This window comes from Aquarana catesbeiana, linkage group LG01, assembly GCF_042186555.1.
Source record: "Aquarana catesbeiana isolate 2022-GZ linkage group LG01, ASM4218655v1, whole genome shotgun sequence".
In the NCBI taxonomy this organism is placed as follows: domain Eukaryota; kingdom Metazoa; phylum Chordata; class Amphibia; order Anura; family Ranidae; genus Aquarana; species Aquarana catesbeiana.
The window spans coordinates 350,069,793-350,213,971 of NC_133324.1; the positions used below are offsets into that span (position 1 = coordinate 350,069,793).

The 144,179-nt window shown below is 42.4% G+C and overlaps 2 protein-coding genes across 2 annotated transcripts in view; both read right to left on the bottom strand.

The window, feature by feature from the left end:
- Nucleotides 1-42,854: 42,854 nt before the first annotated feature.
- MMP14 (matrix metallopeptidase 14) lies at nucleotides 42,855-87,997 on the bottom strand. Its single transcript, XM_073632526.1, has 10 exons — nucleotides 87,639-87,997; nucleotides 52,481-52,629; nucleotides 51,741-51,863; nucleotides 51,347-51,654; nucleotides 51,064-51,231; nucleotides 50,423-50,598; nucleotides 50,206-50,344; nucleotides 49,900-50,050; nucleotides 48,100-48,215; nucleotides 42,855-45,116 (listed from the first exon to the last, which is right to left on the bottom strand). Exons 1-10 carry the CDS (start codon nucleotides 87,717-87,719, stop codon nucleotides 44,785-44,787), a joined length of 1,743 nt encoding a protein of 580 aa, XP_073488627.1. The 5' UTR covers nucleotides 87,720-87,997; the 3' UTR covers nucleotides 42,855-44,784.
- A 54,632-nt stretch (nucleotides 87,998-142,629) lies between these two features.
- Nucleotides 142,630-144,179, bottom strand: part of MRPL52 (mitochondrial ribosomal protein L52) — a gene marked incomplete in the record, with an annotated part of 14,280 nt that continues 12,730 nt past the window's right edge. The window contains 1 exon segment of the mRNA XM_073632532.1: nucleotides 142,630-142,794. Coding sequence (XP_073488633.1) covers nucleotides 142,645-142,794 — 150 coding nt within the window.

Sequence of the window (144,179 nt, forward strand, 5' to 3'; positions counted from 1 at the left end):
ATAAATAATTAAATAATATAACCCACATACAAAATTCATTAAACAAATCCGGATACTGTGCAAAAAAATGCAGCTAAAATGCGTGACCACATGTGTAAAAAACTAATAAATACCTAGTGTCACAGTGTGTACAAATAAAATAAATTAAATATAAATAATGTATAAATAATGTTAAATCAGATAATTGGCCACACTACTGATATACTCAGTAAATAGGTGAAGAAACAACTAAGACAGCCAAGTACAGAAGGGGAATGCAGGAGAGCAGTCAATATAGTACCAGTATTTAAAAGTTCTGCAATTGCTTTAAAATTGCTTAATTGGAGTGCTCGCTTGTCAATCTTGAACGACAGTGTTATTCAGCTCCAACCTCATCAGATGTAGTATTCACCATCAGCAATCATATGTAAAGCAGATAAAAAGAAGAAATTTCATTGCGCAATGCTCTATATAAATGGTACACCAGCAAACATGCTATGAGAACCACTCACGTGCGCCCAAAAAAAAAATTCTTTTTTTTTTTTTATCAACTAGCGGCTTGAACAAGAAAAAAAAGAGACCCAATTCCCCCATCCGCACATTTGAGGTTGTCAGAATACACCGATCAGTGCTGTGGCTAAAGCCGGCAGCAATGATCGAACAGCAAAAATTCGACAACTTCTGTACAATCACCCTGAACCAGCCAAATTTCGATCCATGTATGGCTGGCTTTAAGCTGATCAAAGTTCACCTAGACACTTTAAGTCATTTTATTTAATTGACTTCTGTAGAAGGGATATGTTGGAAAATCTTCAGACGATCAGCAACTGCAGCCACTGATCAGTGTATTCTGAAAGAGGCTCGTACCACTGTCACACTACAATGGTGGATAGAGGCATCTGGTAACTTTCTTTATTTGTTTAGCCCGCTGGCTTTTTTTTTGCTTTTGTAGTAGTAGAGAAGAGTTACATTTTCTGCAAGACCTTTGTTTCAGTTTGTGACCTTATGGAGATATTTTCCCTCATTTCCTGTCCCTGTAACACCAAAAAAAAAAAAAAAGAAATGGAAGGAGAAGAGATGGGTGCTATTGTAATTAGGACAGGAAGACACTTACAGAAAAAAAGCCATTGTCAGAATGTCTTTTTGTTTGTATCCCTATTGGATCAACATCTCTGCAACAGGGACGTAGACAGCAATAACAACCTCAAAGGCTGTAACTTTATTTGGCAACAAAACAAAGTACAACGTAAAACGTTTTAGATGAAGTTTGACTTTAAGATCTATGACATCTTTTTTCTTTTGTATTTGTGAAAACGGGCAGGTTTTATTACCTGAGAATTTCCCTGGGGATCCTAAGGTTACCTTTACTATGAATCTCTTTTGTTTAGCTTTATGGCAAGGCTTGTCTCTGCAGGATTCATTACCGGAATGTATGGAGAAAACATGACTGGCGTTTATTGGAAGCTCTTCTAAATACTGTTTTGTTGCTCGCAGTCTTCCTTAGCAATAACATCATTGCTATCTGTGTTTTCCCCGATGTTGGCCATATGTGTCAGGATACTGTATTTTATATACTACACAATGTTAAAATAAAAGCTTTAGTTTATGTTCCTTATTGCAGTGCTCTGACATCTTCGGCCTCATGTACACTGCTGCTGGTAAACGGACGTTTAGGATCAGTTGGGTGTTTTTTTTTCAGCTGCCCCTGAACTCTCCTCTATGTTATCTTACCAGTACATGTACACGGGGTCGTTTCTAGTCGTTTCTAGGCAGTTGAGTTTAGAGGCATTTTTTGGAATGCAAAAAAAAGCGTTCAGAACGGATGTTCAGAGGCATTTGAAAAGCCAAATGCCTGTGACAGCTTGTAAACGCGGTAACTCGGGTTTAGACGCGTTTCGTTTACAGGCGTTTTTTAATTTTTGGCTATTTGAAGAAGAAAAAAAAAAAAAAACGCTTCTAAACGCTAATATGGGAAGGTTCCCCCAGAAAGGGTTTTTTTAGCAGCAAAATACAGAGGTATCAAAAGATTTGAAGAATTCCAAAAGAAGTATTTTAATTAGTAAAACTTTATTGGCGTATTATATACCATGAAGGTTAAAATATGAGCTCAGCACGGGGGTATACCCATGAGGTGCAAATATTACAACATAAAAATAAACATGGCATTACATAGCAAACATGTCAAAAAGACCAAAACTGACGCGTTTCGACCCATTTGATTCGGGTCTTCTTCAGAGGATAAGTTTGCTGCAAAGAGACTACATTTAGCATGCAAAATGGGAAACACGCACAAGAGATCATAAAAGCGCAATAAATAGCCACTTCATATATTTACCTATATGCATGCGGAGGGGACCTCCCAACCGAGATTCCCAAAAGAACTGGCAGAACAAATCTACGTGCCGACAGGCCGGAAGACACACTGGGGTAGGAACGAACCCTGCTCTGTGCGACTTACAAGGAGTCACACACTGTTGCTCATGCTTCTAAACGCTAAACGCGGCATGTAAATGCGACAAAACGGACATTTTAAATGTCGGTTACTATCTGTCAAGTTGAATTGTTCAGGAGAGGTTATAAAAACGTCCCGTGTACATGGAGCCGTGCAACTAGTTTTCTGCACAGCTCACTTATATTTCTAATCTTGGTTGTCTGCCAATCCCACAGGTTCACCATATTAAATTCTAGAATACACTTGGAATAACACGCGATTCCCTGCGGTGAGCATGTATGTGCGTTGGACGATGGGGTGACGGATGAGAGACTGGGGGTGGCTCTGCTGGGGGTATCTTTGTCTGGTTTCATTTCCTGGATGTGGTTTTGTATGCCTCACACAGAGATGGCGATGAAACATCCTAGAAAAACCTAGAAGAAAGGAAATGAGGAAGGAAGAGCATGTGTCATGAGAATTATACGTTTATTTTTAGAATCGGCAAAATGTCTTCCACAGAAAATCTTGTTTTGCTTAGCGTCATATTGGGGAAGAAAGCAGAAATGTGCAGAAAGCAGAAATGTGCCTAAACAGCACATGACATTCCTCTCACAAAGAAAAGAGGAATATGCTGTCCAGAATTATGATGCAATGTAAATATAAATTTCACATTGCAAATGACCTAATCTTATTCTACCACCTTATTTAGATCTGCAAACAGCAATCTCAGCAATGGCCATAAACAAGGAGAAATACTTCATCGGGACTGGCTCAACACCCTCTTATCCAACATCCTACAATCTGTATACTGAAGCGGCCAGGCAGAAAATTGTTGGCCGAATAGTGGCTGCATCCACTCAGATTCAGTACTTGTTTGGGGATGCAGGGTTCTCAGAACACAATAGCCATCAGGAGAGGGTCTTCCATCCACACTGTTTAACGTGAATGATGGAATCAATAGATTTCTTTTGTTTTGACTGGTGCTGAATGAGAGAAATCTTAAAGTAGTTCTAGGTAAAGTGGTTATGGCAAAAAAAAAAGGAGCTCCGTTATACTTACCAGATCACAATCTTGATCCAGCATTGTGCATGAGAGCAGCAGCTCTCTCCTTCTTCACTGGGAAGATTGATAGTAGCAGGATCCTTTGGCTCCTGCTGCTGTCAATCAAATTCTGTGACAAGGGAGTGGGGCTGAGCCACTCTGTCTGTGTCTATTGACACAGGCAGTGTGGCTCGGAATCAAGTCCGAATGAGCGCCCCCATAGAAAGTGGCTTTCTATCAGAGCACTCGCCAAAAAAAGAGGAGCCAGGAGCGCCAGTGGGGGCCCCAGAAAAAGAGGAACAGGGCTGCTCTGTGAAAAGCTATTGCACAGAGCAGATAAATATAACATGTTTATTATTTCATTTTAGGCTGGGTTCACACCTAGGCTGCGGAGCACACTGCACAGAAACGATGTGCGTCTTTTCCTCCGTTTCAGGGCCAAATTCAGGCAAAGATTCTGCCCTGATTCATCCCTGAAACGGAGAACAGGGACGGACAGCGTTGCTGTGCGATCCGTGGCTGGTTTAGGTGTGAATCGAGCCTCAAAAAAATGAAAGCTTTACAATCATTTTAAGGTGACCATAGATGGATCGAAGTTCGCTTGGTTTAGCAAGGGCTGGCCAAATTTTAATCCGTGTGTGGCCACTGCAATTGAACAGAAGACGATCTACTGTTTGACTTCTGTTCAACTGTCCTGTCAGATAAATGCTGCTTGATCAGTGCTGCGGCCAATGGCTGCAGCACTGATCTGTTTATTCTGACAGCAGGGAAGTCTCCCCACTGTCAAAATACAATAGCCCAGCAGGGAAGATTCCCTCATCCAGGGCCGTCTATTGCGAGGCAAAAAGGGCAGCTGCCCAGGGCCCTGTCATTGTTGGGGGGGCCTGCGTTGCCCGCCTCTTGAGCCCCCCCCGCTGCACGCCGGAGTTTGACCACCTCCGGTGCTGGTCGCATGCTGGCTGCTCACTAATGTCACTTGGAAATACAGGAGTGCAGAGGAGGATGGGGGCGGGAAATCTGCACAGAGGAAGCTGCCTCTGAAACTGGCAAGCTGCACGAACATCGGAGGATAACATGCTGTGAGTAGCATTAGGGACAGAGGAAAACTCTGTACCGGAATGGGAATGGGGGGCTTTGTGGGAGGAGAGTCTTGCCTTGTACTTGGGGGGGAGTGGAGTGTGGAGCTCTGTACTGGAATCTTGGGGAGAGGAGAGCCGTGCACCCCTGCACTCTGCACCCACCTCACCCCCTGCATTCTGCACCCACCTCACCCCCTGCACTCTGCACCCACCTCACTCCCTGCACTCTACACCCACCTCACCCCCCTACACTCTGCACCCACCTCACCCCCTGCATTCTGCACCCACCTCACCCCCTGCACTCTGCACCCACCTCACCCCCTGCACTCTGCACCCACCTCACCCCCTGCACTCTACACCCACCTCACCCCCTACACTCTGCACCCACCTCACCCCCTGCACTCTGCACTCACCTCAACCCCTGTACTCTGCACTCACCTCACCCCCCTGCACTCTGCACCCACCTCACCCCCTGCACTCTACACCCACCTCACCCCCTGCACTCTGCACCCACCTCACCCCCTGCACTCTACACCTACCTCACCCCCTACACTCTGCACCCACCTCACCCCCCTGGATTCTGCACCCACCTCACCCCCTGCACTCTGCACCCACCTCACCCCCTGCACTCTGCACCCACCTCACCCCCTGCACTCTACACCCACCTCACCCCCTACACTCTGCACCCACCTCACCCCCTGCACTCTGCACTCACCTCAACCCCTGTACTCTGCACTCACCTCACCCCCTGCACTCTGCACCCACCTCACTCCCTGTACTCTGCACTCACCTCACCCCCTGCACTCTGCACTCACCTCACCCCCTGCACTCACCTCACTCCCTGCACTCTGCACTCACCTCACCCCCTGCACTCACCTCACTCCCTGCACTCTGCACTCACCTCACCCCCTGCACTCTGCACCCACCTCACCTCCTGCACTCTGCACTCACCTCGCCCCCTGCACTCTGCACCCACCTCACCCCCTGCATTCTGCACCCACCTCGCCCCCTTCACTCTGCACCCACCTCACTCCCTGCACTCTGCACCCACCTCACCCCCTGCACTCTGCACCCACCTCACCCCCTGTACTCTGCACTCATCTCACCCCCTGCACTCTGCACTCACCTTACCCCCTGCACTCTGCACCCACCTCACTCCCTGCACTCTGCACTCACCTCACCCCCTGCACTCTGCACTCATCTCACCCCCTGGACTCTGCACTCACCTTACCCCCTGCACTCTGCACCCACCTCACCCCCTGCACTCTGCACTCACCTCACCCCCTGTACTCTGCACTCACCTCACCCCCTGCACTCTGTACTCACCTCACCCCCTGCACTCTGCACTCACCTCACCCCCTGCACTCTGCACTCACCTTACCCCCTGTACTCTGCACTCACCTCACCCCCTGCACTCTGCACCCACCTCACCCCCTACACTCTGCACTCACCTCACCCCCTGCACTCTGCACCCACCTCACCCCCTGCACTCTGCACTCACCTCACCCCCTGCACTCTGCACTCACCTCACCCCCTGCACTCTGCACCCACCTCACCCCCTGCACTCTGCACTCACCTCACCCCCTGCACTCTGCACTCACCCCCTGCATTCTGCACCCACCTCACCCCCCTGCACTCTGCACTCACCTCACCCCCTGCGCTCAGCACTCACCTTACCCCCTGCATTCTGCACTCACCTCACTCCCTGCACTCTGCACCCACCTCACCCTGTGCACTCTGCACTCACCTCACCCCCTGCACTCTGCATCCACCTCACCCCCTGCACTCTGCATCCACCTTACCCCCAGCACTCTGCATCCACCTCTCCCCCTGCACTCTGCACTCACCTCACCCCCTGCACTCTGCATCCACCTCACCCCCTGCACTCTGCACCAACCTCACCCCCTGCACTCTGCACTCACCTCGCCCCCTGCACTCTGCACCCACCTCACCCCCTGCACTCTGCACCCACCTCGCCCCCTGCACTCTGCACTCACCTCACCCCCTGCACTCTGCACCAACCTCACCCCCTGCACTCTGCACTCACCTCGCCCCCTGCACTCTGCACCCACCTCACCCCCTGCACTCTGCACCCACCTCGCCCCCTGCACTCTGCACTCACCTCACCCCCTGCACTCTGCACTCACCTCACCCCCTGTACTCTGCACCCACCTCACTCCCTGCATTCTGCACTCACCTCACTCCCTGCACTCTGCACCCACCTCACCCTGTGCACTCTGCACTCACCTCACCCCCTGCACTCTGCACTCACCTCACCCCCAGCACTCTGCACTCACCTCACCCCCAGCACTCTGCACCCACCTCACCCCCTGCACTCTGCATCCACCTCACCCCCTGCACTCTGCACTCACCTCACCCCCTGCACTCTGCATCCACCTCACCCGCTGCACTCTGCATCCACCTCACCCCCTTCACTCTGCACTCACCTCACCCCCTGCACTCTGCATCCACCTCACCCCCTGCATTCTGCACCCACCTTACCTCCTGCAATCTGCACCCACCTCACTCCTGCACTCTGCACCCACCTCACCCCCTGCACCCTGCACCCACCTCACCCCCTGCACTCTGCACCCACCTCACTTCCTGCTCTCTGCACCCACCTCACTCCTGCACTCGGCACCCACCTCTCCCCCTGCATACTGCACCCACCTCACCCCCTGCACTCTGCACCCACCTCACTCCCTGAACTCTGCACCCACCTTATCCCTGCACCTAGTGCACCCTGCACCCCTTAACCCTGCACTCTGTACATAGCTCACCCCTGAACCCTGCACTCTGTATGTAGAGCACTCATGAACCCTGCACTCTGCACATAGTGTTCCCCTCAACCCTGCACTCTGCACAAAGCATACCCTTCAACCCCGCACTCTGCACATAGCGCACCCCTCAATACAGCATTCTGCACATAGCGCACCCCTCAACATTGCACTCTGCACCTAGCACCCCCAACCCTGCATTCTGTAAATAGCGCATCCCTGCACTCTGTACCTAGCGTACCGCTGAATGTTACATTCAAACCTGTATGTAGCACACCTTTCAACTATGCACTCGTTATGTAGTGCACCCCTCAACCCTGCACTCTGTACATAGTGCACCCTTAATGCTAGTGCAGTTTGGCCACACCCGCAATTTGATGCAGAGGTTATGATGTGCAGTAACCCCTAGCAACCAATCAGTGAGCAATAATGATTTGCAGTAACCTCTAGAAACCAATTAGTGAGCAGTAATGATGTTTTGTAACCTCTAGCAACCAATCCGCAAGCGGAAATGATGTGCTGTAACCTCTAGCAGCCAATCACTACCTGATCTGCTGCAGTAAACTCATTTTGAGTCTAGCTGGGGGGCCCAAAAAAATGTTTGCCTAGGGTCCAATCAATATTAAAGACGGCCCTGCCCTCATCTACCTCGAATGTGTGGATGGGGGTCTCAGTTCAGTTTTTATGAAGGAAAAGTTAACAGATAAAAAGATTCTTAAAAGATAATTGTTGTAATCATTACTGTCTATCAGAATAGTCCTTCCTTTTCTACCGAAGTCACAACTGGTTAACAGCCTGTGTATATTTTTGTTTTTTGATTTTTTTTTTTTTAACTTGCATGAAAGTGTGCGTTCAATGGTCCAATGTAAGTGAGTGATTTTCAATTCACTTTTAACAGATTTCAGTTAGGAAGCTGTTTTCGACCTGCTTTGAATTTCTTTGGTCGCACTGAGATCCTTTTGGGTTGCAGGTCAATTGCAGCAACTGCACCCAAGCATGTGTTTGAGTAGTCCTGCTTTCTAACACAAAACACTGTTTGCAAACAAAGCCCTAAAGAAAACCTGTACTGTGAAAATACAAAACAACATTGATGTCAGTGGCGGCTGGTGCCCAATTTTCTTGGGGGGGGGGGGCGCCCCGCGGCCCCCCAGCCAGCCAACCACCCCCACCCCCCGACACTTGTTTGACCGCTGATTCCCCCCGTCGATCGATCACTGCATCACTTGCCCATCACCCGACAGGCCCCCTGCCAGCCCCCCACTTACCCCTTTCAGGTTGTGGCTTTGGCGACTTCCCCCGTGTCTCCTCCCGAGTCCCGGTGGTCACTTCTCCTCCCGGCCAATCAGGACTTAGGACTCCCAGCCAATCGGGTTTCAGGACCCGCTTCCTGATTGCCAGGGAGGAGAAAGAGGAAAACATTAGCGAATATTAATTCACTAATGTCACACAACTGGTTGGGCCTTGGGCGCAGTGCTCTGCGCCCCCCGAGCCCACCCTTTTTGAAGCCAATAGCCAATTAGACCCTCAGGCTCTAATCATGTGCTTCTAAAAAAAAAAAAAAAAAAAACCCACTGGAATATATGCGTCCGGCGCCCTGCATGTAGATTAGGGGCCAGGCGCCCCTGTGCCCTGCATGAGCAGCGGCCACTGATTGATGAACTCTCCATGTTAAAATACTAGTTGCTAGACTGGCTGTTGTGTTGACTCAAAGGGTTCAACATTGAGCTTTCATTTAGATCTGCCTCAAAAAATGACAGGCCATTTCAATTTTTGTCTGGAGCTGCTCTTTAGTACAGTTGAAGAGGTTTCTTGACAACTCCAAAAAACAAATCTTAAGGCCCGAACAGACGATAAGAAGATTGGAAGAAACATTTTGTATGACAAACGATCGGCCAATTATCTGATCATTAGTATAGTGCTTTGAACAGCCGATTCCTACATTTTGGAAAACAAAACCTGAAGTTTCAAATGAGTGATAGAGCCGGCAACTCCAAAGTCCATATACAGTGCCTTGAAAAATTTATATATTCTTACCCCTTGAAATTTTCCACATTTTGTCATGTTACAACCAAAAACGTAAATGTATTTTATTGGGATTTTATACCAACACAAAGTGGAAAATACTTGTGAAGTGAAAGGAAAATGATAAATGGTTTTCAAATTTTTTTTACAAATAAATATGTGAAAAGTGTGCTGTGCATTTGTATTAAGCCCCCCTGAGTCAACACTTTGTAGAACCAGCTTTTGCTGTAAGTCTTTTTGGATATGTCTCTACCAGCTTTGCACTTTAGTGAAGTTCAGCTTTAAGAAGCAGAACGATAGGTGGAGGGAGAACAGATGCACAGGATAGATGAAGCAGAGGCTTCCATTACAGGTGCTCAGGTACAGCTTTTTCTCCAGTAAGGATATCAGGGAACACCACGGTAGTAACATCACCAAATTTCACTGAAAATATCATGAGACTGGGAGTCATGGGCAGATATCTAGCTATCAGACTTTTTGGCATAGGAAGTGCTAGAGTAGTTTGAAGAAGGAATTTAAGACAGAAATGTAAAGTTCTCAGGGTATTGCTTAGGCATTATTAATAGGAGAGGAAAGCTATACTTTTTGAGTTCAGATCCACTTTAATGAAACAATAAAACACACAGTGGCTCTGGGCATAGTTCAATAACTCATAGCAACTAATCAAAAACTGCAATATAACGGTTCCCCTGCTGCATATTGCACACAAGTCAATGTATTACATTACACAAGCCCAAAAATTTAGGAATCCAGAGTACTTGCTCTTCTGTTTAATCCCATAGACAATAAATTATATTGCAGTCTGATTTATTTTCCTTCACTATTTTCCTATGCTAACTAATGTATCTCTGCAGCACAACCCCTGTAATCGGTATGTTACGTATGTTTTCGCCATCTCTAATTATAATGTCTCTCCCTTAAATACTTTTCTTATGTTTCTCTGCTTCAAAGCTTCAGAGACTTCTTAACCTCACTACCCTGGACTCTCCCATAATTTTCACTGCCAAATGCTTCCCTCCCATATGAAAGCCTGTACTGCATCATATCTATACAGTTTTAGCACTCCTATTAGCTAAAAGCAGTGTGTTCCTAGGTATGTCTGTAGTCTTTCATGGATCTCTCAGACTTTGATTAATACACAAGGTCATTTCAGGTTAGGGTACCATGATTTTTTATTTTTCTGTTTCAGCTGAATTTTGCTGACCAGAGAATGAATAAAAGATAGCCACAATCAAACCTTGAACCCTGTGGGGAAAGTGTCTGCCACTGACCTTTCAGGTTTAAAGTGACAGCTGATTGCCCTACACAGACATCTAGTGAAAGTCTGTTCAGAAACCTTGGGTACACTGACTGTCAATGTCTGCCAGTAGGGCTCAATGAATCCTGTGTGCAAGCCTCACCGACCTTGTGTGAAAAAAATCAGCTCAGCCAGGACATGCAAACAAAGGATCCATTACATGTGTCCCTAGGTTGTCCAACTCCATAACATTTTGGTTTTTAAATTATTCCTAAATCCTCAAATATGCTCAATGCCTAAAATCTGCTAATTTGATCCGTTCAAAAGACAGTGAAGCGATTAATGTAATTGCATTGTGTTGTCATACCATAGCCTTTTAAAGGAGTAGTACCCCCCTCCTGGAGTTGGAGTGTGCCTGGCAGAGACAGATGCAGTGTCCAGTCCCCCTGCAGCATAGCTCCCAACTGTCGCTGTTTTCACCTCATTTGTCCCTCATTTTGGTCTGATCTATATAGTTGTATATAAAATGCACTTTTTATTTTTCAAAAAGTGTTTCCCAGTGCTAAACCTTTCATCCAATTTCTAAATTGCTGCATTTGTAAATTTCAAAAGTCAATATAAAGAAATAGTAGTGGTAAAAAAAAAAGTACTTGTGGATTTACGATCATTTTTTTGTATAATTCTCCATTAAGGGAGCGTGGCAGGGTTTGTGTCCTGCATCTACAAAACTTTTTTTAATAAGTGTCCCTCGTTCCCATCTCAAAAAGTTGGTAGGTATGCTGCAGGCAGCCTGTCAAATTTATGGCAGACTGCATCTGGACAGGGTTGAACATTGTACTGAATGGTACTGGGGTTTGGGGCCCTGTATAATTAGGGATGAAGGTCTGGAATGCAGGTCTGCTGAGTGCTCTGAGCACTCACTCCCCACGTTCCACAGTGCCCTATTCATGGTTATATTAAAAGAAGAATTATCAACACAGCTTAAAAAAATCGTTGTTGAATACCCAAGCGGACTAAGGGTATGTAGCACTTGCTCTAGTTCTCATCTGTGGCCACATTGTCCAATAAAGCACATTTATTCTCTGTTTCTGTTGGCTGTCAGCTCCTCCCAAGGATGGAGTCCAATTCATGGGCTTTCCTAGTGGGGAGCTACAGCACAGCATTAGCCACTTCCTCCTCTCCTCGTCTCATCACCCACAGATCATCTCTGTTGTGCTATACCCTGTACCCCTGCATCTGAACCTTCAGAGTAGCGCTTCCCACAATCCTGTGTATGTGTGTAGCCATGCCCCCATAGGGGTTGCTGTGTGTAGTGGTTCACCTGTCACCCTGCCCAGCCATACATTCATACCAGTCACTCAGAGACTTTATTTTATGGGATTAAACTTGGATGGGGATTTGAGAATTATGGGAAGGAAGATTTAGTGCAAAGTTGCTCAGGACTCCTATATACACTCCTGTATATATGCTTCACTCTTCTCTCTCCAGCACAAACACTTGCTGCTCACCGTTTCCTCCTCCAGCACTTCACTTGGTGCAGACTGTTCCTCCACCAGCACTTCCCTTGCTGCAGACTATCACTCCTCCAGACTAGCTAGCACCGCAAGGGTAAGCCTGACGCTACTTCAGCCAGGCCTCAATGAACTGCCTTTTTCGGACAGGGAACTCAGGCCCCTGTGGTACAGAATAGTCCAGGTGTTAGCTGTCCTCTGCTTGGCTACCACGCCCAGATAGCTCCACCCATGGTAGAAGGAAAGAAAATTGATGAATCTATGGCTTGCCTTAATTCTTTATCAATAAAGATAAGTGAATCAGCAGTGGGGCAGACCCCATTCTTTGACTAATGATCCTAAAAATCTACTCGCCCATCCTCCTATCAGAAAACACAAAGCTGGCCACGCATGGATCGAAATTCGTCTGGGACCAGCCAAATTCTGACTGATGTATGGGCAAGCTGATTGTACCAAAGTTGATCCATTGATGGACTTGGGAAGAACCACCCATTGGATTTTTCTTCATGCAATTACTGCTGTTGACGTGAGGATTTGAGCGATTTTTCTTTCCTTCCATTGTGGTGGAAGAAAAGAAGATCGAGTAACCTATGAGCTGCATAAGCTTCTTCACAGTCCACTACATGAACAATAAAGATCCTGCTTTTCATGACACTGGTGGCTAATTCCAACCCCCTGTCACACCACTGACCTAATAAGGGAGGTATTATACTTTTTTTTGTTTATATAATTAAGGTGCGTCGCTTATAAAATAAAGTCCATAAAACTCAATCCAGGAACAGGTGTCCAAATACAGTTCAATCAGTGGTAGGTAGGAGGTAAGTATATGACAGAGGAAACCATCACCGACACCCAACCACACAGCCGCTTACCCTCTTTAGTGGGCCCTCATCACAAAGGCCACATCAGCATATAAATGATATAGTATATAGGAAGATCATCAATCTTCATATACTTCTGTGACAGCAGACCGGATAATGGATGCAGCAAACCCAGGTGCAGCTCTACTTGTTCAATATACACTCCAGCAATAGTCATCACATAAATGTCATCCAAATTTATTGTCTGCTCTTTACAACTCTGCTCTGTTGCAAGCCTGATTCAGACGTGAATACTTTTTTGTTGCCATCCTAACACAGAAGTAAGTGCTGCCTTGTCACACAAGAAATATTGGGGAGAGGAGGACCTGATACCACTCAATTAAAATCTCATATATTGTGTACATATCAGTTAATTAAATATGCTTCTCATATCCTAGTTAGCTTTTCTACATATACACCATCCTCCCACTCCACTCTATTGGTGTGACCTATTTTAAGGCTAAAACCATCAGGCTGAGTGACCTAGTAGCAGCTTGGTTACAACAAAGGCAAGACCTCCGAATCTGAGTTCCTATCTGCATCTACTTGTTGTGACCATTGCAAAGGCCCCAACATAGGATGCCAGATTTATTTTACTTATGAAGCATGCGGCAGGAGGAGTAATGCCTATGGGCAGAGCGAGGTATTCTTTGCAGCTTTGTCACACTGGTCTGGTAGCTATGGGATGTACTGGACAGTGGGAGGAAACTTTGCAGATGAGAGCATGGACATCTATACATCACTGGCCAATTAGAAGGGGTTGTGCCCCAAGGCATGCTGGGTAACTGTATTTATGTCTAGAGAGCACATGGGCTCTGGGTCTTCCTCTAGAGAGAGAGAGGTCCAGGTGGGAAGGGGGCTGTTGTCTCTCCCCAGCGCAGGCTGCCATGCAGTCTCAGGTGGGTGACCCGAGGGCCTGAAACATTGAAGCTGCAACCCATAGTTCTTGTGAAAGCAGACTGAGGTCGGATATCTGCGGATCCTGTCAGGTACTACTGAGGAAGGCTGCCATTGGTGCTTCAGGAGCCTTGTGAGTACAGACCCACACAGGAGATCCCTGGGACTTGTGCTGTTAGATCCCCCTCTGGGTACTAGAAGTCAGCCGCTGAGTGCAAGCTAAAGGGGGACACTGTCTTGAAGAGGCCACCAAGTTCACTGGGTTCCTTCAGCAACTAAGGGACTTGTTCATACCATACTGCTGCTGTATGGTCCTACTGATACTCTGCTACACAGTCCTATTGAGAGAGTTGTCCTCGCCTGTGAATAGTTATTTTGGAGTATCCTACTAAATCCCTTCTCCTATCCAAGTTCTCCAAATAAAATACAAAAACCAATCCCCTAGACTGGTCATTGGAAATAACGAGCGGAAGAGTGTGTGCACCTGTCTGTGTGAAAGTACCCTGTAACTGGCTGTGAATAATTCAGTGGGAGGCCCGGGCAAACCAATATCCAAGCAGCTCCTGCAGGGGCACGGCTACATAAGGTAAGAGGTATTACTATTGTTAGGGTTGGCGCCCTCTCATCCTTTTTAACACCAATATAGCTGGATACTCCATTCTCTTGGGAGCCAGGGATAGCCACAGTCAGCCATTTTTTATTTTGTCTAGAATAACTGAGGCTTTTGCCTTTATTTAGGCATAATCTAAACAGAACCATGCATAATAAAAGACAAAAATATGTTTTCATCTTTTTAAATCAATGTGTCGTCATCGCTTCTCATTACTGCATGTACTAAATGTGCTAAATGACCGTTTCTGCTTTTCATCAGTCTTCATGTCTGGTGGTTTGTATTCCCTCCCTACATCAGCAATTCTCTCCCGTCTTTCTTTTTCAGCATCTATGGTTCCCCCCTTTCTATATATCCTGACTCCTTACCCCCCTTCCCTATTTTCCATATTTTCCCCATCATCCTCTTTGTTTTGTGATGCTGGAGTCACGAGTTTGGATAGTTCTGTTTCCATTTTCTGTGGAATGTTGGCAGCTTTTCTGATCACAGGACACAGACCCCTGGCCAGGAAGAGAAGAAGAAGGGAGGGGGGGATCGCAAGCTGAGGAGGAAGACTGATGGGAGAAAGAAAGACAGGAAGACATCAATGAGCAAATGCAGCTAGAAATGTATTTGTAGAGCAGAGAAAACAATAACACAGCTGAACAAATGTTTTATGTCTGACAGCACGTGATAGGCTTTGTGGATACATTATACTGGTGTCATTATAGCTCTAATTGGATTCAGTTTTTCTGTTGTGTGCTTTAACTGTTTCAGTGCTATAGGATGCATGCCATATTTTTTTAATAAATCCTTTAGTTTCTTATTACATGAGCATTAAGTAGACAACACAGTCAGCAAAAATAGAATGCGTACAGAAAGACAATAGTCTCATGCAACGTCTTGACAATCAAGTGACCCTAAGACATGCGTTAAAAAACCAGCAGAGATAAAGACCGGGTAGGCTAACGAATATGAAATACATGGCAGGGTTACAGAAACATTATAAATGTGCCGTAAAACCACCCCATATCTTCAGTACAAAGAAAAGTACCCTTTGAAAAAACGATGCAAGATATGAGAAAGACATTGCCAAATAAATATTAAAGTGTTACTAAACCCAGGACCATGCATTTTATATATATATATATATATATATATATATATATATATATATATATATACAGGATTTATATAGCTCCAATAGTTTGCGCAGCACTTAACAAAATGAAGGCAGACATTACAGTTACATTACAATTCAATACAGGAGGAATCAGAGGGCCCTGCTCATTAGAGCTTACAATCTAGGAGGGAGGGTCAATTGATACAAAAGATAATAGCTGTGGGGCATGAGCTGATGGAGAAAGTAAAACAGTGTATTAGTTAGAAGCAGGATAGGCTTCTTTAACCACTTGCCGACCGCCTCACGCATATATACGTGAGCAGAATGGCACGGGCAGGCAAAATCACGTACCCATACGTGATTGCCTTCCCGCGGGCGGGGGGTCCGATCGGACCCCCCCCGGTGCCAGCGGCGGTCGGCATTTGGCTAGGAGCGATGAGAGACGAGGGGGGGACCATCCGATCGTGGCCCCCCCCTCGCGATCGCTCCCAACCAATGAGGAACATCCCCTGCCTCTGTATAGTACACACAGGCAGAGGATGTGATGTCATCTCTCCTCGGCTCGGCAGTTTCCGTTCTAGCGCCGAGGAGAGAAGACATGTAAGTGCACCAACACACACACACACAGTAGAACATGCCAGGCATACTTTACACCCCCGATCCCCCCCCCGATCGCCCCCCGATCCCCCCCCAATCACCCCTCCCTGTAACACTGACACCAAGCAGTATTTTTTTTTTTTCTGATTACTGCAGGGTGTCAGTTAGTGACAGTTACTGTGGTAGGACAGTGAGTGTTACCCCCCTTTAGGTCTAGGGTACCCCCCTAACCCCCCCTAATAAAGTTTTAACCCCTTGATCACCCCCCGTCACCAGTGTCGCTAAGCGATCATTTTTCTGATCGCTGTATTAGTGTCACTGGTGACGCTAGTTAGGAACGTAAATATTTAGGTTCGCCGTCAGCATTTTATAGCGACAGGGACCCCCATATACTACCTAATAAATCTTTTAACCCCTTGATTGCCCCCTAGTTAACCCTTTCACCACTGATCACCGTATAACCGTTACGGGTGACGCTGGTTAGTTTGTTTATTTTTTATAGTGTCAGGGCACCCGCCGTTTATTACCGAATAAAGGTTTAGCCCCCTGATCGCCCGGCGGTGATATGCGTCGCCCCAGGCAGCGTCAGATTAGCGCCAGTACCGCTAACACCCACGCACGCAGCATACGCCTCCCTTAGTGGTATAGTATCTGAACGGATCAATATCTGATCCGATCAGATCTATACTAGCGTCCCCAGCAGTTTAGGGTTCCCAAAAACGCAGTGTTAGCGGGATCAGCCCAGATACCTGCTAGCACCTGCGTTTTGCCCCTCCGCCCAGCCCACCCAAGTGCAGTATCGATCGATCACTGTCACTTACAAAACACTAAACACATAACTGCAGCGTTCGCAGAGTCAGGCCTGATCCCTGCGATCGCTAACAGTTTTTTTGGTAGCGTTTTGGTGAACTGGCAAGCCCCAGGCAGCGTCAGGTTAGCGCCAGTCGCGCTAACACCCACGCACGCACCGTACACCTCCCTTAGTGGTATAGTATCTGATCAGATCAATACCTGATCCGATCAGATCTATACTAGCGTCCCCAGCAGTTTAGGGTTCCCAAAAACGCAGTGTTAGCGGGATCAGCCCAGATACCTGCTAGCACCTGCGTTTTGCCCCTCCGCCCAGCCCGGCCCAGCCCACCCAAGTGCAGTATCGATCGATCACTGTCACTTACAAAACACTAAACGCATAACTGCAGTGTTCGCAGAGTCAGGCCTGTTCCCTGCGATCGCTAACAGTTTTTTTGGTAGCGTTTTGGTGAACTGGCAAGCACCAGCGGCCTAGTACACCCCGGTCATAGTCAAACCAGCACTGCAGTAACACTTGGTGACGTGGCGAGTCCCATAAGTGCAGTTCAAGCTGGTGAGGTGGCAAGCACAAGTAGTGTCCCGCTGCCACCAAAAAGACAAACACAGGCCGTCGTGCCCATAATGCCCTTCCTGCTGCATTCGCCAATCCTAATTGGGAACCGACCACTTCTGCAGCGCCCGTACTTCCCCCATTCACATCCCCAACCAAATGCAGTCGGCTGCATGAGAAGCATTTTCTTTATGTCCTCCTGAGTACCCCTACCCAACGAACCCCCCCAAAAAAGATGTTGTGTCTGCAGCAAGCGCGGATATAGACGTGACACCCGCTATTATTGTCCCTCCTGTCCTGACAATCCTGGTCTTTGCATTGGTGAATGTTTTGAACGCTACCATACACTAGTTGAGTATTAGCGTAGGGTACAGCACTGCAGAGACTAGACACACTTTCACAGGGTCTCCCAAGATGCCATCACATTTTGAGAGACCCGAACCTGGAACTGGTTACAGTTATAAAAGTTAGTTACAAAAAAAAGTGTAAAAAAAAAAAAAAAAACACATACAAAAATATAAAATAAAAAAAAATAGTTGTCGTTTTATTGTTCTCTCTTTCTCTATTCTCTCTCTATTGTTCTGCTCTTTTTTACTGTATTCTATTCTGCAATGTTTTATTGTTATTATGTTTTATCATGTTTGTTTTTCAGGTCTGCAATTTTTTATATTTTACCGTTTACTGTGCTTTATTGTTAACCATTTTTTTGTCTTCAGGTACGCCATTCACGACTTTGAATGGTTATACCAGAATGATGCCTGCAGGTTTAGGTATCATCTTGGTATCATTCTTTTCAGCCACTGGTCGGCTTTCATGTAAAAGCAATCCTAGCGGCTAATTAGCCTCTAGACTGCTTTTACAAGCAGTGGGAGGGAATGCCCCCCCCCCCGTCTTCCGTGTTTTTCTCTGGCTCTCCTGTCTCAACAGGGAACCTGAGAATGCAGCCGGTGATTCAGCCAGCTGACCATAGAGCTGATCAGAGACCAGAGTGGCTCCAAACATCTCTATGGCCTAAGAAACAGGAAGCTACGAGCATTTTATGACTTAGATTTTGCCGGATGTAAACAGCGCCATTGGGAAATTGGGAAAGCATTTTATCACACCGATCTTGGTGTGGTCAGATGCTTTTTTTTCAAAAAAGAGTACCTGTCACCACCTATTGCTATGATAGGGGATATTTACATTCCCTGAGATAACAATAAAAATGATTTAAAAAAAAAAATTTGAAAGGAACAGTTTAAAAATAAGATAAAAAAGCAAAAAAATAATAAAGAAAAAAAAAAAAAAAAAAAAAAGCACCCCTGTCCCCCCTGGTCTCGCGCTAAGGCGAACGCAAGCGTCGGTCTGGCGTCAAATGTAAACAGCAATTGCACCATGCATGTGAGGTATCACCGCGAAGGTCAGATCGAGGGCAGTAATTTTAGCAGTAGACCTCCTCTGTAAATCTAAAGTGGTAACCTGTAAAGGCTTTTAAAGGCTTTTAAAAATGTATTTAGTTTGTCGCCACTGCACGTTTGTGCGCAATTTTAAAGCATGTCATGTTTGGTATCCATGTACTCGGCCTAAGATCATCTTTTTTATTTCATCAAACATTTGGGCAATATAGTGTGTTTTAGTGCATTAAAATTTAAAAAAGTGTGTTTTTTCCCCAAAAAATGCGTTTGAAAAATCGCTGCGCAAATACTGTGTGAAAAAAAAAAATGAAACACCCACCATTTTAATCTGTAGGGCATTTGCTTTAAAAAAATATATAATGTGTGGGGGGGGGTTCAAAGTAATTTTCTTGCAAAAAAAATAATTTTTTCATGTAATCAAAAAGTGTCAGAAAGGGCTTTGTATTCAAGTGGTTAGAAGAGTGGGTTATGTGTGACATAAGCTTCTAAATGTTGTGCATAAAATGCCAGGACAGTTCAAACCCCCCCCAAATGACCCCATTTTGGAAAGTAGACACCCCAAGCTATTTGCTGAGAGGCATGTTGAGTCCATGGAATATTTTATATTGTGACACAAGTTGCGGGAAAGAGACAATTTTTTTTTTTTTTTTTTGCACAAAGTTGTCACTAAATGATATATTGCTCAAATATGCCATGGGAATATGTGAAATTACACCCCAAAATACATTCTGCTGCTTCTCCTGAGTACGGGGATACCACATGTGTGGGACTTTTTGGGAGCCTAGCCGCGTACGGGACCCCGAAGACCAAGTGCCGCCTTCAGGCTTTCTAAGGGCGTAAATTTTTGATTTCACTCTTCACTGCCTATCACAGTTTCGGAGGCCATGGAATGCCCAGGTGGCACAAACCCCCCCAAATGACCCCATTTTGGAAAGTAGACATCCCAAGCTATTTGCTGAGAGGTATAGTGAGTATTTTGCAGACCTCACTTTTTGTCACAAAGTTTTGAAAATTGAAAAAAGAAAAAAAAAAATTTTTTTCTTGTCTTTCTTTATTTTCAAAAACAAATGAGAGCTGCAAAATACTCACCATGCCTCTCAGCAAATAGCTTGGGGTGTCTACTTTCCAAAATGGGGTCATTTGGGGGGGTTGTGCCACCTGGGCATTCCATGGCCTCCGAAACTGTGATAGGCAGTGAAGAGTGAAATCAAAAATTCTCGCCCTTAGAAATTCTGAAGGTGGTGATTGGTTTTCGGGGCCCCGTACGCGGCTAGGCTCCTAAAAAGTCCTACACATGTGGTATCCCCATACTCAGGAGAAGCAGCTAAATGTATTTTGGGGTGAATTTTATTTGTTGGGTGGGTGGAAGCCAGTGCAGGGATTGGCAGAGAGGGGTGGAGGACACTGAAAGGTTGGTAGGGTGGATGAGTCTTGCAGCCATTATGGACTGAAGGGGGGATAGTGAATGTAAAGGTAATCCAATGGGGAGGGAGTTGCAGTAGTCAAGGCGAGAGATAACCAGGGAGTGAATTAGAAGCTTGGTGGTGTCATTGGTGGTGTCATTGGTGTCATTGCATTCACGATATCTGATCTTCCACAGTACACAGAACATGGAACTGCAATTATTTAAGTAAATATAAACTGCTAAATAAACACCATTTAATGCCCAATCCCTCAATATTTCTTCTTGTCATATATCTAAACTGCTAAATACCTTTTCTAATCAGCAGTTGGAGCAGTCTTGTGACTTCTATCAGTGTCCAGCTGAGCACTGGTTAAAGCTTGTAGGAGGAGTTTTCATTCTGCTTTGACTGTCCTATGAGATTGCATGACCCCTGGCCCTCTGTCTGGACTCCCCAAAAAAAAACTCTAGAAATACACACCAAATTGAGCATGCACAGAGTGCCTCCTAGGGCTCTGTCCTATAAGCTGATAGATTGGGGACAGTGGAAGAAGGGGAGTATCAGAGAAGACAGGATCAAACAGCCCTTTAACACAATGCAGAGGATTAACCCCTTAGGTGCCAGAGTGAGTATAACAAGCATGCTTTACTGCATATACAGACTGAGTTTACTGTTGTGGGTTTAGTAACACTTTAGGACCCCTTTCTCACTGGGGCCGCCCGTGCGTTAGCCGTAAAGTGTCGCTCCTTTTAGCGGTGCTTTAGCGCTGTTTAACCGGCGCTAGCGGCCAAAGAAGGGGTTAAAAGCGCCCGTCTTGCAGCACTTGGGAAACGCTCTTCAGGCGCTTCGGAAGCGCTGCCTATTCATCGCAATGGGCAGGGGCATTTTGGGAGCGCTGTACTGCCCCAAAGATGCTGCTTACAGGACTTTTTTCTAACGTCCCACAAGCGCACCGCCCGGGTGTGAAAACACTCGGGCTTTCACATTCGGGCGACTGGGAGGCAGCTTTCAGGTGCTTTACAGGCGCTATTTCTAGTGCTAAAATGCCTGAAAACTGCCTCAGAGTGAAAGGGGTCTAAGATGTTAACACTGGTAATGCCCTGCACAGTCACTTATGAATGAAGTTACATGGGAGAGGCAACTTGGACTTGGAAAAAAAGGCTGAAAATACAGGAAGAAAGTATTGGTAGATGCAGTCCCGAGGAAAGAAGGGGAAGTGGAAAGGTGGGGTTCAGGAAAAAAAAAAAAGAGAAGAATAAGCCATGGAGTGGTGACACCAACCCTGAACAAAGTTTGGGAGCAGAAGATTACTTATTTTATATATGCTACTAAAGTGAACCTAGATGTCCACGGGTAACAAATGAGCATGGTATTCTGGGGAGTAAGTAAAATCATGCCAATAAAATTGGGTTTTGTGACATTGTTCTGCTTTCCCATTGGCAGACACCACAGTTTCTTCCATAAGCCTAATTTCAATAATTTTACAGAACCAGAGGCTAATCGGTGGAACTATAGCTTGTTTCCAGAACAACAGGATACATGCTGCATGTTTTACATATTTTCCTGTTTGAATATTTTTATTAAGTTTCAAGAGGGTATGACAAGCCATGGTTTGCCCATGCAGGAGCAACATTGAACAGGCACGTACAAAAAAACAGCATATGTACGTATGGTAAATAACATAACTATAAACTGTTACAGGGACCAAAGAGGACCAGGGTAGAGATTAGGTAAGTATTGCAAGCAATACTGCACTGTCCCTTAAGAGATATCAATCTCTGTCTAATAGCCTTCATATCAGGAATGAAGAGGAAAGGAAAGAGACAGAGGAGGAAGAAAAAAAGCGAGAGAGAGGGAGAGAGAGAGAGAGAGAGAGAGAAAGAAAGAAAGAAAGAAAGAAAGAAAGAAAGAAAGAAAGAAAGAAAGAAAGAAAGAAAGAAAGAAAGAAAGAAAGAAAGAAAGAAAGAAAGAAAGAAAGAAAAAGAAAGAGAAAGGCCGCAGTAGAGGGTGAGTACCACGGACGCGGGACCTGTACAAGCAAGGTTTTCAGTCGTCCATAACTAGTCGGGGGCATGAGTAACTTTGTTTTACATATTTTTATTCAGCGTTGCAAAATTTCATTTTTATATATCTAATATACAGAATATGGTCAGTGCTTTAGAAGAGACATTCCAACCTTTGTTTTGATAGTATATTTAAAGGGACAATGTGGAAAAATTGCACATTTTCGCGTTCTTCCCTTTGCAACTTATAGAAAAAGCTTCCTTTGTTTATTCTGAAACCCCTACAGTTTACAGGCATGCCAAAAATGTTAGCCATTTTATGGTCATTATAAATTAAGCCTACACAAGAATACATATTCATGTTATTTTGCATTTATTTTAGGAGGACTTCATAAACAGAGCTAAGGGACACATGAATGAGCCTAGTCATTAAAGACACAATGTATGGGGCGTGTCTGGAATGGCGCTGGGAGCAGATGTGTATGAGCTCCCAAGGACAGGTGCCAAATTCTTCCATTATTGGGTGCAGATTCGTCATAAAAAGGTACTCTAGTGCTCCCCCAGCCTCAGCAGCCTCTCCCCGGGGCATGCACAGGAGAAAATCCCACCTGAAATCCTGCAAAAAGGCTGCGATGCCGGACCTCTCCTAAAACTCCTGCCCGGATGGAGAACCAGGCCGAAGACCTAGAGCGGCTGCTGAACTGGACATCTGTGTTTAAATATCTGGGGGTGAGGATTGGAACCTGAACTGAACTGGACATCTGAGTTTAAATATCTGGGGGTGAGGATTGGAACTCTGCTGTCCTCATATTTTGAGCTGAACCTCCAACCACTACTCAAGAATTTCTCACAGAAATGCTTGGCCTGGAAGTCTCTTCCTCTCTCACCCGTGGGTAGATTGAACCTGGATTGAACCTGGTATGGTATGGTAATGGTATACCTGCCTAAATTCCTATACTTCTTCAGTAATTCCCCACTTGTTCCCCCTGCCTCATTCTTTGCAAAACTAAAAGGTATAATATCCTCCTTTGTTTGGAACGTAAAGCCCCCACGGTTGGCCATCTCCACCTTACAGCTTCCCATCACTCAGGGGGGCTTGTCCCTACCCGATTTCCAGGTTTATTTCTGGGCAGCGATCCTGGTAACAGTTAGATGGTGGTTCTCTCAGCCATATGAAAACCCGGCGGTGACCCTGGAGGCGGCCATTATGGGATCATACTCCTCCCTTAGCAACGTGGTGTACAGAGGGCCGAGATCTCACCCCGGCATCACGGAATTAATACTCACAACAATCTCAGTATGGCACAGGGCTAGAACCCGCTTTATCTCCCCGGGATGTTTTCCCCTCATATTCCCCTTTGGGGCAACCCTAATCTCCCACATATGAACAAAATTCCAGATCCACAGCTTTAGGCAGGGAAGGGGATAGTGAAACTAAAGCACATTGTCACCGGCGGTAAACTGCGATTGTTTCCTGATCTCAGGGATGCCTACTCATTGCCGGGGTGGATGCTGTTCCGCTACTACCAACTCCGCCATGCATATAGGAAACAGTTCCCACCTTCACTTACTCTAGAATCAGACTCTGTGGAGGGACTACTTATTGCAAAAACTATAGACAAACCCTTATCCTCCCTATATTTCCGTCTGTCCATAGGTCCCACAAAGAAACTGGAAAAAACCTTGGACAAATGGAGGGTGGACATTCCTGATCTGACAGAGGAAGAATGGGAAACATGTGTATCCTCCTTTGTCACTAATATGATCTCAGCTAGAGACCACTTTATGCAGGTCAAGTTCCTCCACAGAGCCTACTACACTTCGAAAAGACTGACAATTATGAATCCTGACACCTAGGTGTCCTGTCCCTGGTGTGACCTGCGGGCTGCCTCCTTCTTTCACATTGTCTGGTCCTGCCCCCGCCTCGAGGACTATTGGTCGGGGATAGTGGATAGCCTTGACCAGATTACCTCCCTAACTTTAGTATCTGATCCCAGGTTGATGCTGCTTAATGTCTTTGACACTAGTGTTCTGGGCAGACACACCAGACTGTTTCTAAGCTATGCCACATTTTATGCACGTAGGGAGATATTTCTCCATTGGAAGGACGCTACACCTCCCACGGTATCCTCATGGTGCTCGATATTGAATTCTGTGTTACCACTGTATAAGATTACCTATGTAGCAATAACTCTCGGTGGAGCTGCTGGTTTAAGCGGGCTTGTTACCTTCACTCTCCTTCCCTCTGTTTCACCGGCACCGGGTCTAGGGTTCCGTTGAGTTTACCTCTGGACAAGACAAGCACCAACACTTGAGTACGTTTTCAATGCTTTAGTAAACCATCAACAAAGGAAGTAGCAGGAAAGAGGCAGAAGAGAAACCGCAGAGGAAAACACAAATACCTTTTAAGTAAGATTCTTGACAAATGTCCTTTGTGGTTGGATATTTCAGTAGAATGCACTCCCTTGGTGGGAAACACTCCTTGCACGCCTGGATAAGCCTCTCTCACTAGCCTAGCAGCCAGTACGCAGCACGAACAAAAGTCTCTGCCACAGACTTGTTTGGGATGAACCCGTACGATCCTCTGCCACAGGATGTATTGGTTTTTGTGATGAAAGTCAGTCACAATGCTTGAACCTTTAAGCCAACCCGGCAACACTATGTTGTATAATCTCTTTAGGATACGTCCTCCAACCGAGTCACCAGGCCCCTCTCCAGACCAGCACGTTGCATGATCCTTCCATGACGGGTCCTCCCCTGGGATCTCCTTGGTTGTCCAGCTTCTTCACTCTGGATAGACAGCTCAGGACCATTCCTCGGCCACTGTGGTAGGCCCCAGACAAGCTTCTGGGCCCACCCCTGCACCGCAGCAACGTGGGCCTCCAGAACGGAGGACCCCGAGATAGCTCTCTAACGCATACCTGTCGGCCAGGAGGGCCAGCAGGTGGCTGGAAAAACGAACCTCAGAATATGGCGTCTGTCCCATAAATACCCTCGCCCAGAATGCAAACTCGGAGGACCACCTCCACCGAGTTGTCTCCGGGACAGAAGAGCATCCATACGCTTAGACACGTTGCCTTTCCAACACTAGCCAGCGGTAACAGCGACACCCACGGCTCAGTATGGAAACACACGCAACATCAGTCAAGCTGAAACAGAGGCAAATCTAACGTTCCTAACGAACAAGTTACTAAATTTACCTATCAGATGGTAGATCGCAAATCTATCAGCACTACACCTATATCAATCGAAACTGCCCTAGCAAATTCGACAAAATATGGTCAGGATGGATAGATGCTTGGGGAGCGGAGCTCTTAGATGACGATCAGGGCATTGATGTTGAAGCTGTTCCACGATAATAGACCACTGGTTTGCTCTCCTGAATGCTGTTAACCATCTATAATATGTAATCTAACTATTTAGATGAGGTCCCTTCGCCCCTCCCCCTGCCCCTCTTCTCCTCCCCTCCCCCTCCCCTCCCCTGGATCTCCTTAATTAATTATGTTGGAATCTATTGCTACTAAACCAGTATCTTATTGTTATGTTATGTAATGCCCTGTACACACGACCGGTTTTGCTGTCGGAATAAACTCAGAAGGTTTCTCCGACGGAACTCCGAAGGAATTCCGCTCAAGCGGTCTTGCCTACACACGGTCACACCAAAGTCCGACCGTCCAGAACGCGGTGACGTACAACACCTACAATGGGACTAGAAAAAGGAAGTGCAATAGCCAGTAGCCAATAACTTCCGTCTCGTACTTGCTTCAGAGCATGCGTTGTTTTTTGTACGTCGGAACAGCATACAGATGAGCGGTTTTCCCGATAGGAATTAGTTCCGTCGGAAATATTTAGAACATGTTCCATTTCTAGGTCCATCAGAATTTTCGGGAAAAAAAATTAGGCATACACACGATCAGAATAGACGATGAAAAGCTTCCGTCAAACTTTTCCTGTCGGACATTCCGCTCGTGTGTATGCAGCATAAGGGTTTGTCTCACCTCTTTCCTGTGGATTTTGACAAAACAGTTTTTCTATGGTAATCCATACAATAATGCAACTATGACTAATTGTGCATATGCATCGCTTGTACTGTAAAGATTTGAATAAACATTTTTCTTGTGAAAAAAAAGACACAGTGTACAACCCAGTGGGCACCATTTTGTACACCAAAGGAGATTTGTTTTCATGGTGTGGTGATTGCAAATATAAGACCTGTGGTCTAGCCTACCCTGGGATTTGATATTGGAAGGTTGGCAAGCATTGTCTACAATCTACAATCACTGTAGGAGGGGTAGTCACAAACAACAACAAATAAGCTCTGCTCCTCTTGTCAATTTCCCAAAATGTAACATTCTGCTTTAGCTACAATTTTTGTTAAAAACTTGAGATATACCTGTATAACAGGGATGACTAGCTCTAATGACTCTTTTCTTGGCCTGCCATAATGTGCACATTTCTTCTTCATATGTATGGACAAAGCACATAGACAGTGAAGTCATAGGGGGTCCACCTCACAGGACATATACATTCACTATTCAGTGCACACTGGAAGATCCCACATTACTGCCTGTAGGATAGTATCACATGACAAAACCTTACCTCTATTAATCCTTCAGAAATAAAACAAAAAGCAGACAGAAATGTATTGCATCTCTCGGGAAGCTGATGCTTGTATCCTAACGCAAGTGTCCTGATCCATATATGACTCAATTTACATAGTGTTTTATATATCAATATGAGCTCATTGATATTTTGTGGACCAGGAAGAAAGTTTCTTCCAATATCTCCATCTCATGACAGGACAACATTAAGTCCTGGACCTCTCTACCTCTCAATCCTGTATAGGAGTAACCTATTAGCTATTCCCTTGTGGAGATGTGTATATCTTTAGATCGATGTAACCATATGATGCCTTAAACCAACTGAGACCACTATATTGAGATCAATGGAACACAGATAGATATGGATGTCTTGTAACCCTTTCCTACCTGTAAAATGTGACACTCAGTATAGTGTATATATACATATAAGTGGCCTTTGTTGTTTTTCACAAAAAGAATATTGTATTGAGCATCATGTGCTTATTTTAATTTGTGTGTGTTGTGATTAATATTTTGGAAATCATTTTTATACGTATATGTTGAATCTGTATCCTTGTGCTTTATCTAGTTATAGTCATATAAAGTACTGTGCAAAGTTTTAGGCAGGTGTGTAAATTTTAGGCATTCTGTAAAGTAAGAATTCTTGCAATTATATATATTTTATCATTTATTAATAATTTACAAATTTTACAGGGAGCGAACAGAAGGAAAATCTAAATCAAATCAATATTTGCTGTGACTACCCTTTGTCTTCAAACCAGCATAAATTCTTATGCCGCCTACACACGACCGGACATTACGGCAGACTTTGCCCTGCGGACTTTTCGATGGACTTTACGATGGACTTTCTGAATGAACGGACTTGCCTACACACAATCCACCAAAGTCCGTCGAATTCGTACATGATGACGTACGACCGGACTAAAACAAGGAAGTTCATAGCCAGTAGCCAATAGCTGCCCTAGCGTGGCTTTTTGTCCGTCGAACTAGCATACAGACGAGCGGACTTTTTGACCGGACTCGATTTCGACGGATTGATTTAAAACATGTTTCAAATCTAAGTCCGTCCAACTTTTGAGAAAACAAAGTCCGCTGGAGCCCACACACGATCGAATTGTCTGACGAAATCCAGTCCGCCGGGCAAAGTCTGCCGTAATGTCCGCTTGTGTGTACGCGGCATTACACTTGCACACTTTGTACACTTGCACGGGATTTTGTAGGATTAGAGTCAGGTATATGATTAACCAATTATACCAAGCAGGTGCTAATGATCATCTGTTTGTTTCAATGTACTGTACATTGAAACACAACCATTAACCAAAACAGAAACAGTTGTGTAGGAGGCTTAAAACTGGGTGAGGAACAGCCAATCTCCGCTACTAAGGTGAGATAAGGACAGTTTCATGTCACAGGTCATACACCATGGCAAGACACAAGGTAGTTGTACTGCATCAGCAAGGTCTCTCCCAGGCAAAGATTTCAAAGCAGATTGGGCTTTCAAGACGCGCTGTTCAAGCTCTTTTGAAGAAGCACAAAGAAAAAGGCAATGTTGAACACCGTACATGCATTGGTCAACCAAAGAAACTTAGAGCAGCAGATGAAAAACACATCATGCTTACTTCCCTTCGACATCAGAAGATGTCCAGCAGTGCTATCAGCAGCAACCAGTGGGAACCAGGTACACCCATCTACCGTCCAGAGAAGTCTGGCCAGCAGTCTGGGAGTGTCTCAACATCATCAAGTCTGTCTGGGATTACATGAAGAGACAGAAGGATTTGAGGCAGCCTACATTCACAGATAATCCATGGTTGGTTCTCCAAGATGTTTGGAACAACCTACCTGCCGAGTTCCTTCAAAAACTGTGTGCAAGTGTACCTAGAAGAATTGATACTGTTTTGAAGGCAAAGGGTGGTCACACCAAATATTAATTTGATTTGGATTTCTCTTTTGTTAATTTACTTTTCATTTTGGTAATTGATAAAAATAAACTATTAACATTTCTGTTTCTGAGGGCATTCATAATTTACAAAAAATATTCACACCTGCCTAAAACTTTTTGCACAGTAGTGTATATCAAATTGTGATCACTTACAATAAAGTAACCATCCATCCCAATTTGCTGGGGCTATCCTTCAGGAAACTATGGGGTTGATTTACTAAAACCGGAGAGGCAAAATCTGGTTTAGCTGTGCATGGTAGCCAATCAGCTTCTAACTTCAGCTTGTTCAATTAAACTGTGACAAAAAATCTGGAAGCTGTTTGGTTTCTTTGTAGAGCTGCACTAGATTTTGCACTCTCCAGTTTTAGTAAATCAACCCTTTGTAGTCCTCAGTTGCTTTTTATTCCAAGCAAAGATCCCAAAAGGGGAACTCATTATGCTACTGGACATGTGCACAATCTTCCTAATTCGAAATACCTTCCTAATTCCTAAAGTTCCTATACCAAGCAAAGATCCTTAAAGGTGAACTCACTAAGTTACTGGACATGTTCACAAACTTCCAGAGGCTTTCATTAAGTCCTGGCACGGACAGGGAGCTGCATCCCTGCAGTCACTCTCTCACAGCCTAGAAGCTTGGTGCCACCTGCCCAGCACATGACTCTGTGATAGCCTGGCATGTGCATGCAACATTGACTGGGATTTCTGTTTGCCAACCCTATTATGTTATGTAAGTTAGAAAGCATATTAAAAAGTTTGGTAATCTTATCTTCCCATGTATGGCCTTTATTAGATACTGCAAAATATCATTATTTTATCCATGATGGCCATTCTGACACTTCATACAGGAGCCAGATTACACATTTTGTTGATTTTCTTCATGATAAGAAGTTTAAACTTCTGCAGCTAAAACTTTTTTCCTATTTTTTCTAGTGTAGGAAAGGGTTACAACCTGTGGGGGGTTAATGTGGTCTTGTACGTCCACGCATTAACAAGATATCCTCTTACTTCTTGTTTCCTTTGCTACCGGGGCAGGTTTTAAGGTGAAATCTTTCCAGCAGAGACATATATAGCAATAATAACTGATTTTGTAGCACTATAGAGAAGTGTGGAAACTTCCATGAGGTCTTTCCTGCCATCTTTGTCCCCAGTGAGGACACTTTCTTTCCATGGCTATTGCGTTTGTCAAATATTTAATGTGTGGGCCCACATGAGTGTATACAATTTAGCTACATTAACACCCAAGTACTAAATGTATCACGATGACCAACAGAATGGACAATCTTTAACTCAAGTAGGTTTCCAATGGGCTTTGGAGCATTAAAGCCCAATTCCAGCTTTTGCACAAAATGGAAATAATTGACTTCCAAGCTTCTTGCAAAAAATGAAAAAGCAGCTCTGGCTGTTTTACTCAGCGCTGTCCCAGGCAGGTTCACCTGCACACCAATCCACCACCACTCCTCTTCTGGGTTCAATGAAGCCTAGCATCATTTGACCCACTTTCTGTGAAGCCAGGGCATCAAACTCTGCCTCCACTCTGGACTCACAGAAGAATGCTCCAGAAAGCTACACCATAGCATTACATGTCTACTCTTCTTTGGTTTGCGATTGTAAATAAGATGTATTCAAAATGTTTTATTTGCCATCTTCTGCTTTAGTATGCACACATGCTAATATACTTATGTCACTTGTTTATTTATACAGTACATATGACATGTCTTCTCATAATTGGTTTTAAGGCTTGCTAAAAAAGGTCTATGTCATGCAAGTGTTTGTCATTGCAGAAATATATTTTTTTGTCTCGCTGGCTGTACCACTGAATGCTTCTCTGTCCTGTAGAAATGGTGCCTCAAAGTCATTGTAGATGTTAGTGATGTGAGGGAGGAACCAGTGGAAGCTGTGGAAGACCCAGGAGATCTGCATTCCTAAAGTTATGGCTTATTATGGATCCTTTATTCTCTCTTTTCTTAAGGCGTAAGTGGTTGATTTTGTGGAATGTTTTTTAAATAATTGTGTTGGACTATCTGCACTCTTCGGTGCCACTGATTATGCCACTAAGCATAATCTGGTAGCTGTCTTTACCTAAATTGGATTAACACCTAACAGGTCAATCAACTTGGACCTAGTAGAACAACAGGAATGGTACCCAAAATGCTGCCACCTGTTATGTGTTGTTATTCCCAGACTGTTAAATAAGGTTAAAAAATAGCAAAAACATTGTTTTAGTTAAGTCAAGAGGGAGTTTTTAGTGGGACTTTTAAGGTGCTGAATATACTGAAAAGCCATATACAATAAAAAAAAAAAATCACTTTTTATTTAAGACATATAAAACACAGATATTCCGTGTCAGATAAGGTATACATTGGTACAACTGGTATGGAGAAATGCCAGGTATGTAAAAAGATATCTTGTCGTGCGGGTGGTGGTACCATTTACCATATCCATTTATTTAGGGATAAATGTACCACCACCCACACAACAAGATATCTTTTATTTATTTATTTTTTATTGTATATGGCTTTTCAGTATATTCAGCAGCTAAAAAGTCCCGCTAAAAATTCCCTCTTGTCTACAAGTCTGCTCATTCAGGGATGTTGGTGCATCTTTTGAACCTGTCACGACTCCAAATCACCACCCGTGTATTGTTTTAGTTAAGTTAGTTACGTAGTTTCCAGAAGATAAACTTTTTCCTTCTACCTGGGAAACATAAAATTTGACCAGGGGTCCTCACACTTTTGCATTACACTGCATTTATTGTTGTTATTAATTACCTGAAGAATTATTTTTCTTTTGTTTTTTCAAAATGTAGTGAATATTTCACAGTTGGAATGATATTTTCTGAAAGGTGACTGTTAAAAAGCAACAAATGTCTATGTATTAAGAAATGTATCTAATTTATTGCTACTTAATGGAGCCCAGTGTTTTAGTTCTGACTGTGTATTCCCTTTAAACCTCAAGAGCATCAACAATGATTCCCATGGTTTGTGGAACATTTCATTGGTTGAGGCACAAATCGCTTCCACAAAGTCTTGTAAAAACATTCTGAACTTGTGTATTTTTAGGGAGAGGCCACTGTTATCCCTCTGAGTTGACAATCTCAAAAGAAAGAAAAACACTTTTTAAATCTGATTCACATGTGTAGCTTCGTGTTCTCAAGCATATAAACATGTACAAATGATACTGTTTAATAATCACACTGTGCAATAGATGTATGCATGTGAATATGAAAATATGAAGCCAAGATACTCTGACCAAAAATCTTCATTCTTCATATTTGCAATCTTTAAACCCAAGATTTACTTTACATCTCTTGAGCAATTTCTAGCAGATGCCAAAACTCATTGCGTAGCTATTTTGTTGGTAGAAATAATTGAATCACAACCAATGACATTTTTTTCTTTCATCAACTTTTAGTTCAGTCATTCTAATTGTCATTCCAATCTTTTTTTTAAAATAAACATTTAATACATGTCAATAGAATCTATGAGCACCATTGGTTAACTAAAGAGACAGCACAGCAATAATGGTCTGCCTTAAAGCTTGCCTTGTCTAACCGAATCCTTAAATGCAGATGAGTCACTCATTTGATTCAGTGCAAAAGAATAATATAATTCCCCAGCATACTTTTACTCCTCTGATTCACTTGTGTATGTAAATTCCAACTTGAGCAACTGAGCTCGGTAAACTGGCTTTTTTATTTATTATTTATTTCAGGTACTTATATAGCGCCATCGATTTACGCAGCGCTTTACATATACATTGTACATTCACATCAGTCCCTACCCTCAAGGAGCTTACAATCTAAGGTACCTAACTCACATTCATACATACTAGGGACAATTTAGACGGGATCCAATTAACCTATCAGCATGTCTTTGGAGTGTGGGAAGAAACCGGAGTACCCGGAGGAAAACCACGCAGGCACAGGGAGAACATGCAAACTCCAAGCAGGTAGTGTCATGGTTGAGATTCGAACCAGCGACCCTTCTTTTAGGGAGCAAAAAAAAAAAGTCAGGGGACACTGTGGAACAGAACTGAGATTAGCACCTCCTGTCGGCAATGAAGTAAAAAATTCATATTTTAAGAAAGAAAAAAGTATTTAAAGCCTAAATTAACTTTCAGTTTAAAGGGCAGTTCCAGTTTTGTAGAAGAAAAATATAGCAAATAAAAAAAATAGTATATACAATTGCTACGCAAGCTATTCTATAATTTAATTCTATTAAAAATGATCCTTCCTTTTTAAACTGCAGCACAGTAATTTTCTGTAAAATTAATTTCAATAGGGCAATATACACCTTTGATGTACAGAACAATTCCAAAAATGTAATTTCCTGCTTTACTTAGCATTAAGATAAAAGTCTGAGTTGGGCATCTTTTCCAACAGAAATGTCACTTTTGGTGAGATACTCCCTAAGGCCGGTCATACACAGTTCAAATCTTGGCCAGGATTCAAACTGTTAATGGACAAGCTGAAGGTACCAAGTTGATCAATTGAACAATTTGGGTACAACCAGCCTGTCAGATCCTCCTGCAATCACTGTTTGATCCCAATGGAGATGGCTCCCCCACCCTCGCTGGCAGAAGACAATAGCCCAGCAGGAGGGATTCCTGCATCAATACTGTCAGTTTTGATGGGGAAATCAAGCTAATTTCTTCCCTGCATAATCACTGTGCTCTCTAGGCGGGGCTTTCCCTGGGAGGGTGCATTTATTAGCACAAGGCCAATCAGCACTGTCCAAACAGAAGGTCAAGAGTCCTGCAGCCTCATAGGACAGTCAGAGTAGAATGAAAACTCCTCCTACAAGTTTTAACCAGACACTGATAGAAGTCACAAGACTGCTATATACTGCTGATGAAAAAAGGTATTTAGCAGTTTATATTTAATAAATAATTGCATTTCCATGTTCTGTGTACTGTGGGAGACCAGATATAGTGAATGCAGGGTCCTGGGTTTAGTAACACTTTAACTGAACAAGCTGAAGTTAGAGGCTGATTGGTTACTACGCACAGCTGCGCCATATTCTGTGTGCACTGATTTTAGTAAATCTCCCCCATTGCACCTCTCATTACCAAGATGTATGTATTTCCTATAATCCTGAGCTCCATGAACCTCCCTGGAGGTATTCCTGAGTGTGGCTCGGGGTGAATTTTTGTTACCAAAAGCGGTAACCCTGAGCCACAATCGGGATTGCATCGCAGGAGCCCAGCGGCAAATTCAAAAAGTGTTATCTGTAAGATTACATTACTGTATCAAATCATTTCACCTCCCTTTTGTCCCTAGACCATCCTATTAGCTAGGAACCACAATCCGTCACTTCCTCCAGTCAGTCCCCTCCCCCTTCAGTTAGAATCACCTCCAAGGGAACACAGTTAACCCCTTGAGCGCCCCCTAGTGTTAACCCCTTTACTGCCAGTGACATTTTTACAGTAATCAATGCAATTTTATAGCATTGATTGCTGTATTAATGTGGCACTTTCGGGTCGGTTTGCAGGCGCTATTATTAGCGCAATAGCGCATGCAAACCGCCCCAGTGTGAAAGGGCTCTTACTACAGCCTAAAAAAAAAAACAACCTTTGTTCAAAAGAGAGAATAGTCTAAAGAACATGTATTTTTGTACAGAACGAATGGACATCGGGATTTGCTGGATAAATGGCTATGAATTTAATAGACCCCATAATGTTTTAATGTACTTGGGATGTAATGTAATGTAAAAAATGTAAAATAGGGAAATACACTGTGTTTAAAATCTGTTCACCTTGATTTTAGAGCAGACCTAAAATCAAGGGCTTGCACAAAACCAAAGGTGGTTCCACAATATAACCAATATATATATTTCTGCTGCTTACTTGTAATTACCGAAAAACTTTCTTCTTTTTCATTGTACAAACATAAGAGTGGATAATTGACAAGAGGGAGCCAAAAGATTAATGAAAGCTGTTGTATGGCTGTGCATGGTTTATTTTGATCTTTAGGTCCGTGTTAATGCAGCCGATGATGACCATGGCAAATTGTTGATTTGCATATGCACAGGTAAGCTTTGCATCCAGCTACAGAAGCCATCTACACATCACAAATAAGAGATTTGTAGCTTTTTCCAATCTTTGCTACAAAGTTAAAGTTAAAGCTAAACTCCAAAGCAATTATAAAGCACAGCTCAGCCCAAAACTTTCTACTCTCAGCCACATTCTAAAACGAATCTACCGTATTTATCGGCATGTAACACGCACCTTAAGGCTCGGTCCACACAGGGGCAACCCGACTTACGAGCGAGTTTGGAAGGCATATTGGAGGTGACTTCAGTGCGACTTTGCGCAACTTACAATGCGACTTAAAGTTGCCTCCAGGACAGGCGACTTTGGCTGTGGCCAATCACAGAATAATCAGCTCTGTGGGTGGGAGGGGGTTGCCTGGGTAAACGTGGGAAGTACCTGTGTAAATTATTTTCTTTTTCCTGTAAAGTTGCTTTCATATAGATGGAGATCCAACTTGGAGGCAACTTCCATTGAAATCTATGGGTACAAGCTGCCTAGAAGTCGCCTTGAAGTAGTACAGGAACCTTTTCTGAAGTCGGAGCAACTTCAGTAGTGTACATTAAGACGGCTCTCATTCACTTCAATGGAATTTCTTATGTCCAGTGACTTGGGGCAACTTGAGGTCTGACAAGTCGGATCCCAAGTCGTTGTAGTGTGAAATGGCACTAACTTTCAGAGGAAAGGTTCAGAAAAAAACCTTAAATTTTAAAATAAGGGTCAGTGCTCTGCAGCCTCATCAGTGCCCATCAATGCAGCCTGATCTATGCCCATCTGCAGCCTCTAATATGCCCATTATTGCAGCCTGTTTAGTGCCCATCTGCAGCCTCTAACATGCCCATGATTGCAGCCTCTAACATGCCCATGATTGCAGCCTCTATGGTATACATCTGAAGACTTACCTTTGCAGATGATTGCAGCTGCGCCAGTGCAGAGATCCGCGATCTCCTGTGTATCCGGCGCTCAGTCACTCACAGTCACTCACAGTCCCTCCCGGCTCAAATGATGGACAGCAGTGGTCCAATGCCAGGTCAGGGGGGTGGAACTGTGTGTGACAGCACCAGATACACAGGAGATCGCAGCTCTGTGTCATCCAGCGGCGCTCGTTCCCTCCGAGTAGCAGGGATCGGCTTATAACACGCACACACGATTTCCCCCTGACACACGCTGATAAATACGGTATCTAACCCTGTAAAGAAAAAAAATCACTATACATACCTTTTCTGAAGTCGATCTGGTCCGGTCTCCAGTGGTGGATACTGTGTGCAGGAGAAAACCAACAATGGCTGTGGAATGCCTGGGAAGTGATGTCACTAATATACTTACTATGGGGCTTCCGTTGTTGGCTGCCCCTCCTGCACATTCCCACATACTGAAACCACCGCTGACAGCCAGAGCTGGTGCAAGGATTTTAGACACTCTAGGCGAAACCTCATTTTGCTGATCTCCCCCCCACACACACACACACTTGGCTCCACCACACTTGGCTCCACCCCTGACTCCACCCCCTTTGCCCTGCCCATGTATACCCCAACTTTTTAATGACTGTTACCATTTTGGGGGTGGAGTCAGTCACCGGATTTTGGCAGGAGCTACCACCCACCAAACACAACCCATTCAAGTGACTGGGGCTGGTCTGCAACAGCCCCACAACTGTGTGCAATGCAATGCACACAGTTGCTGTGCACTAGTGCAGGATTCAATTAGGTAAAGCAGGCGGTGAGGAGATGATAAAACAATTTCTTACCGCCTGTCTAATGCTCTCTAAAAAGCAATCCAAGTGTTTATTGCTCTTCAGAGAGCACAGCTAGTGTGAAGGAGCCCTAAGAGTTATAGATGAAGCAAGTAGAGGGAGGGATGGACAGAACACACAGATCCTGCATTCTTTTCTCCCAATCAGAGAGTCTCATGTAGACATTTACCATACAGGATCCATGATTTCTTCTAGTAGAAAGGAATACATGGTATCTGTGTTCCCTCTGACTCTGTTCCTGGGGGTTTTTAACAGCCTCCTGGTGAGCGGATAAACAGAACATTTAGAGAGAATGCTTTCATCTGCTCCCTCCACTGCCTGTACTAAAACAAGGAACTGTGACTATCCAGGCTGCTGCACAGGATGATTCTCCCCTCCTGGAAGCATTGTGCAGAAAAAAAGAGTTTGAGAGCTGAGGGCTCATTTTAACTTCTTCTTGCTCTGCTCTGGTATTGAAAATCAAAAAAAGGCGGCAGAGGAAGGGGGAGGGGTTGCAGCATGGGCGCAGGCTGATTGGATAAGCCTGAGAACCTTCCCTCCCTATGCAGGTCCGGACAGTGAAAATCGCCTAGCACTGCAGTGTATCGCCTAGCTCTGCATCTGACTTGTTTGCTGTTCTCCCAGCCTGACCCCGGACAGATAAGAGATCTGTTTTGCACACGTGGGGCAGGCCGGGGGATAAGAACAATGCTGGTATCAGGAGCTGGGTCTGCCTGTAGTCATTTGGACAAGCAGGAGACCTGGGCTCCAAACAGTGATTATCTTCCCGGACACCCTAAAAAACTGCTGATAGGGGTGCTATGAGAAATTTTGGGGAGCTAAAGCACCCCAAGCACCCACCTGGTGCCGCCCCTGGCCAGTACCTGTTCTGCCAGCTTTCCCCTGCCCACGTCAGGTTGCTGTTGGAGAGAGGTCAGAGTAGAATCCTCCCTCCAGCACCTGTTGCAGCCTCGCTGTGTGCTTCGTTCCCCACCTGTCTCAGACGACAGCATGATCACTCCTCCCATTCAGGCAGATCAAGAATGAAGCACTGACAAATTCCCCGCGCCCCTCCATCACAGGTAGTACCCCATATTCTCAAGGGATTGGGTGTTGCAGCAACAACCAGCTGGGAACTGGTCCATCACAGGACCGCACAGCTGGTGTCACCCCTCTGACAGACCAGGCTGGGCGCCCCGTCTAATGTGCGCTCTAGGCCTGTGCTCAGCGTGGGACCGGACCAGAGTGACTAAAGAACAAGGAAGTACATCAATTTCTTCTTTACAGGGCTAGATAGATTAGGTTTAGAATGTGGCTGTGAGTAGGTTTGGAGTTAGTTTTAGGTTTTGGCTGAACTACTACTTTAGGCTGAGTTCACACTATTGCGAATTGGATGCAGGTTCCCTCGCATCCAATTCTAATGTCAGGAGATTGTGACCAGCTCTCAATGGAGCCGGTTCACACATCTCCGGAGCGGCTGTAGAGTATATTACACAGGAGTCCTTTGCTTCTTCTGGTCTGTTTCAGGTCCAAATTCAACCAAAAATTCTGTCCGAAATCGGACCTGAAATGGTGAACAGGGACGCATCGGACCCCTGCTGTGAGCCGCTCCAAAAAGCAGTGTGAACCCAGTATTAAAGTGTAACTAAAGGCAAAACATTTTTTTTATTCATTTTGGATATAGTAAGGGAGGGTTATAACCTCCATCAAATATTTTTTTGCAGTGCTGTCAGACTACACTGATCAGCACCGCAGGCTGTAGCCTGTAGCACTGATCCTGTGGAAATGTTCCAGCAGGCTGGTTGAACAGAAATCAATTGGTAGATGGACTTCTGTTCAAACACAGTGCCCATACATGGATACAAACTGAACCACCTAAAATTTGATCCATATGTGGCCAGTTTAAGTGTTACTTTACTTAACTATTTTAACTTTTTTTTCCAGTAGATCAGCTCAAATGGTATGACACACTGGGCGTAGCCTAAAGTTTTTGATAAATTATCTGTACAAAATACATTTGAAAAATTAGCAGTAATACGTTTGGATTGGATTTCCAATAAAAAAGGATCAGTGGCTATTTTCATTATGCTAATCCTATCCAAAAGTGTCTATGTCATTTGTATTCAGTCTAACACAATAATTTTAACACCCACACAATCTTTTATTTTTCAGCAAACTTAGGGAAAATTGTACTAAGTGTCCCACTTTAGCTGCTTATTTCATTGTGCTTTTGAAGTTTTGATGACAAAGGAGGATACATACCATCTGCATTATGTTGTCAAAAATGAATGACTATTAACGACAAGCCAGGCTAAAAAAACATTTTGAGCAATTTGGATCAACCTAAAAATACAGTTATGTGAAATTTTCACAAATTTTCACAAATGTACAGTATATACAATGCACAATTGTGCATATAATACATACAGTTATTTAACCAACATGGGCTTGTATCGCGATGCAGTCCTCTCAAACAATATTGGGAGCTCCAATCAGTAAAAACCTTTCCTGGCAATCAATTTGGCATGTGAACTACAATTCTGACAAATACACTATATTACCAAAAGTATTGGGACAACTGCCTTTACACGCACATGAACTTTAATGGCATCCCATTCTTAGTCTGTAGGGTTCAATATTGAAAGGCCCACTCTTTGCAGCTATAACAGCTTCAACGCTTCTGGGAAGGCTATCCACAAGGTTTAGGAGTGTGTCTATGGGAATGTTTGACCATTCTTCCAGAAGCGCATTTGTGAGGTCGGGCACTGATGTGGGCATGATGGCCTGGCTCGCAGTCTCCGCTCTAATTCATCACAAAGGTGTTCTGTTGGCTTGAGGTGAGGACTCTGTGTAGGCCAGTCAAGTTCCTCCACCCCAAACTCGCTCATCCATGTCTTTATGGACCTTGCTTGCATGCACTGGTGTGCAGTCATGTTGGAACAGGAAGGGGCCATCCCCAAACTGTTCCCACAAAGTTGGGAGGATGAAATTGTCCAAAATGTCTTGGTATGCTGATGTCTTAAGAGTTCCCTTCACTGGAACTAAGGGGCCAAACCCAACACCTGAAAAACAACACCACCCAATAATCCCCCCCTTCACTAATGATTTGGACCAGTGCACAAAGCAAGGTCCAAAAAGACATTGATGAGAGAGTTTGGGCTGGAGGAACTTGACTGGCCTGCGCAGAGTCCTCACCTCAACCCAAACACCTTTGGGATAAATTAGAGCGGAGACTTCGAGCCAGGCCTTCCTGTCCACATCAGTGCCTGACCTCACAAATGTGCTTCTGGAAGAATGGTCAAACATTCCCATAGACACACTCCTAAACCTTGTGGAAAGCCTTCCCAGAAGAGTTGAAGCTGTTATAGCTGCAAAGGCTGGGCCAACTCACTATTGAACCCTACGGACTAAGACTGGGATGTCATTAAAGTTCATGTGCTTGTAAAGGCAGGTGTCCTTCCTGACCCCAAGGATTCCATGGATCAGTTTTTTCATTATTGAATGTGTTTTTGGAGACATTATTTTTGTAAAGAAGAGACCATTATTTATAGATATTGTAACACTTGTCTTTCCATAGTGCTTTCCTCTTCTCCATTTCTTAGTCTAGGTCCATAGGTTCCCCTTACATGACATGGTTTTTGTCATATGAATAATTACTGGAGGCCCCTAACGTAAGTTTACGTCATTTGAGAATATGATTGTAAGTTCATTTGAGAATATGATTGTAAATTGTAGTGATAACCCTCTACACTATCTACTTTACTGATAACCAGATAAATCAGATTAAACATCAAAAGAATGTGCTCCCAGGTAATTCTACAGGCGGTAGAGGGGATAGGCAATATCCTGAAACATCCGTCCTTCCATGTCCCATTTTGTTAATAAAAAATCCATCCAAATCACTTATACATTTCTCTTTAATAGAATGTTTTAATTTTTTTTTTCATTCAGTAATGCAGGAGATCAAATTTACAGCACTGGAAAATAAGATGTCTTACATGGAGACAAAGCTATACTTGTAGCCACTTTCAAAGGGTCGATGATGAGGTGCACCACCAACACTTCAGAATCATGCTGTAGATTTTATTGCAGATATCACAATTATTTTTTTTTTCTTTTAATCAGACTGTAGTAGCTGATCTTAATGTTTTAGAGATGGACTGTTTAGTATTTATCCATACTTTATTACTTTTGTTTTTCTTTATCTATACATCCCATTTCTTCATAATTGTAACATGTTACCGTTTTTTGTTATTCTTGAACTAAAAAAAATAAAATCTATTCAGATATTTACCTGTAGCTGGTGTTAGGTTTACCAATCAACAAGCTTTTGGCTGTATTTGCAGTATGTATCCAGTTGACTTTCTGTCCTAGGGAAGCTTCAAACCTTTGCGTACAGAAATGCAAACGAATAGACAAGCACCTACGTAGATTTCTAATATCTTGTAAAGTGCTGGGCCGACAGCCTGGCTGCTCCAACTAGCTTAAGCCAGCCATACATGGATTGAAATTTCAATCCATGCATGGGCACTGAGGTTGCACAGAAGTTGATCTACCTATTCAGTTCTGTACAATTTCCCTGTCAGATTTTCCCCACACGATCAGTGCTGCAGGCTATAGCCTGCAATTCTGGTCAGTGTATTCTGATGGCAGGGAAATCCCCCGCTGTCAGAATACAGTAGATCAGCGGGGAAGATTCCCCCATCCACATCGATTGTGTGAATTGGGGAATTAAATCGTTTTTTTTTTTCTTGTTCAACCAATTTGACTCATCTATGGGCTGTTTTAGTTTCTGGAAAGCTGCATAAGCTTTAAGCATAAATAAATACAATAGTCACCCAGATTTCAGTCACAAAATGGAGTGAACACATCTTGGGTATATGTAAATTCTCTTCCATTGTGCCGCTGCAAAGTTTTAAAGCCTGTGGGGGCTTTATACATATACAAGTGTGGGTTCTGTCATCTGTACTGCTATATATATATATATGTGCTTCCCCACTGTCCTCCTCCGTAGTGATTAAACACTTTCCTATTGAGTGTTAACAAAGTGGCATTTTAAAGCTTTAACCCATGATAAAGAGCCAAACAGTGTTTGGTAATTAAGTCATATTATGCATACTTAACCCCACAGCCCTCATAAATCCTTCCAAGGGCCTATTGACACTTGCAGATTAGTAATACAGTTTTCATGAGTTATGAATGTACAGAAACATTTACCAGCCATCTGAGATGGGTGATCAGCATGCTGCATCCTCCTCATGAAGCTATTCCTAACTTGTTTTACCCAAAATTATATTCTGCCTCAATCCTTGTAACCGCTGTATATTGCATGGGTTTTATAGCTTGTTTGTTGTTGTAGCCTCCGCACTGCGCTTATAATTGCTAGGGGAGTGAAAGTGAAGTGTCATTTGGGAAATAGTCTACCACTTCCACAAAAGGGGTTCTTCGCAAAGGCTAACGCATGCAGAAAATTGGACAAACAGCTTCACAGTAAGCTACTGCAGTGCCTTTCAGCTCAGTGTGATATTGCACACCAGAAGTACAGAAAGTCAGAGCTATAACTTAAATGGATTTTCCATATAGTACAGGGAAAGAATTCCTGGAAAGATTGCTTTCTTCGCAACATTAAGCCCAAGTCTTAAGGTCTCAGAGGAGACTGACATCATTTTTAGACAGAATGTAAGATATTCATCTATTCGTTTTCTCCCCTCTACCTTCAGCATAGTTATTAAGTTCAAACATTTTTGCATATAGCCTTAAAGCACAGCAGAATACAATACAAATTTCATATTACAGTACAATGCACAAATCTTTTTTTTTTTTTTTCATTTTTTCCTGATAAAACCTGCCCAGACAAAAATGCGCACTAGATGACAATTCTGATCCATTAATTATGTATGTTTATCTTATAGTTCCTTTATACATTTAAAAAAATGTGAATCACTTTACTGCATTGATCACTTGCAGTAACAGTAAAAAACATGGAAAAACACAGTCTTTTATATGCCAGTTAAAGGCCTTATGCGTATATGCTTTCTGATGCAAAATGTGGGAAATGTGTGGCGTTAAAACTGGATTAGAAGATTACCGAAAATTATAAGGGAAGGAAACACAAAAAGCACAATTCAGGAAAATATAAAATGTATAAAGGTATGATGGTTACTCAACTAAATGTTCAAGCTTAAGAGGTTCCACACTTGGTTAAAATGTACTACTTAGTGTATGTGAGATAAATGAACACAGATAAAGCTCTGTTTTTATATTTTTTTTATATTTCTAATATTTAAAAAAACATAGGTCCATAACAAATAGTTTCTGGTAGATTTAAAAAAAAAAAAAGACTTCAGGAAATAATAAAATAAAAAACACAACTTTGTCCACATGAGAGAAGCTTTAATTAATTCCATTTGGTAGATCTCCCACACCCCTCCACGCACATATTAAAATAAGGGAATGATGCACATTTTAGGTTTGAGGTTACAGGTGATATAAGGCACTTGGGGGTTAGGTTAGAAAGGGCACATGCTTCTCTTTGCCCCCATAATCTTGTGCAAGCCCTGACCCCAAGCTCCATGCTTGGAGGGGAGGGGTGAAGAGGTCACCCACTCACTGCTAGAGGGACCAGTGGAACAAGATTGATCCTTCTGGCAGTGGACAGGTGGGAGATGCAAAGCGGCCTGACCTGCAGGAGCTGCCTTAATATCAAATAATAATAATTATAATAATCAAATATAAACAAAAAATAAGAAGATGGGAAACAAGACAGGAAATGTGACCCCCACCCCCTGACCGTACCATGTGATTGCCCTTCTTAACCTCACCCCGACAGAAACCTGCAGAGCTGTGAATAACTCCTTCCCTGCACATGAGATTCACAGAGCACTGATGTTTCTTTTTGTCAATTACAGGGGCACTAAGCAACCATGATTAACCCCACCACAGCCAGAGACCTGCAGAGCATTTGTTAACATTTTTTTTTGGACTGAAACAATGTGAGCCCAGTCCTTTCTCTGACAAGAGAACTGCAAGAATCTTTCAGAGCAGTGATCAACCCCTTACATCACAGAAAGCCAACACATTGCTGCTTCTGCCAGGACCTGAAAGTAGTGACTAAACCAAGTATATATAAGCATCTATCTACATCATCTAAGTCAGATACCAGGAGAAGACCCTGAGATTGAAACGCTTTCCTTCTATACTCATAAGAATAGAGCATATAGGCATCATAGAAGTACAATGGATGGGTTTACAGGGCATTTTTCAAGGCACTCTGGGAGTTGGGTGGCACTGACCTTAAACTTGTCCCTCTTTTTTCTCCAGGTACAGATTCCTGCTCTGCAAAAATACACTTACCTATCTTAGCTTCCTCTAGATCATATATCACAAACAGTACTTGAAAATCCAAAGGACAAACCATTATTGTCCTTGTCACACATGTTTGGTTACTATGAAAACATATTTTTTCTTTTTTTTTTCAACTTAAATTGGACCTCAGGCCCTTTATATTTTACCAAATTATTATAAATGCTTTTGTCACCAAAGTTTGGAACATTGTACCCCATTACACAGCTGTGACCCAGGTTATATGTAGAAGTCAATATCTTCTTACTGACTAACAACGTCCTTCTGTTGGCTTTTAGTAAAGCTAGCTGTGCTTTTGGCAGTATGGCACAGAGGAAATAACCTTTGGACAAAAGCTCATATGGCCAGACAGGGTGGTCTTCCCCCACTTGCAATTCCATGTACCCCAGCCATGACTAAGGTTCACGCTGGGTGCTCTTAGCAAAAAACTATTCATCTTAGCAAGGGACTGTAGTGTTCTGAAAAGAATGAACACACAACTTAAGGTAATGTCTTCAGACCCTTTAAAAGGGTGTCCATCTCTGCTCTGACTCCTGCAAGTGGTGGCTATACTGAGAGCACTTCCCAACAAATTACTAATGAAAAACTACAACTTGTACCCGTGCAATAACCTTTATGGAAGACATGGCTCCAGTCTGGCAATGGAGGGGTTAAATGCAATGATGTGTGCCACATAAATAGTGGCAAAGATGGTGCAAACTGCCTCTCTCCCTTCCTCCCTCCCCAGGAGGCTATTACTGCTCCCATGAAATCTGTGTGAGGGAGGCATGGGAGGGCCAGAGAGACAGCAATGGGGGGGAGGGTCCAGATATGTGAAGTCTCACACTTTGTCCAGCAGGGATCGCTGCCAGTATAGAAGCCTTTTGGGAGTGCCATACTGCCTGAAGATAAAGACGGCCAGTCCAAGGAACAGGACACAAAGCAAAAGGAGCACTGGAACTACAACAGCTGCCATGCTTATTCCTCCGCTGGCTTCATCAACTTCAATGATTACTACTTCTCTGTCATCATTAACATCATTATCTTCAGGTTGCTTGACGGTCCTGCAACCCATCCACTCTTGCAGAGCAGACTTGGGAAAACCAGATTCTGTCTTCAGCTGCTGGTTATTAAACTTCCAGTACTTGTTACCCTTGTAGAAATAGGTAAAGGCTGCAAAACATAAAAGGAAAGAACCTAAGAATTAAGAAATGCTACAGTAAAATAAAAAGATTAATCAAAGACCCTTGTCTTAAAGCATATCTAAACCCCAAAACAATTTAAAGTAAAAATCTACCTAGTTTTAAAAATGCTCCCATTCCCCTCCTAGCACCTATGCTAACTAACTTGTGTAAAAAAAGATGTATATACCATATTTTTCCGAACTAAAACGCACTTTTCCCCCCAGAAATATGTGGGAAAATGTCTCTGCGTCTTATGGTGCGATAATTAGACAGGTACCGCCCCGCGCCGCCGCCAGCACCGCCCCGCGCCGGCACCGCCCCGCGCCGCCACCCCTGGAAGAGAGGCAGGAGAGCGGGGGACAGACATCCAAACCCCCAGTGGGCACCGGGCAATCTTGCCTTCCTCCCGGGTTGCTGCGAGCCAATGGGGGCAGAGGGAGGCAGGGCCAACTGTCAGAATGAGTGGGATGGGCGGTGAGATAGAGAAGTAGCTGCCTGGCTGTCAAAGTAACATGGGGGGCGAGAGCGTCAAGCAGCGTGTGTTTATAATGCTGAAAAATACTGTATGTATATTATGGGAGTATTTATGTGGAGATCATGCTAGGTGCTTAGATAGATGAAACAAGACACGGCTAACTACACTGCTTCTCACCTTCTTTTCTTACTATTTCAATATCTTTGCTAGTATTATGACAGTGGTGTGTGCATACTGTGCTATATATCTATAGGAACATATGAGACATCCTGCTATAGATCTACACTGTATGGCATTATAAGATCCAATTACTCACTCATCAGATTATACTCACATAAACACTGGTGTATCTTTATTTATTAGTGGAATATATACCACTGGCTAATGTGCATTTTCTTTGCCAGGCTTCTGTATGGGTCAGAATATTTTTTTTTCTTGTTTTCCTCCTCTAAAATGTAGGTGCGTCTTATGGTCAGGTGCGTCTTATGGAGCGAAAAATACGTTACTTACCTATTTGCAGCCTGTTCCAATACGGTCATGTGATCTCTGTGTCAGCCAGCAATGACTGCAGGGGAGAGCAGAGAGCGCTTGACAGTGGCTGGGAATGCATGCGAGTGGTGATGTCACCAGAAGACTGCCATGGCCCATCCATTGTCGGCAGTCCCTCCTCTCCCCTGCAGTCGCCGCTGACTGACAGGGAGCCAAAGCAGGCTGAAAATAGTTACATGTACATATCTTTCTTACTCAGGTTAGTCAGCATAGATGTTAGAAGGGGTGGAGGGAGTCTTTTTAAGCATAGTTAGATTTAGGCTGGAATTCCACTTCAGTATATGGCAGCTTACCAGTCCTTAGGTGTTCTAGCTACATTTGTTTTCCCTTGTCATGCTGATAACATTTTCAAAAACTAGAGAAAATGCATCAAACTCGTCACTTCCAGTGAGATTAAAAGTCCAGCCCTTGTGACAACCATGGCATCCTCCATTCATACAGTGGAGAAATGAGTGTAAATATGATGGGATGAAGTGTGTTATTAGAAGGTGAAAGTAAAGGACAAAAGGGATAAAAAAGAATGCAGCCATCACATTTGAGGACTTGTAAGTTTAAATATTTTAAATTCTTGTTTTTTGTTTAGATAAGCTATAAACTAGCCAGAGATACTAGAGGGTGGTTGAAGCTTTAAGTAATAATTGTAGTGTCTTTAATTCTGGTCAAATGGTGTAGTTCTGGCGAATAGAACATGTTTCATGGATTATTAGACCAACGTCATCAGAATCTGTGAAGGATAATATTGCAGCCATGGCTGAGCGATCAACCAAGTATAAGGAGACCTCCACCTCATCAAACCACCACCCCTGGAATTAGAGCAAACCAGATCCCACTAGAGAGGGAGTTCAGATATCAGCAAGTCTTATGTGGTACAGGAGACAGAAGACTCAAGATTTACCTATCTTACGATATCGCTTGGTTTGGGCTTAATAGACAAAAAACTTTTGGAAACAAGATACGTTATCTTTAGAGTCAAGGAGACATAGATACCTCCAAACAGAACCTTTTTACCATAAACACACTGTAAAATCAGCAAAGACGGTTATAGGATAGGAGGTCTAGCTGCACGCTGATTGAAATATTAACACTGAAGATGTGATACAAGGCGGTTTGTAACCAGATGTAGTACCTTTGGGAAGGAACAGAGGGTGGGATGTATGGTCTCCCTCCCTGGCACAGTTTAAACCTAGTTGGGTTGTTGTTGTTGAGGAAGACCAGACTATACGCCTAACCTGGTTCCCGACTGTTAATAAGGTACCCTCTGTTTAAGAGGTCCGTTCATATATACCTACTCCCTATTGTACAAATTGTATCTAACCATGCGCCGCGCTCATTATGGGATCTCAATGTCTGATGATGTATACAGTTGTTCTTATGATGAATGATCTCTGTTATCTGTAAACCTCTCAATAAACATTATTGAAATATCCATCTGAAAAAATGTTCTTACCCTGTCTCAAATATTACTTGCACTGACCCTGGAACTAGTTATAGAAATAGCTTTAAAAGTACTAACTGACATGAAATATAACTCAGAAACTGTTGGATTGGGCTACAATATTGTGTGTATGGGCAGAGGCTGGCAATGCTAACAAGCCCTGCCAAGGGAAATGAGAGATCAGATAGGTTAGAAAACTTGCCTTCAAATTCTGATGCCACTTGTGTCTTGCAGCCTCTCCTTCCCACTCCCCCTTGAGTCAGATAAACCTGAACTTACATGTTTATGGAGTGCTCTGCAGATCCTGCCCTCTAAAGTCTATAGGCAGATGCAGTGAGTTCAACATTGTTACAAAGTCAGTCAGGGCTCTTAAACATTAGAGAACGTAGTATGTTCAAAACTCTCAGGATAAACCACCATTTGAACATGGTGTATGCAAATGCATTTGTACATGTGCGAATACATGACAAACCAATTAATTCCTCATAACTTGTAAGAATATGTCTTTCTTACCTCCATCACTTCCCATAAATGCTCCTCGAACAGAATCAGGGATCCCTTCCCATACTTTGATATTCTTTGGGTAATCAGAATCTACAGCCCTCATCTCATCATTAAACCGATAGTACCTGAAAGAAACAAGAGACAAAATATGTGATTAATACCTCAAAATATTTCTAAAAGCAAAAATACCTGGAACTTCTGGGTATGGGGTAGCATGTGACTAACTCTATGTTACTGCCAATAGAGCTATGTCGGTGCTGGTGGTTGGTGATTGGGTCAGCACTGTCAAATGAGAATAGGTAGAGTCTTCAGCCCTGGTATAGCTGTAATTGCAGCAACATGGAGCTTACACCGAGATGCTTTTCTTATTCATTCCCAGAAGCTGAACAGAGGGCTGGAGAAGCAAAGAATGGTATATGCTGATGGCCTTAAGGGGTATTAAAACAAATTTGTTGCTTTGCCCTGCATGGTTAAAGCACAGGTTTTAAAGCGGGGTTCCACCCAAATTTTGAACAATATCTGTATGTATTCTCTTCCTTGCCTAGATGCTGACATGCCATTTAAAAAAATTTAAATCGCCGTAATTACCTTTTATTTTTCTATTCTTCTTTGCACTTCCTGGTTCTCCTCCCGTGGGAGTAGGCGTGTTTCTAGCCTCTCCCAGACTCCTGGGAGCTAGTCTCAGGCTTCCCAGGATGCCACTGAGCATGTGCAGGAACGAGTGGTGAATGCTGGGAGCACAGCATTCACCACATCCAGGAAATAAATGCTTGTGGGCTTCAAATGCCCACAATGAAGATGGAAACCGCCTGCAGTGAATAATATAAGTTATTCTTTCCGACGAAATCTGACACAGGCGGACATATTACACACAATATGTGAGTATGTAATGCTGAGAAGAAAAGTTTGTGAATGAACTAAAAAAAAAAAACAAACGATAGATAGGTGGACCCCCGCTTTAACTTAAAGGGTTATACAAAAAACAAACACACATACCTACCTCAATGCTGCAGCTTCACTGTGTTGCTGCAGCTTTCCCACATCGGCTCTAAAACCAAGAACTGAGCAATCATATGACCACTGATCATTCAGTTCTTGGTCTTCTTGGAGCGTAGAGCAGTGACTGTAAGTTATCACCCTCCACTCTGCTCCTCCAGTTCTCACTGGAGTGCCGGGTAGGAAGAGGCCAGGCACAGATGGCCTCAGCTGAGAGCCGCAACCAGCTGTCAATCAGGCAGCCAGATAAAACCTGACAATAGCCTTTCAGAGCCCACAAGAGAAGTATGACCAAAAAAGCTTTGGCCATACTTCTCGTTTAAATGATAACTCATGCAATAATAAGTTAACCTACAAATTATTTAAAAAAGTCAGCTAGTGTAATTTTGTAAACTCTGTCTTTATAATGAATTGTCAACTAATATTTGGTATGCAGGTTTACAGTGAAAAAGCCTGCTGTGTAAGTTGATAAACAGCAGTGAGAAGTTTGAAAGGCTTAGAGTGAGAGTGAGCGTAATCTGGGCATCAACAACATAGTAGTATTCAGTTAAAGTCAAAAGAAGCATGCACAGTTACAGTATAGGCTCTAAAAAGTGCAGTCACCTTGAGTATGTTATCCAGTCGTCATAACTGGTCATTCGTGATCACTGTAACATGATCATTCCTTTAGAAATCTATTGGCATTGACATGTAAAAGAGCTTCTACATGTTTTTCTTGTGTGGAATTAGCTGTTTGGCAGTTGTCTTTTTAGTTTAGAAATTAGATACAGAAATGTCCTATATCTCCTCCCTTCAATCCATAAAATCACTTACTTGTTTCCTCTGAAGAAATAGGTCTTTCCATTTGGCATCCAGTACAGGGCCGCATCAATCCTATCAGTTGGTAATCCCCGACCCATTTCTTTTAATGTTCTGGGGTATCCAGGCTCAAGGATTGCTTCATCAAATACCCAGTATTTATCCCCTGAACACACACAAAAAAAGACATAAAAAATCATGATAAATACAAATATCTCAAAATGATTATAACAACATGATATGTGTCTTGTTTTTATTATTAATTAATAGTTAATAATTTTTAAATTAAACACTGAAAAATCCACACTATTGACTAATTACCCTTGAAGAAGACAAATTTTCCATCTTTTCGTTCATATGCCGAATTTATTGAGTTTGGGAGCCCACGCCAGAAGTGTCCAATTGGCAGAGGGTAACCATCCATTACACGATTATTGCGCACACGCCAGAACCATTTGTCCTGCAGAGATATTTTGTTTAAATCAAGAGATAGATGTTAACCTATTCTTTAAATGAAGAAAGATTGCTAACCACAAACCTTAAACACAAACATCTCCCCTCTCAACACAGCAATGGTGTCAAAATTGCCTTGACAGATATCTGGTCCATATGGAGGAACATTTGGGTCATCAGGGACATCTGGACGGTATCGTGGAGTAGGCTGAGGTGCACGTGTGGGACGTGGTGCACGCGTTGGTGGTTCTTCTCCATGGCCTAAGAATAAATGGAAAGTCAGTAACTTAGTAAATGTAATTATCCCCCAGTCACCTATATAGAAAGTGACTTTCTTTTAGGCTGGCCATAGACATTTGAACTTGGCCAGCAGGGACCTGCCAAATTTTGATCAGTTTGTGGCCATCCCTGTTCTACAGAAGGCGATCGGTAGATTGACTTCTGCTGAATGAGCAAGTTGGAAAGTGTTTGTTGATCAGCATATTCTGACAGGGCCTGCTGAACCAAAAAAACAAACCAACTATGGCCACTTTAACTTTCGAGCAAAACATAGGAGTAAACGATCTTTAAATTATGTACATGTTCTATTGATTTATGCGCAATTGTAAACATTCACATATTGTTTATTTACAGTATATGGATTCCTAAAATTCTATTCAACTAATATATCTGCTTTTTACATAGCTTGTAGTATTTAATTTAACTGTGCTGTCTCCAGCCTCTTACCACTTCCATATATCTGCTGAACTCCTCTACGGTCATCATCTGGTAGCTGAAAGTTCTGGGTGTCCATCCACTGATAAAATGGGGCCATGATTGCTGATGGATCATTGGAATGTTCTAATCCCAGCGCGTGTCCCAGTTCATGAACAGCCACAAGAAACAGATCATTGCCTAAGTAAACAGAAGTATTAACATTTGTATTACTGATATCACTGATTCCTTTTTAATCTGTTTATCCTCCATGTTGTATAAAGATTGCTCATTCTGAGTGTGACTTTGTACTTACCATCTAAATCATCATTTCTGGATGTCCATGGCTCTGCAGAATCAAAGTGAGTGTCTCCTCCAATACCTGGCCCAGGAAAGTATGCATGTGCCAGAAAGCCCCCTTCTCCATCAAAAGGAGTACTGTCCCCATGGAACCCCTCGGCAAAGAAGATCATGATGTCAGCATGCTTTGCATGTCCATCTTTAATGTCCACGTATCGAACCTCAGTGAAATGTAGTGGAGTTACTGCTTGCCAAACAGCAAAGGCTCTCCGGATGGCTTGATATGTCTCATATTCGCCAACTTTAGGTGTGTAGTTCTGTATGCTGGGAGAAAAGAAGCGTTATACTAAAAGTAAGGCTGAAAAGGTAATATAAAAAGATTGTCCTTCTAAATATATGATTTGCTATACCAGAAAGTGATGTCCTTGTGCTGCCATTTTAGACCTTGGATGGCATATCTTTTCCTCCTCACATTGGCTTTGATTTCAGCACCAAACTTATCTGGGACACCGCAGCGTGGCCTTTTCATAGCCCTAAAGATAACCAGGTATAAGTATGTAAGAATAAATATAACATAGGAAATATATCTATATATATTTATGTGTCATTATGTACAATTGAATGCTTCTAGATGCTTGATAAACGCTGCCACCATGTGAGAAGCACAAGACTGAAATAATGTATGTTTGAGGCATGCCAAACATGTGTCTCTATAACAAATATATTATTCACAAACCTTCATGAGTATTATGCTTTAAATTTATTATGAACATCTAAAGCTAATCCTATGATCTGGACAGTCTTACATCTGAAAATATAGCACTAGTAATAATAATACAATGATAACAATATAAACCTGGGGAAAATGTTATGATGGTGAAGTAACCAGTACAAGTTGTACAGGTCATATATACACATTGATTAATGTGTATATTTTGCTTTTTGGAATGCAGGTACGAGACTAATTTTGCATGATTGACAATGTAAACTAGATAAATAAAATTATTGCATCAGATTCCCACTATCTGCATGTTTGTGGTTAACTCTAATATTTATTTATTTATCATTTTTTAACAATTTGTACTGAGTTATGCTGCTCCAGTTACTTTTGTTCGGGCCAAAAAAATGAATTTAGAGAAAGATACCATACCTTTCTGTCTCACTGTCCATCTTCCCTGTCACTGGCAACCCATAGAACCTTTGCATAGCAGAAATGGCTTCAGACATAGACTGTGGGGAGCGTAATGTGTGAGTTCTGAGGTCACCTGGAGGCAGATAGCCATACTGCTGAAGCCAGCCCTGTGGATACAGAAAAACGGGAATCCAAATCAGAATATGGTATCACACACTTAAATCTATATACAACATACATAATTGTAATAATGGTATTATGTAGCACCCAAATAAACAAAGATTATTACTACTGACTTATTTCTGACCTATGATATCTTAATGTGGGCAAACATATTATAACAGGCATTTATATAGCGCTGACAATTGATGCCATGCTTTACATACTGTGCATTCACATCAGTCCTTGCCCTTAGTGAACTTACAAGATAGATCCCTATCTCACATCCATGCATACACGCACACACATATTAGGGACAATTTAGACAAGAGCTGATTAACCTACCAGCATGTCTTTGGAATGTGGGAGGAAACCGGAGTACGTGGACAAAACCCACAAGCACCTGGAGGAAACCTACGCAAGCACAGGGAGAACAAAAATTCCACGTAGATAAGGGACTCCAGTGCTGCAAGGCAGAGTGGCTAACCACTAAGTCACTGTGTTGACCAACATATTTTTTGTATGATTTCTCATCATTAACAGAAAAGGGATTCAATTGTCACCTGTAACATATTAGAACATTTGAATCTCTGTTGTGTGTTTGATGAAAATAGTGCTGCAAGGACATGCTTCTTTGTTTATCACAACCATGCATTTAAATCCAAGCTCACTAAAGCCATGGGGCTTGACGCTGATTCTCTTGGATGCAGATATGCAGCAATGAAAGAATGGAACACTTTTTGGCAAGCCAAAGGAAATTTTTTTTCCTGTTTGGCAGGGAGTGCTATATGGACTCCACAGGCAGGAAAAAAAAAAACTGCTGCACAGCTGTTAATGTGAGGTCAGCGAGCTCACTCCCGCCTTACAAATCTGGAAGAGGGTGTGTATGAATAAGGAAAAAAAACAGCACACCCAATCAGCTCCTGGTTCTTTGTTCTGTTTCAGATTTCCATCTAGTTTAACTAATTGGAAAAATTCCCACAAAGCACATAAAATGTAAACAAAGAGAACAGTGTATTTATTAGAAACATAGAGATGACCTACAGCACTTCAGACACCATCATTTTGCCAACTTCCTCTGTATAGCCAATCCATTTTTTGCCATAAGACCAGCAAGGTCAACCTGTAGCCAGTATTCTTTTTAAGGAACGACTCCAACGTACTCTGTCAGCTAGCATGTCTCTGGATATGCATGGCCGTATTTGTAAAATGGATACCTGTGGGCTAGTGTCTTGGGCAATAGCTTGGTGTGTGTGTGGGGGTCACCCTCAGTGGGAATACATGACCCATAGAAATGCACCCCATTGGCAACAGTACATACCCAAGTCCCAAGTCAAATCTGTGTTTATCTCTCAGAATGTGGCCTATAGTTGATCTCCTTAACCATCTGATCTCCTTAATCGTCTCTCCTCACCAAAGGCCTGGCTGTGCTGTTGGTTGTTGACGGCACAACCTGATATACCACATAGTGCCCACACCACCCAGACCCAGGTTTTCTAAGTAAACTTGTGCATAGAGTGAAGAGGCATTAGCAGGCTCGAGTGCAAGATAAATGAAATCCAAAAGCATTGTTCCATAGCAGGGATAGAGTACCAGTTGGCCTGCAAACTGTATTGGAATTACAAGTGTCGTTATATCCATAACCTCACTTGTGTAATAACACCCCTTCATACCCAGCAATGTTATTATTGAGCCCACTTTTCTGTTCCCTTCCACCCATGACATGGTTACTGATTAGAGTTGCCACCTCATCCCTTTAAACCCGAACACATATTAATTACACAGGTTCTGAGGCTAATTTAATGCAGATAAGGCACCAACTGAGGTTAATTACCACCTTAATCAGCCACAGAACCTGTGTAATTAATATGTGTTTGGGTTTAAAGGGATGAGGTGGCAACCCTATTACTGATGCAAACCTAAAATCAGTGAAATGTGACAGGGCTTCAATCCTTTATATTCATACCATGAGGTATGAGCATGTGAGTGAGACTTGATTCAAACTATGTGATCCGGCGCTGGGAAGTAAGAAAAATCCAAATGCAAATAAAGCTGCCTTATTAAACTATGTTCTTCTGTCTCTAATCCATAAATAATGAGAAACATCAGATGTGGAGGCTCTCTATTATTTGAAGTGGGAACATTGATAATTCTAATGGCACACACTTTGCTGTACCTGCTGTTGTGATTATCTAATGTTTTGTCTGCAAAAAGAGCAGCTTAAAAGACATGTAACTTGTTTGGGTTCAAAAATGCATTTATCGTTCTTGATGGCTTCAATATCATTCTAAAAAAGGAAAATTGCTAAAAAACATATAACAGTCCTAACATAAGTTGGACAATGGTAAGTGGAGCTGTCATTACAGACCACAGTTCACCTTATTTGACATCGGAAGAGTGGAGAAAACAATCTGAAGATGTGAAAAACGTCAGAGAAATATGGGAAGTGGATGTCAGTTCCTTCTTAGCTCCACTATGAGCCAATGTTATTCTGTATATGCAGATTTTACTTGGCTCATATACCTGTAATATTCTTACTTAATGCAGTATAATTATTAGTCATCTAATGGTGGCAGTTGAGTCTTTATTCAACTACATTTCATAATAGGCGAATAGAGTTGCTAGTTGGTGCTATAAGTTGAAACCACATTTCTTTGTTGAATTTTTTTTCCATTTTAGGCAAAGCGGGCGAGGCAGGGAAAATTAACCTAATTGTAATACAATGTGACAACACAATTGAAAAAATAAGTTGTAACAGCTGTTATATTCAATCCTGAGCTCACATATCAATATGACAAAAACTACCACCAGAATCATTTGTATTCACTACAATGTTGACCATTTTAATTCTTTCATTTTATACACAAAGTAACAATGACACTTAAAGTTCCAAAACTAGGAAAGTTTTCAAAACATCTACATGTTAATAACCAATGCAGTGATAATGTATTTAACAAAACTTGTTCATAGTACAATATTATCAATTGTCTTTATCTGCTTTCCCAGGGAGTGGACTCTGTAAAATACAACTTGATCCAACAAAAGCAATGTCTCTAGGAGGTGAATTTCCAAGAAAATGGCAGTAATGGAAACCAGGTCACTTTAGGTTCCATATTAGATATATTGGCTAATGTCATTGATGAATACCAATGTGTATAGCAAAGTTGTAAAAAAAAAAAAACTCCTACCAGCTACCCTGAACAACAGTGAAGACTACAATTTGACTAAAAGGGTGACATACATTTCAGCAGTTCACTATATAAGAGTTAATGGATCTAGACTAATGAGCCTTTACGTCATTCCTCTTCATCCTTAACCCCCAAGGCCAGCAGCTTCTAATATTCCTTGAAGCTTCATCTGCAAACTTTTCTACAGATCCCACAAAACAGGAAAACCCCAACATTATCTAAGGATAATAACCATAAAGGAACACAAGTTTCAAAAGTGGCTTATGGAAAAATATGAATCTCCTCTACTTGGGAAATATCTAAAAAAAAATAGATATGTCTGGAAAAAAAGGCGAACAATGAGAACAAAAAAAGCATGAAATTATACATAAGTAGGTACATTGTATGTGATGTGTTTATCAGAGCTGCAGTCCTATTCTGGAAATACAAAAACACAAGATCACCACTCCCAGTAACATTTCTAGGGGTCATTTACAAGTCTGAATGATAAGTCCACAGGCAGGACATGGAAAACCATGACCTATATGGAAAACATACTCTTGGCAGTTTTGTGCAAAGTAGAACTGGGTCCTCCCTGATAAGGTGGATGATAAGGGGATTAAGAACCCCTGTGGTTTTTAATAACAGTAATAGAGTAATTAGTGTAAGCATGAAATAAAAATATACAGTAACTGCACCTGAAAATTTTTCGCTCCCTGGCTGTCTTCCTGACCTTCTGGCTTGATACTTTGGCCATGAAAAAGTATGCACATAAGAACTGAAGTATTAAAGTCCATCTTCAGTTTGAGCACAAATGTAAAAAACACTCCCTGGCAGCTTAAAAAAAAATAACAAAGCACCTACAGTTATTATACTTACCTGACCTTTAGTGCTGTCCCTGGTAGACTCACCGATCCAGCAAGGTGGTGCCCCTCCTCTTCCAGGTCAAATGACACCTATCATCATTAATCCTACTTCCTGTGAGCTAAGGTTGTGAAGGCTCTGCCCACCACCCTGGACTTCCAGGAGAATTCTGCATAGAGCATTGGCATGCCATTGCGCAGCATGGCTCTCTGTAGCATTTAGAATCTGCCCGCTGTCTATATACTCGGGTGCTGGTCTGGTCTACAGAGGCAAATTGTCCAAAGAAAACAATCTTGCAAACCTTAATGAGTATATAACATGTCAAAGCAACATCACAGCTCCAGATGGATAGGGAACAGCTGTTAACGCGTTTCACGCAATCTGCACTTAATCATAACAAGAGCACACCCCTCACAGGTCCACTTAAATACTGAAAAACCAGCTGAAACCAATGAGTGACTCTCGTTCCCTATGAACATGAAAGTTCTCTAAAAGGTCTGTAAACCAAAAAAAATCAATACAACACATACGAACATTAATACACATACAGTACAAAGCAACAAAACAAATAATAAAAAAAACGTTTTTCTTTTTTTGCCTTTGTTTTGTTGCTTTTAATTGTATGTTTATTGATATTTGTATGTGTTGCATTGATTCTTTTTTGGTTTACAGACCTTTTAGACTATTTTCAAAAATAGAATTTTCAAAAGAATGTCAACAATGGCAGCCTTCATATTTTTCTGAAGTTGTTTTTTTTTTTTTTTTACTTAAAACAATCTATCAAAACTAGGGTTGCACCGATACCAAATTTTTTTTATCAGCGAGTACAAGTACTGATACTTTCGGTTAAGTACTCGCCAATACCGAGTACCGATACTTTGCGGTGTGATTTGCGTCAATAAAAAAAAAATTTAAGCAAATCGCACTTCAAAGAATTGCATGCAATTTCTCTGTGTATATAGAATTGCCATCTGGTGGACAGTTTAGAACTCACAAAATTCAGCAGAGGGTGCGCTGTTCTAGTATGTAAGTAGAGGCAGATTAGAAGTTCAAAGCAGCAATCATTTATTGGAAAACTGAACAGACTGATGACATTAGGTAATTCGATCACAAGCCCACGCAGGGAGATGGTAGTGTGCCAGTGAGGCACTGTGTCTCACGAGTTCCGTAGTTGACTCTTCTGAGCCTGGTGGAATGAACGGCTGCCTCTGACCCCGGAGCTTCTGGGGGCAGGCAGTGAGCCAAATGGATGCCAAATCGATGGACAGAGCCGGCAACGGCCGGTGCACCCAGAAATGACAGCTGCGGTCAGGGCTCATCACCGCCGGCTGGGGGAAATGCCAGGAGCGGGCGGAAGTGCTCCACTATGGAGACAGTACTGTGCGGGCAACCAAAGAGGACGTCCATCGATCCGAAAGTGCCGGTTTCGGTATTGGGTGCATTTGGGCGAGTACCGATACTCACTCAAATGCCTGGTATCAGTGCATTCCTATTTAAAACTATTAAGGAAGACGGTAACAATACAACTTTGCTAAACCCTTGTCTAAAGTGACTAGCTCTATTTAGTTGCTGTTAGTTAAGCTACCCTTCATCAAATGGAATATCACAAATAAAAACATAATAAAGACCATCAAATGTGAAATAATTATACCTAGACGGGTAATAAGTAGTATTGATATATGCTAGGCAACATAATATGATGTAGGTACAAACAGATGAATTCAAAGGGAAAAAAATTTAGGTTTGGCAGTCCATTGGCAGGCAAGGGGTTAACAGCAATGTTATTGCCTCTTCAAAGAGAGGTTGTTGGGGGATGTTCCTGATGCTGTGTATATATCTCCCCTGGGGCCACATATAATGGATGTGAAACTTCAAAGTGTGTGTGGGGGAGGGATGTTATGGTGCTGGGCATAAAGGAAGCCGTTTAAAGTTACAGGAAAACCTTATACAGATGCAGGACAGGCAAGAAGGGGCCGGTAGTAAAGGGAAAGGAGTTGTTGTTGAGACCAGTGAAGATACTGTCACATGAACAGTTGCACAAGCTATACAATTTAAGCTTTTGCGCAATCCCCCCACTCCCCCCGCCCCCACTTTCATCTACTTCCACTTCATTATAAATAATAGTACAATATGTGCAATGCAACAAGAAAGTAGTTGACTCTTATCCTATCCCAACACACTTAGTTGTTTATTTATATAGCGCCAATACATCATGTCGTTCTTTAATGAATGTATATAGCTATTTACACTTTGGCCCTAAAGGAACTTATGATCTAATGTTCCTATTACACACATAGACACTGTGGGACAAACTCCATGAAGATATTGTCCCTGGAGGACCCAGGATCCAGAACCACAAAACAAGAACGTCACTTAGTCAATCTGCTAATGTACATCAGAGAGTGGACCAGAAGACCTGGAAAGTAGGGCCTAAGCTTTACCGTTAAACCAATAACAAAATGTAGATACTATAGTATAGATAAGTGTGTGCAGCCTATTCCATTAGGGTGTGCACCCCAAACCTCAATTACACATACATGTGTGTGTGAGTATACATATATACACACATAGACACATTCTTATAAATAGATGTAAACAAACATTTTAAAATGTATTAAAACATGGACAGTGTCAGTAGGCCAGTGGATGGTGTCAATAGGGCAATGGGCATGTTAGTATGGCAGAGGTAGGTGTCAGTCAGTAGAGCAGTGGACATTGTCAGTAGGGCAGAGATTGGTGTCAGTAGAGTAGTGGATGGGGTCAGTGGTTTATTTTAATTTTATTTTTTTTTTTTGTACAATTTTTTAGGAGCCCCGTTGGGGACTTTGGTTAAATATCTGGGTCTAAACAGAGATTCCCCCCGGTAAGCTTAATTATAAGCTTACCTTTAGGTTAAAATAAAAATTCAGAGTCTACTACCACTTTAAAACTGCATATTATCTCCCTCTCTTTTCTATAACAAGGATAGGTGTTTTGTAGTCCACAGAGATAGCAGGGAACAATGCTAACTGATAACAGTCCAAAGGCAGAGAGCATGGGAAGCTATCAGCTCACATAATTTCTGGCTGAATAAACAGCTATTTTTTTTTTGCACTTGAACAGATATAATAAAACACATTATATAGTATATTTAATGGACCAAAGGGGTGCTGATAGGAAACGTTATTGAAGTTTATACTTTAAGTATCTGCTTTGCTTTGTTATAGTTAAAGTGGAACTAAACATGTCGATGAAACTGTTTCCCAAAACAGTTACATTCAAGGAATGCCATGCATGGTAATTGTCACAGTTGCTTGTGCTCACAACCAAACTGTCAAGCCATTAAATGACAAATCTGACCACATGTGCAACACCATGGTAACTGCAGATCAAACAGAGGCTAAGATGGCAGCTACCTTGGCTGTGAAAGGTAGGAGGGTTTAGATCTGCTTTCATTTCATGTGGTAATGCTTGGTTTCTGTCTCTACTGCGCTCGCAGTCTGGTCCATTGTGGTGTTTGCTCTGTTCTCTGTTGATCCCCTCTTTCCTTAACCTTGAGTTACCTCCCTGGCTTGCCTGCTTTTGCACCTCTGTTTGATTCCCTCTCTGTATTATTCCCTCTGTTAATATTTACAGTGTTTTAAAGTGGAATTTCACTTTCAACATTGACTATTAGTAATCCTTATGCTGCTAGTAAATAGATAGGAAGGTACAGTATCTCACAAAAGTGAGTGCACCCCCCCACATTTTTGTAAATATTTTATGATATCTTTTCATGTGACAACGGTGAAGAAATTACACTTTGCTACAATGTAAAGTAGTGACTGTACAGCTTGTATAACAGTGTAAATTTGCTGTGTAAATAAGGGGACAGCAAGTGAAAATGTCCAAATTGGGCCCAAAATGTCAATATTTTGAGTTGCCACCATTATTTTCCAGCACTGCCTTAACCTTCTTGGGCATGGAGTTCACCAGAGCTTCACAGGTTGCCACTGGAGTCCTCTTCCACTCCTTCATGATGAAATAATCATGGAGCTGGTGAATGTTGGAGATCTTGTACTCCTCCACCTTCTGTTTGAGGATGCCCCACAGATGCTCAATAGGCTTTAGGTCTGGAGACATGCTTGGCCAGCCCATCACCTTTACCCTCAGCTTCTTTAGCAAGGCAGTGGTCGTCTTGGAGATGTGTTTGGGGTCGTTATCATGTTGGAATACTGTCCTGCGGCCCAGTCTCTGAAGGGAGGGGATCATGCTCTGCTTTAGTATGTCACAGTACATATTGGCATTCATGGTTCCCTCAATGAACTGTAGCTCCCCAGTGCCAGCAGCACTCATGCAGCCCCAGACCATAACACTCCCACCACCATGCTTGATTGTAGGCAAGACACACTTGTCTTTGTACTCCTCACCTGGTTGCCGCCACACACGCTTGACACCATCTAAACCAAATAAGTTTATCTTGGTCTCATCAGACCACGGGATATGGTTCCAGTAATCCATTTCCTTAGTCTGCTTGTCTTCAGCAAACTGTTTGCAGGCTTTCTTGTACATCATCTTTAGAAGAGGCTTCCTTCTGGAACAACAGCTATGCAGACCAATTTGATGCAGTGCGCGGTGTATGGTCTGAGCACTGACAGACTGACCCTCCACCCCTTCAACCTCAGCAGCAGTGTTGGCAGCACTCATACGTCTTTTTCCCAAAGACACCCTCTGGATATGACGCTGAGCACTTGCACTCAACTTCATTGGTCGACCATGGCGAGGACTGTTCTGAGCGTAACCTGTCCTGTTAAACCGTTGTATGGTCTTGCCCACGGTGCTGCAGCTCAGTTTCAGGGTCTTGGCAATCTTCTTATAGCCCAGGCCACCTTTATGAAGAGCAACAATTCTTTTTTCAGATCCTCAGAGAGTTCTTTGCCATGAGGTGCCATGTTGAACTTCCAGTGATCAGTAGTGAGAGCGATAACACCAAATTTAACACACCTGCTCCCCATTCACACCTGTGATCTTGTAACACTAAGGGGTGTACTCACTTTTGTTGCAAGCAGTTTAGACATTAATGGCTGTGGGTTGAGTTATTTTGAGGGGACAGCAAATTTACACTGTTATACAAACTTATACTCACTACTTTTCATTGAAGCAAAGTGTAATTTCTTCAGTGTTGTCACATGAAACAATACAATAAAATATTTACAAAAATGTGAGGGAGTAAAGCTGGCACAGATGTACCTGACCACATATGCTAGGTGCTGGAGGGGGTGTGAGCAAAAGGGTACTTATCTCCATCTATGGTGGTCCTGCCCCAGGATTAAGGTATTTTGGAAGAGATTGCTCCATGGGTAGAGAGGTTGTCCTCTCGAAACATGGAATTAACACCCTTAAATTTTCTATTTCATTGGACACCAATGTCTATTAGATCATATAAGAAAAGTATTACTCCACATCTATTAAATGCAGCCAAATTGTTAATACCCAGGCTATGGAAACAGACTAGAAGTCCAACTCTGTTGTACTGGACGAGAGAGGTCAGTTCAATAATGGAGGCTGCAAGATGGGTACATGCGATTAAAGATAGAAAGGAAAAATTCATCGCAATATGGGCAAGCTGGGAACAATGCTCTATGGAGATCGTGTAGAGTAATAATATATAAAGTCGCGTGGTATCTGGGTTCGGATGCGGTTGCCCCTGGGGGGGGGGCTTTTTTTTTGTTTTTGTTTTTTTCCCTTTCACCTCCCTTTCTCCCCTCTTTCTTCCATTTCTCTGGGGGATATAGGTAGGGGGAAGGAGTGTTGCAGTTGATGTTAAGGAAGGTGGGATTTAATAATGGGAAGAGGGGACAGAGCACATAGGGGGGAAGGGTAAAGGAAGATGGATATATAGGATGGGGGTTAGAAGGAGTAGAAGGAGTAGATATAGTTAAAGGAAGATGAGGTGTATATTCACTATAGATAGGTAAGGGGTGGATTATGGCTCTTCTTCTTGTCTTTTTTTTTTTTTTTGGGTGTTAAGGGTGATATGGTCATGGCTCATAGAATCCTCTTAATTTTTTTTTTTTCTCCTTGGCTTGGGTGAATTGGGAACACATTTAATATAAGATATTTGGAGGAGGGAGGAGGGATGGAGGGAGGGGGGAGAGGGGATTTTTTTCTTTTTTTTGGGGGGGGGGGGGGGGAGATTGGGAAGTAGATAAAGATGTGTTGACTTTTTGTGATAAGATGTGTTGACTTTTTGTGATAAATATAAATATGTTATGAAGGTTGTTTTAATGGACATGTCAAATTTAATAATAAAAAAAATAAAAAAAACAAAAATGTCAGGGGTGTACTCACTTTTGTGATATACTGTATATCATATTTACTTGTTTTGAAACTTTTTTTTTAACATTTCTTAAGTTACTTCCTGGTTTCCAAGCCTAGGCAAATTATGTAATTTATCCCAAAAGTCTACAAGAGGGTTGGAGGGGTTTTTCTCAGCTAAGCACACCCTTCTTTTTGCATGCCTGGGCAGGCGGATTCTAGGAAGTAAATGGTAAATGAATCATCAGCCGTTACTCAAGATGGCCAAGGATAGAAATGCTAGGGGGGTGTTTTTCAAAGTGATTTTTAGCAAAATAAAGCATGGCAACATGAATGAATGGTTGAGTTTGCTTTCAATGTTAAAAATGAATTGACTAGCTTTGTTGGTTTGCGGTGTTCAGATGCAGCGTGGTTCTGAATAGTTGGCTTCTAGTTTGACCTTTCCTGGGTTCAGCTTGTATTATGTTTTAACCAGTAAAGCTTATCAGTGGATGGGATAAAGCTTTTACAGTCCCTTTGTTTTATTATCTAACTGTCTCTGGCATGTCATCAGTGAGGGGACACATCCTGGGAGTGTGAGATTCACAATTCCATCACCAGGAGCTCTGACAAAGACTAGACATTCTCATGTTCTGCCACCACTCCCAACACTGAGGCCTTTTCTGATGACACAACTTCTGGTTGTCTTTCTTTCAGTCTCTATTTGTGTGATATTGTTGTCTTGCTAAGATGTTTCTGACCCCCCTCTCTTAGACGATTTCCTCCTCTGGTGTTTGACCATTGGCACTTCCTGAGACAATCTTGTGCGTTTCCTTCCTTCATTATGTATACTGTAAGCTTTCCCTCACTCGTACGTTAGGAGTGCCCAGCTTTCCCTAACAGGACCAACAATCACTTGCTCACAATTATACACATGATATCATCAAGTGATTGCATGTGCCCTCCTCACACTTCATGTCCCATTGTTCCCTATCAGCTATTGCCCAGAGGTACAAGCTTATAACAAACTAGATGGCCATACATGGTTCGAATCTCAGCCAGTTCAGCAGGAACCAGCCGAAACTCGCACCATTAATAAGCAAGCTGAATGTACCAAGTTGATTGATCGATCAACTTGGGTATAACCAGCCTGCCGGATTCTCTTGCGATTATCGCTAGCAGCTGCTACAGCCGCTAGCAATAATCAATGTCTTCTCCCAGCGGGGACAGCTTCCTCTATCCTCCTGGCCCCCGCGCCAGGGAGAAGAAAATGGCACCGACAGCAGGGATTTCTGCATTAACTGTCCATGTGGTTGCATTCTGCATTAACTACCTGTGGTTGCAGGAAAGAAATTCGCTCCATGTATGGCTGGCCCAAAGTTGGCCATAGATCGCTCGATTCCCCTATCAATACAGTCAATGTTGATGGGGGAATCCCTCCCACTGAGCTATTGTTTTCTCCAGGAAGGGGAGGGGTGCATTGGGAGCCGTCCCTGATGGGAAAACACAGTGATTATTGCTAGCAGCTATAGCCGCTGGCAGTAATCACATGTAAAAGTCCAACATGATGGAGGAATCAACATGGGGACATTCAGCTTGCCCATAGATGGTTCAAATCTCAGCTGATCCCTGCTGAGCTGGACAGTATTCTAACTATCTATAACCGGCTTAAGCTGCCGTGATAGTTATTATTTCTATGGTTCCATTAAGTCATATTTTCTGCATTTTTTTTTGATCCAACAACCTTTCTATCAACAATCAAACCATACAAGAACTTATAGAAAACCCCATCCGAATCCCAGATAAATATTACTAAAATTGTTATTCTGTGAACTGACCATTTGCATAGTATAGTGTAAATGGTATATCAGCATATATTATAAACTTAAAGCGTTTGTTACCCCAACACATCACATTCCTTAGATATGCCTGCTGTACTATGAACTTGTATGATAAAGTATTCTAATCTCTTTGTATTGCTTCCTTTATGTAAAATCCTTGGTGTTCCTGCCAGTCCCTCTGCTTTCTAATTAAAAACTGACCACATTAAGTAGGAGAGCACACTGTAGTCAGTTCTCTAGCTATGCCAGGAACTGTGTGCTCTTCTTCAATGATCAGACTTGTCCTGACATGCTGCACAGCCATTCACTGGAGAGATCAGTGTCCTGCTGCTTCACCTCCTCCCCCAGCCCTTATGCAGCTGAGAACCGAGGGAATGTGATCACTTATCAAAAAAAAAAGGTATTTACATTTTTTTTTATATCTATACAAAAATGTTTTGCCTTTAATTTCTATTTTAAACTGAATGGGTTGTTTTACAAGGTTATCATTGGCAATCACTTTCAGCACTGGCAGTGCTTATGGTGCCAAGGGAGCCAATCTATGAATAACATTAGTGGCCACCTAAAGCTTTACATTTATACAAACATAGTAGTAATGTACAGTATATGGCACTGAAATCCAGCTCCAGACCTACAGTTGATTCCATCAGTTACAAAAAAATGGAAGCATATGAGAATTACCTTTGATACTCAAGTGGGGAATACAATGGATAAAAAAGCTTTGCCATCCCCATTTGTTCTGTATATACATTTCTAGTATGCATGTCTATCTAAGCTCCACCTATTAAAGTCTATTACCTATTTTATAATCGAGCTCTGAAAAAGAACTATTGAATTTGAAAAAGTTGGTTAGTGCTTTGCTGTTCCTGTATTTGTGGATAGTTGTACACCCATACTCATACGAATAATTATGCACATACTTGCATATATACACACATATAGCCACGTACAGCTACCATAGAAAAGTATAGATGGGTAGATAGCTAGAGATTTGTCCATCTTTGTAGAAACCACCAATGCATCTGATCACTTCCTTTGGCTTGTGTAATTTTTGGTGACATGCATGAGCAGTCAAAGAATTTAGAAATGCAGTGTGAATGATTGTATGGGCAGAATTTTTAGAGATATGTGTCTATATTACAAGGGATTTGGCATGCTTGAAAGGTTTGCTAATTTTTTGCTTGTCTCTGCTCATTACCCAGGGCTTCTGCTCCTGTTTTATAGAATGTGGTACAGAAGAAAAAATTCTACCCAGCCTAATCTCTTTAAGATTACAGTCTTGAAGAAATACACCATATTACTGATAATAAATAAAAATGCACAAAATAGTATAGTAATTGCATTTGAGTATATAATGATTCCATGTGCACAGACCTGGCTACTTATGCCGTGTACACACGGGCGGACTTTTCGACCGGACTGGTCCGATAGAACAAATCCGTTGGACAATCCGACCATGTGTGGGCTTCAAATCTTTCCGAGGGACTCGAGTCTGATCGAAAAATCCGTTCGTCTGTATGCTAGTCTGACGGACAAAAAAGGACGCAAGGGCAGCTATTGGTTACTGGCTATGAACTTCCTTATTCTAGTCCGGTTGTACGTCATCACGTTCAAACGACCGGACTTTCAAACGGACTTTAGGACTTTTGAACTGACTTTAGTCCATTCATGTGTGGGCAAGTCCGGTTGTTCGTAAGTCTGTCGTAACTCCGTCGAAAGTCCGTCGGAAAGACCGTTGGAAGTTTGATGCTGAAAAGGCCGCCCATGTGTACACGGCATTAGCCATGTATTAGTAAGCTGAGCACCTGCATACTTTCCTGTAAAGAGAGAAAGAAGCTCCAATTGCTTAGAGAAAGAATTATATGCGTAGACGTTTCCACATCTCAGCAGACATCCAGACACAAATCAAGAACCAACATAGCTTATTACGTACAGCCACAACACCACAGAATACTACCCACTGCTTGGCTGAGGCAATAATGCTAATTAAGAGGTTGCTACCCCTTTTAATGCTATTTCCAGTCTGCTCCCCACCTTGACAATTCTTTTGCCTATCTCTGCCACATGTATGTTCCAGCCAGGCTGTGTTTAATTATTGGAAACTGCAGCAGATTCTCCATGCTTATACTGTATATAATGTTTCCAAATTCAGAGGAATTAATCAATGACATTTTTGTCTATAAAAACAAGGGAATTATTGCAAATAGCTTATCCTAAAGGGCCTGTATTATATTTTTTGAATCCAAATCTGCCAATTTTTTTCAAGGGTGGTGCATATATTTATAAAAAGTCTGGTACTTTACACTATAATAAAATAATAATAAAATGCTACTTTACACTGTCTTAGAAGTGTATGTATAACATTTTCTCATTTCTAGATAGTGGAAGAAATCACTGAGTGCAACAGGGGGCACAGGAGATCAACTTTTTTGGAAGTGTCAGTTTATAAGATACTTTGATCACTGATTTCTCTTTATCACAGTGGAATTCAGTGACATCAGTGGTAAATACTTACTCTTTATCTTCCCAGGGACATCGATTATTGAGACTTTCATTTTTGAGACAGAGTTTCTTTAAATAGAGATGGAAAGGATTAGAACGTGAATTTTTTTAATTGCTCTCCGTGACTCCACTAGAAAGATTTTTCTCAAATGTTATCCCTCTGACCTCAGGAGAAGAAATGAGAGGAAGAGGAGGGCACTGACAGCAATAGCAGCCTCAGAGAGTTCCTAACTAGGGATGAGTTTGGGTTTGGCCCACACCTGTAAGGAAGCTTTCAGTTTGGGCTCATTTGGCTGTTGGGGAGGCATTTCCTGTTCCTCAGCTGCACATATACAAAGGGGCAGGGATATGTGTGGCATTATTGACCTATTTTGGACTCATGACCTTATTAGGTCAATGTAAATTGATCTTATGTGGCCATGAGATCAAATCAGGTCAATGTTGTCATCAGCATCCCCATCCCTTTGTGCACATGCAGCTGTGGGGCAGAAAATGCCTCCACCACAGCTGATTGGGTTGGCACCAAGAGCTTCCTTATAGGTTCAGCTGAACATGAGTTCGGACCAAACACAATCTCATCCTTATTCCTAGCCTTTCACCAATCTTCTGAAAAAAGTGTGTCTCCACTGGAAAGATTTCCCATCATTTCCTGTCCATTTGATACTATATTGCATAGACAGAGGCTATAAGAAATTCAAAGTTTTAGCTTGGGTTGAGCTTTTAAAGAAGAAGAATAGCCAAATCTATTTTGGTCACAGGAGTGCAGTTTGTTCTGCACTCCTGTGACCCTTTTCCAGCTGACAATGGGTTAAAGTCTGCTTTCAGCTGACGTCGGTCCAGGTCAAGGCCATATGGTCGGTATCTATCCAGATGTCAAAATCGGCACCTGGCTCAGCCCCTCGGGGATCTGCTGACAGCCTGCGCGAGCGCTTTCCGCTACATTCACAGCCCAGCACTCCAGTGAGCTCAGAGAGGAGGGGGAGAACTAAGCGATCAGCGGTGTTGGATTGCTCAGTTCTCACTGCAAAGCCGGTCGGGGACAGATGCAGCATCCGATTGATGCTGCATCCACCTAGGTGAGTACGTTTGTTTTTTTCTAAGTCCATACTTCTCTTTTAAAGTGTTTGTATAACCAAAAATTTCACTGGACAGGAAGTTAAAGTAAATCTCCCCAACAGGACACAGACAAAGGAAACAAAACCAAAAAGTTTTGGATAAACATATACACAGCATCAGAGTAAATAATTGCAGAAATGTTGCTCAATTACAAACTACCATGGTACGTGGAAAAGGGAACATCCTTTTGTATATTGTAAGCTGTTCCTGATAGAAAAAAAGCCTACGACAATTATTGTTACTTCCAGTGCTTCCTTCAAGGCAGTGGCTAACAAAAACCAGACTCTCAATCTGCTTTCTATGCACGTGTGTTTTTACTATCCTCAGTAATTCTGATTCCACTCAGCTCTTCATGTTTTATGCTGGCTCCCAATGAAGTGCAGGTTTCGACCTGCAGGAGTGCAGATCCTGACAAGCCACAAATAATAAGTGGAGTCTGAGTTTAGACTGCAGAAACTACACACCGGCCAGAGACCTGTGAATCTTTCTTATACATCTACCCTGCAGCACTATTTCCACATACTACTGTCCTATCACCTTACAATCCATCAGCATTTTTTGTTCTGTTTAAATGCTTTAGGACTTTTGTTTTTGAATTAATAAAAAACTTTACATATTAGGTCCCATACATGGATTAAAATTCAGCCAGTTCAACAGGGACTGGTCAAATTTTGATCCATGTGTGGGCACTGTGGTTGAACAGAAGTCGATCTACCAACCAACTTCCATTCAACCGCCTTTTTAGAACATTTTTGCTCGATCAGCACGGCAGATTATAGAGAAGTCTCCTTGCTGTCAGAATACAAAGACACAACGCAGAAGACTCCTGCATCCACATCAAGTGTGTGGATGGGGAAATTGGGTCAGTATTTTTCCTTCAACCTGCAGGTTGAACAAAAAAAAAACTGGCTCATGTATGGGCTGCCTTACCTATCACTACCAAATACAATTCTCTTTATTTAAGCTAGCCATACGACATAGCTATCAATTGTCCCTGATTTGGAGGGACTGTCCCTCTTTTAGAACCAAATTATTTCTGTCCATTTTTCCTCCTCAGATGTCTCTCCTTTTTGCTTTGTTTATAAACCTCTATAACAGTAAGTATTTAAAGGATACGTAAATAACACAAACTACACTTATCCTTTATACCATGACCTAACCAAACCCACCCTCCCCCTCCACAGATGTATACTTAGCTTGATCTGATAACCATGGCCTCTGGTGTTCTCATACATGTTGGCCGCAGTTGCGCATTACAGCCCCATAGAATTCTATAGGACCGCCTTTCTTTGTCTACAGCCTTAACCCCATAGAAGTTTATGGAGCTGTAATGCACAGCCAGGTTAGGTTAGGCCAGAGAAAGAAGGCAAAACAATAAGTGCAATTTGTCTTAAAGTGCACTCATCTTTAATTACCCAATGAGTAAAACTACACCGAGGGGGTCTTTTTATAGTATGTGATTGTCTCAGCATTTGCCCAGACTTTGTGAATAATCCCCGTAATGTATCTAGTATGTTTTTTTCTTATGATTTTCAGCTAGTGGATATAATGTGGTATTTTTCCAAAATACCTCAATCAGAAAAATATTGCATTATGGCCAATAAATGGAACTGACAATCACAGAAAATAAACATAACAGACACATTATGGGGATTGGACGGCTGCAACTTTACAGGGATCAGACAGGAAATGCATTTTTTTTTTTTAGAAATAGACCCCTACACCTGTCATCCAACCTCTATATTACTGCATTTGTCATTTTGAAAAGCCAGTATAAAAGAAAGCAGTGGGATAGAAACACTTTCTGGTTTAACAAATCATTTTTTGCATAATTCTATATGGTCCATGTAGAGTGGGACATTGCAGGGATGTGTCATTTGTCTACATAATTTGTGATAAAAGCTCCCCCTTCTTTTACATTTCAGAGAGCTGAGAGGTATGCACATGCTGCTTGAATTTAAGCAGATTCCTGTTGAATTGGTCACATTTCAAACTGTGGTTGGTCCTGTCGGCATCACTCGGCTCAAAAAAAGTCAGTTTTTCATTTGACTTTTGTAAAAGAGGCCAGGTGAAATTTTTTTGCCAAAACAGTGTATGCATCCTATCAGATGCAGTCATTGTTAGGGCCCTTTCACACTGGGGTGGTTTGCAGGCGCTAGTGCGCTAATAATAGCGCCTGCAAACCGACCCGAAAAAGCCGCTGCTGTCTCTCCAGTGTGAAAGCCCCGAGGGCTTTCACATTGGAACGGTGCGCTAGCAGGACGGGAAAAAAAGTCCTGCTAGCAGCATCTTCAGAGCAGTGAAGGAGCGGAGTATACACTCCTTAACCGCTCCTGCCCATTGAAATCAATGGGACAGCGCGGCTATACTGCCGGCAAAGCGCCTCTGGAGAGGCGCTTTGCGGCGGTTTTTAACCCTTTCTTGCCCACTAGCGGGGGGTAAAACCGCCCCGCTAGAGGTTGAATACCGACGGTAAAGTGCCGCTTACAATAGCGGCGCTTTACCACTGACGCCGCCCCCACCCCAGTGTGAAAGGGGCCTTAGGGTTTTGCAGCAGCTGCCGGTACTACAACAGAAATCTTTGAAAGTATGGCTAGCTTTAAACCGCCATAGACAGTTCGAAAGTCCCTGCTGAGCCGGCCGAGATTCAAACCATGTATGAGCGGGCTGAAGGTACCCTACAATCAGCCTGTCTACATGCAATTATTGTTAGCGGTTATTATAGCCGCTAGAAGTAATCACTGTGTTCTCCCAGCGGGGACGGCTTCCCCCACCCCCACCAGGAGAACACAATAGCTCTGCAGGAGGGATTCCCCCATCATTACTGACTGTGTTGATGGGGGAATCAAGTGATTTTCTTTTCTGCAACGCATGGTTGCAGGAAAGAAAATTGCTCCGTCTATGGCTGGCTTTAGGCCAAGGTTGATTGGATGCTTGGCTCTTAGCACTTTGCTGCTTGTACTCCTTGTACTATTTTTATTGAATAAACCTGTACATGTAAACTCCACTGAGTTTTGAACAGAAAAAATCAAGGTAAAAATATTGCATCAACATTGCTTCTTCTCATAACTACATACTATGTGATTTAAATGTATCTAAAGCACTCTCTCTCTTTTTTTTTTATGAAAGAGCAATGAGGGCATTGAAGCTTTGATGAGTTTTTATCACCGGCTGTGTCCTCATTATGGAGATGCACCCTCTCTATTTGCCCTAGTAGTTCTTCTGGGGGTCATTTTCATCAGGACAGAAAGTGGGGAAAATCTAAAATGTTTAATTGTCACCAGAACAATGAAAGAGGGTAAATCTTTTAATGGTGACACCTGATATGGTAACAAGGTAATGAGGTAATTTCCCTCAGGTTAGAGAGATTTCCAGGTGAAGTGACGAGAAAATGTCCACAATGGCATATAGATGACACCTGTCACATTTTAGGTTGACTTCACACTGTCACACTAAATCGGGCCTAGTATGTATGTATGAATGTGAGTTAGGGACCTTAGATTGTAAGCTCCTTGAGGTTAGGAACTGATGTGAATGTACAATATATATGTAAAGCGCTGCATAAATTGATGGCGCTATATATAAGTACCTGAAGTAAATAAATGATAATGAGTGAGAGAAGTGGTTTACTGGTGCTTGGAAAGTACCTTTCTTGTGCTTTTCAGCTTTTAGATCTTACCACTAATACTACCCACACTATTCCTTACAATGGGGGACATTTATGAATCCGGGGAACTCATAAATGGTGTCATACACACCCTTTAGAATTACTTCAGGGCACAGCACCGAATATGTTGGTGCTTGCACCCTATTCACGTACCTGTCAGAGACAGGAACATGAATCTATCCTTGTCTGCACTGAGGAAGGAGAGTCCATACAGTACACTTGTTCCATAGTGCACTCCCTCCCCGGCCACTGCACACTGACAGTCACATGGAGGAGGAGATTTGTAGTAGGGGTAATCAGAGCCTGATAGGGAACTGGGAGACTAGTCCCCTATCAGATCCTCCTTACTTTTATTTGACAGCACATAGCAGTAGGTGAATTGATAGCCGATATTTAGTCCGCCAGGCTTTCCAATCTGCCAACTGCGCTGTCAATCACAAACAAGGCAAACCTGATGTTGAACTAGTCTCAGGGTTCCCCATCAGGCTCCACCCACCCAACAAGGTCAGCAGCTGTGAATATTAGTTGTTGGGTGTATGAAGAACTCTGAGATTAGTTCCCCATCAGGTCCACCTTGCTCTGATTGACAGTGCAGTTGGCAGATTCTAAAGCCTATGGAACTAAATATCGGCTGTCAATCCTGAGGATGACAGTGGGTGGCAGTGGATTGATTTCAAGGCCACTATTGAACTGAATAAAAAAATATAGAAATATGGAATCTGCACACCGCCATTCACTGTCAATCTCAGGCAAAACAGACCTGAAGGGGAACTAGTCTCTCAGAGTTCCCCGTCAGGCTCCAGCCCCCAAAAACTTAGTGTGATTCATTGACTGCTAGGATGCCTGCAGCCTTTGTCCTACTAAGCAATGATGTAAATGTAAAACACATTCAATGCAATTTTTATTCAGGATGCAGAGTGAGGTCAAACTCACCCATTGAGATCAACGAGGCCACACTACACCACAAATGTGAATAAGACATACTTAGCTCACAGTTGCAGCTTGGTTCTGTAAAATGTAAAATTGCAGTTTGGCAATTAAAAAAAAAGAAGAAAAGTATAAAAAAAAGACAGCGGAAGGCAGCAGTAGCATCTCCTGCCAGCTGCTGCTATACAGCCCTTTGGAAAGCGACTCACCGCAGATTGTTTTCAGCCCTAGTATATTTTCATAGAGATATGTACTTTACACCACAAAGAGGACAACTGAGGAGGAATGAAGGACAAAGGGATTTGGTTCCAAAAGGGGGACAGTCCCTCCAAGTGAGGGACAGTTGGGAGATATTCCTACACTCATCCAGTACTTCTAATAATGGCATCTCTGTATGGTTATAGGACAGTCTATATGGTACAGTAAATACTATAACTTCAGAAAAACTGAAGTGGACGAAATATGTTCAAGAAAACCTATACAGAAAGATCTATGGAGGATGCCATTGTTGACCTCCAGAAAATGCTAGTTGCTTGCTCTGGTTTAAGGACTTTCTAAATCACAGGTCCTGGAACAAGCAAGCAAATTGGAAATATCAGCATTTACTTGTTCTAGGTCCATTGCTTAGAATGTACTGATGCTACTGGATCAGCATTACAGCTAGGAAACTAGTATCTACAGGAGGGGACATGGTGCTGTGATACTGTACAGGGCTGTGTACAATAGTTTGTAGGGGTGTTGTCATATAAATAATCCATAGAAGCCTGAGTTATATCCTATAACAACTATTTTTTGATGTACATAAAGAGGCAACATTTACCATTAAATTCCTTACAACTGCACTTGATATCACAGTGATTTTACAACATGCATTCCAGTAAATAGTAAAGGTGTGTCAGTGAAAATATGTTCAAGTCCCCAGTGAGCAACTCTCCCAGTATTTCATTTTCCTCATGACGATATAAGGTGCGGTTGTATTATGTCAGAGCAGATGCTAACTATTACCATTTTCATCCCCCTGAAGGTATGCCAGAAGCATATAAAGATAAGAAACATGTTTTACCAACATTACAGGGAGAAAAAAAGGCAAACAAAAATATACTTCATGCCAAAAACATCCAACGATCATTTTTCTAGTACAGTTTATAAAATGAAAAATAATAGCAAACTGGTTACCATGAGGATTTTCGACCTATATATTACATTGTTCGGGGGCTGATACCCTGAAGTAGTACAAATTTAGACTTGACAAATTGTACATAGTCTTTTGATCCCCCTTAAATCCTAACTCCAGCTAAAATGTTTTGTTTTAAATAAAACAGGGAGGTTTAGAACCTCTTGGGTTTTTATTACTGTTTTGGTCTCCTTTTGAGGGAGATTTTTGTAAAGGGACCATAGACAGCAGGTGAACGGAGGTAGGCAGGGCTATATGTACAATAATGACACTCATGGGTCAGTGCTTAGGGCAACATGGTTAAAGAGGGCAGCACTGAGCTTCAAAACTAACCATTTGAGATTTTTACATGAGATTATTGCCAGCTGCTATAGTTGCTAGCAATAATTACTGTGTGCTCCCAGCAAGGATGGCTTCCTGCTCCCCCCACCGGGAGAACACAAATAGCTCCACGGGAGGGATTCTCCCATCAACACTGACTGTGCTGATGGTGGAATAAAGCGATTTTCTTTCCTTCAACCTGTGGTTGCAGGATAGAAAATGGCATCATCCATGGCCTGCCTTATGGAGAGAATTCAGTAGGCTTTATGTAGTTCAGATAACATAAATCTATCTCTTGTTTGGTGGCCTCTACACTTAAAGAGTAGTTCTGCACATTAAGCAGATCAAATGCTGCCTCTGTTTACAATAATTAGTGTAAAGCTAGCCATACATGGCTCATTTTTGTTTGTTTAGCCAGCTGGCTGAACAAAAAAAAAACTTTGTTCAACATATTCAAGGTGGATGGGGAAATCCTCCCCGCTGTGTCTTTGCATTCTGACAGCAAGCCCTTGTTCATCATCAGGATACACTGATCAGCTCTGTAGCCCATTGGCTGCATGTGCTGATCAAATGCTGGTTTTCCAGCGAGACCGTACAACAGAAGCTGGTCTAATGACTGGCTTCTGTTGCCCAGAGAGGGCTACACCTGGATCAAAATTCAGCAAGTTCCTGCTGAACCAGCCACATTTTATTCCATGTATGGCCAGCTTAACATTCCTCCTCTGTGGGAGGTTGAAGATGATCCCCCAAAGAATGTTGTGGCAGGCTAGTATTTCACTTCTCAAGGCGTTATCTTTGACTTATTGTGGGGAAAATAGAAAGTTGGACACAAGGAACTTTAGACTTTTCAAGGTTTATTTTTATCTGACAGTCTCTGGAAGAGCAACAGAATAAATACATGACAGAGTGAATCATTTTTACAATACAAGATTACTTATGAGCACTACGCCATTATATCTGGTTAGGTGACAATACACTGTGGACAGTAACTTCAGAGCAAATTTTAGGCAAGATTAGATTACAGTGCCAAAAATGTTCCAATAAGGAGATATAAAAAAGGGGGAAATAGATAAACAGAAATACCAGAAACAAGGAATACCATGTGCCAACAGCCAAGGAGATCCTAAGACCTATCTGACAAGTATAAAATGACACCATATTGTCTGAAGTGTAAAAGGGGGCTATAGGAAACCATTCACCCTCACCGAACCTTGGGGGGGTGATGATGGGGCTCTGAATCCATGTCTCTGTCCCCTAGGATATTCCTTAAGCTGGCTACACACCATACAGTTTTTATACTATTTTCTTGTACAACTTTCCTTTAGATTTACCACAACCATATAATGTGAGGTCAAACCTAAACACTTTCAAATTGTATGCAATCAGGCAGGCCCTTGTTCTACAGAGATGAAAGTAAATCTAAAGGTAATTGAATAACAACAATTTAATAATATGTATCCAGCTTTAGTGTGCCAAACATTTTACTATTTGTAGAACAAGGTAAAAACGTGATTAATGCAGGCCATACATGGGTCAAATTCTGAAAAATTTTTCTTTCGAAAATCAAAAATTTAGTGCATTTTGTGATCTGATTGTGCCACCATTGATTTTGAAATTCAGCCAACTGAGCTTTCAATTTCACCTCATGTTGCTACAGAAAAGAATTGGACCCATGTATGGCCGGCTTTAAACTTTATCATGTGCAGTGGTTGTGAACCCTGCCATGTTTTGGCTATTTAAACATGGAGAATTGAAGGATGTGGGAAAAGAGATGCTGAAGTTAAAGTGATTGTAAAGGCAGAAGGTTATTTTATCTTAATGCATTCTATGCATTAAGATAAAAAGCCTTCTGCGTGCAGCAGCCCCCCTCAGCCCCCCTAATACTTACCTGAGCCCCATCTAGATCCAGCGATGTTGTAGGAGTGTCTCGGCTGCCTGGGACTGCCTCTTCATTGGCTGAGACAGCAGCATGGCGCCATTGACTCCCACTGCTGTCAATCAAAGTCAGTAAGCCAATGAGGAGAGAAAGGGGGCGGGGCCGATCCGCAGCTCAGTGTCTGAATGGATAATGTGGCTCAGTTTGGATGCCCCCATAGCAAGCTGCTTGCTGTGGGAGCACTCAACAGGAGGAAGGGGCCAGGAGCACTTAAGAGGGAACCAAGAAGAGGAGGATTCGAGCTGCTCTGTGCAAATCCACTGCACAGAGCAGGTAATTATGACATGTTTGTTTTTTTTAACTAAAAAAAACACAAGACTTTACAGTCACTTTAACCATTTCCGGACCAGCCGCCGCAGTTTTACTGCGGCAGGTTGCTTCGGCTGGGCAAATAGACGTTACCTTAAGCTGCTTCGCCTTTTGGCCACTAGGGGCGCACGCCCGCAGTGTGTGCCTGAAGCCGATGCGAGTGCCGGGCACCCACGATCGCTCGTGACAGACACACACAGATCCCCGTTCTCTCAGGGGAGAGGAGACAGATCGTGTGTTCATACTAAGTATGAACAACGATCTCTCTCTTCCTCTAGTCAGTCCCATCCCCCCTACAGTTAGAGCACATCTAGGGAACACAGGTAACCCCTTGATCGCCCTCCTAGTGTTAACCCCTTCCCTGACAGTGAAATTTATACAGTAATCAGTGCATCTTTATAGCACTGATCGCTGTATAATTCTCAATGGTCCAAAAATGTGTCAAAAGTGTCCAATTTGTCACCGCCATTACTAGTAAAAAAAAAAATAATAATAATAATAATGCCATAAATCTACACCCTATTTTGTAGACGCTATAACTTTTGCGCAAACTAATCAATATACGCTTATTTCGATTTTTTTTACCAAAAATATGTAGAAGAATACATATCGGTCTAAACTGAGGAAACATTTTTTTTTTTTTTAAATATGGGATGTTTATTATGGCAAAAAGTAAAAGATATTGTGTTTTTTTCAAAATTGTTGCTCTTCTTTTGTTTATAGCGCAAACATAAAAACTGCAGAGGTAATCAAATACCACCAAAAGAAAGATCTATTAGTGGGAAAAAAAGGACGTCAATTTTGTCTGGATACAGTGTCGCACGACCGGGCAATTGTCAGTTAAAGTGATGCAGTGCCGTATCGCAAAAAATGGCCTGGTCATTGAGCAGCCAAATCTTCCGGGGCTGAAGTGGTTAAGGATGTACATCAAGAGTAGAAGCAGAAAGGATAGGAAAGGAAGTTTAATATCATGAGTCCGGCAAACTATTGCATTGTGATAGGGGAGGGAGGTTCCTACCTATGCCAAAGTGTCAGGATGTAAGCTGCATAATAATGCTGGAAAGCAGACTATTTGCATCTTGGTCTGCACCAGGCTAAAGGTAAATGTTGGGGGTCACCATTAACAGTTTAATGACTTTCATTCAATCATACTGTATATTAAACACTACTCCATGTCTGTGTATTAGTGAATGCATATTCAAAGCCTAAACCCAGGTAATCAACATAAGAAGATTTGCTATACCTGCCTCACTTTTTGGAGTACTGTGCTCAGGATAGCCTGGTCAAGAACTCTAGCCAAAGTGCCCAGCCTGCTGATTGGACAATGAAAAAGCAGCAGAACACTGATAAGGTAATCCAACAATAATTGTTTCTTGTTACTTTAAAATATTTAGTCAACTCTATCATCCACAACTCTGCCCCAGCTACTATGTCACTAGCCTAGTCTCAAAATACCAACCAAATTGTCCTCTTTGTTCCTCCCAAGACCTCCTGCTCTCTAGCTCCCTCATCACCTCCTCCTATACTCGCCTCCACGACTTCTTCCGAGCCTCTCCCATCCTCTGGAATTCCCTACCCCAATCTGTCAGACTATCTCCAAATCTATCCACTTTTAGGACATCCCAGCAAAACGTTTCTCTTCAGAGAAGCCTATCCTGTCTCCACCTAACAACTGTACTTTCATTTTCTTCATTAGATCATCCCCCACAGTTTTTTACCCTTTTGTTTCCCTTGACCCTCCCTCCTAGATTGTAAGCTCTAATGAGCAAGGCTCTCTGATTCCTCCTGTACTAAATTGTATTGTAATTGTTCTGTCTGCCCTAACATTGTAAAGCACTGCGCAAACAGTTGGCGTTATATAAATCCTGTATAATAATAAATATCTTGACTGCTGAGGTGCAATAAACCCAGGTCCATACCATGATCCGTCCAAACTTAGACCTTACCCCTTCTTCCCATCCAATAAAGACCACTTACCACCATTCATGTTGGAAAGGGCAAGGCCACAGCTTTATTAAATTGAACTCTTTAACAACTTGAACATAACAGTTAAACATTCCACAGTGCCAGTCACAGTAGCACTGTGAGCATTCAATTCCGACTGGTGAAAAGGGAGATAACTGAGGGGCCTGTCCTTACCATAAGTGCTGGACGGCCGTCTATCTCCCAATTAGCATGAAGGGCGTACCTCTTACCGCCATGTTTTGCTGGCAAGGTCACCAAAAACCGCAGCAAGCTGTGACGTACCAACCATAAATAGGGCGGGAGGGTGGGCAGCTCTTACAAATCTTCTTCACCAAAAGCCCAGAATCCCCTGGGGCAATCACCTTAGTGAGCTCAGGCCCAACCCCATCCCGTCCCCCCACCAATCCACAGTGACCCCTAGTCACCATACTCCGCCCTGGTTACGCCCCCATCAATCAGGGCTCTCTTTCCCAATGGGTTCAAGAGGCCTGCAATATTTCAACAAACACAGCACTTGGCAAAATGTGCTTTATGTTGACTGATTTTTACAGCTGTAATGTTTGCATTCTATTTAAGGTACTCTACAGTTAAACAAAATGTTTTGCCTGTTACTTACAAGTTACAGCATGAAAGACAAACAACCTCAAGATGGCTACACATATATAGATTTCAAACAGATTTTTCTATCCACACTAACAGTGCAGATGGATAATTCTTCCGCTGTGGGCTATAGTATTCTGACAGCTGGCACTGCCAGCTGTCAGAGTACCCAAACAGTGCCTACATCTGATCAGCTGACAATTGTCTACACGGCTCCTTTAACAAAAGTCAGTTGAGAAATCAACTTTTGTCAATCTAGGTGTGGTGGGCTCTAGTGTGCTCTGGTGGGCTGCTCAGATTTAAACAGAACTTGTATTATTTTTTATAGTAACCAGTCTTACATACAAATGTCTGAAATACTATATATGTCAGGATTGCCATTCAGGTACATGTTTCAAGATATGTATAATATTGTACCATTACAATGTGTACCAGTAGACCCTCTAATATACAAACGCACATTTTTATTTAGGTATTAAACTTTTCTATAGAACAAGAAGGATTCTATATTAAGGCTGTACAAAGAGTTCTCATGAAAACAGAAGAATCCTGAACCTTGCCTTATACAGGAGGTAATAAAAAGGGAACATTTTAATGTAAATAATATGTGCCTTTAGTCTACTACCATTCACCAAACCTTTTAAAGTGTATGACTCAGTGAAAGAATATTTCTCATTTTATCACGGTCATCAGTTCTTAAATAAAAAAAAGAAAAAAGGGGATCAAGACTCAACATGACGCAGAGTTCTATACAGGTCACTTGTGGTAAAAAGAACAAAGCTATGTGCATACATGGTCAGTGTCTAACCTACTATCTGTTAAGAATGACTCATTCTATACCACTGATAATCTGGTGCCCAGGATGAATATGTGCATGGACCTAGACATGCTGTTAGAGGCAAGCAAGGCATCTTTTTACAGTCAACACCTTGTGAGTGGAGGTCAGTGACCACCCAGGTTCCTTTAATCTGCTCTTCTTCCTAATAAAGCATGGCCAAGTCTCCTTTTGCCACGTTATGCCATAGATCAAAAGGAGTTGGAGAGACCCTTAAAGAAAGAAAAATACCTCCTCCGTGTAGTAACATAGAGTGGTCCCACCAGACCTTTAAAAAACATATTTTAACCACATTATTTGATTGACTGGGTTACTGCAGAGAAATACATTTTCCCATAGACAAACACTGCATTTTTCAAAGTCTAATTGTAAAATACAGTAAGTCAGTTAGCAGCTGTAGTTTTTGACAAGTTCAGCTCTGAATGTGACCCAGACTGTCTTGCCAATCAGTCAATAAGAAGACATAACTTCTATGCAGAGGGAGTTTGGGTAGTTGGCCTGTGTGGGGCCAGCATAACAGCTGAGCTGAACTCCAGGCAAGTATCAAAAAACCCCACACAATTGAAACCAGTTATCCATTCATTAAAGAATTTACATTCATTTTTTAAATAATATCTAGTATAAGTACCAGAATCTGCTTTCCCCTTAGCATCTTTTAACTCCCTCTCCCTGCACACCAAGCCTCAGATGAAAGAGAGGAAAAGCCAATGCTCTAGTCAGCGCCATATTATGTCTGTAGATGGTTTTAGGCTAGCCTTGCATGGGCTGATTTTTGATAAGACTCATCAAAGCAGAACTACACTGCATCTGAGCACCACAAATTGAAAATACTATTTAATTCATTTTTAATATTCAAAGCAAACTCCCCCATCCTCCATGTCACCATGCTTTATTTTGCTGAGAAATCACTTTGAAAACACCCCCTAGCATTTCTGGCTAAAGCCATCTTGAGTAAGGGCAGATGATTCATGTAGCATTTACTTCCTGGAATCCATCTGCCCTTAGCTCAGGCATTTAGGAAGGAAGGTGTGCTTAGCTGAGAAAATCCCTTCTCCCATCCTGAAGACTCCTGGGATGTATGACACCATTTGCCTAGGCCTAGAAACCAGGAAGTAACTGAAGAAATTAAAAAAAACAAAAAAAAGTGTTGAAAACAAGTTAATATGATATACTTTCCTATCTATTTACTAATGCATCAGCATAGGGATTAAAATAGTCAATGTTAATTGAGAGAGTGAAGTTCCACCTTAGGCCTTGCAAATTTTTATAGGTGAACCTGTTAAGTTATCTCTCTAGATGGACCTCTTCTATTCATTACAATGCTGATGGACATGTAGAGTTTTTCATCTCTTTTTTTACATGTTTGGTCTTTCTATTTGTGAGGACCCAAACTGGACCTCCTGGATGGTTCAACCCCGTTGTTATGATCCCTTTTATTTTATTTTTGTGTACCAGCTGTACCATGTATACAGAGCTATATACAAATTGTTTTGTTGTCCTGCTTTGAATTTGTTCTCCTTTTGTTCTCACTTGACAAATTTTTTTATTAAAACGATTGAAACAGAGAGAGTGAAGTTCCACTTTAAAGGTGTGATGTTCTAATATCATTGGAATTATCATATATAGAGAATTAGGCAAACATTTATTTTGAGATGGTTTTACGTGATTTGTACAGTCATTTCCAATCATCTGAATTTCAGTGAGCTCCAAACACTTATATATATATAACTAATCCAAAAATGAAAGGAAATTATAGCTGTAAACTAATTTTGATTAATATCATAAGTGATCATATTTGGGCCTAGAAACTTACAATTGCATTAGTGTTTGTTTAAGCTTTCCAGACTATATTAAAACTGAGAGTTCAATTAACTACAAACATGAACTTGGCAAGGGCATTGATCAACTGTCCAGACAGATTTCATGAGAAGTCTCAGTCATTTCAGTCTGCATAAATGGGTCAGGTAAGGTCACAACCAGAACCATTCTTCATGACCTACTTTCGGGTCTCATGATTACTATGAATGCCATTCACCATACTGTTTGGCCAGTTATGAGTCACTAAAGGTAAAAGGAGGTGAGGCCAAGTCGTTATTACAATTTTAAGACTTCCCTTGGCTTTGGGGCTGCCAGGATGATCGAGGAGCTGACTGAGGGCAAGTGCAGTCTTCTGGCACTGCCTACTAAACCAATACATAAGTATTTTATAAAACTGGCAAAGATTACAGGAAAAAATTTACCATGAAGTACCCCTGAACCTGTAAAAAATTTACTGAGGCTTGTGTAAACTACAAGTTGAGAAAGAGTGGTCTAGCTATGTACTCTGTTTCAGACCTGACAACTGGGTTTGTGGTCCTTTCTAAAATCCCATTATCATAACAGATCCAAGGAGTAGGGATAGGCCATGCCTCTGATTATGTATAAAGAGATTACCCCCAATAGGTTAAAGGGACTTTAACGGCAACTTATTTGAGATTTAAAATTTATTTTATTAAGTAGAAAAAGTATATGTATAAATCAAAAAAAAGACATATGACAAGGAGAACTAGTGTTCTCCTTGTCATATGTCTTTTTTTTGATTTATACATATACTTTTTCTACTTAATAAAATAAATTTTAAATCTCAAATGAGTTGCCGTTAAAGTCCCTTTAACCTATTGGGGGTAATCTCCTTATACATTCTGACTCCGGGGATGTTGGCAACAACCGTGATATAGTTGAATAGCACCTTCTTTCCCTTTTTCTCATGCCTCTGATTAGGCAGAATCAGAATTTGGTGGGGGGAAGACTACACTGCACTTGATAAATGAGGTGGATGGAAAACATTTAATCAACTAATAATACCACTGTGGCTGCCATTAAAAAATAACGTTTGCAAATGTATTTGGATTATTTGTGTTGAATCAGCAAGTTTTATACATGGCAGAGCATGGCAGTGTAGATAGAAATTTTGAACTATTAAACCAGAGGATCGGTATGACTCACCCAAAATGCCACGGTGACCCACTTTCTAGACCACAAGCCATAAAATAAAAAACATCTGGTCTAGTGTATTCAATGGGCAAAATATTGAGGCTCCTATTCTTTTAGGGGAGAAGGGGAGAACCTCATGTCTTATCGAAGACAGGTCACAAGCAGATCTCTCTGGCAGCAGTGAATGAATTGTTCCCTTTTCTTTGGAGAGAAGGAAACAATCCTATGTCAAGTGCTGAAATTTTCATGATGATAGAATGCTTGCTGCCTTTGAATATTAACGGCTGTATGCTGACCACTGCTCTGGTCATTTAACATCAGCCTGGGTTGGTTGCATTGCTACTGAACATCAAGCCATGGTTTGGCTAGGCATCACCACAATAAAAATCATACAGAATGGGTCTGTTCACATAAAACTGAAATTCTGTTGCTGAAATCCCCTCCCTTACATGAAATCTCTATACTCTGATGTTTTGAATTCTCAACACAGAGACTGTAGCACGAAGTGTGAGACTCTCCTTGCTGCAGTCTCTCTGAACATGAAGAAAACAGTGCTAGAAAGACTTCCTGGAAATGGGCATGACCAGTGGGTAAACCTAGAGGGATCTCTTTCTACTGACAGGTAAGATGTTAACTGAGGCTAGTAGCCATCCACGTATAGAATTCTCTTTCCACGCTATACATCTTTAAAGAACCTCCCCTGCTGGCTATTGTTTTGGATTGGATGCAGTCACTGTTCAGCTGACAATTTTCCACCTGGCTCCTTCGACAAAAGTCAATTAAAAAAATAGATTTTTTTTTCATGCCAGGTGGTGCCAACAGGGCCACCCATAGATTGTTTTTCAGCCGATTCAGCAGGAATTGGCCACAGTTTGAGGCAGGTTTGCCTTTTGGATTGAAGCTCCCTTTAAGTTTATTAGATACTGGCAAAACAGATGCATCTTTGTGGATGGATACCCCTGTCAGAGGCTACCAGTGTCATAATGTTAGCATGTATCTACAGTCTGCTTTGACCTCTATTGTATGCAAAGGCTATAAAACACAAAGGGGATTGCAGCATTACAAATTATGTCCAATCTGCACAAATCTACATTTTTGTGCTCAAGGAGAGGTCCTGTCACCTGACTCGCACTCTCATACCCATGGAGGTAAATACAGGCCATATGCAGTCAAGTGTATGCACAGCAGCACCAAGTGACAACTGAATAGTAGGGATCGCAGCATGCCTTTGGGTGAATTACTGCTAAATTTGGTAATCTCTTTATGAGAAGGCATAAAAAATTGTTTAGTACAGGTTACACCCACTGGAACCCTAAATGTATTACACCATTGTACACCGTATCATCCTGGTTTAAATAACCTTCAGTGCTTAATTAAAATTTCTGCAGCAAATAGGTTAGCTTTAAGTTATATAAGTCCGAAGTTAAAATGTTTAAAGTGAACTTGTGGCAAGACAGTGGGCATTCATGTTTTTACATATCCTTTGCAAGCAGCTAACAAGCTTTTAAACTAATCTCTGTAGCTGTAGGCACTGTACAGCAATATAACCTCAAAGTTTACAGCAGAAACATTAAAGCATATCTATGGTCAAAATTTAAAATAAAAATTGAGTTCCACATTGTATTTCAAATATTTCTATCCCACTCCTGTCTGTAAACTTACTTGCCCTGTGAGTAGGCAATAATGAGTTTCAAAAAGCACATTCAGTCTAGGAATCACTGCTTGTAGGCAGCAAGGTACCATTGGATGTGTAGTCCTTAGAAAATGAAAACAAACAGCAGAGGAGAACTGTAGAGCATGCAGAGAATCCAGGAAGTCGTGGAAGCAGATGGCCAGTAGATAGAACTCACAACATGAAAGGAGATTTTTTTAGGTAAGCTTATGTTGGGTTGTCAATAAGAACTATTGGTTGTATTGCTACAGTATTACAGTGTTCATGTTATAAAGATGTATGCTTTGACAATAGACCTATTTTATGGTTGTAAATTGTGTGTTCCTCCTGCTCCTCTTTCCAGAGCTCCAGTTCTCTTTACATTAGAAATTAGGAGGCAGGAAGGCTGCCAAATCACTGTTGGAAGAGTTAGCAGGGTAAGATGAACTGCTGAGAGAACAACTTGAAGGATTGCAATCTTTCTGCTGTGAACTTTGAGGATAAATTGCTTCACAGTGTCTGCATCTACAGAGGTCAGTGAGGGGTTGTTTTGAAGCTCAGTTTGTTAAGAGTAATAAAATACTTGAATGTCCATAACCTGGCCACAGATTCAGTTTAAGGCCCCTCTTTCCCCCTATTTCAGTTAAAGCAGCCTCATCTCCTAGAAACGTGTTATATGGTAGGAAGGGCATATGGCAAGGTTTATTAATACGTCCTTAATGTCTGTGGTGGGAAGCAGAATAATAATTACACTGCACACAGCTAAACTCCGAGATGCCACTGCCAGCTGTCAATCATAAGCCGGCAGTATGCAGTACAGACTGCATTTTATCTGTAAAGCTTCAGCATGCAGAATTTGAGGAGCTGTGAGAAGTATGGTTGCTTGACCATTCCGTGCAAAACTAGGCAGTGGGGTGCGGCTTTAAAAAAATTGGGGAATTAAAAGGGTGATGTGGGTGACAGATACACCAGATGAAAAAAAAACCGTCTAGTAGCATACCATCTATGCTACAAATGCTACAATGAATTCAAGCTTTAATGGCAACCCTTTCAAGATGCTTTCCTATGCCAACGTAGCACATAGCCAAGGACAGTTATGGTTGCAGATGGATTGGGTGGTTAGAGCATACAAATTTAATTTATAACACTGCCCTTTGCCAAGAGTATCTGGTCCAGGAAAATGCAGAAGTTTAGTAGATCCTGAAAAAAATGAAGTATAATGCTGTCTGCAATCAAATTAGGTGAGTACAATGGTAAAATGAAAACTTTCAGACAAGAACAATGGAATAAAGAAAATGGAAAACAATCATATGTGTTTCTTATCCAATTACTTAGAATGCAAGAGATGCTTCTATAGACACTTTTAAAGCACAGACTACAACTGCACACTGAATTTCAAACTATTAGTGGAGCAATTCAAACCAGACATTCAGCTGTGAGTGACTTGGCCAAATACCTGGACCAGTACCGAAACCGTGGAGCTAACCCTTGCTGCAAAATTACAAAACATCTATGAAATGAGTTTAAAATGAATTCCATTATGCAATGAATAACTACGTAAATGGAGTCGCCATGCAGCATTCACAAGACACATAGCCCTGTTGTTGAGCCTCATGTCTCTGGTTAGCTAGGACAAGGAGACCAAAGAGAAGCTGCCTGCCCAAATGGAAGATCCTCCAAGTGGCCTCTCTCTCCTCCTTTTTCTCCCACAATGGCTCTCCTCATTCCCTCTTCTCTGCACCCTTTCTTCCCTGGTAGAATCTCTCTGTAGCATTTTTATTTCTGCCCTTTGATATCAAGGCCAAGTCCATAAAATGACACTGTAGGTCATAAAGCAGAAAAGAAACAATTTTTTAAATATACTTGGAATAAAATTAAGGCTTTGACTTAGGATGCATGGCTTCTTTCCTCCAAAGCCTCTCACTGTACCGCCTGCCCGTTATCCCTCCCCTCTCTCTACCCTTCTGTCACCCTCTGCTTGGACTGGACTCTACTATATGACATCAACCGCTCTCAAAGTGAGTTTCATCCAGAAAAATTGTTCTGAGTAATTTATGATGAAAGTCAAACTGGATATTGGCTACAATGGTCTCATCTACCAATGTTAACATCCCATAAATACAGATTTATCTACAGTTTTATGATTTTCTCTTTGAGGATCAGTTATAAAATTGGCAGAGTTAATTTTGTTGTTGCAAGTGCACTATTATGATTGGAAAAATAGGTACATGGACTCCTCCAATCAAACAAAATCTAATTTTAACTTACATTCTCTAATTCTGCAAAATGAACCAAAGCATCCAAAGGTTTGAAATTGGCATTAGCTGGTCTCTTTTTCTTTACCGAAGTTTTTTTTTTTAGAAAGGAGTCCCAATTTTGCCTTTCATACTGAGTCTCCCTCTCTAGTTTCTTTTTTAACTCTTTTCTTCCTGAGAAAATAGAAATCTTCAAGTCTGCTCTCACAATAGTGTGAGCGCCTAACCCAACCCCTCCTCCCCAACACACTTTCTTGCTGGATCTTTTCCTTCTTCGTTCACTCTAAACACTGAATCTTTTCCAGAGAGCAATTCCAGATTTTAACAGGATTCATGTGTGACCTCAGATTCCAGGGAGAGCCCAGAACGGCTTCTCCAGGAAAAAAAAGGAAGGGAGGGAAAGGAGCAAAGGGTTTCAGGGGGAAAAAGAGTGCATGAAAATATTGATACAATTGGACTTACACAATAATCAGGAGAGCAAATCAGAAAAAGTGGTAAAATATAGCATTGGATTTCTGTTTCATGAAGTGAGAATGCAGAGAGAAATTTTTGGTTGCTATAGGTGACTTCCTAACTGGGATAATGATTTAATAATGGGTGCCTATACACATAGACCGAACAATATATGAATAGATAGATACATAAGTAAGGTTACTTACCTCTGGGCTGAACTTTGCAATACTGGATTTGTATACCGTGCAGAGCAGGAGCCATATCCAGACAATTCTCAGAGAGTCCATCCTGAGGGTCAGGGACTGCACACAAGTCTTTGAGACTATTGGAGGTGGGGAGTTGGAAACCTCAAAAAATTATAGACCTTTAGTCCTATGCTCTCCCACCTCCACCCTTTTCAGCTACCGTCTCCTGACCCTCTTCCTTCTTTAACTATTGTGTGCTTGGTCTACTTTCACTGTCATTTACTTTTCTTCTGCCCCTCCATCCACTCTTTGTTACTCTCCTCTATCACACACTCTCTCCAAAGCTTCTGTGTATCTCTCTAATTTTTTTTTCTTCACTCCCTCCCAACTCCCACTTTCCAAGCCTCCTGTGTGCCCTCCCCTCTGCTCCTTTATCCAGACTGCAGACGTGGTCTGTTCAACCACTGGAGATTGAAGGGTTTTCTTCAATGCTTTCATTATGCCCTCTAGAGGGGAACACAAAAAACAAGCTATTCAGCAAACTAAAGACCTTTCCCACCTACATTCTTCAAAGTAAACCAAAGAACAAAGAAAAGACTAAAGGAAGATTTGATGGGCTTTTGTATTGTAGGTTTTAAGATAACTGATATTGTTTTTTTTTTTTCCAAAACAAAGTGGTGTTTTATTAGAAGAGTAGGTTGCATACAGTGCATATTTAGACAGCGGTATTTAAACAGTTTGATCAATATACATTTGACATCGATATATAGGAAGAGGTAGCAGGGGAAGTGTACAGGCATAGTATGTGGTATTAAGTAAAACAATGTGTTGTACAACAGGTCAATATTGCATATTCATTAACCATTATATCCATAATGTTCATCAATTTGTATATTTTGGGTATTCATTCAGCTAATGCATTACATGTTGAGGCGTTACCTATCCAGGTGTCCCAAATTTTACTATATTTTGCAGGGCAACCCCTATGAACATATATTTCTTTCTTGTACGGTAAGACATTATTTATGGCTAAAATCCATTCCTGAAGTGTCGGGGATATGGGCTGTAGCCATTTCCTGGCTATCAGTAGTCTGGCCGTGAAAAGTGTTTCTTGGAGAAAGATCTTATGAAATTTATCTGAATCAGGATCTGGGAATATTCCCAGCAGACATTGTTTGGGGCATAGTGTGAGGGGGGAACCCATTTCGTCGTGGATAAATTTCACAATTTGAGACCAATAATCCTGTATTGCTGGACACGACCAGAGAAGATGGAAGAAAGTGCTAGAGGAGCCGTCACACCTAGGACACCGCGGGTTCTGGTTGGGTTTAAATTTAGCCAGACGGAGGGGAGTCATGTATGTCCTGTGCATAATGTAAAGTTGTGTAAGGCGGTCTGATAACTTTGTGGAGACTTTTTTGCAAGTATCCAAGGCATCTTCCCATTCATCATCCTCCAACTCGCCTATATCTTCAGACCAGGGTATTTTTAGTCTATATGCAATGTGCACCGCTGTGGGTCTTAATAAGGAATTGTAAAATCCTGATATCAGTTTACGATGGTCTGAATCTAGCATAATATAGATCACATCTAGCTGTTCCAACGTTGGGGGACCATCGCCAAATTGCGCTCTTAGGGCGTGCCGGAGTTGCAGGTAACGAAAATGCATATTGTTAGGGAGGTTGAATTCCTCCTTAAGTTGTTGGAATGATTTTAGTGTATTGTCAGCATAAACATCTGACAAGAACCCCACTCCATGGTCCAACCATAATTCGTGACCCGGCACCTCCAGCAGTTCCCCCAAGCTCGGGTTATTCCATAGAGGGGTATGAGAGTGTATAGCTGGTATTTTGAGTTTTCGTTGTATCACTTCCCATACTCTGCAATGGTGATACAGCAACCCTTTCTTATTATCTATTTTACTAGTACCTCGAAATAGGATCTGGAAGGGGTGTGTGAATCTATGTCCTAGGGGAGAGTTCATAAGGGATAGGTATCGTTCCTTATCATGCTTATCTAAGTGGAAGAAGTGGGATAGCTGTGCCGCTAAATAGTATAAGTTGAAGTCAGGTAATGCCAGTCCCCCCAACTCCGAGGGGTTTTTCAGAGCTTGCCAGGACAATTTGTGGCGGCTCGATCCCCAAACAAAGGAGTTAAGGATGGTCTCGATGGATTTAAATATCCTTAATGGGATATACTGTGGGGTGTGCCAAAGGACGTATAGGAACTTGGGGAGAAGCACCATCTTAATTAGGTTCACCCGACCCATCACCCCAAGTGGTAATTTAGCCCAACTTTGAGTTTTGGATTTCAAGGTAGTTATTAAGGGTTCTATGTTAAGGCGAATAAAGTCTTCCGGGGAGCGGGTCACCACGATTCCCAGGTATGTCATGGTACTGACTCTGACAAGTGGGGAGTTGGCCTGCAGTTCAGTGGGGGCACTTATGTCTAGTGGGAGGATTTGGGATTTATCCCAGTTTATTTTTAAGCCCGAGTATTTACCAAATTTTTTGATCACCTCTAGAGCCACCTGTAAGGAGGGGCCGGCGTCCGATAGGTATAGTAACATGTCGTCCGCATAGAGACTGACTAACTGATATTGTTTTAATGAAAAATAATCACACATATTTTTCAAATAAAAAAAAAAAAAACCTTTAAAACTGAAATAAAGCATTATTATAAAATAAATACAATATCTAACTTTGTCCACAAAGAGAACTGATGTTCAAGTTAAGGAGGAACTCTTCTCAAACTGATTGCACATTGCAGCATGTCTTACCTTCAGCCCAGGTTCACACTGACAGTGGGAATGAAATCAGCTGAACTCGCACGATTTATTTGCCGCATGTCAGTCCTGACTTCGGGGGCGATTTCAGAGACATCTGTGTGGGTTGCTGCACAGATGTCAATGGTAATCGCACCCCGAAGTCACCAAAAGTAGTACAGAAACGACTTTTAAGGAATCTGTGCGATGCCGCAAATGCCATTGCTGGCAATTGCCACCGATTTGGCATGCGATTTGACAGCTACAGCGCGGATCTACTTTGCCGGGATTACATCTATTGACGTCCTCCCCTTACAAAGCTGGCCGCGCTCCACTGAAGGGGGCGCTTGGCGCGCGCTGTGGTCACCTGAGTCAATGAGACTGGGGTGATCACAGATCCGAATAAGGGGCTGATCCCAACCCCTTACCACATGATCAGCTGTCAGCCAATGACAGCTGATCACATGATGTAAACAGAGGATCGGTAATCGTTTTCTTTTTTCTCATGCTAACAGTGTGAGAAGAAAAAAAGCCGATCGCCGGCTTCTGTTTGAAGGGACATCGGTCCCGAAGAGGAAGAGGCGAAGCTGCCTCATATGTGCCCACAAGTACCTCCTGCCAGTGCCACAAATCAGTGCCCACAGTGCCCCCAATAAGTGCCCATATTAGTAAGTGCCAGCAATCCATACCACCTATCAGTGCCCACAAGTGCCACCTATCAATGCCCACCAGTGGTGCCAATCAGTGCCTCATCAGTGCCACCTAGCAGGGCTGCCTATCAGTGTCACCTACCAGTGCCGATCAGTGCCCATCACTGTTACCCATCAGTGCCCATCACTGCCATTTATCAGTACCACTTATCAGTGCCAGCTATTAGTGCCACCTTTTAGTGCCCTTCAGTGCCAACTATCAATGCCCTTCAGTGCCGCCCATCAGTGCCACCCATCAGTGCCCACCAATGCCACCTCATCAGTGCCCACCAGTGCCGCCTATTAGTGCCTATCAGTGCCACCTTATCAGTGCCCATCAGTGCAGCCTATCAGTGCCCATCAGTGTAGCTTCATCAGCGTACATCAATGAAGGAGAAAAATTACCTGTTTGCAAAATTTATTAACAAAATATAAAACGGTTTTGTTTTTGTTTTTAAATCAGTCTTTTTTTATTTTTTTAACAAAAGGGTGATCAAATACGACCAAAAGAAAGCTCTATTTGTCATTCAAAGAGTGACAGCGCTAAAAGCTTAAAATTGGTCTGGGCAGGAGGGGGTTTAGGTGCCCAGTAAGCAAGTGGTTAATATTCAAGTGGCTTTCTGTATCCTCAGATGTTCTGCACTATGCATCTGTGCATATTTACCAGGCAGAACATAGAATTTTGGTGAGATTCTCACTTTGGGAAAGGCAGCTTTGTTTACTTTTACGTGCTGTCATAGGGGGTAGAATGTGCTTATGTAATGAGTATAACAGAGGTATAACAGACCTGTATTGGGTATTTTACAAATGCATACATTTATTAACTGTATGTTTTTTTGTTTTATGTGCACTGCCTTAAAGTAGAACTGAACTCAAACAGTAAAGATTTGCTATGTTATAGGGAAAATCTAGAAATATGAATTGTGCCTTAGCAGCACCCTGAAAACTGTACCCTTTGTATAGAATTGTTCACGAATACCAGTGCCCTTCCTAAAATATGGGAGTACCTACAGCCTCATAGATGTATAACAACAGTGAGAGATCTAGGGCACTGCTGCCTCTGACTGCTGGTCTCATAAGAACTGCAGTGAGATTTGAGGATATCACTGCTGTGCTGCTTACTTCGTGCTTGCTATAGAGGCTCTAAAATGCGGAAAGAAAGCCCTGCCTCTACCAAGATGGCAACTTCCACAGAGAGACACAACATAGAACAGGGGTCTTCAAACTACGGCCCTCCAGTTGTTCAGGAACTACAATTCCCATCATGCCTAGTCATGTCTGTGAATGCAGCTGGAGGGCCGTAGTTTGAGAATCCCTGACGTAGAACAAGGTATAGTAAGTCAGGAATGGAGAAAGGTTTGATGTAAGGAGACCATAGGCTATGCTGGTGACCATTTTTTGATACAGGTTTCAAAATTCAGTCCTTCGTAAAAACTTCTGCAATAGCAATGCTGGCCACATGCATATATGTATCAGCATGATAGTGATATCGCTGTGCTGCCACAAACATGAGTACAGCCAGCATCTCTGATTTATGTAGAGGGCTTGCCTACTCAGCGTCCCACTCCCCAGTACTTTGTCGGCACTGTCACTGACAGCTCCCGATTCACTGTTTATGAACATGAGCCTATAGTATGGGTTCCCAGTCACATGATCACTGTCACGGATAATCACAGTGATCATGTGATCATTCATCACATAAGCAGGAAGCCCATGTATTGCCTCTGGTGTTAGAATCCCTTAATGTGCCAGCTCCCAGACTGCATAGGTTTACTTAAAGTGGAACGCCAAGCAAAACTTTTAGTATTGGAGGAGTAGGTTTTTATGGAAATCTGTGTTCCTGTTGGTAAGTTTTCTACCCACTTCCTCGGCAGGTACAAATAAAAAGGTGACAGAAGCTCAAAACCTTCCACACACTATTATAAAAAATATTTGTTTTTAATTGCTGTCTTTATCTCTATTGGAGAGATCTGCTTTGTTTTCTGTTTGCTTACAGAAATCTGTTCATTTAGAACATAAAATAAATAAAAGTAAGTAAAATAAAAGCAGGCAACATTTTAAAACCATTTATTTTAAAATTTAAAAATTTTAAAAATTATTTACAGGAGTTCCAATTTAATAAGCGACAAGGTATTGGGTATATATTTGGTAAAACACTCACGCCTTGGAATTAAATAAACTTATATATGTGGGCCTGCTGCTGTCCAGATTATCCCCACAAGGTAGGGTATGTGCATAAAAAATAAATAAAACAGCGCTGGCTCCTCCTAGTTATTATTACGTTCTAACGATTGATAACCTGGAAATTGAGGGTGTAATCTAATCCTAAATATTAAAACAGTGGATCATTTTACCAACTAAATAGCTGTGTACCAATATGTTTACATTGGCTATTAAAGTGACAAGATAATATCAAATATTACAGTGCAAAAATTGATAGACAAATATAAAAAATTAGTAGATAATAAAGTGACAATAGTGCAACATATTTAAAGTGCGTATAGTGATATAGTACAAATAGTTCCTATCTTTGTGCAAATAGGTGCTAGTGCTCCAAGTCCCAATATTGTGGTGATCCACCTTTTGGGGGTAGTGTAAATTCGAGGCTCACCAAATGGGTTGGACCCTTTTGCCTTATAGCAAACAGAGTCAGTCGTAGGTCTGGACTCTGGTTGTTTCCGGTGTCTCTGGGATAGAAATCCTCTGACTGTGGCTCCAGGGCTTCAGGAGTAGACAGTGTACAACCCGTATTGGAGAAGAGACGGAGAGCTCCTCACAGAGTAAAAATTCTTTGATTTATTGATAAAACAAACTATAAAACAACTTCATCATGGTAAGACCAACGGCACTACTATAAGTTAGTGCATTCAACAGCCCCTTTAGTTAGTGGAGACATGGTGGTGGTTTCCACATTCAGCGTGCGTTCCACTCTCCTGGCCGGAAGTGATGTTGAACAGAGAGTGGGCTTGACGCGTTTTGTCATAGGGGGTGCAACGTTTTCAAAAGCAGGGTATTGTGTATGGCATAAAAAGTTAACTTCATAATACTTTTAAAAACCCAACTCTAGAAGCCTCTTCCTCTCTCCCTAGACATAATGAGGATTTAGCCCTTGCAGCGTGGAAGGAGGAGAGCCCACTGCAAGAGTGGATTTATTCATTTTACTGTATTAAAAAAAAATTAAATTTTGCAGCTACAAATACTGTAGCTGCTGACTTTTAATATAAGGACACTTACCTGTCCAGGGAGCCCGTGATGTCAGCACCCGAAGCCGACCTGTCCATCGGCTTCAGGTGCAGGTGTCGGCATCCTTACTAAGGGAAACAGGAAGTGAAGCCTTGCGGCTTCACAGCCTGTTTGCTACTGTGCATGCGCAAATGACGCTGTGCTTTCTGAATGGTCCCGCAGCGCCCTTTCATGGAAGTGTAAATGAGTACCTGTTTTTGACAGTTACCTGCCCCCCCTCCCCCCCGATAGGTGCCAAATGTGGCACCCGAGGGAGGGGAGGAAGCAGATAAGCGGCGCTTCCACTTTTGGGTGGAACTCTGCTTTAAGCTGGCTACACACTATACAATTTACACTATACAATTTTTATACAATTTTCTTGTACAACTTTTCTTTAGATTTATCATAACCATATAATACAGTCAGGTCTATAATTATTGGGACATCGACACATACTAATCTTTTTGGCTCTATACACCACCACAATGGATTTGGAATGAAACGAACAAGGTGTGCTTTAACTGCAGACTTTCAGCTTTAATTTGAGGGTACTGTTTGGAACATCCTTAAAAAGAAATAACGCATTGGTGAGCTCAGCAACACCAAAAGACCCGAAAGACCACAGAAAACAACTGTGGTGGATGACCGAAGAATTCTTTTCCTGGTGAAGAAAACACCCTTCACAACAGTAGGCCAGATCAAGAACACTCTCCAGGAGGTAGGTGTATGTGTGTCAAAGTCAACAATCAAGAGAAGACTTCACAAGAGTGAATACAGGGGGTTCACCACAAGATGTAAACCATTGGTGAGCCTCAAAAACAGGAAGGCCAGATTAGAGTTTGCCAAACAACATCTAAAAAAGCCTTCACAGTTCTGGAACAACATCCTATGGACAGATGAGACCAAGACCAGAGTGATGGGAAGAGAAGAGTATGGAGAAGGAAAGGAACTGCTCATGATCCAAAACATACCACCTCATCAGTGAAGCATGGTGGTGGTAGTGTCATGGCGTGGGCATGTATGGCTGCCAATGGAACTGTTTCTCTTGTATTTATTGATGATGTGACTGCCGACAAAAGCAGCAGGATGAATTCTGAAGTGTTTCGGGCAATATTATCTGCTCATATTCAGCAAAATGCCTCAGAACTCATTGGACGGCGCTTTACAGTGCAGATGGACAATGACCCGAAGCAGACTGCAAAAGCAACCAAAGACTTTTTTAAGGGAAAGAAGTGGAATGTTATGCAATGGCCAAGTCAATCACCTGACCTGAATCCGATTGAGCATGCATTTCACTTGCTGAAGACAAAACTGAAGGGAAAATGCCCCAAGAACAAGCAGGAACTGAAGACAGTTGCAGTAGAGGCCTGGCAGAGCATCACCAGGGATGAAACCCAGCGTCTGGTGATGTCTATGCATTCCAGACTTCAGGCTGTAATTGACTGCAAAGGATTTGCAACCAAGTATTAAAAAGTGAAAGTTTGATGGATGATTGTTAATCTGTCCCATTACTTTTGGTCCCTTAAAAAGTGGGAGGCACATATACAAACTGTTGTAATTCCTACACCGTTCACCTGATTTGGATGTAAATACCCTCAAATTGAAGCTGAAAGTCTGCACTTAAAGCACATCTTGTTCGTTTCATTTAAAATCCATTGTGGTGGTGGTGTATAGAGCCAAAAAGATTAGAATTGTGTCGATGTCCCAATATTTATGGACCTGACTGTATGAGGTCAAACCTAAACACTTTCAAATTGTATGCAATCAGGCAAGCCCTTGCACTACATAGTTTAAGGTAAAACTAAAGAAAATTGACCAACAAAAATTGTATAATGTGTATCCAGCTTTAGGTTTCAAAGCCCCTCTCTGGGGTAAAACGAACCCCCTCCTACACTCCTCTAACGGATCGCTATAGAAAAAAATAACTGAATGCCCTTTGTAACTCACCCGAAGCCGTGGTCACATGACACAGCTGGCCCGAGACTTCTCCTTTTCTGCAAGGGTTCTTCATCGGGTGAGGAGAGGTGGAATGGCCGCCAGCAGGGTCCTATAGGAGGAGAGAGAAGAGGACTACTTTATAACAGGGGAACAGCAGGTGACCGATTACCTTGGGGGGACCATTGGAGCCCTAGATCAGCAGTAGGTGAGTATTTCAGCAAAGTTTACTTGACATGTCGTGCTACTCACCTAATGCTACACATTCAAGTAAATGGGTAACAGCTGTAAACACACCACAACCTCGTGCAAGGCATACAGTTGTGGTGCATTTGTTGGTAAAAATGGGATTAAGACAGGCAGTGAGGAGGTGCTGCATCACTTCCTCACCACCTGTCAATAGCCTCTGGAGCACAATTCAAACTTGGATCGGGCTTCAGAGGAAAGGAAGATTTAGACGCATGTCAAAATCTACCCTAAAAGGATGGGTTAGAGGGGTTGGGAGGGAGGTATAGTTAAAAGTTAGTCTTTGCCAGGAGTGGGGCTGTAAGGTACCACTGCTTGTAAGTTACACATAGCATAATGGGTACATTTTATTTGTGTACACATAAACACAGTATGCTGCTACAAAAAAAAAAATCCTTTACAATCCTTATTAAGTATTACAAAATAAAAAAATGAATAAAAAGTTTTAGCACCAGTATAAGCATTAGGCCTCCTTAACACGGGTGATTATGTGCACAGAACATTTGAAGAGCGAGGACCACTTAAGGCTGGGTTCACACCTGGGGATGGGGATGGGGGTTTCCCCCCATCCAATTTGCATAGCAGGAGAATATGACCAGCTCTCTATGGAGCCGGTTCACATGTCTCCGGGGCAGCTGGTGAGCGCACTGCACAGAAAATCTGTGCGTCTTTCAGGGCCGAATTCAGGCAAAGATTCTGCCCTGATTTGTCCCTGAAACGGAGAACAGGGACGGACAGCGTTGCTGTGCGATTCGCGGCCAGTTTAGGTGTGAACTGAGCCTAAGTGATTTGGTAACAGGTCATGGGCCCAATGAAATATTGGGGTTTTACCGCCCCCCAAACTGCAAATGTGAACAAGCCCTTACTGTCCTGATCCCCCTATAAGGCTGCTTTCACACTGATGCACTGTAGGCTGAGATTAGCTGTCGCTGTTAGTATGTATTCACACAACCAGCGGTTACCTGTTGTTAGGGGCCAAATATTCAAATAATATAATCTATTTTTGAAGGGGGAGGTGTTATAAATACACATGCATACTGTTGCATACAGTATTCATATATACTGGTGTATATATAAATGTAGCATGGCCCCCTTGGGGACTGCTGAGAATTACCTGCTCATCTACACCGCCATGACCAAGTGAACCTTCCAACACACCTGACACTCTGGGTTCAGACATCCTGTTAACACTACAAAGCAAGAATCAAACAACCCAGTAGTATAAGGTTCTGAAATATTTTACTTAAACCCAAATTGAAAAAGTTATTTCACAAAAGGAAGGAATAGATCCGCTGAGCTGGGATAACATGACCAACTCAGCAAAAAGATTCTTCCCGAAGATACAACAATAGTTAAACGATGGACAATGCTATATACACAAGTGTACACTATATCCAGATCCGAAGTCACCTCCTAGTGGATGTTTCAGTAAACTACATATGGTCACACTTAGATGTAATCTAGACAGCCTATGCTATTCTAATGAGAGAGCTAATCTCCCGCTGGCGTTATATTTATACAGTATCTCACAAAAGTGAGTACACCCCTCTCATTTTTGAAAATATTTTATTATATCTTTTCATGTGACAACACTGAAGAAATTGCACTTTGCTACAATGTAAAGTAGTGAGTGTACAGCTTGTATAACAGTGTCAATTTGCTGTCCCTTCAAAATAACTCAGCACACAGCCATTAATGTCTAAACCGCTGGCAACAAAAGTGAGTACACCCCTAAGTGAAAGTGTCCAAATTGGGCCCAATTAGCCGTTTTCCCTCCCTAGTGTCATGTGACTCGTTAGTGTTACAATGTCTCAGGTGTGAATGAGGAGCAGGTGTGTTAAATTTGGTGTTATCGCTCTCACTCTCTCATACTGGTCACTGGAAGTTCAACATGGTACCTCATGGCAAAGAACTCTCTGTGGATCTGAAAAAAAAATTGTTGCTCTACATAAAGATGGCCTAGGCTATAAAATGTTTGCCAAGCCCCTGAAACTGAGCTGCAGCATGGTGCAACAGGACAGGTCCCACTGAGAACAGGCCTTACCATGGTCGACCAAATAAGTTGAGTGCACGTACTAAGCGTCATATCCAGAGGTTGTCTTTGGGAAATAAACGTAGGAGTGCTGCCAGCATTGCTGCAGAGGTTGAAGGGGTGGGGGGTCAGCCTGTCAGTGCTCAGACCATACGCCTCACACTACATCAAATTGGTCTGCATGGCTGTCGTCCCAGAAGGAAGCCTCTTCTAAAGATGATGTACAAGAAAGCCTGCAAACAGTTTGCTGAAGACAAGCAGACTAAAGACATGGATTACTGGAACCATATCCTGTGGTCTGATGAGACCAAGATAAACTTATTTGGTTCAGATGGTGTCAAGCGTGTGTGGCGGGAACCAGGTGAGGAGAACAAAGACAAGTGTGTCTTGCCTACAGTCAAGCATGGTGATGGGAGTGTCATGGTCTGGGGCTGCATGAGTGCTGCCGACACTGGGGAGCTACAGATCATTGAGGGAACCATGAATGCCAACATGTACTGTGACATACTGAAGCAGAGCATGATCATCTTCCTTCGGAGACTGGGCCGCAGGGCAGTATTCCAACATAACGAATCCAAACACAAGACGACCACTGCCTTGCTAAAGAAACTGAGGGTAAAGGTGATGGACTGGTCAAGCATGTCTCTAGACCTAAACCCTATAAAAACATCTGTGGGGCATCCTCAAACGGAAGGTGGAGGAGCGCAAGGTCTCTAACATCCACCAGCTCCGTGATGTCATCATGGAGGAGTGGAAGAGGACTCCAGTGGCAACCTGTGAAGCTCTGGTGAACGCCATGCCCAAGAGGGTTAAGGCAGTGCTGGAAAATAATGGTGGCCACACAAAATATTGACACTTTGGGACCAATTTGGACATTTTCACTTAGGGGAGTACTCACTTTTGTTGCCAGTGGTTTAGACATTAATGGCTGTGTGTTGAGTTATTTTGAGGGGACAACAAATTTACACTGTTATACAAGCTGTATACTCATTACTTTACATTGTAGCAAAGTGTCATTTCTTCAGTGTTGTCACATGAAAAGATGTAATAAAATATATATATTTTGGCTTCCTATAAGTAATGGCAATGGAGTTCACATTGCAGATCTGTTAATTTTCGCTAGCTAGTTGGAGCTCATTAACTGTAATCCATTTGGTTGTAGATGAAACAATAGGATCCGAGTGGTGAAGGCCCAAGGCATCTGAGCACAGTGTTCCAGCAATGCAGTAAAGTGTTCTTGGGTAGAGATGTGGGTGCACGGTGTTCTGCACTGGTGGTAGTGAATAGATAAAGATTGAGCAGTTTGCTCTCTCACCAACGACCCAAATCGATCCGAGGTCTTCTAGACAGGAACAAATGACAACATTCTGGCAATGGATCCTCTGTCTCGGCCTTCTGTAGTGACTTTCCCCACACGTGCGCACCAATGGGCAGGTACTGTAAGTGATGCTTGTAACAGGATGTCCGACAGCGGGTAACAGGAGTAGGCCTCTTAGGCCTCGTGGTGGGAGTAGCATTTCGTGTGGTAGGCTGCGACCTCTCTCTCTCTGTCATACAGAGAGGTCCGTCTTGTGTCAGGCCCAGGAGGAAGAGACCACGCACGGGCTTCTCAGCTCCTTTTATCATCTCTCCCAGCAACCTTCAAGCCACTGCAAGGGTCCCTGGGATTTGTAGTCTTAGGGTACATGGATGCATAAAATATCAGATAGTGCAGCGCTAAAATACAAATAGAACATAAAAAACATTAAAAAATCAGTCCATAGAAGAGATCAATAAAACATCTTCAAGTGCGAGCGGACACCCGTAAGCAGAGAAGTGATTCAGGCAGCCCTCCACCAATTTTGCAAACAGAGAGCACTATTCTTTTGCCATTCTGTTTCATGTCCCGGTCCTATTGGAGTGTTTGTTTCCGGAGCCTCATGGTCTCATTGGAGTGTTTGAAACTTGTACCCTGACGGATGCCTATAGATGCTGCACCTTGCGTGATCACTTTTAAAAGGCGATTTTTGACCCTCTGTAATTAAAGGGTCCATTCCCTCAGGTGAGAGGCCATCTTATCCTTTGGTGGAGGGCTGCCTGAATCACTTCTCTGCTTACGGGTGTCCGCTCGCACTTGAAGATGTTTTATTGATCTCTTCTATGGACTGATTTTTTAATGTTTTTTATGTTCTATTTGGATTTTAGCGCTTTACTATCTGATATTTTATTATTTTTAGGGATTTGTTTTTTGACCCTAGTGTTCAGCAGCTCAATTACGCATCTATACCATTTCGCGCTGATTTATCATTTTCTATTTCTTAGTTACATGGATGCATAGCAGCAGATTCAAAGAGGACTATACGCCCCATAACTCACTTTGTTGGCACACAGATATGAGGTCACTGGCTACACGAATAATCACGGGGACAAACAAAGTTCAGAACACTGAAAAGTACGAAGCTTTCTGGCAACAGTCCATATTGCTACATAAAAATACATACCAGTAACACAGATTTTTGTATTTTTATTTTACTGATCTAAATGTGGTGCATTTTTACTGTTATAAATGTGCATCTGTGTACAGGTCTATTTAAAGCAAAGGGCTGCATTCAGATATATAAAAAAAAAAAATCTGTGTTCCTAAAAACCTGTGTGTAAGAGCCTTAGCTGTTCCTTGTGCTACCAAAAGTTTTGTTTTTGTCTGTACCCTCGTTGGAGAGATTTCCCATCATGTTCTATCCTTAGGCTGGGTTCACACATATGCGAATTGGATGCGGATTTTTCTGCATCCAATTTGCATGACAGGCAAGTGTGACCGACTCTTAATCGAGCCGTTCACACATGTCCGGGGAGGCCGCGGTCCAGATTGAAAAAGGGTCTGGTCATGCGTCTTTGGGTCCGGTTTAGGTGCAAATCCAGGCTAAAATTTGGGCCTGGATCGCACCTTAACCGATGTACAGGAATGCATCGGACCCCAGGCACGAACCCGTGGTCGAATATGTGTGAAGCCGGACTTAGGAAGTGATGGTCCCCAACAGGGACACAGATAGCAATTAAAACCTGACAGACTTCCTGATCAATTCAGAACTATAGCGTTTTGGCTGGAGTGTTTTTTTTTTTTAGTTTTAGAATGCCTGGTTTACGATGCAGGTCAGGAAAAAAAAAAAAAAGATCTGTAGATTGTTATCCGGCACACGGAACATATTGTAATCGGTAACGGATCATGACCCTGTCACAGCGAAATATTTTTATGGGACAAACAGCACATAGGAAATGAGGGTCAGCTGCCAGTAATGCTGAACTGAGAGATTCTTATTTTCCTGTACTCAGCAACACGCCAGATACACCTATGGAGTTAATAGTAATACAATAACATATGACACATAAAGGAATCTTTTACAGGGTCACGCAAGGGCACAGACAGGAGGCAGTCCAAAATCGAAAATATCTGCGCTAAGCATCCCTCTGTGTGGCAAACTAAAGTTGGAAAAGTGCTTTGTAGACAGCAGTGGTCATTTAAAAATCCCTCCTCTCAGCAGCTCTGACCAACAGACCTTCAGGGAATGAGAAGAAAAAAAAATGTGCATTTCACCTTTCGGTAGAGAAGAGGTTACACAACAAAGTCCCCCGTTTCCCCCCCTTTGCCATTTCTTCTCCACAGCATCCCATGATATGTTAGCCCCCACCGAGCACTTGGCAAGGTGCCTTCCCCACACCGCTCAACCCCAGAAATCCTGTCTCAGCACAAACTCTGGGTGTGTTTCTTGCTGAGCCGTGATTTCTACTCCCCCCACCTTTCTTCCTTATGATCCCCATTTCCTGAAAACTCCGGCCTACTTTTCCTCCCACACCCCTCCTTACTTTCATCCCCCCTTTCATTTTCTTTGTGTCTCCTTCTTTGCCCTTCCTATAGCCTCTCTCTCCCGTCTTCTGTGCACATCTACGCTGACCGCATATTGTATATGGCAAGATGAGGAGGGCTTGAAGCCAGACTTTTCTTTCCAATCGAAATTGCAGGGAAATGCAGCTGACAGACTCAGATGGTGGAGATGTGAAAGGGCCCAGCACAGCTGATGCCTATTGCGATTATGAAGCCATTGATTGCCATATTTGGCGAACAGTGAGTTCAGCTAAGTCATGTGATGCGCTTTGAAAGCGTTCCATGGGGAAATCCATAACAGGGAAAAGAAGTAAAGAGCTCGTTTACACTATCTGTGGTGACCTGCGTGTTTCCGCACTAGATAAACGCAGTTCACTGCTAAGGCACAAGGAAGACACATTGCAGTGCAGAAAAATGCAGCATGCCAGCATTTTTCCACACTGCACTGGATGGCCACACAGAGGTACAACGCACCGCACACCACGCTGCTGTGCAATGACCTCAATAAAGTGTCAATATCGGGTTGATTTTCTAAAACTGGAGAGTGCAAAATCTGGTGCATTCTGTTTTTTTTTGTCAAAGTTTAATTGAACAAGCTGAAATTAGAAGCTGATTGGCTACTATATACAGCTGTACCAGATTTTATTAAATAAATCTGCGTTTATGCAGTACAAAAAAGTGCTGATACAAGCTGAATGAGTCCTAAGGCCTTTTGCACACACGTGAAAAAAAAGGCGCGTTTGTAGCCGTGTTGCATTATTTTTTTAACATAGACAGCAGGACAAACAGAGAGGATGAATCCCCCCTTTAGGGACACAGATAGCAATAAAAATCTGACAGAGGTTCTTACCTTTCACTAATCTAAAAGCTTTTTTTGTTGTTGTTTTTTAGATATACTTTAAGTGCAGACAAGAAGCCTTAAATCAATGGTGTAAACCTCTGCACTAGTGAATGGGACCGTCATATAAAGTATACTTATTGTGTAAGCTATGAATAGATCTGTGAAAACATATACAATAATTTAATCAGGTCTATTGGTTGCTGTGGCCCCTGTTGTATTCCCATACTTCATTACCACAAGAAGCCTGCTGTTAAATTAATTTGCTGGAAAAGCCTCTTTTTCTACCTTTGCGTTAGTTCCACTTTATTACTGTGTAGCACTACCCCTGAAGGAGCCGCTTGTTAATTTTGAGTTCTCTGTTCTGCCCCTCAACTCCAAGAACAACCTCAGCCCCTCTGACACACCTGGTTGAAAAAAGTCACTGCAAACACATATAAGGACAAGAGTATACCGTATATACCTTTAACCTGGCTATGGGTTACTACCAGAAAATAGACACAAGACCGTTTGGTGGTAGATGAACTCAATATATTGATACGGGTCAAAAAAACTAGTGGGTTGAACATAAATGAACACACATAAGTAAATTCAGCAATAAACAGTGCATAAAAATGTTAACTGCAATGTGAATAATAACCCCGCAACTGAGCTAGAGTGCGCTCTCATGGAATGGCTATGGTATGGTATGCTGTAGTGTGCACTGAGAGGTACTTCTTAATTAAGAAAGGGGCAATGGTCTCTGGGTAGCAACTGTAAGGGCAGTCTTTAGTCCAAACTCTTCAGCTGGCTAGTGTTGGGGTCCAATAGCCCCATTGATGCGCTTTAGTATTTAAAGCGCATCAACTGGGCTATTGGACCCCAATGCTAGCCAGCTGAAGAGTCAGGACTAAAGACCCTTACAGTCACTAAGGCCTGCAGGCAGCTATATAGCTATAAAATAGCTGTGTAGTCAGTTTCTAAGGGCTCTGTCTACAATGGTAGCAAAAAGTCATTGCAGCGAGACTCTCTCACTAAACCCAGATACACAGTAGCAGTGGTCCCTCTGGTTAGGTGTCCACTCACTCTGGGTTGCCTGGGGTGACTCTGGTCTGTAGCACAGCAAAATATGTATTCTGGCAGTGGCTCCGTCCCTCCACACTCAGGTCACAGCTCTGTGATCTCTGGTTTCCCCACACAGCAATGGCTCTGCATTGGCTCAGTCTCTCTTTTTTTTTGGGATAGTCTATGCATTCCAGACTTCAGGCTGTAATTGACTGCAAAGGATTTGCAACCAAGTATTAAAAAGTGAAAGTTTAATGGATGATTGTTAATCTGTCCGATTACTTTTGGTCCCTTAAAAAGTGGGAGGCGCATATACAATCTGTTGTAATTCCTACACCATTCACCTGATTTGGATGTAAAATACCCTCAAATTAAAGATGAAAGTCTGCAGTTAAAGCACATCTTGTTCGTTTCATTTCAAATCCATTGTGGTGGTGTATAGAGCAAAAAAAATTAGAATTGTGTCCCAATATTTATGGACTTGACTGTAGTCCCTTATCATCCCCTCCAACAGTTTACATACTATTGATGTTAGGCTGACTGACCTGTAGTTTCCCGGTATATGTCTCTGCCCTTTTTTGAATATTAGTACCACATATGTTGTCCATAAAGATTAGGAACAATGGTCTGGCTATAACCTGACTGAGTTCTTGGAGGACTATCATGTGTAAGCCATCCAGTCCTGGTGATTTATTTGTGTTAAGCTTTTCTAGTCTTATCAGGACAACAGCTTCTGTTAGCCACAAGGGTACATCCTGCAATGTGTTACTAACTATACAGTTGGGGTCAGTACACACCTCCTTTTCCTAAGTAAAAACCGAGGAGAATAAAGCATTTAGTACAGTTGCCTTCTCTGTGTCATCTGTAACCATCCTCACTTTATCGCCTTTTATGTGGCCAATGTGCTCTGACCTCACTTTTTTACTGTTAATATATCTAAAAAAAAGTTGGGGGATTTTTTTTACTCTCCTCCGCGATGAGTCTCTCATGGTCTTTTTTAGACGTTCTGATTGCGTTCACTTCTTATTGCATTCCTTGTGGTGTTGAAATGCTGATGATGACCCATCCTCCATCATTTTTTTCTCTTTAATAAGACTTTTTATGATACGGTTTAGCCACCCAGGTTTAACCTTCGCTCTTCTATATTTATTGCCCATTGGAATGCACCTTAATATGTTCCTAAAGCATTCCCATGTTTCCTCCGTGTTCAATGTTTCTAGGATTTGATTCTAATTGATGTCTTTTAGTATTGAGCGCAGTTGAGAAAGGTTTGCTTTAGACACTGTTGTCCTTCTAACAATGGAAGCTTTCATAGAGAAGTAGAGCGCTGAGTGATGACCTCACTAGTGTGCTGCTGCTCACTCCTTGTCTAATTACAAGCTAAGGTAAATCTTGGCCAAACTATTTTGCTTAACGTTCTATTGATTGGAGAGATGCCCAGGGCTGTGCTATATGGCAAGGGTTGTCTGGATCACAAGCCCAATAGAAATATAAGCCATTTGGCAGGTGGGACTGTTCACATATATATTTTTGGTTTCGTTCAGCTGTTTGCCTGGACTTCATTTTAAATTATGAATAGGTATTGTAAATTATTTAGAGGGTGGATACAGGAAGTCTGCCCTAGGAAAGGTTGACCCCAGCCTCATTAAAAAGAATAATGCAAAATGGTTGTGTGATTCCCCCAGCTGTACTAGGGGACTGTAGGAGCAGACAAAACACTGATGTCATCCTCAATAGTTTTGAGCTTTTTTCCATTTGTTTGACCCTTCCTATTCTTTCTCTCTCATCAACCTATACTTACCATTTGAGATTAATTTTGTCTACGTTTATAAATGTCCTGTGTACTTTGGCTGCGTTCCCTAAGGACCTCTAACCTGCATTTTCATCTACAGTTTGGCTCGTAAAACTGTGTCATGATGATTGAACTTATTTGTTGAATTTCACTATCTTGGCTTATTTTAATATTTCCTTTCCTAAGCCTCTTACTGACCAGACATGTTGACAAAGATATTTCACACCTTTTTTGAGTTTTTTCCTCTAGCGCGTAAGTCCAGTTTCCAAAGGAATTTCCTATTTCCATTTAGCCCAATGCGCTGTCATCTGAGGAAGTGTAGTATAACCATGTCCTGTCTAATCACTTCCTTTCTCATGGTTAAGTGGTTGCTGAACTTTAGCTGAGTCACAAGAGTGCCCTTTGGTAATTTGAAATAAGCTTTAATTTCCTACAGAATATGCTGGTCTTACTTTGCGTTTGATGGTGGCTTTTCATCTGTGATCTGTGCACCATTCATCAATCTGTCTATGACTCCTGTGCCACTGCATGAGTTCAGGATGTAACCGAAATAGCAACACCTGGATGAACAAGGAATAAAATGTTTGATGAAAGGAATGTTTTCCACATTTATAGCAAATGCTATGCATTTCATTTATACAGCTTTTTATTTTGGTTTTAAAGCTGCTTTGTATCCCCTTTTAAAAACACGCTGAAGTATCCTTAATTGATCTCCCTTCAGTATCATGTGAGAATGTATTCCACAAACTAATACAAAGTACAACAAGGATGTGATAAATACAGTAAGGGGATACACACCTATGTGCTTGCATTAATTTGTGCTAAAACTTTTAACATGTTACTGCAATGCATTGTAATATTATGGGGGTTTCGCTCAAGTGTAGTGTTTGTCATTAAAGCGGAACTTTACCAAGAACAACTTTATTTTAGCAAGGAACATGCATTCCACACATAGGTGTGCGCAGCCTCTTGCATTAGGGTGTGCACCCCAAAGCTCAAATACATATGCATGTGTATATGTACTGATGGTGTCAGTAGGGCACTGGACAGTGTAATTTTTTTTAATTTTCTTTTCCCAACATTTTTTAACTTGTGTAACATTTTTGGGGGGGATGAAATATCAGTGGTCTAAACAGGGGGGAATATGCACCACACAAAGCAATTAGGGTGTGCCCAGGCACACCTGGCACACCCTGTGCGCACGCCTATGATTCCACATTAATAATTATGTTACCAAAATTAGTGTGTGCTGTAAACTGCCTCCAGCATTGCCCCTGTCTTCTTGGCGGAGGCTGCCAATTTGCTGAAGACCAGAGCCCCTGAGCAGCAGTAAATCTTTAGGATGGCAGCAGATTGGCCTCTAGTGGCTGTGATTTTCAGCACAATGCCAAAAAATTCTTAAAATGGAGAGCAACAATGCCATATGCAGAGCAGGGTGAGACAATGTATCACTGTATTTTTAACAGTATACACAGGTATTACACAGCTATACCTGCAAAAGGAGTCAGCCTGAAGTAATCTAGCAGGATTTAATTTTCCGACTAAGGCAGGCTATAGATGATGCGATTTTCTTTCCCGCAACCACGGGTTGCAGGAAAGAGAATCGCTCAAATCCCCCATCAACGCTGACTGTGTTGATGGGGGAATCCTTTCTGTGGAGCTATTGTGTTCTCATGGGGGGGGGGGGGGGATTTGTAGGGAGCCGCTCCTGCCAGGAGAACACAGTGATTATTGCTAGTGGCTACAGCTAGTGGAAAGGAGCAGTGAACTATAGCCAGCCCCTTGACTAAAAAAACTGTGCACAACTGCCCACTTACGCTGCTGGTTTCCAGTCAGACTCTTTGAAGTCTCTGAACTCCAGAACCCAATCCAGGAGTTGCTAATCCTAGTAACTATTAGAAAAAACTATTATGTTCATTCAGAATAGACATTCTGGAGCCCCTTAACCTGCATCAGTGAAAACCCTGTGCTACTTTTACCTCTTCTAAAACTGTGGCAGGGCATAGCACTGTCACAACATGGTAACAAGCTGTATAAGTGCATTGCGATACATTTCCTTTTATTTGTAACTCTAAAGATGGCCATACACTGAACAAAATTCATCCAGTTGAGTAGGAATTGTCTGAAATTCTGTGTCTGAAATTGTCTGTGTCTGGTCATCCCCTCTCGACAAAAGTCAACCACTTCATAGACTTCTGTCATAGGGACATGCTGGAAAATGTTGTCAGTCAATGATTGCAGCTGCAGGTACAATTTCTCATGCATTGGGGCTGCCTTAACGCAATGCACATCAATGCTAAAAAAAAGTGCACGCGTTAACACACACAAAGGTGTGCATACCGTCTCAAGCTTAACAACTTGTTGCTTGATTGCGTAACTGAAAACTGGCCGCTATTAGTTACTGCACTTTACAACCCTGGTTGCTTTGTGTGCCACCTTGATAACTCTTTTTGTTCTAATTGTTACAGCCAGGGAAAGATTAGTAGCAATAACACTATTCAAGAAAATGTAAATCTGGCTATGCATGTAAAAATTTCACTTGTTCAACGTGGATGGAGGAATCTGCTGCTGCTGGCTATTGTATTCTGGCATCAGAAGCTCTCATGCCGCGTACACATGGGCGGACTTTTCGACCGGACCGGTCCGACAGACTTTCCGACGGACTTTTGACGGACTTCCGACGGACTTCTGACCGACTTTTGAACGTACGAACTTGCCTACACGCGATCACACCAAAGTCCGACAGATTCGTACGTGATGACGTACGATCGGACTAAAATAAGGAAGTTGATAGCCGGTAGCCAATAGCTGCCCTAGCGTGGGTTTTCCTCCATCGCACTAGCATACAGACGAGCGGATATTTCGACCGGACTCGAGTCCGTCGGACAAATTTGAAACATGTTCCAAAGCTAAAGGCCGTAAGATTTTTGACCGAAAAAGTCCACTGCAGGTCCGATGGAGCCCAGACACGGTCAGATTGTCCACCAGATTCGGTCCATCGGACCAGTCCGGTCGAAAAGTCCACCCGTGTGTACACGGCATTAGAATACTTGAGAAGTGAGATAGCTGAGGGGCTGCTCTCAATGTTTGGATGACTTTTTACCACCTGGCTCCTTTGATTTCTCAACCGGAGTTTGTTGAGCTGGGTAGTGTCAGCCAGTCCACACATGGATTGAATCCTGTCCGATTGCCAAGAATCAACTAAAATTGAAGCCTTTTTTGGCCAGCTTTAGTGCATTCATCAAACTTTTTCTGAAGCCAAACCCCCCCATGCCTTCCACACATTTCTTTTGGCCTGTTAGACAGCCCATCGTAGTGATAGGCCAAATGGATTCTATGAGCAGGCATAAGAGAAGGTCAAGCTCCAACACTACTAGAAAGAGACCTAGACTTGTCTGATTGGAATGGCCTGGTGTTCAGTCAGAGTGAGGTTGTATGTGCAGACACTTTTAGGTGCCAACACAATATACCAATCAGCAGCTTTTTTGCCTATTTTGTGTGAAAGTGAGGAGTCAATTTATAATGTATATAAACAAAAAAATAATGGCATACACTATATAACCAAAAGTATTGGGCCTAGACACACTCCTAAACCTTGTGGACAGCCTTCCCAGAAGAGTTGAAGCTGTTATAGCTGCAAATGGTGGGCCAACTCAATGTTGAACCCTACAGACTAAAGCTGGGATGCCATTAAAGTTCATGTGTGTGTAAAGGCAGACGTCCCAATACTTTTGGTAATATAGTGTATATTGCAACACCCCCGTGTTTAGATGAGGTGCATGGTTCTGGTTATCCTAATTACGTACAGGTTTAGCACCACATCATGTTTGGAGAGGGCCATTTTCCATTACCCTGTTACCCCAAAAAGAGGGCTACATTACATTTTTGTTTTGTTTTTTGGGTTTAGATACTCTTCAGGGTTATTCTAAAATCAGTTTTTAGGCCAGTTCGCACATGTGCGTTTCCATGCGATCCCTCACATTTTGGTTTTGACAGCCCATTCATTTGAATTGGAACGTGCAAACAGTAGTGCAAGCTCTACTTTTGCAAATCGCAAATTGGAGAAAACCACATAGGACTGTGGTAATATGTGGTTTGGTGGCCACAAATGCTCTGCATTTATGAGCTGCATTTGGCATGCTGTTAGCAAACAATTGTCACCCGCATGCATCTCACAAGGACAATGCGTTTATGTGCAGTGTGGAAAACATGTGCCGAACATGTTCCAGTGCAAACGGGCCTTAAAACATTAAAGTTTAGCAAAGAGGTTAAAAAAAAGAGTGCAAAATTGATTCACTGTAAATTTCTTTATTACTCTAACACTAGTTTATTACTAGTGTTAGAGTAGGTAAATTTAGGCTTATGACTTATGGTAAGCTATGTGGGTCTGTAATTGGGTGCGGTTACTGCAGGTCAGGCTGGAAGGCTCTACAGATGCTCTGGTACCTCCCTCTGGATGTAGAAGCTTGTAGAAGATTCTGGAATTTAGTGGGCTGAGGCAAGGAGGTTCTGATCTGCATACTTGAGAGAACTTGGGCAATCCCCAGGCAGAATGTTCTGGCAGGGTGGCTAGGTCAGCCCTTAAATATGGTTGAGCCAGATCAGCAAGGGGAGTTGGGTGGAAGATGGAGTGCTGAGGAGGCTGTTGTGGCCTAGGAGGGGGAAGGGCTTTGCCTCCAGGTTGGGCTTGGGGTGGCTGGGAAGAATCCTTTCATCTTTCAGTTTGAGAAGGAATCTTACCTAAGAGCATCAGGGAGCAAAGAGGAGAAAAACAGAGCATATAAGCACACCCAGGGATTCACAGGGGGAAAGACTGTCACATATAGAAGACTGTCACATATAGCAAGCTTTCAAAGGACAGCTTAAAGTGGTTGTTAACCCACTGTAACAACTTTATATAATCCTCTTTGTCTCCTAACAATAGGTGCTTCTGTGTCTGTGTTTTATAAAAAAAAAAAAGCAGTATATACCTCATTTCAGAGCGCCGATCGGCAGTCACGTGACTGGTCAGCTCTCCCATCTCCCCATCTGACAGATGTAGCAGGCGGGGCCGAGATTCCCCCACTGACGTCAGTCTGGAGGAGGAGAGAAGGAGAGAGCCAGCCGTTCACGTGCGCGCCGATCGGTTCTCTGAAATGAGGTGTCTTAATAAAACACAGACACAGAAGCACCTATCGTTAGGAGACAAGGAGGATTATACAGTTGTGCTCATAAGTTTACATACCCTGGCAGAATTTATGATTTCTTGGCCATTTTTCAGAGAATATGAATGATAACACAAAAACTTTTCTTTTACTCATGGTTAGTGTTTGGCTGAAGCCATTTATTATCAATCAACTGTGTTTACTCTTTTTAAATCATAATGGCACAGAAACTACCCAAATGACCCTGAAGTTTACATACCCCAGTTCTTAGTACCGTTTATTGCCCCCTTTAACATCAATGACAGCTTGAAGTCTTTTGTGGTATTTGTGGATGAGGCTCTTTATCTTCTCAGTTGGTAACTCTGCCCATTCCTCTTGGCCAAAAGCCTCCAGTTCCTGTAAATTCTTGGGCTGTTTTGCATGAACTGCACATTTGAGATCTCCCCAGAGTGACTTATTTATATTGAGGTCAGGAGACTGAGATGGCCACTCCAGAACCTTCACTTTATTCTACTGTAGCCAATGACAGGTTGACACGGCCTTGTGTTTTGGATCATTGTCATGTTGGAATGTCCAAGTACGTCCCATGCGCAGCTTCCTGGCTGATGAATGCAAATGTTCCTCCAGTATTTTTTGATAACATACTGCATTCATCTTGCCATCAATTTTGACCAAATTTCCTGTGCCTTTGTAGCTCACACATCCCCAAAACATCAGCAATCCACCTCCGTGTTTCGCAGTAGGAATAGTGTACTTTTCATCATAGGCCTTGTTGACTCCTCTCCAAATGTAGTGTTTATGGTTGCGGCCAAAAAGCTAAATTTTGGTCTCATCACTCCAAATGACTTTGTGCCAGAATGTTTGAAGCGTGTCTCTGTGCTGTATGGCGTATTGTATGCGGGATACTTTGTGGCATTTTGTGTAGTAATGGCTTTCTTCTGGCAACTCGACTATGCAGCCCATCTTTCTTCAAGTGCCTCCTTATTGTGCATCTTGCCACACCACATGTTTTCAGAGAGTCCTTTATTTCACCTGAAGTTATTTGTGGGTTTTCCTTTGCATCCCGAACAGTTTTCCTGGCAGTTGTGGCTGAAATTTTAGTTGGTCTACCTGACCGTGGTTTGGTTTCAACAGAACCCCTCATTTTCCACTTCTTGATTAGAGTTTGAACACTGCTGATTGGAATTCTCAATTCCTTGGATATCTTTTTATATCCCTTTCCTGTTTTATACAGGTCAACTACCTTTTCCCGCAGATCCTTTGACAATTCTTTTGCTTTCCCCATGACTCAGAATCCAGAAATGTCTGTGCAACACTGGATGAAAGATACAAGGGTCTGTCAGGAGTCCAGAAACTCATTGACCTTTTATTCACACACACTACATACAAGTTAATAGATCACAGGTGAGGATGGTTACCTTTAATAGCCATTCAAACCCCTTTGTGTCAACTTGTGTGCATGTTATCAGGCCAAAATCACCAGGGTATGTAAACTTTTGATCAGGGTCATTTGGGCAGTTTCTGTTGTCACTATGATTTAAAAAGATGAAACACAGTTGATTGATAATAAATGGCTTCAACCAAACACTAACCATAAGTGAAAGAAAAGTTTTTGTGTTATCATTTATATTCTCTGTAAAATGGCCAAGAAATCATAAATTCTGCCAGGGTATGTAAACTTATGAGCACAACTGTATATGATATGAAGTGTTATTTCAGCAGCAGGAGGGGAGGGGGTGGGCCCTGACACAGGAGCCAACAGGCAGGGAGGTCGGGGGGAGAGGAGGACAGGAAAGACAGGAGAGCTGCGGATGACGGAGGCACGTAAACTGACCACGGTGTCAGGGCTCAGCAGCCATGCTACACCGTGGTCAGTTTACAGAGAAGAGGGCTTAGCCAGGCAGGACCAGCCAGGTATTTCAGGTGATACAGGGGGCCAAATTACACAGCACAAGCACTGTGCTATATAACATGCTTTAAGGGAACAGCATCCAATTTCTTTTTTTTTAGATTAACAAACACTTTAACCCTTTTATCCCTTATCCTGGGAGATCTTCCAAACACCCAGGTGGGCTGGTAAACAAGCAGCCAGGAGGGCTGGTAGTACCTGCAGGTGGTGGAGCTGGGAGCAGTTGTACAAGAGGAGAGGAGATATTACTGCATGCAGTTTTGCAACCTTTGTGCTTTTTCCAAAGGGGACTAAGAGCATCTAGTCGGCAAGGGACTTTTGCCACTGATCCTTTAAGAGTGATTGTGTCCAGGAAGGAGAATAGTCTAGGATCTTTTCCTTGTACATTGGAACATTGTCCCCATCTGTTGTTTTAGTCAAGTTGGGTATCCCATAGCCCCTTTTACCCCATCCAAGTTGCTATCCCTAATAAAAACAACAAAAACAAAGCACAGGGACTGATTTCTTGTGCCCAGATGCAAATGGAAAAATGCGTGTTACCTGGCTGTGCAGAAATAGGGGATCCAGTTACCAGCAGCCCCTGCAGGGGTAGTGCTACATTACCATATACACTATCATTGCTACATTTTTTATACAGGTAAGATCATTAGTACATTTACTGATATTGTTAAACCAAATTATCAGGAAAGCAGCCACATGGCTTCACTACCCTGGTAACAATCTGAGGTAAGGTAAAGGGCACGTGAAAATGGTTTGCATGTTCCTGCATGCATTTTAGCTGTGTTTATTTTTTTCTGCCAAGGCCTGTCTTTTACACCTTTCTACAATGTTACATATAAGTCTTTGTAATCAGATCAGGGCCCTGCTTTATGGCATATAGCTTTCCAAAGTCTGTGACCAAATATTGGGGGGGAAATAGGGTCATACCGAGCTGATTCTGATTTCCTTTGTGTTTGTACACTAATTCTTTCACAGCTGTCGAGTAATATTTGACTGCAAATTACCACAGACTTCATAATAAAAAATTGGTTGTACATACAGTTACATACAGTTTTATACAGTACAATTTCTATAACTGGTTTATCTGCATGCCAGGTAAGGTATACCTTTTCAACCATGTATTAGAAAGCAGTGCTTGTACCGCTATGGTAACCTTTTTCGACCAGGGTGCCTTGGCAAAATGCCTAAAAATTGCCCCAATTGTATACAAGCTGGTGGGTGGATGAAAACTGATTTTTAATTTAACAATTCAAAATTGAGGATATACATCAGCGCAGAGTGGTGCTGCGGACATATTGTGATAAGTCGTGCCACGTCCTTAATAGTAAAGTATTGGAAAAGGGAGAAATATTTGGACTTTAATGTCACGATACACTATGAATATGTTTAAAAATGTAAATTTTTTTTTAAACTATCACAAAAAAATTCTTAAAACGTGGATTAGATTATAAAAATATCATAGCACAATTCCCAAATGGAATAGGAATTGTGCTGATATTTTTATAATGTAATCCATGTTTTAAGATTTTTTTTGTGATAGCTTCAATAAAATTTTAATTTTTAGAGTAACGTCACTTTTGTTGAAAAAAAAAAACCATTTCCCTCTGGGTGTGCATTGCAGGTATTTTAACAAACATTGTTGCAGATTCCTACCTTTTGTTATTCTGAAGAAATCCCTGTGTGCTTGTCTGTGTCCATGTTCTAAGTGAATCTATTGAGAGTGGTTTCATAATTATCAATCAGCTGCTGCACTTGCAGGGTTCTAATGAGGAAAACTGCAGGGTCTTCGTCCCTTTGGATGTGATTTCCTATTGGGAGTATATCACCAAAAATGACATTCTTGTTGCAGGGGATGCCTGATAGCTGACTTTTTTCTTAGTGTAGACTTCTGAGAAAATCAGTAAGCCAAACACACAAGCAGGAAATGATGTTTCTAGGGAGTGTTCTGTACACATTCTGTGTACAGAACAACTCCAGGGTGCCATATTGCCTTGCAATTTACAGAAAATGACAGAGTTGGCTGCAGATTGAAAAGGAAAGGTAATTTTTAATAACATTTAATTACAGTAAGACTTGTGTCGCAATTGTATACGCTATATTATTTTTTTTTATTTGCTATTTTTTTCCCATGAAAGTGGAGTTACCCTTTAAGCATATGTGTCTCAAAAAAAGGTTAAAACTTCTGTCAGGTTTTTGTTTTGTTGGGCCAACAGACTGGGAGTTGATGTGACTCGGACAGGCAAATTCAGTAGTTAACTCTTTACACACATCAATGGTAGCCACCACCATGTGTTTTAACAGAAATATGTACCATTGACAGCATTTACTGTAGCCAGGACTGTGCCTCCCATGAGGTCAATTGAGGCATCTGCCATAGGTAATAAAGCTACTGCGCCACTTTTCTGGCAGTGATCCCTCTTGTTGTATTCATAATGTATTCATAAAGCATTTGAGACAGTTTTGGTTTTGACAGCAACTAAAATGCACCACTTTTACATTGTGGCGCAATGAATGCGCCACATTCAAAATAAAATACCGACAATTCGTATCTTGCAAACGTGGAGCTCATTAAGACCAACTCTTTTGTCGTGCACAAAACAAGGTCCATAAAGGCATGGATGAGTGAGTTTGGGGTGGAGGAACATGACTGGCCTGCACAGAGTACCCACCTCAACCTGATAGAACACCTTTGGGATGAATTAGAGCGTAGACCTCTCGTCCAACATCAGTACCTGACCTCACAAATGCGCTTCTGGAAGAATGGTCAAACATTCCCATAGACACACTTCTAAACCTTGTGGACAGCCTTCCCAGAAAAGTTAAAACTGTTACAGCTGCAAATGGTGGACCAACTCAACATTTAACCCTATAGACTAAGACTGGGATGCCATTAAAGTTCATGTGCATGTATAGGCAGGCGCCCCAATACTTTTGGGAATATAGTGTGGTTTTGATGGTATCGAGAGCTCCAGCTGTAATAATCAGTGTGAAGAATGCTCCTTACACTTATGTACATTTTTGGAAGAATTACCCCCTTATAGATAAATATATAGCTGTTCAATGGTGTCAGTGGGAACTTATCTGAGGAGCAGAGAATGCTCATTGCTAAAGGAACCCCCTAGCAACCTCTGAGGGAACCCTAGGGTTTCATGTAACTCTGGTTGAGAAACCCTGCTCTAGAGGATGTCGATGAGTCAACCCCCATGCTATCAAAAGAGCTTAGGGGGTGTAATGCAGGAGTGCTAAAGTGTTTTATTTTACTTCGGTAGACACTCCCCTAACGCCACTTAATCAAACTATATCTATATATTTCCAAATCACCAGCTTTACAATTCAACAACCAACATTTTGAATGAACAGAATGAAATTACTATTTGTCAGACACCAAACTTTGTAAATACCAAAGGTTTTTTTCTCCTAGGTGGTTCAATGCCCTCATCAGTGCCATGACCTGGTAATATAGCCGTGTTTGGTATCCACCTGTTTGTTACTTTTTTTATACCTTAGTGTAGTAATTTTTAATTAATTAAATTCTATCATAATTGTATTAAACTCACTTCTGATAGTTAAAAAAAAAAAACAGACTTGCAAATGTGTATTCCGGAGTTACTTACCAGATGTGAATTTTACAACATGACTCAGAAGACTTTGGCTCAATTGAATTTTATGACATATTGCTAATCACATTTCAGGACACTTCTGCATTCTCTTTGCTGCCTGTGTCCTGTCAAAGATAATTTAACTAGAATATTTTAATGTAAATGATGATGGCTCTACTTTGTGTCTTTAGCTGACTGTGTTGTTTCAGTCTGGAAATTTCAATCTGACCACCTTCATGGCTGACTTGAAAATTTTGGAGAAATGATGGTGGCATTGTTTTCAGTAAGACAGTGGGATTCGGGGTTCATCAGACATCCTTAACATCGCACATCATTATCAGACCTCATTTTTATATACAGTACTGCTAAATTTACACTTACTTTATCCAAATTTACAAAAAAAAAAAACTTGGTTTGTAAAACTTGGTTAAAGCGGAGTTCCACCCATTTAAAAGTCAGCAGCTATAAAAAGTGTAGCTGCTGACTTTTAATAATCAGACAATCACCTGTGGCACGGTCCAGCGATGCTGGCGTACGAAGCCTCGCTCCTCTCCCCCTCCTCTCCACAGCGCTGGCATTCTAACTGTGGGCCCCTGCTGCATGCTGTGAATGGCCGGGCAATCTTCTGGGACCTGTGACATGTCCCAGAAGATTGCAGGGAGGGATGGGGTAGAGGTGATCTTCCTTCCAGCGCCGCGGCGCCAGGGGATGAAGCGGGAGCTAGTTGCCTCTAAAAACAGGGTACCCGCTCCCCCTTCAAAAAAATGACATGCCAAATGTGGCATGTCAGGGGGTCACCAGCACTTTAAGCGGAAGTTCCATTTTTGGGTAAAACTCTGCTTTAAGTACCCTCCGGTGATGCAGTCAAAACTGACAATCAGGCATAGAGGCAAAAACCACATACTTGTTCAGAGCCTAACCCCAGCATTTGATATTGCTGATATGTGCCTGTTGTGCAGCTGAGAGCAGACGAAATGTGATTAAATACTCTGGGTCAGCCCAGCTGGGGCAGGAGAGTTTGGGTGGAAGATTGGAGATGGAGTGTTAGGAGGCTGTCGGTGGACCCTTGAGGGTAACCCCTAGTCTGGGGTGTGTTACCTCGGGTCTGGAAGCTGGGGTGCAGGAGGAATCCTCTACAACCCAAGAGGTAACCTGTCCAGTGGCACGGGAGCAGGTGTGAGCACAACAGGAACCAGTGAGCATATTCAGGTGATCTCCAAGGAGAAGACAGCCAAATGGGCTGGTGAGTGTTACAGTCGGGGTGGACTGAGAGGCAGCCTGAGAGTACTGGGTGAGAGCAGTCTGAGATGGATACAGAGTAAGTCTGGGAGGACTCTGGAAGTTTAGCCAAGAGGGCTAGAAAAAGGGGCAGCTACAGCCAGGTGGGCTGGCAGTGCCTGAAGAGGTGATGCTGGGATCAGTAGCCACAGAAGGACAGCTGGGCATTAAGACTTTGCGACACTACCAAAGGAGCCCACGGTCCCTGCCTGTAAAGGGCATTTTCTACTAATCTGACTGACCGCCTGTCTGTTGCCATCCATCTGTCTGTTTTTGACGGACAGGATTGGATGGTGGTAGGTGTCAGTGAACATGTGTCTGCTGACATTTGCCACTCCATGAAAGAGACTGGAGGATCCGATCAGGTCCGCCTGACAGACGGAGCTGATTGGACAGCCCGTGTGAAAGGGGCCTAATACTTACCTTTAGGAGGAACCACTGAGTTACGCAGGAACACAGGAGATTAGCACTCCCAGAAATATCTCTCTCTACAGATAATTAGAGGGCGGATTCCTTCAGTGTGTGGCGGAATGGCAAGTGGTAGAGGTAAGCAGAGGCGTCGCTAGCGGGTGGCTATTGAGGCTATAGCCCCGAATCTGGGGCCCATAGCCCCGAGTCTCTAGGGCAGGGGTCGGCACCTGGCCCACCACTTCTGAATGCGGGCACCCGGCCCACGGACATTATCACAGGGCTGGATGGGGGCGGGAACAGCAGGAGTTAACTTTTTTCATTAAACAGCAGGTGATTGGTTGCAATCCTAGCAACCAATTACCAGCCTGTTAATGTGAAAAGTTAACTTCAGTAGTTCCCGCCCCCATCCAGGCCTGTGATGCCGATCTCAGATGCTCTGCTTGCTGTACACCTGTGTAAGGTAAGAGAATTCTACGTACACAGTGTGTGTTTGTGTGGTGGGGTGCAGGGGACAGAGGACACTACGGTGGGGTACAGGGAACAGAGGACACTGCAGTGGGGTGGGGTGCAGGGGACAGAGGACACTGCAGTGGGGTGGGGTGCAGGGGACAGAGGACACTGCAGTGGGGTGGGGTGCAGGGGACAGAGGACACTACAGTGGGGGGTGCAGTGCTAGGCACAGGTGAGGCTGCATTGCTAGGCACGGGTGAGGCTGCATTGCTGGGCACGGGTGAGGCTGCATTGCTGGGCACTGGTGAGGCTGCATAGATGCGCACAGCGGAGCCCTGCATTCTTTATGTAGCCAATTCCTGAGCCCTGGGGCTCTCTGGGGACCCTGATGTAAGGGGAGGCTCTCTGGGGACCCTGATGTAAGGAGGGGGCTCTCTGGGGACCCTGATGTAATGAGGGGGGCTCTCTGGGGACCCTGATGTAAGGGGGAATCCGCACTCAGATATGTAACAATATTATATATATATATATATATATATATATATATATATATATATATATATATATATATACGTATATTCTCTACATGTATGTATGCCCACCCAAGTGTATGACTTTCTTTACTTGTCTGCTACGGGCTCTAGCCCTGGATCTTTTGTAGACCTAGCAACGCCCCTGGAGGTAAGTATTAACCTTCTTTGTGTTACCATAGCAACAGAATCACTTTTAAGAATTTGTACTTTGCCAAAACATACCTGTTGCCTCTACCATACAGAAAGCATTAGCTTAGTTTACCCATTTCATTTGTTGCCTGAAATAGCTCTTTAAATGTCTGTTTCTGTTACAATTATTTTTGGCATCCAATGCCAGAAAGCATGTTCTTACAAGTAATTAGGGCTAGCTTGTTTGCATGGGTGTAGCTGTGGATTTATGGATGGAGCATGAAAAATGCCATACATCTTTTATGCCAGTAAATACACGTCCTGAACGATGTGCTATAACTTAGTTAAAGTTTTTTCTTTACCATCCTCTAATAACAACACAGAAGACTAAACATTATTTGGAAATACTGTTAATGTAAGGAACTCTATTGGAAATGTCTTTCTTCACAATATGTTGGTACAAGTAATAGGCCTCCTTTACATGGACGAACACCTGCAGACACCAGGTTTCAGCATCAAGAATCAGGAGATCCTTGCGCCTGGAATGACAAGTGTATGCAATTAGTGACTGCCTCTCAGCTTGTACAATGTATAGACAGACTGACAGCAACCATCTCTGTTCACATGTACAGTCAGGTCCATAAATATTGGGACATCGACACAATTCTAATCTTTTTGGCTCTATACACCACCACAATTGATTTGAAATGAAACAAACAAGATGTGCTCTAACTGCAGACTTTCAGCTTTAATTTGAGGGTATTTACATCCAAATCAGGTGAACGGTGTAGGAATTACAACAGTTTGTATATGTGCCTCCCACTTTTTAAGGGACCAAAAGTAATGGGACAATTGGCTGCTCAGCTGAAAAAACAAAACAAACCCATCAGAGAGATAGCAAAAACATTAGGTGTGGCCAAATCAACTGTTTGGAACATCCTTAAAAAGAAAGAACGCACCGGTGAGCTCAGCAACACCAAAAGACCTGGAAGACGACGGAAAAAAACTGTGGTGGATGACTGAAGAATTCTTTCCCTGGTGAAGAAAACACCCTTCACAACAGTTGGCCAGATCAAGAACACTCTCCAGGAGGTAGGAGTATATGTGTCAAAGTCAACAATCAATAGAACTCTTCACCAGAGTGAATACAGAGGGTTCACCACAAGATTTAAACCATTGGTGAGCCTCAAAACAGGAAGGCCAGATTATAGTTTGCCAAGCAACATCTAAAAAAGTCTTCACAGTTCTGGAACAACATCCTATGGACAGATGAGACCGAGATCAACTTGTACCAGAGTGATGGGAAGAGAAGAGTACGGAGAAGGAAAGGAACTGCTCATGATCCTAAGCATACCACCTCATCAATGAAGCATGGTGGTGGTAGTGTCATGGCATGGGCATGTGTGGCTGCCAATGGAACTGGTTCTCTTGTATTTATTGATGATGTGACTGCTGACAAAAGCAGCAGGATGAATTCTGAAGTGTTTCGTGCAATATTCTGCTCATATTCAGCAAAATGCTTCAGAACTCATTGGACGGCGCTTCACAGTGCAGATGGACAAGCAAGCATACTGCGAAAGCAACCAAAGAGTTTTTTAAGGGAAAGAAGTGCAATGTTATGCAATGGCCAAGTCAATCACCTGACCTGAATCTGATTGAGCATGCATTTCACTTGCTGAAGACAAAACTGAAGGGAAAATGCTCCAAGAACAAGCAGGAACTGAAGACAGTTGCAGTAGAGGCCTGGCAGAGCATCACCAGGGATGAAACCCAGTGTCTGGTGATGTCTATGCGTTCCAGGCTTCAGGCTGTAATTGACTGTAAAGGATTTGCAACCAAGTATTAAAAAGTGAAAGTTTGATGGATGATTGGTAATCTGTCCCATTGCTTTTGGTCCCTTAAAAAGTGGGAGGCACATATACAAACTGTTGTAATTCCTACACCGTTCACCTGATTTGGATGTAAATACCCTTCAAATTAAAGCTGAAAGTTTGCAGTTAAAGCACATCTTGTTCGTTTTATTTCAAATCCATTGTGGTGGTGTATAGAGCCAAAAAGATTAGAATTGTGTCGATGTCCCAGTATTTATGGACCTGACTGTAGCTGCACACTAAGCGGTTACCTGCAGTTAGGAATGGATGTCCAAGCCTGGATACACTCAGATGTGTCCAGGCTTGGACATCCATCCCTAAATGCTGGTAACCACTTGGTGTGTGGCTACATCTGAACAGCAATGGCTGTTGTCAGCCTGTAATTACTTTGTACAGGCCGCTATTATTCACACACACCTGTCATTCTAACTGCAAGATTCGAATGATTCTTGCCCCTGGAATCCAATGTCTGCAGGTGAATGCCTTTGTGAAGCAAGGTCTTATTGTTATCCTAATTCAAACCTATTTGGCAATTCTTAGAATGGCAATGGCCATTCTTTGGCAATTAATACAATGCAAGATCCTTCATAGAGCGTACTGCATCCCCAAAGACTCAACAAGCTGAACCCTATAGTTTTAACTGCTTGCTGGTCCTGCAGTCACGTGGATTGAGAATTCTTCCACATCTTTTGGACTTGCCCTAAGATCTCAAACTTTACGCAGGAGGTGATTGATTGTATCATGACTATCACATGTAATACTCTCTCAATGTCTTCTAAGACCCAGTTGTCATTTAGGCTAAGTAGCTGGCTTGGCTTAGCTTAGCCCCAGTCACTTAGCCTCAATGACAACTAAATTGACATTACTTGGCCTACTGCACTTCTACTGTACATGTGTAAAGCCATTGCAATGTAATGAATAAAACCAACCACCCCTATCTCTGCTACTTTGGAAAAAGCTGGTGAACTCTAACTTGTCACTTTATCAGGACACGTACACGAAGGGGCTGCTGTGTTCATTGGGTTTACAAATGTGCTGGTGGTGTGGCTGGATAACGCTTCCACAGCTACTGACCTCACTCTTGCCTAACCCACTGTGGATGGGACTATGAACCACCATACCTGTTCAAATGTCCTCTTCATTCGGGGTCATGTTTCATCGAAGAAATGACTTGGGACCCCCCATGGTGACAGATGACTACGCTTTATTTTGCTAGTGAACAAACCCCTCTGCTACCTCTATGCACACCTTGTGTGCAAAGCTACTCCCCTTTTTGAGAAAAGGACTGGAGAGGCTGTTGCACTTTATTTCTACTCATTATGCCTACACATTGCACATGAACCAATCTCTATGAGTATATGAGTTTATGTATGTTTGCTCCCAGTGGACCCTCCCTCCAAGGAAGAGACCTTGTGGAGTTTGAGTTTGTATTACTCTACTGTTCTATGAAAAGCAATAAAACAGATATCTTTTTTTTTTTTTGTCTTGTAAGCATCCCTGTCCCCCAAACTGACCAACCTTACTATACTAATTTGCACTTATGAAGTCATTTTTACTGATGGCCAAACAGAAATGACCTATAAAAAAGAAAAATTCCAGATTGCTTGTCTGATATCAAACTGTGAAGTCTGACGCTCTTGGGGACATTTAGCCATAAAAACTTAGCAAAGGTGTGAAAATGACTAAGATGTTTGTCATGACACAGTTAAAGAGCAAATGCTTTTAAGACCGCGGCAATCTTTTGTCCAAATGTACAATTTCTGTACCTTAATTTTCAAAATGATTATTTAATAAATAATGGCTGTATATCTATGGGAGTTTAGGTGCCTGAAATGTAAGGTTGATGATAAACAGGTACTAATGGAAGTTAGCTAGTCTCGCATAACGCTAACGTTAATTTTGATTCTTAGAATAATTAGCCACTCATATCTCCTTTAAATGGCTCATTGCTGGCAAAGTCATATGTGGCCCTTAAGGTGTCTGATATCAACTCTTATGCCGCGTACACACGAGCGGACTTTACAGCAGACTTTGTCTGGCGGACTTTTCGACTGACTTTTCGACTGACTTTCAAAATGAACGGACTTGCCTACACGCGATCAACCAATTCCGACGGATTCGTACGTGATGACGTATGACCGGACTAAAACAAGGAAGTTCATAGCCAGTAGCCAATAGCTGCCCTAGCGTCGTTTTTTGTCCGTCGGACTAGCATACAGGCGAGCGGACTTTTCGACCGGACTCGAGTCCGTCGGACAGATTTGAAACATGTTTCATTTCTAGGTCCGTCAGACTTTTGAGAAAAAAAAGTCTGGTGGAGCCCACACACGATCGAATTGTCCGACGGACTCCGGTTTACTTTACATACTCCAAGTATGCCGTAAAGTCCGGTCGTGTATACGCGGCATAACTATGGGCAAAACTTTTTTTTTTTCATTGTGGATAGAACAATGGAGCGTTATAACCCCTGTCACATCTTTGTTCGCCATCTGTGTCCCATTGCAGGGATTTCCTTTCATTTCCTGTCCCACAGCCAAACAGGAAGTGAGAGGAAATCCCTGCAAATTAAGGGAATTTCTTGGGGACCCACAGATCACCAGAACAAGTGTCCCCATTGGAAGATTTCCCCTCTATTACTTTGCTGGGGACAACCCAAAATTTGACATTTTCATTTATGTTCAATTTCAATAATAATGTTAAACAGGATAAATAGAGAGGAGAATCTCCTTATTGGGGGCACAGACAGCAATAAAAACCTGACAGGGGTTCTAATCCCTCTCCACTGATATCCAAACTAAAAAAAAAAGTTTTGCCTTTAGTTATACTTTAAAGCCCAATTCTGGTCTCCCCTCTGCTGCCATCATCAGTACAGGCACAGACGCCTTTCTGCATGGATTTTTTGCTTTGTTTTCTCTTCATGTCGATTATTTTTTCCCTTCTCTTTGATGGGTGAGCCTGTATCAATCTCTGCATCATTATACTGCAGAGTGCTGGGGTGTAGCCCCTTCATGGAGCAGGTCCATTATGCCCCACACCTGCATGGTGTTCTCAGTCTTCCACAAAGAATAATGCTTTTTGTCATTCAACCCAAAAGACTGAGGACATCTACTGTAGTTGCAGAAAGAAATGGGGGTGGGGGGGGCGCATGCACCAGACAGGAGGTGAATATTGCTGCTTTTTAATTTTTTATACACTGAAGTTGGGCTTGAAGTGAAACTGTAAGCCATTTGCAACTTTCACGATTAAAACTTTGGTCTGCAGACAAACCAAGAGATGCCAACCTTTACCTATGCTAGCCATAAATCCTTCTCTGAACACCCCTCTACATTTTAGTTTACCATTATTACATGTGGCCTGACATTCCTGAGTCCTTCTAAGGCTGACCATACATTATACAATTTTTCTTATTCAATTTCTTTTAGATTTACCTTCAACTATGTAGTGCAAGGGCCTGTCTGATTGCATACAAATTGAAAGTGTATATGTCAAGTAAAATGTAAACACATTGAGCGCTTCAGGGGTAAAGCCGCTAGCACAAGGGTGTACATCTAAATAAAAAACATATAAATGGCCAAACTTTTTATTCGGATGTACAACCTCTATTTCTAACGTATATTCGTTTTTTATAAATAAAATACTACACTATGTACTTCTCCTCGGTCTCTGTGTGGTGAGCACTCTGTGACCAGGTTGGATGTGAGGAATCGTTGTCTTTGTGAAAGAATCACCAGATGATTGTGGGGAATCTATGAGAAGGTCCTTTTTTTGATCTTCTGCCACTTACCGTTGGAAGGTTGCTAGAAACCTTAAAGATTGCTCTGATGATATGCCATTTACCAATGGAATTCCAGTAAGTGCGTATTGGTGAAGGGGACTCCACTGAAGGCACTTTTCTGCATAGAAGCACTTTTGGCACTTTATATGGTGTATTGGAGAATATTGAGCATATTACCACTTGTGAATATACTTTTATTAGATGATCTTTTATATTTTTTGGACAGTAATCGCACATAATGGACTATTTGTGGATTGCTATAAGGTCACATATTACATCTATAGAATCTATTTTTATATATATTTATGTTAAGTTGTTTTTATGATTGATACTTTGTAGCGCTGCACTTTTTTAATGAAAGTATTTAGGTTTGACCTCATATTATATGGTTTTGGTAAATCTAAAGGAAAATTGTACAAGAAAATTGTATAATGTATGGCCAGCCTAAGTCTCTGTGCATGCAACTACCATGTCCAGTAGGTGTATTCTCAGTGGATTGGGGGAGAAAAGCAGGTGGCAGAGCTTACACTTGGAATAAAGCAAATCAGGCTTTTAGTAATACAGTAAAGCTAGCTGTCTAGGGGTGCCCAGAGGAAGCACTTCTGGATAATAAAAGTAATAACAGGCTCTTGGCATCTGATCTTAAACAGGTGAAATAATCTGAGAGGACAATAAAAACGCTGGCCATTAAACTAACATCCTGGCCTCAAGCTAGCAAGTCAGTGGCCTAAAACAAATATGCAGCCAATTAAGCGTTAACTGTCCTGCATGCTTGATCTAGGTTAGTTGGGGGGGGGGGGGGGGGGGATTAGCCCTAGTGCCTGCACCTTTTAAAATAAGGCAGCTACAAATTCTATCCTCACATGCTCCCTTTAAACATTTAACATGGCTGAGAGAAGAATAAAGCGGCGGTGCTTACCACCCTCTGAAAAGGGCTTTGTGGTCATAGTAGGTCTGCTATTTTCTGGAGGTAGTTCCTTTCAGTGTGACTAGTTTAGTGGTCGGGGAAGGTGCACTAAGTGTCCAGTATGTCTCTGACATGTACATGAATCTAATGCAACTACCAATAATTTCAGTGCGGCATCCTGACAGAACTTAGAGGATGTCTACGACACCCCTTTATGAATTTCCCCATTATGTAAAATTTAATGCAACTGGACATCAATCTTGCGGGGTCAGGTAAATAGGATTTGTCAGTAAAAATGCCAGAATGGAGACATTAGTGGTTGAGATTAAGGCTCCATTGACAAATTCTTGCTTGACATCCTGCCAAGTACACCTTCTGAAGCTCCTATTGAGAAACACTGGTAATCTGCACTGTGCTTGTATTCAAATTAATGTCTTGTTGGCATATAGGCCTTATTATGGTTTATCTGTTCTACAGTGCCTCAAAAAGTATTCATACCCCTTGAAATTTTTCACATTTTGTCATGTTACAACTAAAAACGCAAATGTATTTTATTGGGATTTTATTTGATAGAACAACACAAAGTACATATAATTGTGAAGTGGAAGGAAAATGATAAATGGTTTTCAACATTTTTTACAAATAAATATTTGAAAAGTGTGGTGTGCATTTGTATTCGCCCCCCCCCCCCTGAGTCAATACTTTGTAGAACCACCTTTCTCTGCAATTACAGCTGCAAGTCTTTTTGCGGATGTCTCTACCAGCTTTGTACATCTAGAGAGTGACATTTTTGCCCATTCTTCTCTTCCAAATAGCTCAAGCTCTGTCAGAATGGATGGAGAGCGTCTGTGAACAGCAATTTTCAAGTCTTGTCACAGATTCTCAATTGGATTTAGGTCTGGACTTTGACTGGGCCATTCTAACACATGAATATGCTTTGATCCAAACCATTCCATTGTAGCTCTGGCTGTATGTTTAGGGTCGTTGTCCTGCTGGAAGGTGAACCTCCGCCCCAGTCTCAAGTCTTTTGCAGACTTTAACAGGTTTTCTTCTAATGCCGCGTACACACGAGTGGACTTTACGGCAGACTGGATTTCGTCGGACAATTCGATCGTGTGTGGGCTCCAGCGGACTTTGTTTGCTCAAAAGTTGGACGGACTTAGATTTGAAACATGTTTTAAATCTATCCAACGCACTCTTCTTTCTAGCGGACAAACCGGTCGTCTGTGTGCTAGTCCGACTAACTCAAACTGACGCATGCTCTGAAGCAATTAAAAGACGGAAGCGCTCGGTCTGGTAAAACTAGCCTTCGTCTTGAAGCTAGCACATTCCTCTTCTGTGATCTTTTAATACAGTGCTTTTTTGTAGGATTGATAATGCGAGAGGAATGAAGTTGTTTTTCTGCTTTATATTTACACAGAGTTCTCAGAAACTACTTTCTTCATGATTTATCCTCATGCCATGACTAATATAATATTTGTAAAAAGCCAGATCTCCATAAATAAAAAAATTTTAATAAGATTTTGGACTCATCTTTATTTTTTTTATTGATTTCAACACTTATCTATTTTACAATGTGTGCTACATTATACCAACATTTTTTTTTTGTTTTTTTGTGGGGATTTTCAAGTTACCACAATAACCTTAATATTTTGTGTTGTTTTAATGAACCTTAATGAGGTTGCTGTCCCTTGTTCAGGGGGGTGTATTTTACAAAGGCAAATTCATTTTTTACTACAAGTGCTAATTCTACTTGGAATTGCACAGAAAGAGCATTTTGAAGTGCCTTCGCTGTGGATCCAAGGGGCACATGCAAGGAAGCCCAAAACAAAAATAAAAAAATCTATTGCACATGATTTTATGATAAAATCAGCAGAGCTTCCCCTAATTTCAGCTCTTCCCCTCAGATTTGCAGCGACTGCACTTCCAACAAGTGCACTTGCTGTTCAATTTCTAAAGTGAACTTTACACTAGTACTTTTCACTTGATATTCGAAATAATTTAGCCTTTTGTCAAAAACACACATATAGGGGTTGATTTACTAAAAGGAAAAAGACTGTGCACTTTGCAAAGTGCAGTTGCCCTCTGCAAGAGCAGTTGCTCCAGAGCTTAGTAAATGAGCAGAAGCTCTGCTGACTTCCATCTTCCAATCATGTGCAAGCAAAAATGCTGTTTTTAGAATTTTGCTTGCACAGGATTCGGTACTCTTTGCAAAGTCAAGCCTTTTAACTCATTTCTGAAGCTCTGGAGCAATTGCACTTGCAGAGGGTAACTGCCCTCTGTAAAGTGCACAGTCTATTTGCTTTTCTTAAATCAACCCCATAGTCTTTTTGACCTGTACCTGCCTACTCCCAAACAAAATGGCGTTTTTGAATCAAAACACATAGGCAATAATGTAAGGTAACCAAAAAATACATTTATTTTTGTGAAAAAAAAATTAGGAAGGCAACACTGGAGACACTTTTAGAATCTGGGAAGCCTTTCGTCCCCCAGGACACACATCAAGTTTTAGGACAAGAATATTGATATCTTGCGACTAGGGAGCACAGGGAGCACAGTCAGACCAGACAGAAGCCAGGCAATCACTTTTGAGTCTTCCGTGGAGCCTTCCCTGCACGCTTCTCTGCAGCCTTCCTCGGAGGTTGTGCCTCTGGTGGTGTACTTGGGTCAGGAGGAGGAGTGGCTTCATCTGCCAGATATGTGGTAGCAGTAAGCTCCCCTCTCAAGCCTTTCTCAAATGCCTTAAAAATTAGACCCTCACAGAGGAGGCGTTGGCCCTTTTTCAACTCCAGCAATCTGCTGGCTATATAGGTGCCATACGCCTCCTCTGCATTGGGTGGTTTGCTCAGGATCTGGCTTGCTTCCCGTATGAGGGCTAGGGATTCCTGCTCAGTTTGTGTTATTCTCCTGGGCCTTTTGTGGAGAATGCGGAGGGGAGGCACCTGACACTCCGTGCGGCTTCGACTTGGCCCAGCCACAGCCTCCTCCTCTCTCCCACTGGGCAAGGCTTCCTTCTCTCTCCCACTGGGCAAGGCCTCCTCCTGGCTGAGGTCATCCTGTGTCAAAAAAAGGGACATAGTTGTAATTTTGTGTTATGCAATCACACACAATTTTCAGCTCATGACTTTCAAATATAATTTACACAAAAAATAGTAAATAGATAGTAAAGGCTATCCATTTGACACCACCATTATTTCAGCTGATCAACAATATCTGAAGTACATAGGCGTGCGCACAGGGTGTGCCAGGTGTGCCTGGGCACACCCTAATTGCCTTGTGTGCTGCATATTCCCCCCTCTTTTGACCACTGATATTTCATCACCCCCAAAAAATGTTACACAAGCCCAAAAATTTGGGGAAAAGAAAATTAACTAAATTACACTGTCCACTGCCCTACTGACACCATCAGTACATATACACATGCATATGTATTTAAGCTTTGGGGTACACACCCTAATGCAAGAGGCTGCGCACACCTATGCAGAAGTATATTTTTGGCCACTACTGTCTAGTGATATGTCTACATATTAATATTTGTGCTGAAGTCATTTTTTATGAAGCACTTAAAAAATTAACACGTTAACATCATTAATAACATTTACACGATCACAAATTACACAAAAAAGGATACCTGGCTGAAGCTGAGCGCATCCACTTCATCAATGATGAAAAGGCCAAGTTCTTCCTGGGACTCCTCAGCTGGGGTGGAGGTGGATGGAAGGCTGGAGGGAAGAGTGGAGGGAAGTCTGGAGGGAAGGGTGGGGGGGAAGGGTCGAACGTGATTGCCTGGCTTCGGTCTGGTCATCCAGGAATCACATTTTGTTGTAGTACCACAACTTGGGTACATATACTTGGTCAGCTGCTGCACCGGATCTGAGCGACTCCTGGATTTTATTGTGTTCCTGCTTATACATGTTTCGCAAGATACCAATTTTCTTGTCTACAAACTTGAGGTCTGCCTGGGGGACTCGAGTCTTCACAAATTCTAAAAGTGTGCCCAGTGTTGCCTTCCTTCCATCCCTATTATAATATAGTGGGTGTTTGACCTCCCACAGGTTTTTCTTTTCCTGATAGAGCTCAATAAATTGTGACAAAAATTCTTCCTCTTTAAAGGGATTCATTGTTTCTGAAAGACAAGACACAAGATCCAAACTAATGTCAGTCACAAATCACAGGATTATTTTGGTTTGTAATCTAGGGGACACATACATTCACACACACCCCCACTTTAATCTTACCTTCGTTTCTGACGCTCGCTACTCCCGCACGGACATACGTGGGCCATCGTAATAGCTTTATATACGCTGCGCATGTTCCATATTTTTTTACTTTATACAGCATCGTTCGTAAAGACCGTTCTTTGTAAAATACATATGATACTTTAGAAAATGACATTATTTTTTCGCCAAATACGATGGTACAGGGTTGAACATACATTTATGTCTTGATAATTTGTCAAATTCCCACAATTTGTTGATGTGGTGTAAATGTGTTGGAAAATATAATGCTTCTTCAAAAATGATTCAGTGTAATGTAGGGACAGGACACAGCAGCTGTTTACACATCTGGACTCACGAGCACTATAGTGTACTATGTAACCATAAATACATTTTAGAGGGGTAATACACATAGGAGATCATTGAGGTGTCTGCATCTGTGAAACTTGCCAGAAAATGTGCATTGTTTATAATTGTTGTTCAGAGGGAATGTTCATCCTGTCTTCTAAATTTTTCATGACCAAAAAAGGCAATTGGCCACAACTCCTAACCAACGTTTAAGATTATTTAATTGAATCTAAAATATCACTGTGTTTTAACTATACCTTTTGTTCAATTCTCATAGGGGAGAAACGACTCAGACAACAGTCCAAGGATCCCAGGACCCCCCCAAGTCACCAGCCTGAGGCAGAAGATACCCCAAGCCCAAGACCACGCCCACCCGACGACTTGGAGGAAGGAGAGGTGGAGGAAGTGTGCGAGGTTTCAAGCCCACCAAGTGAGTGACTTACACCCCAGCTTAAGGTAATGTATTTTGGCGTGCATATTGTAACCCTTGTTTTTATTCACTCATTTTAGCTGAGTTTCTGGTTGTGGAAGGCCAAGCGGCAGAGCCATTCACCACAGACAGTGCCCAAAGACTGATTGGCCAGATAATGCTGTGGAATGGCCAAATAGATAAAATGCGTGACCAAATTCACAGCATGCAACTTCGCCTGGACTCCATGCAACAGGAAATGAAGAACATGATTGATGTTTTGGGCAGAATATAATAACATTTGGCCTAAAAACATCAATCATGTTCTTCATTTCCTTGTGAAGTTTGTTTTTTCTACTAAATGTTTTTAGAATTTTTTTGTGATACCCAAATTTTCATTATGATGCACACGGTGTGTCATCATGTGCCATCTTCCATCATGGGTTATCAATGTACTTGTTTTGTGTTTGCAACCCCTTCATCCTCAAAATTATTTTGTGGTGATAGGAACAAAAAAAGGGATTGCACACACAAAACACGTACATTGCTCACCCATGATGGGAGATAGCACAGGTTGACTTGACCCTTTTGTAATTCTAAATTTTGAGCATATTCAAAAGGAACAATTTTCAAGGGTGACATCACATGCACCGTTCTTTAAATGTTGAACTTTGTAAGTTCTTTAATGTTTTGTTATGTTTATAAAAACACTGTTGTGAATGTAAATATTTTTATCAAGGTCTATTTTTGCAAAAATATGCCTTTAATAACATAAAAAAAGATATATTTTTACACCAATAAAAATCAGTAAAAAAAATAAAAAACAAAAAAAATTCAAAAATGCACCTTTCAATGTGCACAAAGTAAAAAGTTTTTACTAATACAATGTGTGTGGCTGATTATTTCAGACAAATATTTTTTAATTTTTTTTGGGGCCCGATTAAATAAAGGTAAATGCACTTGCCACTACTACAAGTGCACTAGGAGACAGACATAACTAAATGCAAACAAGAATAAAAACAACATATTTTTAAACAATTATTTTTATTTTTTGGTAAAATTAAAGCTGTTGCTGAATAGCAATGGCCCCCCGACCATTAAACTAATTAACATAACGCTCACGCACTTGACATGCGGTTCGGGGGGCCAAGCCAATACGGCCAATTTCTAGGCCTGTCATTGTGGTATCCTGTTCCAGTCCGGCCTCAGGCCCAACAGAAAATATATATGTCGCTGAATGTCTCCTTAAAAAGTTATGTAGGATGCAGCAAGCAAGTATGACGTAATTTAGTTTATAGTCCGCCAGATTAATTGCAGAAAGGAATAAACGGAACCGGCTGGCCAGAATCCCAAAGGCATTCTCCACAACTCTTCTTGCTCTGGCCAGCCGGTAATTAAATACCCTCCTCTCAGGAGTAAGTGTCCTTTGGGGGAACGGCCTCAACAAGTGCTCACCGAGAGCAAACGCTTCATCAGCGATAAATACTGAGGGGAGTCCATCAACATTCTGGTCATCAGGTGGCAATCCCAGGCCACCAGTCTGGAGACGCTGGCACAGCTCGGTCTGTGCAAGACTCCTCCATCAGACATCCGGCCGTTCTTCCCCACATCCACAAACAGAAAGTCCAAATGTGCCGAGACCACCGCCATCAAAACTACACTATGGAACCCCTTGTAGTTATAGAAATAAGACCCCGAATGCGGTGGTGGCACAATCCGGACATGCTTCCCGTCAATCGCCCCGACACAGTTGGGAAAGTCCCAACGGTCAGCGAACTGGGAGGCCACAGTCTGCCATTCCTGTGTACTTGAAGGAAACTGTGGAGTGAAAAAAAAAAAAAAAATTAAGATAAGGACTTTGAAACCTAAATTGTATATCAGATTACACAAAAACATTAGTGAACAGCAGCAGTCAAACATTATTAATATGTGTTTGTAATTGAAATGGTAAAAAACATAAGGCCCACTTATAAGGGCCCAAAACACACCTGACTGTTTAAAACATTTGTGGGGTGGGGGAGGGGTTCTAATTAGGTTAACAAACATACCTGACTGTTTAAAACATGTGTGGGGTGGGGGAGGGGTTCTAATTAGGTTAACAAACACACCTGACTGTTTTAAACATTTGTGGGGTGGGGGAGGGTCAAACAAGACAATGGAGCAGACAATATACATTGTTCAAGGGACTATGGGCTAGAGATATAAATGGACCCAGGATTGCATGGTGGGGAGGTTATTGAAGGTAAATATGCATGTAGGGCAATAAATGATTAATGTCCAAAAACAGGCATGCATGAAGATAAAGGGGACATTCACAGCATATTGAAAGCATGGCAATTAGGTAAGGAGGACATTTATACAATACATTAAAAAACATTTAATACATATCACGTAATGTTAAAGGATAAAACTTACCTTCATATAGTCCTTCTGCAGGACCTGAATGATGGCAGAACAAGTCTTGGGATTATTATCCCCAGAGCTTGGGGGGAGATGCCTGTCGAGAACTTCAAGTCCTGAAGACTTCTCCCTGTCGCCAAGTAACGTAACGTGGCAACTAGCCTCTGCTCCGCACTGATGGCTTGCCTCATGCAGGTATCCTGCCTGCTGATATAGGGGGTCAGCATAGCCAGCAGACGCTCAAAGACGGGGTCTGTCATCCAGAGATAATTCCTGAAATCCTCAGGATTATTCTCACGGATCTCACGGAACAAAGGCATATGAGAGAACTGGTCATGCTGGCGCAACCAATTCTTCATCCATGAACTCCTCCTCGCCCTGTTCATGGACTGGACTCGGGTCAAAGTATTAACCCCAACACAAAGTCCCCACGCAGCACGAACTCGAGAACGAGTATGTCCACGCGACATGGCTTCAAAACGGTCGGCTGGTCAAACAAACAAACTTATAACAAACGCACTGAAGAACAGCAAGGCCTATGAAGAACGACCTGAAAATCAGGAACGAGCGGACCAGAACGTCCTGCAAGGCAGGTTACGAACTGACCAACACGTACTGAAAAGCAGATACAAACCTCACAAGCACAAATTGAACCGCAGAAAACGATCCAAATAAGCTGAAATGTGAAAAGAGCGAATCGTCTCTAACCAAACTTCTACTAACACGAGATAAACACGAGTTTAGCAGAAGGAGCCCAAAGGGTGCCGTAGTGGGGCTTGAACTTCCTTTTTATAGTCCCGTTGTACGTGCTATACGTCACTGCGTTCCAAACCAGCGGACTTTTGCAGTGATCGTGTGTGGCCAAGTCCGTCCGTTTTTAAGTCCGGCGCAAGGAGCCGACAAAGTCCGGTGAAAAGTCCGCCGAGCAAAGTCTGCCGTAAAGTCCGCTCGTGTGAACGCGGCATAAGATTGCCCTGTATTTGGTTCCATCCATCTTTCATCAACTCTGACCAGCTTCCCTGTCTTTACTGAAGAAAAGCATCCCCACAACATGATGCTGCCACCACCATGTTTCACAGTGGGGATGGTGTGTTCAGGGTGATATGCAGTGTTAGTTTTCCGCCACACATAGTGTTTTACTTTTAGGCCATAAAGTTCATTCTTGGTCTCATCTGACCAGAGCACCTTCTTCCACGTTTGCTGTGTCCCCCACATGGCTTCTCACAAACTGCAAACTGGACTTCTTAAGGCTTTCTTTTACCAATGGCTTTCTTATTGCCCTCTTCCAAAAAGGCCAGATTTTTGGAATAGAGATTTTTCAAGGCACTGTACATGGACCATATAAACTACATCAAAGCACAGAGGTGTGAACAGGACATTAAATGACATCATGCAGAGGACAAACCAAATACTGTGAATGAACATTAGTCAGAAAAGTTGGCTAGTCCATGGAAGGAAGTACAAAATTTTCTTGTCATCAGCCTACGCCAATCCTTAGATGGCTATAAATGTAATGGACTACTCATACCAGAAACTTGCATGCTAATGAATGATGCTACTGTTCCTGTTTAAAATGATCACACAGATCCTCTTTGTTGCAGCTTTGCTCATTCAGAACATTATTTCCAGAACAATAATGTTCCCAAATATCAGATCTGCTGGGAGTTAGGAAGCCTGCCTAATACACTTTAATAATATTGCTGTTGTAATTTCTGTACATATTATCTTCTAAAGACATGCATATAACCTTATAACAGTGACAGAGGTGATTCAATACTGCCATCTCATACTCTAAATGACCTCACGAATAATGACGCAGAAATAAATCTGAGCGCATTTCAATAAAAAGCCAGTACATAACATACATAGCATGTTTTATGTGCTTCCTGAACAAGAGAAGCCAGTGACTGTAGAGCAGGGGCTCTTAGCTTTGCAAGCCATGAACCACATTGCGGCTTATGAGTCCACCAATGTATACATCACCAGCAATAACCACATTTTAAAAATGTAAGATGTAGCATATATTCAGGCACACACATCCTGGGCACTTACTAGGATGTTTCTGAGCACATTCAGGCTAGGGCTAGACAGCTACTTCTATAATTTAAGGGCTATTTAAAAAAAAATAATAATAAATGCACTTTTTTTTACAGTTAAAAAAAAAATGTGCATGAATTATTTTTGTGCCTGCAGAGCAATGCCAGGATCCTGCAGACAGTCAGTACAGATGTCCGCCTGTACATCCCATATGGGCATACAGTATCAATGAACTACAAGGGTGCTCATCAGAGCCATCATAGTTCATTGAGAACTACAATCCATCTGCTGCAGTGATGGCAGGGACTTGTAGTTAATTCACTCACAGATCTGTCTGACTGAATGACGGGGCTGTGTGGGCGGAGCCCCAAACAGCCACGCTGTTTTTAAATTGTGACAGTGGGTGTAGGGAGAAGATCCGCCACCCACTGTCACAATGGGGGATTAGGGGGTGAGCGCTGCTCCATTAGTAGCATGTTACACCCTAAATACAGATGTAACATGTTACTAAAGGTGAACTTATCCTTTAACAATCACCTGTTTAAAAGCACACTGATTTAGGTGTGCTTTAAATCATGTGGCTCCCAACTGGCAAAAGTCTCTGTAACAAGGAATTAAAATTGCCTGTATAGCCCTAACTGCAAATGTAGCCAAATGCCACATGTGAGTGCCAAATTGCTGGCTGGGATTATAATGGTGGTATACAGTGCAGTGTTTTACTTAGGCTTCATTCATATGAGCGTTGAGGCCTGTGCAGTATGAACAAGCAGTTTGCTTATGCAACTCTAGCCATGTGCAGGAAGCCTATATTACTGAACGGAGATGCAGCGACTGTACAGACACAGCTGCATGTCCTAATTTGACAGGCATGCAGGGGCTGATGCTCAGCCCAAAATGCACACTGTCTGCACTTAGGGCCGCGCACCCTCCTGCTGCACTCCTGTCAAATTAGGATGTGAGACCATGTCCAAACAGCCACTGCGCTCCTATTCCGTAACTTAGGCTGCCTGCACGCAGCTCCAGCTGCATTAACAAAAGATTAATTCTTGCTGTACAGGCCTCAGCACCTGTGTGAATGAAGCATTATTTCTAATAGAAAGGAAACTAAGGGGTGTATTTATAAAAAATAAATTGATAGTGTTTCTGTATTATTGTCTGTATCTTTGTTCTGTCCAAATTGGGTAAACAAATGAATGTTATTAGGCTATTGTGCTGTTTGAATGTTTTTCATTGATTTAAACAGAAAATACCACATTTAGCCACTAGATGGTGACATGCATCACAGAAAATTCCTATAATACTCAGTCCTTCTCTGTCTACCTACTTGCATTAGGGAAAGCTGCTCTCATCTGCTGTGAAAGGAATTGTGGAATTGACTCAGTAGTTATTGCTGCAGCTCATGGTCAGAAAGAAGAAACACCATGTACATACAAACTGATAGCATTTATACACTGCGTTGTCACGTCAAAAAGTAAGGTAGGAGCAAACTATATTTCTGGCACATCAACAGTTAATTTTCTGTACTTGTAGCATGTTTAAAGGGATACAACATAGGGAAACACGTATGTATAGCACAGATGTTCTAAAATAGTCTAAATTCTCTAACCTGTTATTAGATATTTCCATAATGCTTCAGTACAAATTGAAAATAACAATTGTTATGGAAAATAAGCCATGCCTTATAGAAGGGGTCTCCAAACTTTCTAAATAAAGAGCCAATGTACTGTCCTTCAGAATTTAGGGAGGCCCGACTGTGGGAGTAGAAAATGTTGTGGGGTCACTGGGAGTAAACAGTGGCCCATCTTTGGTATTGGGGGTAGACTGGTGTCCCGTATCAGTGGGAGGAATAGTGCCCCATTGTTAGTGTCAGTGGAAGGTATAGTGTCCAGTATCATTGGAAGGAATAGTGCCCCATTGTTGGTGTCAGTGGAAGGAATAGTGTCTCGTATCAGTGGAAGGAATAGTGCCCCATTGTTGGTGTCAGTGGAAGGAATAGTGTCTCGTATCAGCGGAAGGAATAGTGCCCCATTGTTGGTGTCAGTGGAAGGAATAGTGTCTCGTATCAGCGGAAGGAATAGTGCCCCATTGTTGGTGTCAGTGGAAGGAATAGTGTCTCGTATCAGTGGAAGGAATAGTGCCCCATTGTTGGTGTCAGTGGAAGGAATAGTGTCCTGTATCAGTGGAAGGAATAGTGCCCCATTGTTGGTGTCAGTGGAAGGAATAGTGTCCCGTATCTGTGGAAGGAATAGTGCCCCATTGTTGGTGTCAGTGGAAGGAATAGTGTCCCGTATCTGTGGAAGGAATAGTGCCCTATTGTTGGTGAAAGCGGAAGGAATAATGCCCCATTGTTGGTGTCAGTGGAAGAAATAGTGTCTCATATCAGTGGAAGGAATAATGCCCCATTGTTGGTGTCAGTGGAAGAAATAGTGTCTCATATCAGTGGAAGGAATAGTATCTTATATCAGTGGAAGGAATAGTGCCCCAAGTGCCAGATAAAGGCAAGCAAAGTGCCAGTGGCGTTGCTATAGGGGTGCGGCCCGCACCAGGTGACACCGGGGCCGCCGCTAAACACTTTAGCTTGCAGCGGAGCGGTGCGAGGAGGGCATTCAGCCGTGCAGGAGAGGCTCAGGCTGCCTATAACACGCCCCAGCTGTCACTCAGGGTCCGATCTCCAATATCTCCAGAGGCAGCTGGAGTAGGTGGGTGGAGCTGGGGGTGTGGCTGCCTCATCCACTCCTCCCACAGACCCATTCACGCTGATCCCACAGCTGAAGGAGATAGAGGCGAGGACACAGCCGCCCCTCCCACCCGCCGGGGTCTTCATCTGCAAGCATGAGGTATGCTATAAGTTACTGCACAGCACACTGTCACTATTCCAATTCTGCCTTGTACCACCCCAACCAGCCTTGTACCACCCCTAACCTGCCCTGTGCCACCCCCAACCTGCCCTGTGCCACCCCAAACTGCCACTATACCACTCTATAATATCTTAACCTGCCCTATACCACCCTAACCTGCCATTAAACCACTCTATACTACCCTAACCTGCCCTATATCATCCAAACCTGCCACTATACCACCCTAACCTGTCACTATACCACCCTATACTATCATTTACAGGGGCCAGTTTGGGGTGCGCCCCGTGACCGTGCACTGCCTGCAGGGTGCTGGGCAGCCTAGACAGGAGGGGGGGGTGACACCATGTTTTACCACACCAGGTGACACCAACCCTAGTGACGCCACTACAAAGTGCCACATTCAGTCTCTGGGCCGCAGTTTGGAGACCACTGCCTTTTAACATAGTAAATTGAGCACAATATGGTGACGTCAGGCAGATATTAGGAAGAACACCAGTGACTGCAGTTATGAATTTATTACATATACAGTAATATGCAAATCTATTTTCTATGCAATTAGTGGAAATAACTGCCTTTTAATATTAATTCGCTAACGTCACACAACTGGGTGAGCTCAGGGCGCAGTGCTCCCCGAAGCCACCCGTTTTTGAAGGCAATTTCATGCTCTTAACTTTATGGAAACAGTTTGGAGATGGCCCCTTCCTGTTCCAACATGACTGTGCACCAGTTCACAAAGCAAGGTCCATAAAGACATGGATGAGTGAGTTTGGGCTGAAGGAACTTGACTGGCCTGCACAGAGTCCTGACCTCAACCCAATAAAACACCTTTGGGATGAATTAAGCCCCATACACATCAGATTTTCTGAAGATTTTTTTTTTCCTTCAGATTTACCAAAACCATATAATATGAGGTCAAACCTTAGGAGTTTCAATTTGTATGCAATCAGGCAGGCCTTTGCACTACATGGTTTTATAAATCTGAAGACAAAAATCAGCAGAAAATCTGATAGTTTGTATGGGGCTTTAGAGCAGAGGCTGCAAGCCAGGCCTTCTCGTCCAACATCAGTGCCTGACCTCACAAACGCGCTTCTGGTAAAATGGTCAAACATTCCCATAGACACACTCCTAAACCTTGTGGACAGCCTTCCCAGAAGAGTTGAAGCTGTTATAACTGCAAAGGGTGGGCCAACTAAATATTGAACTCTACAGACTAAGACTGGAATGCCATTAATGTTCATGTGTGTGTAAAGGCAGTTGTCCCAAATCTTTTGGTAATATAGTGTATATATATTAAACGACCTTGATGTCATGAACAACAGTGCTGCAAAACATTTAACTTCTAAATCCACAAACAGATGTAGTCCATATGCACATTCCACTGAACACACATCCGTATGCAACACCACGGACACCAGGAATTGCTGTAGCATCAGCTGCAAATCACAGGAGGGAAATCTGACTCAGTAAAAACTTCCCCTAAAAGTTGTGTGCAATATGTATCCATCAGGTCTGTAGCTTAGCTGTCTCAGAATGATTTTCCCAAGTGTAGAACAAATAATAATGCCTCTGAAGCTCTCTAAAGAATATTTTTTTTTTTTTTATTCTCGAATGCATAGTCAGCTATCAAAATGTGGAGACCCAGTGTAAAGACTTTAACCACTTGCCAACCGCCTAAAGTACTTGTACTGCGGCAGGTCGGCTCTATTGCAGAAAATCACTTACCTGTATGTAATTTCGTGCAATAGCCACTTTGGGGAGCGTGCCCCCGGAGGCGCGATCGCGTGCTGATTGGACAGAGGAGAAGCCAATCATTCCCGAGAGAGGGAGAACAGCAGTCTGCCTATATAAACAAGGCAGACCGCCTTTCTGACAGGGAAGAAGATAGAAATCTTGTGCTCCTGCTAAGCAGGAACACGGATCTCCGCCTTCACCCAGTCAGGCCACCCCCCACACTGTAAGCAAGCACCCACTAGGGACACATTTAACCCTATGATCGCCACTGAATTTAACCCCTTCCCTGCCAGTGTCATTAGAACAGTAATGGTGCATATTTTTAGCACTGATCACTGTAATACTGATCCCCAAAAAATGTCAGTTAGGTGTCAGATTTGTCTGCCGCAGTCCCACCCCCCCCCCACCCCCCCCAAAAAAAAAAAAAAAAAAATCGCCACCATTTCTACTAAAAAAAAAATAAAATAAAAATATCATAAAATATCCCATAGTTTGTAGACACGATAACTTTTACGCAAACCAATCAATATACGCTTATTGGGATTTTTTTTCTACTAAAAATATGTAACAGAATACATATTCGCCTAAAATGAAGAAGAAATTAGATTTAAAAAAAAAAATACATTTATTGGATGTGTTTTATAGCAGAAAGTAAAAAATATAATTTTTTCCCCAAAATTATCGCTCTTTTTTTTTCTGTTTATAGCATAAAAAATAAGAACTGCAGGGGTGATCAAATACCACCAAAAGAAAGCTCTATTGGTGGGGAAAAAAGGACATCAATTTTGTGTACAGCGACTGCGCAAATGTCAGTTGATGTAATGCAGTGCCGTATCACAAAAAATGGCCTGGTCATTAAGGGGGTAAAACCTTTCCGGGGCTGAGGTGGTTAGAGGGTGCCTTTCTTTATATGCTTATTCCTGACAGATCTGTTTAGCACAGGCTCTTGCTACACTCAACAGGGGTTCATTTTGGCTTATAGCAACCAGCTTACTGTGTACAAGACAGCTCTTGAAAGCAGTATAATACAGCTTGATAAGACAGGTGCTAGCCACCTGCAATAGAGACTGCATTCAGAAGTCTGTCTATACAAAAATTAAACTTGCATCCCTTGCATATGTTGTCTAGATGCAGTACATACCTTATGGAGCTTTAATGTAGCATCCAGATACGCTGCCTGCAGCCTTTTAAAATCTATGTCAGGCTGTGGCTGGATGGGGCTTAATGCTGTAACAAGTGGTACCCACATTTACATCCCTATGTGTTCAGGGACAAATGCACAGAATGCAGGAGACCTGCATTCATCTTTGAATGCATAGGGGCCTAAGCGCTGCTGCTACTACTTGGTACAGCGTTCAGCCCCATTCAGCCATAGCCTGACATAGACTTTGAAAGGCTGCAGGTAGCAGGACTGGATGCTGCACCAATCAATCATGGGTTCACTGCTGATAGACATCCCCAGGTGCAAGGGGCCTAATTCACAGCATCAGAAAGATCCAACAGGAAGGTGTCAAAGGAACATAGAGAAGAACCTGTGTATCCACTTGAAGACCACACTATGTACTTTTACATCTGTACTTCAAGTGGTTATACCAGGATGATGCCTGCAACTACAGGCATGATCCCGGTACTGCTATTCCAGGAGGCGATCGGCTTTTTTCTAAAAGCCATCCAAGCAGCTAATTAGCCGCTGGATTGCTTTTACAAGTGGTGGGAGGGGTCGACCCACAGTCGCCTCTCGAGGATCTCCATCCCACCAGAGAACCCAGCGGTTCTGCTGGCTTACCATAGAGCTTTTCGAGGACCGAAAGCAACCTGTACTTTGTCACTTCCGGTTTCCCCGGAAGTAAACATCGCCATTTTTAAAAATTGAAAGCATCTGATCACACTGATCTTGGTGTGATCAAATGCTTTTAAAGGGCAGAGGAGAGATCTGAGGTCTAATAGAGCCCAGATATCTCCCAAAGAGTACCTGTCAAAAGGGATGTTTCCATTTCTGGTGACATCAATAAAAGTTAAGAAAAAAAAAAAAAAAAACGTGAGGAATTGCCATGAACGTCAGAGCGAGAACAATAATTCTAGCACCAGACCTTCTGTGAAACTCCAAACTGGTAACCTGTAAAGGCTTTTAAAGCGTCGTCTATGGAGATTTTAAATACCGTAGTTCCACGAGCGTGCGCAATTTTGAAGCGTGACATGTTGGGTATCTATCTACTCCATCTGGTGATAGATAGATAGATGGTAACACCATCTCTTATATTTTACCAAACAATTGGGTTTTATATTGTGTGCATTAAATTTCATACAAAAGTATATTTTGCCAAATAATGTACATTAGAAAAACCGCTTCACAAATACCATGTGACATAAATTGCAAAACCCACCATATTTATTCTCTAGGATCTCTGCTAAAAATATAAATAAATTTTATATATATATATATATATATATATAATGTTTGGGGGTTCTAAGTAATTTTCTAGCAAAAAAAGCAGATTTTCATATGTAAACAAAAAGTGTCAGAAAAGACCTGGTCTTAAAGTGGGTATACAAGCACTTTTTGTGGTGAGAAATAAATAAAAGCATTCATATTTAAAGGTTTATTTAGAGCTTGGTGCTTTATTAAATAATGACTTAGACTTCAGTTTGGTCTTCTGTTTTAAAAGTTTTTCTTGTTTGAGGTCCTCCTGTTTCTCAGACCACTTCTTCATTCCTTCGTCAATTTCATTACTGAGAAGAACAATTCGGCTCTGTAATGAGGGGAGGGAGATAAGTTATATTGTACAGACGCCAGACGGCAAAACAAATAATAAAAATACACCAGCTACTCACAGATATTAACTTTAGGCCTCATGTACACTGAGCATTATAAAAATGCCAGTTGCGTTTGCTGTAGAATGCATTTTTCAGCTTTTTTTTAAAAAACAAAAATTACAACTACAAAAGTTTATGGGTCAAAAAAAGCTGATAATCGCCGAATAACCACGTTTTCAGTGTTTTTCAGAGAGTGTTTTTACAGTTGAAAAACTCCTCTTAAAACCCACTGGTTCTGGGTTTTTTTCCAGTCAGAAAACGCCCCTACCAAAAACTGCTGATAACAGCCTACTTGTGCATGGACACATAGGATAACATGCCGAGGAGTTTACTGGCTGCAGAAAAAAAAAAAAAAGTCTGAAGCCAAAAACAGCAGCTATATAAAAGTTGAGTGTACATGAGGCCTAACTTGTAGGCCTCATGCACACTGGACCTTAAAAAAAAAAAAAAAAAAATTATATATATATATTTGTAGCGTTAGCTGTAAAAAGCTGTAGAATGAGTTTTGCAGTTTGCGTATTTCAGCCTTTTTTTTTTTTTTTTTTTTTTTTTTAGCAAAACTATACTCCCACAAAAGCTTATGGCTCAAAAAAGCTTTTATCTAAGTTAGAACGTTTTTACAGCTGAAAAAACTGCTTTTAAAACTCTAAGCCCTTGCCAAAAAACGCTGATAACAGCCTATGTGTGCATGGACACATAGGATAACATGCTGGGGCGTTTATTGGCTGCAGAAAAAAAAAAATGCCTGAAGCCAAAAACAGCAGCTGTAAAAACATTGTGTGCATGAGGCCGTAAAGCCACACAGAAAATGTTTTTTAGTGAAATCCTAGTAACATTAATTCTAATTACTTGTGCCACATTTGATACTTTTCTCAGCAAGATCCATTACAAAGGGTCAGAGGAAAGAGAAAAAAAAAAAAACACACACACAACAACAAGGGAAGGAGGACAGGAATAGACAGCACAAAAAAATAAAAACAAAAAAACTCAAGCCATTTAAAAGCGGAGCTTCACCCACAAGTGAAAGCTTCGCTTTTTTGCTTCCTCCTCCCCTCCGCTGCTACATTCGGAATCTTTTGGGGGGGGGGGGGGGGGGTACATACAGGTACTCGCTCCCACTTCCAGGTGACTTTGCCGCAGCAAAGTCACTCGGAAGTTCGGCCCCCTCCTCCTTAACCCGCCGCTCGGCCATTCGCAAAGCACAGCCCAGTTCGCGCATTCGCAGTAGGGAATCGGCTGTGGTGCCACAAGGCGCCATGGCGGCGGAAGCACCCGGGAGCTGACTGAAAAATCGGCTGGGGTGACAACATCGTGGGATCCC

What these genes read in the sequence shown, in the direction of transcription:
- MMP14 (XM_073632526.1), bottom strand. Translation starts at nt 87,719, where the DNA reads ATGGACTCTCTGAGAATTGTCTGGATATGGCTCCTGCTCTGCACGGTA. An exon ending in TTGCAAAGTTCAGCCCAGAG is followed by an intron (nt 52,630 to 87,638) that starts GTAAGTAACCTT and finishes CTGTATCCACAG; the next exon opens with GGCTGGCTTCAGCAGTATGG. An exon ending in TCAGCAGATATATGGAAGTG is followed by an intron (nt 50,599 to 51,063) that starts GTAAGAGGCTGG and finishes ATTTATTCTTAG; the next exon opens with GCCATGGAGAAGAACCACCA.